The sequence below is a fragment of the Podarcis tiliguerta genome (assembly GCF_965153285.1).
Source record: "Podarcis tiliguerta genome assembly, chromosome: 2".
Classification (NCBI taxonomy): domain Eukaryota; kingdom Metazoa; phylum Chordata; class Lepidosauria; order Squamata; family Lacertidae; genus Podarcis; species Podarcis tiliguerta.
Genome location: NC_139535.1, coordinates 34,883,757 through 35,027,935, shown reverse-complemented (window position 1 = coordinate 35,027,935; position 144,179 = coordinate 34,883,757).

Below are 144,179 nucleotides of genomic sequence, written 5' to 3'. Positions count from 1 at the left end.
TACGGTAAAGAAACATGGTTATGTCCACTGGAGAGAAGCAGTCCAATAAAATTATGGCTTTAATTTTAAAGCTGACCTTTCAAGTAATTTAGTAGAAATCCTCTTGATTCTAAATGAAGAAAAGGCTCCCCTTCACTGAAAATGCAAGTATTTCAGATATACATAGCAGTGGAAGATTTGGGTTTCATGGACTTATGCTGAGATAATCCAATCATTGCAATGAACCCTCCTGACTGATCTATGATCCCTCCCATTAATAACTCATATGTTGGTTTTTTTGCTGAAACATCTGGTGCCATTTCCTCCAGTTGTTTAAATCAGAAGCAGGCTTTACAAGCATTATGGCTGATGCATTGCACGAGCGATATCACCAGAGCTGGGAAAGATTGATCTCCAAGTAATCTTATTGCTGCTGTAAAATTATTAAAGCTCTGCAGGCTGGAGAGGGTAAAAATTACTTCCTTCCATCACAAAAGCTTGAGCAAATGGATTTTCTGTGAAGAAGAAGAAATGGGGAAAGTTACATGGAAGAGACATGCCAGCTGCAGACCTCTAGCTGGAACATGTGCCTACAGCAATCGCATTATCATGTCCCCTCACCTGGGAGGTGAAGAGGAACACCTGCACAAGTATCAGTATTTCCATCACAGAACCGTATGTGAACCAGCATGTCCCAGCTATGGAAAGTATACCCAAAGAATGATCAAAGAATGAAGTGGGTGCGGTTTCCTTAAACATGTCATAAAGAACCATTTTTTCCATCGTCACTTGGGTTTGGGATAGTTCAGTTGGTAGTGCAGGAGACTCTTAATCTCAGGGTTGCGGGTTTGAGCCCCATGTTGGGCAAAAGATTTTTGCATTGCAAGGGGTTGGATTAGATGGTCCCTTCCAACTTTACAATTCTATGATTCTAAGCGCCTGCTAAATTGGGCCAATGGCCCATCTAGTCTAACATCCTGTTCTCATACTGGCCACCTATGGCAAACCCCTAAGCAGGACCTGAAACATCTGGAAAATGTGCTGTGGTGTGCATGTATCCCATGTTCGCTTGCCACAGAGCTCTTAGGACTATGGATTAAGGAGGTTCTTGCTGGGTCAACAACTGCAATACGCTTAAGTACACAGATTCCCAAGCACACCTGACAGACAAACACTGACTAAGCTTATGTGTACTTGTGACAGTGTGGAAAGGGACTGCAGCAACCAGAGAAGGAAGAATTAAGTGCTACCTTTTGCTGCAGCCAATTCTCGAATGCAACATTCAGATATGGCTCTTCATATCGAAGAAAAGCTCGTGAAGCAGTCACCCCAATGGTGTGCTTTTCTTGGGTGCAATGAACTGAAACGATTATTGCCCAATAACCCCCAACTTCCATTTTCTAGTCAAAGTGAATTCTAGAGCTTTCCACAATAAGGAACGAAATTACTTAAGAAACCATACCTCCTATCTATTAGGCTTAAAAGCTGTGGAAGCAGCTGAAGGCAATGAAGTCTAGATATAACAGCTCTTGCAGTGTTGTTAACCCTGGGAAGATTAAGAGGCCTAGCTGAACTCTTAATAACCTCTGTTCCGCCATTTAACTTTAATATAGCTTTAAGGGGCACTTGTACTGCCTCTTATTAACAGAAAGGGCTAAGGGTGTGGCCAACAAAAAGTAATCACAATGGTTAAATCTCAAGCACAAACACTCTTTAGAAGGCTCTAAAGCTCTTTTCCCCTCTTTTCTACTGCATCTCTTCAATTGCTGACCCTTGGACCCCTGATAATTGACATTGCCTCTGGATTACATTTGGAAGCTTGTTTCTGATCTCAGTTTGGCTTAAACCTTGCTTTCTCTTGCTACTGTTTATGGTGGTTTCATATTGTGCATATGGAAGCAATAGGATTAATAAAAACTGATTCTTCTTAGATAAAAATTGTCCCGTCCAAAAATGTGGTTCCAAAGCTTTACTAACAGAACTTGTTCCAAAACAGACATTCAAAACAATAGTGTTACATTCAAATAGTTGCATAATATTACGTGCTTGTCCAAGCACAGGTTCAGCATCTTAGGGTTTGCTATAAAATTACTTCAAACAGAGCTAAAAACAAAACTCTGTCTCTCCCACAGCCTCAGTTACAGCCTGAGGATGTTAGATTCAGTTAGGTAGCCGTGTTGGTCTGACGCAGTTGAAATAAATTAAAAAATAGTCTAGTAGCACCTTAGAGACCAACTAAGTTTGTTCTAGGTATGAGCTTTTGTGTGCATGCACACTTCTTCAGATACACTGAAATAGAAGTCACCAGACCCTTATATATAGTGGGAGGGTGGGGTGGGGTATTTCTCAGAAAGGTAGTAGGAAATGGGTGATTGGCTTAATTGACGATTGATAACAACTGCAATTAGTCCTACAGGAAAAAGCAAGGGATAGTATGCAGATGACATACTATCATCCTGAGGATGTGTTCCGCCTGGAGAGAATCATTAGCACACATCATTTCTTCTCCAGTGTTTGAGAAAGAGAACAAAGACTAACTCAAACAAATTGGAGATTTGCAACTGAATACTGTACTACTCATGTGATTGAAAGTTAAACACCTCATGACAGAGTAACAGAGATACTTTCCAAGTTATCAGTCTGTTAGGTCTGAACAATCAAGCCAGGAAGAATATAATTAACCATTGTTTCCAGTTTTGTACCAAGTTTGGAAGAACGGTAACTAGTTTTGGAACAAGTCAGTGTTGGAACAAGTCAGGGAACTGGGTAACCATAGTTTACTGGTTCACACAAAATGGGAAACTATGCTTAACTGGATATTTCCTGTTGGAAACATGGTTTGTTCAAAGGAAGGCTTAAAGAGCCTTCATGTACATTGAAAAGCCTTGTGCAGACCATATATATATATATATATATATATATATGCTTTCGTAGATTTTCACGGGTATATATATATTTCTTTTGTTTTTCTTTTCGTAAAGTACACCAATACCAGGATGTTTTATGATTTATATATATATTCTCTCTGCCATTATTTTAAAAGCTACACTTTTAATTGCATCCCTAGAAATTACAGCACCTGGGTGATGCTTTAATATTTTTAGACTATTAGCAGCAAATTGAATCCCACACCTGGCTTTTCCCATCTGCGTTAAAATGATTTTGCTCTCTGATCCAACATGTGAAAGAATTGCTTGACAGAGTCAGTTATGTTAAAACTTTTCGGAAATCAATACAGCCAGTGACCTTTAATGAAACTGACATTTAACAGGATATATCAGCTGCTCACACAGTATATATGCCTGCTCACTCGGATGCTTGATACCTGTCCCCAGAGTCCTGCTCTGAGATTTCTCTTTCTTCTGATGTCTGGCTTTTGCCTAATTTTATCTAGGGCATTTCTCTTTTATTTGTGAAGAGCTGGAGATTTTAAAACGAAACTGACCATTTAAAGGGCCATGTCGTTTTCACACACCAAACTGACAGTGCTAGTGGAGAACAGACGCAACTTCAGATGAGGAGTGAGAGGAACAAGGGAAGGCTGCCATTTCATTCCAGGTGGAGTGGTGTGATGTGTTTTACTATTTTCTATTGTTTTCAAATACAGTGGTACCTCGGGTTAAGTATTTAAGTACGGAGGTCCGTACTTAACCTGAAACTGCTCTTAACCTGAAGCACCACTTTAGCTAATGGGGCCTCCTGCTGCTGCCGCATCGCCGGAGCACGATTTCTGTTCTCATCCCGAAGCAAAGTTCTTAACCTGAAGCACTATTTCTGGGTTAGCGGAGTATGTAACCTGAAGCGTATGTAACCTGAAGCGTATGTAACCCGAGGTACCACTATGCTGCTGTTCCTTCTCCTTTTCTTCATGTCTTTTTTTTTCTTTTTGAGTGAGTTTGTAAAGTCCCGGCTATCCTCTCCTCTCCTCTTCTCTTTTCTTTTTACAATCTGACCAGTGGTTTTTCCCATCCTGTTTTAAAATCATAAAACATCCTGGTATTGGTGTACTTTACGAAAAGAAAAACAAAAGAAAACAAAACTCCAGTGGCTTACTCCTATAAGCAGGGTCTTTTTGGTGGCTGCTCCCAGACTTTGAAACTCCCTCCCTGGAGAAGCTAGCCTGGCTTCCTCCTTTTCCTTCCACTGGAAAGTGAAGAATTTCTTGTTCCAACAGGCTTTTGGGAACCGACTGTTTTTATTGAGAGGGCTGGTGCTGTGTTGTTGTTTTGTAATTATTTCTATGGTTTTAATAGATTTTGTATACGTATATAGTTTTAATTCTACCATTTCTTTTAATGCTTAATAGTTTTCTAATTATCCCCCCCCCCTCCAATATATTTTTAGCAGTTCTTATTTTCATCTGAATTCCATCAGGGATAAAGGACAGGGAGTAAATAAATATTAAATAATGATAATGATAATGATAATGATAATAACTTCTCATAAATCCATGCATCCTGATCCTCACTGTAGTATCACATAAATGCTAGTACTGGTCCCCATTGTTCTTTCTCTTACTGTCGTAATAACCACACAGTGGGCTATGCAGTGTTTAAAGAATTGCAATTTTATCAAAGGGTCTAGGACATGCTATTGCAGTTCCCCTGACTTCTCCAAGCACTGTGAAGGTCTAGGGGTACAATACTTTCTGAGGTTTAGGACAGAAGGAGGGAAGACAGCCATTCATCCAAAGGCGTGAATGATTGCATCATCAAATGTACAGAAGTGCACATTTCAGAGGAGAGCAGTATTTTGGTGTGAATTCGGTAGGTTCACTGCAAGAAGTGAGGTTACAGGGAACCAGGCAGAGGGCCTTCTCAGTAGTGGCTCCCATCCTGTGGAACACCCTCCCATCAGATGTCAAGGAAATAAACAACCACCCAACTTTTAGAAGACATCTGAAGTTTTTAGGGAAGTTTTTAATGTTTGATGTTTTATCTTTTTTTTTTTTTGTATTTTGTTGGGAGCCGCCCAGAGTGACTGGGGAAACCCAGCCAAATAGGTGGGGTATTAATAATAATAATAATAATAATAATAATAATAATAATAATTGTAAACAGTAAAGTGAATGAGCTTCCTCTCATTTCCTAGTGCCAAAATAGACTTTCTATTGAACCATGCTTTTTATGTGACTTCTGCTTCACAGTCTGGACTTTGTTCTAGACAAGAGTTTTCATCACGTTTCTTGTTAAAAATTAATTTGCTGTAGTTTCTATCGTTTTCGAGTGTGTTATAATGTTTGTTTGTTTACTGATTGCACAGTGAGCCACCCAGAGAACATCTGTTATGCTGGGGGGCAGTGACTGTATAAATGTAGGTGCAAATGCCTAGGAGAGACTACAATGTTTGTAGATACAGCCCTTAGTTTTCAGGCATCATGTGTGTACAGCTAGATGCACAAAGCTCTCTCTCTACAGATAGTGCTGCTGCTGGTGTGGATAATGATAGAGGAACATGCAGCAGTGGGGGCAGGGCTTAGCATATCTCAATTTTTGTGTGCCATGTCCAACATGGGGTTGAAGAATGTCTGAATAAGGCTCATGGGTACCAGTGGGGTTGGAGTTCAAGTAAGGACCATCAAGAAAGGCTTTCTTGCTGATGCTGGTCTTAAGAAGGACCTGATGGTCAGAGTGACAAGGAACCATATGGGTTGATGGGTTGGCTGAAATGATCAGAAATGCTCTGCTTTGACTCTCCATGTGCATTTAATACATCTAAGCCAGAAGGCTGACCACATGGTTGACAGGGCCTGTTGCGGGATGGTGCGCTCTTGTTAGATGGCTTTCCATGCTGAGTAGAGGGAACCCTGTCAAGTGCTAAAAGGTACTCACCAACACAAAGTTCAGCCACACAGATCCTGCAGCACAATCATATAGATGTGTTGTCCGAATTGTCCCATTATATAGCATGGGACATAAATTCCAGGTAGCTGTCCATTGGATTGCAGTCCTCGATACAGCAAAGTGAGACAACTTGAGTTTATGCTCATTTATGTTTTTAGGTAGAATGATATTGTCAGGGATCTGTTGGCTGAGAAGGGGGGAGAGATCGGAATGTACAGGGAGCCGCCTCCTTTAATGAGCAGCTGCACTTCGTCAGAAAGAGAAGAGGAGGAGGGGCTGTCATCAGTATGCGGATGATACCCAGCTCTACCTCTCTTTTAAATCTGAACCAGTGGAGGCGGTGAAGGTCCTGTGTGAGTGTCTGGAGGCGGTTGGAGGATGGATGGTGGCTAACAGATTGAGGTTGAATCCTGACAAGACAGAAGTACTGTTTTGGGGGGACAGGAGGTGGGCAGGTGTGGAGGATTCCCTGGTCCTTAATGGGGTAACTGTGCCCCTGAAGGACCAGGTGCGCAGCCTGGGAGTCATTTTGGACTCACAGCTGTCCATGGAGGCACAGGTCAAATCTGTATCCAGGGCAGCTGTTTACCAGCTCCATCTGGTACATAGGCTGAGACCCTATCTGCCTGCAAACTGTCTCGCCAGAGTGGTGCATGCTCTGGTTATCTCCCGCTTGGACTACTGCAATGCGCTCTACGTGGGGGTACCTTTGAAGGTGACCCGGAAACTACAACTAATCCAGAATGCGGCAGCTAGACTGGTGACTGGGAGCGGCCGCCGAGACCATATAACACCGGTCTTGAAAGACCTACACTGGCTCCCAGTACGTTTCCGAGCACAATTCAAAGTGTTGGTGCTGACCTTTAAAGCCCTAAATGGCCTTGGTCCAGTATATCTGAAGGAGCGTCTCCACCCCCATCGTTCTGCCCGGACACTGAGGTCTAGCTCCGAGGGCCTTCTGGCGGTTCCCTCACTGCGAGAGGCCAAGTTACAGGGAACCAGGCAGAGGGCCTTCTCGGTAGTGGCGCCTGCCCTGTGGAACGCCCTCCCATCAGATGTCAAAGCGATAAACAACTACCTGACATTCAGAAGACATCTCAAGACAGCCCTGTTCAGGGAAGTTTTTAATATGTGACATTTTAGTGTATTTTTCATCTTTGTTGGAAGCCGCCCAGAGTGGCTGGGGAAACCCAGCCAGATGGGCGGGGTACAAATAATAAATTATTATTATTATTATTATTATTATTATTATTATTATTATTACTGTCAGAAACACGGAAACAGAGAGAAAGGAACAGCCTACAAAGCTCCAGTTTTTACGTAGGGAGAGGAGGAAAAGGGGAGGGGGCTCAGGAAGTTTCTATGCCAGAAAGGGAGGAGAGAGGAGCCACTTCCGGCAACTGATAACGACTGAGGAAGACATGCTTTTAAGAGCTCCGGACTGTACATAGTTTTTGGACTTAATCTTGTTAAAGCTGGCTGGAGTCCCGGGTTGTTATCTCGGCTAGCTCCCACATATCATCCCTGACAGATATATTTAAATGTTTTATTTCAGCAGCATCTATGGCCATCACAAGTCTTAAGATTGGGTAGAAACTGGTAGTTGCTGAATATTATTACACATGTATCTCCTTGCTTCAACGGCCTTCCTGTGTTGCACTGAGTGAACTTTATTATTCTTGAAGTCCTCTCCCTCAGTCAAGGGAAGTATTGCTCCCACCTCTGTCTTTATTGGTCTTCCTTTCAGAGACTCTGTAGGAGAACGTGTGCCTGGCACGTTCCTTTTGCTCATAATGAGCTTTCACTCAAGACGCTGATCAATAGCAGAAAGCAGCAGGTCTGTCTCTATTGCTTGTTTCTCTATCTTGAATCTGCCAAGATAGATTAGGCCATTGCCAAGGTCACTCCAAATGTTGCAAGTGAATGAAAAGATATCTGCTTGACTTTTTATAGGACCAGACGGCAGGAAGACGGGACCAGAGCTAAAATGTGTGCACCGTGACAGATTAAATCTGCATCAAGGTCACCAAGGGTGTTTCAGTGGACCTTTTTGACACACCTGGGCATGAAAAGGCATTTTCCATCAGACAGGCAGTGCTCAGCTGCCTAGAAAAGTAATACAACACAAGAAAACAAGAAAAGTAATACACCTCAGGGGGAGGGGGAGAGGAGTCTCTTTGTGAAAAGTGATTCCAAGCTCAAAACACTCATCTCTATTTAGTAATACTGCAAGTTTTCAACAATATTTTTTGATATGTTCAAGATTTAACTGAAGGCTTTTAAAAGTGTACCTGCCAATTAAGCTTCTGGACTTGGTACTCCAAGAGAGCATCCCTCCTTGAGCAAAGGAATATGTAGCCACTGACCAATTTATTATGTTTCTAGACTTCTTCTTTTTTTATAATATTTTTATTAAGGCTTTTACATAAAAGAAAAAAAGAAAAGAAAAATACAAAAATACAAAAGCAAAAGGAAAAACAGATAAAAACAATTCAATTTTCATAATATTCCTTGCTTTTACCTATTTCCCAGACTTCCTCACACCTCCCCTCGCTGTATTCTAGTTTAAATGTTTAATCAGCAAATCCCTTCCCTTTATCTTATCTTAATCTTTGTCTTAATATCTTAATATATCTTAATCTTTATCTTAATATCTTAATGTATTAAACCTTTAATTTGACATCTTTTAATATGTTTCTAGACTTCTTTGTGCTCCCAAAGAGTGTGGCTCTGTGACAAAAGGAATGCGGAAGCCAAGCCACAGGAAGTGTTATCTGAAAGGGTATTCAACATGACCAGTAAATATGCCCGAGTTTCATGTGCGTTTCAATTCTGCTATCATCAAGGCCAAGTTGTATTTCAAATCATGGCCGAAGAACACCAGTTCTTCAGGGAACTTTTGCCTTCAATGTATGATGAGCCTTAGAAAGCATCTTCAATGATGTTTAAAGTCTTTAAAATATGTTATTCCAAAACCAGTTCATTAATTGTTTAAGGGCACAATCCTATACAGAGAATAGGCTGGCTGAGGGGCTGTAAAATTCCTTAGGAGCCCTGCTATATTGAGGGCTCCACTGCCCGGAAGAATATGTTGGTGAAATGTCCACTGGAACATCCAAGCTTTGTTGTGAGTTCATTGGCTGCCTCTGTATGTCGACAGAAGAAGGCCAATATCACCAGCACAGTGGGTTGTGGCAGAGTTTTTAAGGATGCTAGGGTGTTTGTTTGTTTGGTTGGTTGGTTTGCTTGCTTGCTATGTTTGTATCTTCTGATTGTGTTGTTTCCTCTTCCCTCCCAGACTGAGAACACATTGCATTGGGCAGCTGTTCTCCCCACATAGAGGTGACAGACCTCTAATCCTGGTGTAACATGAGTGTAAGATTGCTCTGTAAATCAGCTAGAGATCTGGCATATTTATTGCCTCATATCTCTCAGGACGCGGGTGGCACTGTGGGTAAAAGCCTCAGCGCCTAGGGCTTGCCGATCGAAAGGTCGGTGGTTCGAAATCCCGCGGCGGGGTGCGCTCCCGTTGTTCAGTCCCAGCGGCTGCCAACCTAGCAGTTCGAAAGCACTCCCGGGTGCAAGTAGATAAATAGGGACCGCTTACTAGCGGGAAGGTAAACGGCGTTTCTGTGTGCGGCTCTGGCTTGCCAGAGCAGCAATGTCACGCTGGCCACGTGACCCGGAAGTGTCTTTGGACAGCGCTGGCCCCCGGCCTCTTGAGTGAGATGGGCGCACAACCCTAGAGTCTGTCAAGACTGGCCCGTATGGGCAGGGGTACCTTTACCTTTATCTCTCAGTCAACAGCTCTAACCATTCTTCCTTACTCCTATTATTTCATTGTAGAGGAGGCTGCCATATCTGAGTGTTTTCTGAGTGTTGACCAGGGCTTCTCAGGCCTGACTATAGACTTTTGTGCCCCCTTAAAAGTTGCTTCCAAAAGCTGGAGGACCAGTCTTTGATACACACTGTAAATCAGTGAGCTGTGATTGGTTGTGGATCCTTGTGTAGCCTTATTAGACTTTACCGATTGGTGGGCTCTGCGTTGCTTCCGGTCGGGAGGAAGGAAGTCAAATGACACCGAGGGTTGGTTCAGAGAAAGAGTTCTTTATTCCTGCTCTCCGGAGCAGCAGAAAGGCACTTGCGTGGTCAGTCCACAGCAAGTCCAAAGAAATGAGAAATTTCATGCAGTATATATATCCTCCAGGCACCCTCTTCCTCATTCCCCAGGAATCCAACCACATCAGCCTATACACACAGGTTGACATCACATATGTTCCTGCTCCGGTATTCTTAACCATAAAAGGGTCATTCCTTCCTGTACTTCTGACCATAAAAGGGTATTCCTGTTCCTACTCTTATCTTGGAGCAAGAGGTCACCAACTCCAAGAACACACTCTGGCGCTGTTCCCGGACTAGGTCTGTGCGTCAGGATGTAAGATAAGAGCTAGATATGTCATCCCTACTCCACTGGAACAGCCAAGGTCATCCTTGCCGTCACAAACTGATAAAGGATAGGGCTCTGAGCACTTGTTTATACAGCCGGGTTTTTGTTTATACATTGACTTAGAGCTCAAGTTAATGGATTTTAGCTAAGGAAAAAATAGGGATTTTGGTGCCCATTTCAAACTGCCTGCACAGTCAGTTTTGGGTTTGGGAAACCCATTCCTTCACTTGGAGAACTCTAAGCTAGAACCCAGTGCAGAGTTAAGCCTACTGAAATCAATATTGTTACACATATAGAACTATGTTTTTGTGATCTGTAATTTGCTCCCAGATTTGGGGATAAAGCACAGGAATCTTTGCATCCTGGCTAGGGACAGACAATTCCCACACCTTTTTGGAACATTGATACACCATTATTATTATTATTATTATTATTATTATTATTAAGTTTTTATTAAGCAAACTTTTGGGCTTCTCCTGAAATCTGTCAAACGTTTTACCTCTAAATGTGCATCAAAATTCAAAAAATACTCATTACAGTAAATTTAATCAAATATTTTGACCGTCTTTGGCATCCTTTTGCTTTTATTGCTACTACAACTTACTTTAAAAACAACAACATCTCTCTACAACACTGGTGAGCCTCTTCCAAAGGGCAAAATAAACATTTACCTTAATTAAAAATCACTTGTTTGCTTCCATTCTATGAATTTTTATTGCCTTCTGTTTCTTTCTTTCCTTTCTTCCTCCCTCCCTCCTTCTCTTTCTTTCGCTTTACAGAATGGAAGTTTTATTCATTCATCTGATTCAGTTTAGGAATCACTTGCCACAAAATATATGGACGTGATTTCACAGTTTAAAACACCCACAATAAAACCATGAAAAAGAATTATTTGTGTGAAAGCAAGGCCATATAAGCAAAGAATTAAAAACGATTTCAAATCAGTATAGATAGAGACTGGGATAAAGATGTCCACTTAAAAGACTTTTTGAGAAAGGGAAAGTCTTCAGTGGGCTCCAAAGAGACCATATGTAACAGGTAGATGCTGACCTGATTCCTAGATTGTTTGAAACTGATCTCTCAATGAGTTGATTTCTGCCTGAGGCTCTGTCCTGCAGAGTGCAGGGTCTAGTAAAGTGTCTTGTCACTTTCTAATATCACTGCTCCTACTAATTAAAGGGGGGAAAACCCTCTGTTCCTTTATTCCTTTTAGCTTCCAGCTTCCAGATGAGTTCTTAAAAATGTTGACCATGGTCCGCAAAACATGATTGTGTGATTATGTGTAGAAACTAGCCTAGTGTATTGAAGTGAAATTTTCATTCAGTGCTTCACCCCCTTTTGCCTCAGGCACACAACTGGCATATGGCCCCCAGAAGATTGTCCAAACGTAAATATGGTCTGAGATCTGAAAAAAATGTTCCCCACCACTTTGTTACATAGTAAGGTAAAGGTAAAGGTACCCCTGCCCGTACGGGCCAGTCTTGACAGACTCTAGGGTTGTGCGCCCATCTCACTCAAGAGGCCGGGGGCCAACGCTGTCCGAAGACACTTCCGGGTCACGTGGCCAGCGTGACATCGCTGCTGTGGCGAGCCAGAGCCGCACACGGAAATGCCGTTTACCTTCCCGCTAGTAAGCGGTCCCTATTTATCTACTTGCACCCGGGGGTGCTTTCGAACTGCTAGGTTGGCAGGCGCTGGGACTGAGCAACGGGAGCGCACCCCGCCGCGGGGATTCGAACCGCCGACCTTTCGATCGGCAAGCCCTAGGCGCTGAGGCTTTTACCCACAGCGCCACCCGCGTCCCCTTGTTACATAGTAGACTTTAGCAAATTACCATCATCTTAAGGGCAATTCTGCTAGTGTGGCATCACCTTTCTCTTTGCGCAGGAAGGAAAATAGTGATGCCATACAATGGTTCTTACACAGGAAAGTAAATGAAGGTTGAAACTGATCAATTAATAAGGAGAGAGGGAGCTACATGGACATCTTCCTAAGGCCCAAAATTCTCAAAGAGCTTTGGGAGACTGGGACCTCTGCCCATTGCATTTTCTTGGCCTTAGCATTCCCATGGAGAAATATACTGGCCTGTGGAAAGAGCTTTGTTTGATTTGTGAATATTGAAGACAAACACCTAGTAAAGATTACTTAGTCCAAAGGACTATGAGAGCTTATCCATTGTTTGCTCTCTCCACTACTGACAGCTGTTGCTTCTTAATAATTGAATAATTCAGATGTCAGATAATCCTGGCTACGCAGACATAGGATTACATGGGACATGTGCGCAGTCTTTAGGCAAAATGGAATTTCATTTAGACATAGAGTAGAAGATGTGATTCCTTCTGCATAATGATGTGCTTCACACAGTACACAGTTTTCCTTAAATTCGTTTCCACAAGATAACTACATGAGCACCAGCTTGGATGGCTTTAAAAGATTAGATGAATTCATGGAGGATGGCTAATATTCTTCCACTGTTGGAGGTAGTATGCTTCTGAATACCAGTTCTTGGGAATCACAGGCAGTCAGAGTGCTGTTGCATTCAGGCTTCTCTCAGACCAGGCTTCCTCAAACTCAGCCTTCCAGATGTTTTTGTCCTACAACTCCCATGATCCCCAACTAGCAGGACCAGTGGTCAGGGATGAGGGGAACTGTAGTCTCAAAACATCTGCAGGGCTGAGTTTGAGGAAGCCTGTCTCAGGCAGTCCCTGTGATAACAGGATGTTGAACTGATCCAGCAGAACTCTTCTTACATTCTCATGCACTGTACAAACATGCAACAATCAGTTTTGATAGGACAAAGTTCAAAACCATTACAATATTTCATCCAGTTGGATGAGCTTATCAGAAAGACTCCACCAGATCAGTGTACTGAATTAAGATTCAGAATCCCTGCATATATTTTCAGATTTATGTTCATGAAGGGTTTTTTACCTCCTGCACTCATCCACTCACCTTCCCACAAGATGGGTGTGTGTGTGTAGCAGGGGAATGTTGTCCCGGGCACAAGTCCAGCAGAGGTCCCAGGTTCTGAACTGCTAAAGAAGAAGAAGTCTGCAGCTCTTGCAGAATGAAAGTTATAAAGCAAAATGTGCTGACAACCTTTGAAGCAATTGGTTTGTGAGATATAAGTCTACTTTCACCTTCCTGTGTTTTGAGCCAATGGATAAAGACACAGTTGTGATTAATGAGTGCTATCAGGAACTTTAGAGTCATAGAGGCCCAAAATGGCTTCAGAATATGTCAGGAAGTCCCTTCTTAAGACAACGGAGAAAGCCCCGGCTTGGTTCTTTTAGAAGGGGTTTTCAGTGTGTGTGTGTGTCTTCTCTGGTAAATAAATAATGGTTGCCCAGATAAAATAATTGAGAAACCCAGGATTTATGTTGTGGTTGTTGCTTTTTAACAGAAAATGCAGTTTTGGTGAGGTGGGATCTGTTAAGTTTATTATTATTATTACTACTGCTATTTTTACAATTTATTACCCACTTTCTCTCTAAGGTCCCAGGGCAGGTTACAACAGTAAAAATACAGCATTAATATTAAAACACAATATTACACAATATTAAAAACAGTTTAAAGCAACTTAAAATTGCAAAAAATAAGGTGGGTCCTAAAAATATACATCTCAAGCTGATTGCAGCAGCAACATGGGTATATGTGAATGTTTTCCCAGCCATGAGTGAAAAGAAGATTATTGTGGGTAGACTTAAATAGGTATAAAAATGCAAAGGACCAAATCCAAGAAAGAAAGAAAGAAAGAAAGAAAGAAAGAAAGAAAGAAAGAAAGAAAGTCTTTCTTTGATGACATTGCTGTAGCTGTTAGGAGATTAAAAATAAAGAGCCACAGCAAATGTCCTTAGAATACACTGATTGTTTTCAAACAATATTAATCTTGACGTTATCCAAGCAAGGGGAACTGAGACTTGATTGCTGCAAATCTTTCATCTGTCTTGACCCCCCACTCCCTCTGCAATCTGCCACACCTGATGACCTTGCACTGAATGAGGTACTGCCAACCTAAGAACTACTGATGAAAGTCCTTAGTATCACAACTGGTTTTATAACTTGAGTTCTTTGCATTGGGGGAGAGCAGGGCCCTTGTGCCTTCAACAGCTGTGGCAGGCAAAAACTGAACCAGTTAAGCCCTTTCTCGTATGGACCTGCAGTCATGGGGGAATCAACCAGTTGCTGGCTTTCTGTCTGTCACACATCTTATTACAGTGGTGCCCCGCAAGACGAATGCCCACTAGATGAAAGGGTTTTCCGTTTTGGAGGTGCTTCGCAGGACGAAAATGTCTTGCGATTCCTGGGGTTTTTTTCCCCGCTCCCCACCCCCTTTTTCTAAGGCACTAAGCTGCTAATAGCTTTTTAGCAGCTAATCCGCTAATCCGTTAAGCCTTTAATAGCTGCTAATAGCCGCCAAACCGCTAATAGCGCTAATCCGCTAATCCGCTAATGGGCTTGCAAGACGAAAAAACCGCTAGACGAAGAGACTCACGGAACGGATTCTTTTCATCTTGCGAGGCACCACTGTACTTATGTGTGGATCCTGGTTTTTGAGCCATAAAGGATACAAATTTGCATATATCGCAAAGTGCATTTGTTGCAAATGAGTTGGAGGGCCCAATCTGGATACAATGTCCTGGGCCAGAGGAAAGCTGCCCCACTCCTTAATCTGGCATTTTAGCTCTTTGAGCCACAACATCTATTATTTATTTATTTTTTACAAATATACAGAGATATTAGCACTGGTAGCAGCATTAATGCTGTGCTAAGCCCTAGCTTTACCCAAATACCCTCTTCTTTTTCCACCTTCTTGTGTGAAAATCACAGGGAACACTTCCAACTTCCTGGGCCGATCAGGCCTATTATAGCCCGGCACAGAACTCTGGAACCCATCAACACCTGATAAATCAGTGCTAACTTGCACATTTTACAGCTCACTTGAGTGATGTAATGTACGAAAAGGGCACTCTTGCAAGTCTGCAGGGGCTACTTTCATGAAATGGATGGGTTGAAATCAGAAATCCTTTTTGCAGAAGTAGCCGTTGCAGTCTTGTGTGACGCCCCTCTGCATCCATCATGCTGCCATTAAATGGTCGAGTTAGGGCTGATTCATTGCCTAAAAGTCAGAACTTCGTCTCTTGCATTGTTAGTGCAGTCTTACCTCGGTGCAAAGGCAGAAAGGATGGAGAACCACCTGCATGCAGGAATGTTGCTTACACTGTTTCCTGTAGGTACATTCAGGAAACAAAATCCCAACACCAGATCTAAATAGGGCTGTCATTTTGGGGACACGAGAGATGGATATAACCAAATAGAACAGCACATTTTGTAAACAAACAAATATATAACTGGGTATTCATTTGCAATCTAGCTTGACATTAGGAGACAAGGTTTTTATCCTTTGTTCAGTAAACTGTCGTGTTGTGATCGTATGTCAAATCAACTTAAGAAGGGAGGCAGTGACGTGACACTTTCTGACTCTCCGTCAGTTAACATAATATGGCAGCATGTTTTTGCACATTTACTTCACTTCACAGTTGCCACAATTCAATGAGACAATGAACTATCTAGATGAGATTTAGATATGGAAGGTTGGCCAAGATCATCAAGGAGTTTACTTAAACTTGTATTGGTCCCTGGATCTCGACATGGATGGTGAGGCGCACAATTCGCCAGCTACTGAAATGAATGGGAGCCGCATCAGAGCTGCAACATAGCACCCATTCATTTCAATTGGGCCTGCACAGGAAGATGTCTCTGCTGGCAATCCTTTGCCATATATTACTTGCTTTGCTCTTGTAGAGCTCACTTTAATTTCATCAGGACTTTTGCTTCTTCTTTCTATCTGAACCCTGTTCAGAGGAGTGACATCCTTATTGAAAAGCTGTTGTCTTCAGGATCAATGGTGTGCTGGGGAGAAGTAACAACCAAGGCTTCAGGGGAATACATGATATCATGTTCCAGTACATAGATTGATTCTAATTGAGTCAGTGGTAAAATTCCCAACAGGCAGTATTGATTCTCTGCTCAGGACCTCTATAGTGGCACAAAATACACTGTCTGCCAGCTACAGAAATGGAGCTGCTCCCAATTAAGCCCAGTGAGATCAGTGGGGTAGAATGACCCCAAAAATCAGGGTGGCAAAGGAGGAAATAAAAATACAATGAAGACTAGAATACTGTAGTTTAAATGAAAAATGTCCTTGCTACTCCCTTCCATTCCCATGGAAAGCCGTGATGTGACAACCTCTTTCATGGTGCAATAGATCCATTCATCCATAACACAAGCTAGCCCTTTTCATTCGTTATTTGTGGTTACTACTATTATTAATAATCATTCTTTTTTAAAAAAGAAAATATTTATTACGGTAATTTTCACATATACAAATATAAATGAGTTACATAACATGTAAAACAGAATATTAATAATAATTCATATACTGCTTATATGCCAAAACAGTTTCTAAGTGGCTTACAGCTATAAAATAAATCCATAATTTAAATATATAATAACATTAAAACGTCTTTAATTAAAACATTTAAAAACACAACACTCAAAACAGTTAAAGCAGTAATACCACCAGTTCATTTCAGGGGGTTGCTTGTCTAAATCGTGTGTTTTCGGGAGCTGGTGGGATGCCAATACTGATGGTGTCTCAAGGATGGGCAACCTGTGCTTGTGGAGATGTCATTTGAGTTCTTCGTCCAATGCAGCCCCAGGCAGCGTAGCCAATGGGAGTTATAGCTCACAACAACTTCCCCATCCCAGGTCTACATGAATTAATGGGGGGAGGAAATGGCAGAACCCTGATTTGGAGCATGGCAGGAGGCAACTGAGTGACTCATAAGGTCAAAACAATGTGTAACAACTATGGAGAACAGAGCAGATATACCTAGTGCAGTAGCTCCACTTTAAAGCTACAGCAGTACATGGACTTGGTGTTTTGTTTTGTTTTGTTTTAACTGGGGGAAGGTAAATCACTTTCAAATAGAGTTAGTCATGGTGTTTGTACTGATGATAACCTACTCTGAAGTATGAGGAAGTCAGGGAATGCCTCTGTACAAGGCCGCTGGTTCAGCTGTCGAGCTTCATTGCCCTGTAGATTCAAAAAGGGTCCATGACTATCAAAATAAGAAATTGCTCCTCAGCCATCTCACCGGTTTTTGCAAGACAGAATGATGACACAAGCAACTGTGCTTTCCCCCCTACCTAAGCTTTATTATCTTTGTCAGCTCCCTCACTGGTAACTGAATGCTGCTGAACGCACATCCGACCTATAAAGGGAAAATGATAGGTGCATATTGGGCAGGAGAAAAGAACTGTGTTTTATGCCTTTGCATGAGGCAGAAGGGAATGCTTCCAATCAGTCAGCTTATTTTTCTTTCTGAAAGTAAGGCCCTTCTTTTTTAAAAACAAGAGCTGGTTCCTGTTTGCATGGACTTAGGTAGGAAAGAGAACGAGGAACAACGTCACAAGCTGTTGCTGCAATAGTGGGTTTCCTGCATCATCAGGAGATCAGACCAAGATGACCTTTGAAGTCCCTTCCAGTTGGTTGTGTTGATTCTCTGGAAAGAGGACTTCAGAATTTAGCTACTGCCAAGCATCTCCAAAGTGGGGACACGGGTGGCGCTGTGGGTAAAACCTCAGTGCCTAGGACTTGCCGATCGTATGGTCGGTGGTTCGAATCCCCGTGGCGGGGTGAGCTCCCGTCGTTCAGCCCCAGCTCCTGCCCACCTAGCAGTTCGAAAGCACTCTTAAGTGCAAGTAGATAAATAGGGACCGCTTTATAGCGGGAAGGTAAACGGCGTTTCCGTGTGCTGCGCTGGTGCTGGCCACGAAGCTGCAGCTTCGTCACACTGGCCACGTGACCTGGAAGTGTCTTCGGACGGCGCCGGCTCATGGCCTCTAGAGCGAGATGAGCACGCAGCCCTAGAGTCGGACACGACTGGCCCGTACAGGCAGGGGTACCTTTACCTTTACCTTTAAGCATCTCCAAAAAGTTTGTTTCCATCCAGGAGATGGTGCAGAAACTGCTGCTAGTGTAGAATGCTGCCACTAGAGTATTGTCTGGTACGGTACTTCAGTGTACAATGGTACCTTGGGTTAAGTACTTAATTCTTTTTTTAAAAAAAATATTTTTTATTAACTGGCCAATCAAATCAAATTAAATCGCATCACATAAATTCCGAATTACAAAGCCGAATTTTAAATTTTGTTGGGGGGACCCATATTTCAAGATCCGAAGGGGGATTCTGATCATCTTCTTTCTACTGTGTTAATGTCCAAATCAGTCCAAATCAGTCCAAACAGAGTTTATAATTCTATCCAGTCTTATATTGCTGTTTCCACATCACATCTTGTTCATATATTTTCTCTTTTTTATTTATGATCTCTTCTGATAGTCTCCTTACGCTGATAAACACCAATAGTATGCCGATGTGAATTTTTCTGTTCTTCCAATCCTCCAATCGAGATGGTTTCCATATATCATCGCCTTCATAGATAACATCGCTCTTTCCATCCTTAATCTCGCAAAACTGTCGCTCTTAAGTCCCTCTGAGGAGTTTCACCCACAATATAAAAACAACTCTATTTCTCTTTCTCTTCCCAGACTCAAGACCTCCGACAGAACTTCCCAATATGGTGACGGCATTTTTAACTGCGTCATTCCCAAGCTCTTATACATTCCACGCTCTTCTTGAAACATGCTTTGGTTCAAAAGTTTATCTCCACACAGCCTTAAATCCACAGCTTAAGTCCTTAAAACGACATTTCTGACTTGTGAGGGGAGGGGATTCTTGTTTAATCACATGGGTTAAGTACTTAATTCATTCCGGAGGTCCGTACTTAACCTGAAACTGTTCTTAACCTGAAGCACCACTTTAGGTAACGGGGCCTCCTGCTGCCGCCGTGCTGCCAGAGCCCGATTTCTGTTCTTATCCTGAAGCAAAGTTCTTAACCTGAAGCACTATTTCTGGCTTAGTGGAGTGTGTAACCTGAAGCGGAGTGTGGCGTGTGTAACCTGAAGCGTATGTAACCTGAAGCGTATGTAACCTGAGGTACCACTGTATAGTCATATAACAACAGTCTTGCAGGGAATGCCCAGGCTGCCTGAATCTTACTGAGCCCAAGTTAAGGTGCCGTTGATAACTTACAAAGACATAAATGACTTAGGAACAGAGGTATCTGATGGGGTGCCTCTCCCTGTTCCAACTTGCTGAGGCTCTTGAGGAGACACTTCTTGTTGTTGCAGCACTGAATGCTGCAAGCAGCTAGACATGGTTTAAAAACAAGCAAGGAAAAAAGAACCAGGGGAGCTCTTGGACCACCTCATTTTTTTTAAGTAAGTTGGAAAGATTCATAGGCATGCAGTCTCATTCACATGTCTATGCTCTGATCTGTGAATGGTCCATTGGATGCTGATAATAGTTTTATTTGTTTAGCCATAAGAAAATATAAAGAACATTAAGAGTCAAGCCACAAATTCAGTGCAAATAAGGAAATACATGAAGTAATATAATTTTCATTGTCAAAGAGCAAAAAACTAGGTGTGACAGCATTCTCTCTGCTACTAAACTTGGGAAAATATTTTTCACAAGGATATTCACAAAGAGGACACGGAATAATGTAGTGAACAATGCCCTCTACAACCATTTTTACAGAACACACAAAAGGACTTTTCCAAGGGTAATTCCTTATAACAACCATCCAGAAAAGCAAAGGGCCTAACATTAAGTCTTTAGTTTTGTAGAGGTATTAGTATGTGGATTGTCAGTTAGCTTTCTGATAATCTGGCTACAGCCTAGAATTGAAGCATGGGTAATTAGCATATCACTCACAGAATCTTTCTTTCTCATACACGAGAAGTCCACTAAGTGCTCAAAATTGTGAAAGAAACTGAAATTCTCCACCATCTTTACTTTGGTGTTGATTGTGCTATAAAAGACTCCTAGGCTACCTTTCAGCTAAAACTTTCTGGTTCACAAAACAATGCAAAACAGATTCAATTGATTGAATTGATTGTTTGTTTTGTAATAATAGCAGCAGCAATAAAAGAGTAGATAAACTAAAGAAGGGACGGAAAATCAAAAGAAAGGTACCAATAAACTAGAAGCAGCAGAAATGAAATTATCTATTCAATGTCTAGAATGTAACAGGAATGGCAATCTTTGATGCCAACAGTTTTTTAGCAAAATACACCATAAACAAAAGTCTACATCCTAGAGGATAATATGAAACAAATTTTTGAACTTGTTTCGAATTACGGTGTGTGCATCAAGCGCTTTCAGTGTTATCTATCATATAATTTCATATAATAAGAATGAATTGACTGCAGAAGTTTTTACAACTTTTCTATTTTCTTAAAAAACAACAACACAGGCTAGTGCAGATTACTGGAGAGAAACAAAGCAATTCTTTGACAATGCCCACAGGTCAATAGTGATGCATTGGGTACAACAATAGCAACACACATTCACAAAGTGTTCAGACAATTTCTCCTGATGGAATATTGATCTTTTAATGTGTCACTTTCAATGGAATTCTGGGATAGGTTGCTATAAAACAAACTTGTATTACATTTTATAGGATAGTTTTCTGCTCTCTGATTTCATTTTACATTAAATTTACTCTGGAATACCTTAGGTAACACTGATTCTTTTCCCTCTGAAAAAGTTTTCTGTTCTTTTTCTCATAAAGCCCTGCTTGTAAATAGATGATGCACCAGTATTTCAAATGCAGATAATATTAAAAGAAATCACTGTAGAAGGAACCTGTTAAGTAATAGTTATAATATGTAACTATTTATAGTTATAGTACATAACAGGCTACTGGCTCACCTAGTGCAGCATCCTGTTCTCACAGATGCCAACCAGATGACTGTGAGAATTCCTCAAGGAGGAGCAAAGCACAAGAGCACTGTCCCCTCCTTTGGTTTTCAGCAACTGGTACGCGAGTGGCACTGTGGTCTAAACCACTGAGCCTCTTGGGCTTGCTGATCAGAAGATTGGAGGTTCGAATCCCCACAACAGGGTGAGCTCCTGTTGCTCTTTCCCAGCTCCTGCCAACCTAGCAGTTCGAAAGCACACCAGTGCAAGTAGATAAATAGGCACCGCTGTGGCGGGAAGGTAAACGGTGTTTCCGTGCGCTCTGACTTCCATCACAGTGTCCTGTGGCGCCAGAAGTGATTTAGTCATGCTGGCCACATGACCCAGAAAGCTGTCTGTGGACAAACATCGGCTCCTTCAGCCTGAAAGTGAGATGAACACCACACCCCTAGTCATATTTGACTGAACTTAACTGTCCAGGGGTCCTTTACCTTTTTTACCTTACTCTGAAACATTACAGTCTCTGAACATGGAGGAAAAGCATCACCATAATTGCTAGTAGCCAATGATAGCCTTCTCCTCCATGAATTGGTTCAATCCTCTTTTAAAGCCACCCATGTGACTTAATTTATCTTTCTCTGCAGCTTGCTTCCCATCTTGTCCTTCCAGCTAGTTGTTCTCTCCCTCATCCACACCCTGTATCTTCCTATTGACTCTCCTCCCCGTCCATTTTCTCATCAAGCGCACTGCAGACTGAGAGAGCTCCAGTCACCATGGCGATTTAAAAAAACAATGCAGCCAATTTCTCAGGTGATATATGCATCTGGTTTGGGTATGGAAAGGTCTGGATCGTTGCTCCAAACATTGGCTATTCCTTCCTTCTGACATCTTCTCCACAGTCCAAAACGGAAGCTTATCATTGTCATGGGAAACAGTGCAGAAGCCCATCTAGACACAGAAAATCCAGGAATGTTAACAATGTTCATGAGCAACTATGCGACATTCATATTTGATGCCTGGGACGTGAGTCCAAAGGCTATGCTGCGACAACCTGCCAACCTTCTATCTGTTAGGAGCTTAGAGGGCTTTCCATGCCAGAATTGCCTGTGCTGTGTCTAATCTCTCCGTGGTGTGTTTCTCTCCAGCTCTTCAGTCATTCATATCACAAGTTTCTCAGGGAATCTATGGTATTGTTGTGAGTGACACAAATACATGGTTCAGGTCCAGAGGCATCAGCAGAGGTGCAACATTGACTGCAGTACACCCTCATTCATGTCACCAGCATGAAGGACCAGCCGATATTTGCAGCCTAAAACTCTTGTCAATTGATTCACTGTAGTCCACAGCTTGAATATCTATATTGCACTATGTAGTAAATATGGCTGCCACCTTATATGTAGCCCTCTTCTTGCCAAGCTCCCAGTTTTACCATTGTTAACTTAAGTTTCCATTTCTTAGCCACTGTCACTTAAACCTCTATTTATTTATCTCCATAGTTGAGGCAATTATTTGTTTCCTTGGCAGTGGTCGTGGTTGTAAGCCTTATTTTTTGTCATTAAGTTAATTTTCTCTTGTTAAACAGCAGTGGACCTCTTCTCGGGTAGCAGTTGACATTTCCCTTCACAGGACCTCAGACATAGCAGACTCCATCCCCACCATTGCTCTAGAATAATGCCACATTGGAAGTGGGTGGGTAGCAGCCACTAGCTGGTAACCACTGTGAACTGGCCTGCCATCGCCACCATTGTCATTGGTGGTGGTTAAAAAAAATAGAGTTAAAAGCCGATTGACTTATGAGCCCGTTTAAAGGTAAAGGTAAAGGGAACCCTGACCATTAGGTCCAGTTGTGACCGACTCTGGGGTTGCGGCGCTCATCTCGCTTTATTGGCCGAGGGAGCCTGCGTACAGCTTCCGGGACATGTGGCCAGTATGACTAAGCTGCTTCTGGCGAACCAAAGCAGCTCACGGAAACGCCATTTACCTTCCCGTCAGAGCGGTACCTATTTATCTACTTGCACTTTGACGTGCTTTCGAACTGCTAGGTTGGCAGGAGCAGGGACCAAACAACGGGAGCTCACCCCATCGTGGGGATTCAAACCGCCGACCTTCTGATCGGCAAGTCCGAGGCTCTGTGGTTTAACCCACAGCGCCACCCGCGTCCCTATGAGCCTGTTTAGGTTTGCATTTTTTCCATCATGATTAAAAGGGAGGTGGGAAATGGTTATTTCCATTGGTGTCAAAGACGAAGTTAAGCAATTTGCAATATCACAGCTATTCTACGCCTGAGATCCAGCTTACGTCAGGGAGGCACTCTGACTTTGTCACCAGAGATGAGTTCCCTTGCAGCCACCACCATGGTCTGCTGAGTTTTGAATGGAGCCCAAATGGTGACGCATAGTTCAAATGAGAGACAAAATCACTGCTGAACTGTGACGTATTGGTTCAGTAGCCAGATAAATGAAGCACCAGCCACATGATTCTTCTGAAAGACCTTTGCTTTGCATGTGGTGAAATAGCAGGAAATTAATTTCACATCATTCCTCAGCATCAAATCAGATCCAATCTGCCCCATCTTTTTCCATACACCAAGGAGCTCCAACTTTATATATCCCAATACTATTTTACAGTGTAGGTGTAGTGTTTAAATTATTATATCTGAAAGTTCTTTTATCATCTTTATATAGGTCTTTATATTCAAATCTGAGGGTTTTTTGTTTTCTTTTTTGTCTATAATTTTTTGAACCAAACAAACTTCAAGATTACAGATAACTACTGGAACTCGCAGGAACTCAGTTCCGGCACCTCTCAGGTGGACGCCATTGCCATTATAAGAGAACAAGGGAGGTGTTCATGGTGAGTTCCGGTTCCTCTCTTTCTAGAAAAATAGCACTGCTAACTACTTTATTCCTTTAAGTGGAGATGCCAGGGCTCACACTGGAGGCTTACAGATACAACACATGTGCTCTGTGTTCGTTCTATGACAACACTCTCTTGCTTGTGATTCCCAGCAAATGGCATTCCTAGGCATTCTACTTTTGAGTCTGGATGTATTGATACTGTTATCCTCTATGAAGCTCTCCCCTTCAAACATATCCTTAGTTAATGGCTGTTACTATTTATTGTCATCCTGAATTCCACAGCTTAACTATTCACTTTGTGATGAAGTGTGCTTTTTCCTTTTGGTCTTCAACCTTCCACTATTCAGCTTCATTGATCGTTTACTGTGGAAACACCGTACACTTTGGAACTCCCTGCCTATTGAGATCAAGCAAGCGGATTCACTGTACTTTATTCGGCACCTGCTAAAACGTTCGTGTTTAGATAGGTGTAACCAGATGCTTAGAAAGCGGAGGTATTCATAATCTGTTTTAGCATTTTAACATTTGTATGTTTTTAAAGTATGGTAGTAATTCTTTTTCTTTTTTTCTTTTATCTTTTTGTAAATGGCTTTCTGGGTGGATTATTATTATTTAAATAAGAGTCAAGCACTGCATAACTGTTATGGAATACATAAAGATATGTCCAGTGGAGGCTGGTTCTTTAGGGCTAATAATAATAATAATAATAATAATAATAATAATAATAATAATTTTATTTATAACCTGCCCATCTGGTTGGGTTTCCCTAGCCAGTCTGGGTGGCTCCCAACAGAATATTAAAAACACAATAAAACATCAAACTTCCCTAAACATGGCTGCCTTCAGATGTCTTCTAAAAGTCAGATAGTTGTTTATTTCCTTGACATCTGATGAGAGGGCGTTTCACAGGGCGGGTGCCACTACCGAGAAGGCCATCTCTGTCTGGTTCCCTGTAGCTTCACTTCTCACAGTGAGGGAACTGCCATAAGGCCCTTGGAGCTGGACCTCAGTGTCTGGGCTGAACGATGGGGGTGGAGACGCTCCTTCAGGTATACTGGTCTGAGGCCATTTAGGGCTTTAAAGGTCAGCACCAACACTTTGAATTGTGCTCGGAAACATACTGGGAGCCAATGCAGGTCTTTCAGGACCGGTGTTATATGGTCTTGGCAGCCACTCCCATGTGGTACTGCCCCATCAGACTTGATCTGCCCTCAGCCAAGTTAAGACTTTCCTCAAGAACATTAAGGTGTGCCAGTATATGAGTGTTCAGGAAGTGGTACTGCCTGTTAGCTTCCTCCCATTCCTTAGGCCCAGTGATACCTTTGTAGAATCCAACAGGGAGGATGGTGAGGACAAAATTAGTGGTCTCTGCCTGTCACTGGCAGTTGGCTCCACCTACTTTTGGTCTTCCACGCTACCAGCCATAGTAGTCACCAGTCCCCACTGGCTATGTCTGAACTGAACCTCTCAGTATAGCCCTACCACATATTAATCCACCCAAAACCTTATACCGTGGTACCTCAGATTAAGTACTTAATTCATTCCGGAGGTCCGTACTTAACCTGAAACTGTTCTTAACCTGAAGCACCACTTTAGCTAATGGGGCCTCGTGCTGCTGCCGCACCGCCGGAGCACGATTTCTGTTCTCATCCTGAAGCAAAGTTCTTAACCTGAAGCACTATTTCTGGGTTAGCGGAGTCTGTAACCTGAAGCGTATGTAACCTGAAGCATATGTGACCTGAGGTACCACTGTATTTTGTTCAGTCTCTAGGTGGCAAGTAAGATAACATATACATGGAACTTCATCTTGTAGGAATTAGTTGTATTAAATAGCACAAGCATTGTTAAGCGGTTGGGAGGTAGCAGTTTCTCCGAATCAAGGAAGAGCACCAGAGTTGCTGGGAGTTCTTTATCTGCTGACTTTATGTATCTCTCAGTGAGCTGATGAAGACATGGGAGCACACGGCATTGCCCTGGTGGTGACATGGATTGGTTCTGACAAGGAACTTGACGCTGTCCAGCAGCGGGGCACTCGGAATGTATTAAACATATTGTAAGTGGGATAAATGTCAAAATCATTAACATCATCTGAGACTTTGAAAATGAGAACCATAAGAAGTACGCGAGCGAAGTCTAAATGATTCCTTACGAAGTCCTGTGTCCAAAGGGATTTGTTCTTTCCTGTGAAATATGAACTTTGTCACCATGCTTAAAGGTTCATATTCCTATCACTGATGGCTAAGCCTTATTTTAATGCATGGGGATGGGGAGAAGAGGAAATTGTTTAAGATCTGAGTTGATGATATCTATGCTGAAAATGAGTGTATATTATTAGATCAGTTCCCAGTGTTATCTAGTGCAGCCAGATAGGTTTTCCTGTACCAGCAAGGTACAACTAATGGAAGTCTGAAGAAAATGGAGCTGGTATACTAAGGACCAACTAAATGTAGAATCACAATTGTCTCAACAATCTTCAACATTTTCTTTGAGTTCTGGTTTCCCCCCCCTACCCATAACAATCACAGGATGACTGGAAATGAAACTGTTGCACAGCTTAACCCCTCACCAGGATAGGGACCTAGGATTCTAGGTCAAATAGGCCATTTATTTGTCCTACAATGTTCTTCTTCTTCTAGGAATACAAATCTGTTTGACAATGCAAAGGTAGCCATATGTGTCCTTGAAATGTTGTGGGATTACAACTCTCATCAGGGATGCCAACTTTAATAAAATATTGTGGGGCCCCAGTAAGCCCTGCTCCACATTATCAATCACATGAAGCAGTGCGCGCGCACACCTTTTGAATAGGAATGCCCATCAACTTTGTGGGGGCCCAACCCCCTCAAATATTTTATTGTGGGGGCCGAAGCCCCCATGGCCCTTCGGAATTGGCTCCTATGACTCCCATCATCTCTATGCACTGGCCATGCAGGCTGAGGCTCATGGGATATGCAGGCTGAGGCTCATGGGATAACAACTGGAAAGCATCATGTTAGCTTGACCTAATCAATGCTTAAGCAACCGAGCTGTCATAAAAACCATTCAAGAAGTAGCTTGAAGACACTTGGAGACATATGAACTCCAAGTACTTTTGTTCAATCAAGTATTAATTTATCTTTGAATTACAATGAAATGACTCTATGGAAACTTTGTTTCTCAAAGATGCAAAATTTAAAGGCAATCATCATAACTACATTAGAGACACTGAATTACTTTTAGGCTGACATTTCCATTCCATTACGCGGCTACCCAAAAGGAGTATACCTGGCTCCCATCCAGATGAATGTATGATTGAAGTTAATTATTCCATTCACCTTTAAATGAATTATAGATTGTGCTATTTTGCCCAAGAGAAAAGTCATTTTCACCCATTGAACACATCCAGGGATTGTTATTGCCATTTATGTTCTCTCAAATGCAGCTTCATCCTCGTGTTTCAACATAGCTGGATTTGTAATAATGTGTGGAAAATTCAAAGGTTAGTGAAATTAAATATCACTTTTGCTGTTATAGCTTTGATTCAGAATAACTCACTGTAAGGCGTAAATTGACACCTAATGGTCTACGAAGGAAAAGCCATATGTCACATTTTTCATTTAAATGCCAAATACTGCACTGGCTCGCTTCTTTATGTCCTACCAGAGGCGAAGTGCTAAAAGACTAAAATCACAAGTGTTGTGGTTCAAAGTAAGTAGGTCTGGTTTCTGTCAATAAACTGGACCCAGAGAAGCTTTTAAAGACATTTTAGAGCTCACAAATTCTTGTAAAGTGTTCTATGCCTTCTTACAGTGATATCATTTCTCTTGACATCTCTGAGACTTAGAAATGGCGGCCGATGTTACATTCCTTTATCAGTATCTTTAATGGATGACAGCAAACATGAGAGAAAATCTGGATGGATATGAATGATTGTCGTCCTGTAAAAGCCAGGAACTACTTTAGTAAGTGCCACTTCTCTACTGACCTACAATGAAGCAGCATGAAAAGAGATCCACCTCACATAGCAGATTTTTAGGATATAATGACAGCAGAAGTTACTATTTTGAATTTTCTGAGTCAAGCAGCAAAATGCCTGGAAACATTGAAAAAACAATTACACCCCCCCCCCCAATGAACATTAAGAGAGGTCACAGGCTTCATGTGGAAACATTTGGCTAAATGCTCACTGTTCCCATGGTCGGTGAGTCAAACATCTCTTTGTTGATGAATGTTTGTCACAGAAGAGTGAAATTCCTAGATTCTTCAGTTGTGTCCCATGTTTGAAGTCTGCACCAAAATTATTTCATATTCTGCAGGCATCTGAATGTGGCAGAATCCGGAGCAGTTCTAGGCCATGTTTCAGCAACTGCTAGGATCTCTCACTAAACAAGCTGAGTTGGCCAGTCGGCGATGGAGGAGATCTCAGCCTCACTCAATCTTTCCAGTTTGGATTTGACATTTTTCAGTAGGACTAGTTTCCTGAATATTTTATTAAAACAGAATATTCCATAAAATTAAAATGATCATAAGAAGAGCTCTTATGCATCAGGCCAAGAGTTCTTCTAGTCCAGAATCCTGTTCTCATGGTGGCCAACCAGAGGCTCATGGAAACTCCACAAGCAGGACCTGAATGTTCCGCACTCTCCCCTTCTGTGGTTTCAGAAGCATATTGCTGTATTCCAGCCCAATCTCCATGCAGTATGAGATTCCAGGCACTTACCCAGAGTTCATGTTTCCTTCAGAGTGAGGCACAGAGGAGTCTGTGGTGTCTTTGTGTTATATGATGTATTTAAACATATGTACAACCGAAGCCTGTGATGGAGGCGTTCACAGCATAAACACACCCCAAGATGGCCTTGCTGCTTCTATAGCCGTGGATTCAAACAGAAATCAAACATTACTCTGTCTTTCTTGGTTCCAAGTTTGCTGCTGTGCCTCTAGCTCATATCACTGCAAACTATCTTTGTCCTTCTGCAAGTTTGTGGTCTCACACAGAGTCCATTTCCTTTGTTCCCCTTAATGGCCGAGAACCCGGACAATTGCCTCACCAGGAAGTCAGCCTGGCTTATTTTTTAACACTTGCTGGCTCCAGGGATTAGAAGGGTCTTCAATATACAGCCTACTCACCCATCCCAAACTCATTGTCTCTGATCATGGAGGCAGAACATGGTTAGCAGTCACTATATTCTCACCCATCCTAGTTTGGAGCACAAGGGACTCAGCTACACTCGTCAATTATATTGTTATAACTGCATTGTGAACATGCGGTACCAGATGGCACTGTAGAGCAATGATCCGTTGCCAGCAGGATTTTCCATTAAGAGCTTTCATAAAGTGTTTTCTGTAGCATCTTTTAAAAGTCTGTATAGATCCAATGGAAGGCACTACAAAAAATGGACTGATGAATAGCGAAACTACATATTCCTTTCAGGGCTGGTCTAAGACTTTGCTGCCACTAAGGCAAGTGTTGCCCCTCCTCTCAGGTCATGCTGCATAGTTTCAAAGGCCGGTTGGGTTATTTGGGCACATGTAGCAGAAGATTGCACAATGACCTCTCATAGTAGTAGAAATGCAACAACAACAACAACAAAATATTAAATATGGTACCCATAATCACTGCCTGCTCCACTCTGACTAATGGCCAGCTTTGCAAGGAACTCTTGCTTAGGAGGCAGAGTTAGGATGTTGTGCACTGGTAATTGAATAGATCAAGAGTATTTCAATAGTATGGCATATTAATGTGTCCACAGCAGGCTCCCGCAACCTGGAACCTTTCAGATGTTGTTGAACTCCAGCTCCCATCAGCGCCAGCCCACATGGCCAATGGTCAAGAAGGAAGGATCGAAGTTGTAGTCCAACGGCATTTGTAGGGCACCAGAATATGAATATGAGTTAGGGGTCACTTTAGGATCTCTGCTCAGCACTGGGAAATATTTGTGCCTTGGGTCTCATAGCTTTTACCAACGGTCTATGCATAACCGTACCCTCTGTGAACTTGTGGGGCACCCAAGGTTAGGATTGTATCCTGTAAATCATTGCCGTCATTCTTTCTAAATGTTTAGGTACCCATTTTTGTCTTCCAGCAAAATACAATGCTTGATGAGTAGCAAGCATTTTCATTTAATGATTCTCAGTGGACAATTATTGTGATTTATTTCAAAAGAAAGGTAATTCGGTCCCTCTACTAAATAGCCAATTAAGCAGAGACTGAGCAACCTGCTTCTGTATCAACAGAGGGACGAGCCTTAGCATCCCAGAGCTTGGAGGCTGGCTGGGTAGCAGGAAGATTTAATAACATGCAAGAAAATATTTACCAAATGGCAGTAATTTCCTTTGGAATGGAAAGCTATTAAATATTGTGTAAACAGTCAATTGGAATTAATTACTTTTACTGAGTTCAATTTTTGAAATAACCACAAAGCATACCTGGTGGGGGAAGTTCTTAATGCTTGTGGCCTGGAAATCTGATTGACTGGACAGCAGCCAAAGGTGACTAGGAAAACGGTAAGAGAACTAAGCTTCTTCACCGAGCCCTATTGATACAATTAATCAACAACTGGCTATGCTTCTTCAAAGCACTAAATTAGATCTGAACTAAATTTCTCTTGGGGTTTTGCTTTGTTTCATATGAAGACACAGGAAACTTTGAGCCTGCCTTTCATATTTTTAAGGCAGCATTACACCTGCATTGATGTGGACCTCCTGAGATTATTAGGGGAAGCACACTAGTGCATGAACTAGTGAAAAATCTAAAAATGTCTCCCCTCCTCTTTCCCTACTCAACACTATTTGCCTTGTAGTCAATGGGGAATGCTTCTGTGAAGAAGTAGGCCCTACATACCTTTACTGTTGTTTTTTATCTTCCTCTTGCTATTTTCTTAATCTACAAACAAGTATGCAAATAAGATAAAAGAATCATAGAATTGGAAGTAACCCCAAGGGTTATACCTCTGGAATGCATAAATCTCAACACATGGTTCCCCCATCCACTTTGAAACCATACCAGACCCTACTTAGCTATAAAAGGAGCATCTCCACCCCCATCTTTCAGTCTGGACATTGAAGTCCAGCGCCGAGGACCTTCTGGCAGTTCCCTCACTGCAAGAAGTGAAGCTACAGGGAACCAGGCAGAGGGCCTTCTTGGTAGTGGCACCTGCCCTGTGGAATGCCCTCCCATTAGATGTCAAGGAAATAAACAACTACAGTCAGGCTGTGGTTTTTTGGGTTAAGCATCCGCCGAAACCCGGAAGTACCGGAACAGGTTATTTCCGGGTTTCGGCGGTTGTGCATGCACAGAAGTGCTGAATCGTAACCCACACGTGCGCAGACGTGCTGCAGCAGGTTGCGAATGTGCATCCCGCACAGATCTCGTTCGCAACCTGAGCGTCCACCGTATCTGACTTTTAGAAGACATCTGAAGGTTGCCCTGTTTAGGGAAGTTTGTAATGTTTTATGTTTTATCGTGTTTTTAATATTCTGTTGGGAGCTACCCAGAATGTCTGGGGAAACCCAGCAAGATGGGTGGGGTATAAATAATAAATTATTATGATTATTATTACAAATGTGCTAGCAGTTTTATTGCTGCACCACTCTGCAACTTCTAAGCATGCTTAGTGAACATACCTGCTCTCTGCTGTGGTGAGGAGCATTTAGCTGAGTAAAGATGTGGAATGGCAAAAGAGAATTATGTTACAGCTGCTTTGGGTGGAATTCAACATTGCATTATTATGATAGTTCCCCCCCCCCCCGTTGCAAACATTTCTGCATGCCAGATGGAACATCTTCCCACCCCCTGCCTGCATTGTGTTTGGGTGGGTTCTCCCAACCAACCGGATTGGATTTTGGGGGAGGCATGGGCAGTGCATTGTGGGAGTCCTTGACTGGCTTCTACTTGTACACTGGATTAGTTGAATTAAAACCCTTGTTCTAAAATCACAATGGCATTTTTGAAATTTTACCCTGGGACATAGAAAACCATGGATGAATGGCAGCCTTTCACATAAATTGAGTCTTCTAAGGTTACTTGAGGTTGAAAGGGAATAATTAATTTCAATTTACAGAGATTCAGTATACACTCATTCCGTCTGGTACTCCACTGATCAATTACATGAGCAGTAATTAACTAGAGCTGAGATAATGAACATTTGATTTTCATCACTCATTTCACCCTTCCAGCATGTGTTCATAACTAAAACACTGTTAAGCAGAGGCAGTAATTATTATGTGTGTGAACCATAAGCATCGGTTTTCAAATGAAAACCCTCCTTTCCAGCACTTTGAAGCCAGTACCTCAGGCTTATCAAAATAGTGAGTTGTCTTGGTCATCAAATGGGCTACAGCACAAATGAATGTGCTTCTGAGACGACTACTTCTGTTTCAGATGATGCATGCATAGAATCTCCAGATATTTCAAAGTCTTGGAAAATGCTAATGAATCAGCTTATCTGGAATAAGATCATGCATCAGAGAAAGGGGAAATTGGTGGTGACTGAAATACACTGCCCATTCCATCACAAACCCTCCCACTTTCTTCTGATTTTACTATCATAAATGTGACTCTAGTAACCCGTACAATGAACCAATTTCGTGACACAGGAAAGATCACTTCGTGTGATCTCAGATAACGGTCATCTGGAATCCAGTCAAAAGAATTTTACTAAACATACAACTGCATTTGGATTTCCTAGAAGTGATATCAAACACAACAGCTTATTGCGAGGAAATAAGTGTTCAAGACCATCCTCAGGTACAACTGCAGTCAACACCACCTCCAAATAACATGGCCGTTCTTTCCTGGTGTTTATTGGTTTGGCCCAAGATTGAGAAAACCTTTTGTTTTAATGATGCAGTCAAAACTGGAATAGGTGAGAAAGCTGAGCGTTAAAGCAGTGCGAAGAACTCATCAAAGAGGTTTCTCTGCTGATATGCTACAGAATTGGGCTTTGAAAAGTTTCCCACCTAGGCTTTTTCATGCACAAATGCACATTAACAACAGAAAATTGGATTACAGGAGAAATTTATTTTGGGGGCTTATCTTTCACTGCCAAATGTCAGCTAATTTTAAATATGACTGACCAAGGCTCATTCTAAGTTAAAACAGACCTATGTTGAGACAGCCAGACAAAATTGTCTCCACCTCTCCCATTTCCCTGGTCTGGCTTTTCTATTTTTAAGTTATATTTACCACTCTTTCTCTCTCTCTCTCAAAGTCAACATTCATTTTATGTTCTTATTAATTTAGAGAAAAGGCTAGTAAGAGGCAACATGATAGAAGAGTATTAAATCATGCATTGTTTGTAGAAGGTAAATAGAGAAAAGGTCTTCTCCTCCTCTGGTAAGACCCGAATTCAGGGACATTCAGTGAAGCTGAATATTGGAAGATTCATGACAGATCAGCACAATGTTAAACTATGGCATTTTCTCCCACAAGAGGTAGTGATGACCACAACATAAGCTTTAAAAGAGTATCAGATAGGATACTGACCTGTCTCAGGGCAAGAATTTCCAAGTTCAAGCACCAGAGGGCACGACCCCACTTTATCCTATCCCACCACACAGTCGTTTTATGAGGTCCTTGTTCGTCTTTGTTTAAATTACCCTTATTAGAGCCATTTAAGTGCTAGTGTAATATATTTACATTTAATTAAACAATGGAGGCTGGGGAGAAGCCAAGGGCTCCGTGTCAAATTAAAGCAATCTCTTGTACAAATAGTTTCTCATAAATCAGATTCCCTTTTCACAAATAGCAACAGACAATTAAATAATTCCTAACGTTTCGTATTTTCCTGTTCCTTCTGCCCCTCTCAAAACAATGAGTAGAAAAGGGTGGATTTCGAAGCTGATTTTAATTTAGCAAAGTTTCCTATAACTAACCTGAAAGGTTTATGTGAAAAGACATTTCTTTGCACAGATCTGCTGTACCACTTGAGTGAAGGAACTGGTTGCAGCCTGCACCATAACAGGGAGTGGGGGATAAGTAACTCAACCCAGCCTTCTTGGCACCTTATTTTGTGGATGCTTCCACTAACTGGTACTTGTTATACCAGGCAGGGTGGCAAAGCAATTAGAAACCGCTAGGTCAAAACAAATTTCACTCTTACTAAGGCTTTTTGTAATCTGGCAATCTGAACCATTTTTGGTGAAGCTATTTTTTGTAACTCTTTTTTTTTTTAATAAAACAGTTTGAACAATTAACTAGTATGTTTCTCCCCCCCCCCCAATTTTTAAAAATAAATGATACATTTAATCTTACAGTAGAAATGCAAGTTTACACTTGACAAGAAAGCAAGCGTGGCATGCAGTCTTCAATATTTGCTACTCAATCATTTCTGTGTGCTTTGTTCGTTTTGGAAATTTTATCTCTTGTACCCAGAAGCAACAGAACTGTCCGGTGCTTTTTGGCTGTTTTAATATTCAAAGTTTTGATGTTTAATCTTGTTTCTGAGGGCCAGGACACAGTAGCTGCTTCCAGATGGGAGCCTTGGAACTGGTGCCAGTCAGTATTTTCACGAAGTCGGAATAGCAAACGAGTCTCTGACCTGCTGAAGGTCTGTCTCTTGGTCCTTTTCAGGTTTGAGTTATCCTTATATTACACAACTTTCCCTCTACAGGGAGGAAACAGAGTATGGCAGCACCCTTTTTCTCACATAGTGGATTTTGCGTTGTGCAGGATAAACTGTTTCAAAGTGATCTAACTAGGGGGAGCGGTGAGAAAATCCTGATATACAGTGGTACCTCGGGTTACATACACTTCAGGTTACATACGCTTCAGGTTACAGACTCTGCTAACCCAGAAATAGTGCTTCAGCTTAAGAACTTTGCTTCAGGATGAGAACAGAAATTGTGCTCCGGCGGTGTGGCAACAGCAGGAGGCCCCATTAGCTAAAGTGGTGCTTCAGGTTAAGAAAAGTTTCAAGTTAAGTACGGACCTCCGGAATGAATTAAGTACTTAACCCGAGGTACCACTGTAACTGCAAATGCATGACAATGTCGCCCAGATGCTCTGGAAAATTTTAGTGAACAAGACAGGGAGATTGCACAGCAAAGGGGCAGAGCTGGAAGCGCCCAGTGACATGATACTTCATATGAAACAACTTCAGCGTGTGAATGCCTTAGCTTGGAGCAACAGGTTGGAACAGAACAGTGGCTCTACCATCATATACAAAGACGTGTTGCTCACCCTGGCCAGGGTGGAAGGTGGGAGTGCTTTGTTTATTTGTGTGTTTTACTTTTTGCTGTGCCAGTTCCGAGCTGGTGCAGCAGAGGGACTCAGGTCAGTCTTCTCTCTTTGAAATGGGCCAAGATTGGACCCAACAGAGCCATTGACAGATGCACTCTGCAGAGGCAGATTTAGAGGAGTACGACCATTCAGTTGCACTGAGCACAGAACTGCAGGGCTACCAAGGGGGGGGGGGTTGCAACTATGATGTAGAATAGAAGGTGAGAGGTGGGGCAGGACTGAATTAGGCATCACACAGGGCACCAATGAAATTTGAGACCTCAAAGTCTGCCACTGCATCCTGCCCTGCCCTCATAACTTTCCATTTCAGGGTTTTATTATGGCTACTGCCAGCTGCTGCCCCACTATGGTAATATCCACTCTTTCATGATTATGACAATTATACTGCTTTATGCCAAAATAGGCTTCTAAGTATAAGAATAAGTATACAGTCATTAAAATTTTAAAAATCCACAATCAAAATGCATAATAAAGCAATCACATCAAAAGAAGATTAGCAGTCGAAACAGGAGACTCAGGTTGAGAGAGCAAGAGAATGCCTGTGTAGAAAGGTGCATCTTCCAGAGCCCGTGGAATGCCAATATAGATGGGACATCTTGAATAGATGGGGCAGGGACTATGTTCCATAACGCCATTGTCACCAGTGAAAAAGCCTCCCTCCACATCACTGCAAGCAAAAAATCATCAGGCCGTGGCAAGACTGGCTGGGAATTTATTACCCTGGGAATAACAGCCGTTAAATACAGTTGGACTTGCTCCTCAGTAGAAATGAATAGGGTTGAATTGTAAATATAGTTTACTCATACATAATTTTTTCACTCTTTATCTTAGAACCAGAGTTATCATCATCTTTTTTTTAAAAATTACCTTGGTACTTTAATTAAACAACCTTATATGCTAAACCCACTAAATAAATAAATATTCCTTCTTGTCACTATTTGCTGGCAGGGTTGGGAGGGTCATAAGCTTGCTCCCACGAAAGATGTGTAAAGCTTTGACATTGATTTTAACAAGTATTTCAAACAGCAGTGTGCCCTTCTATATGTCAAAAATCGCTTTGTCCCCAAAGCTTACAGATTCAAAGCAATGACTTGCTAGTGGAGGAAAACCACTCTTCTGTGTGGTTCTCTAGACTGATCCAACCTTTATGTAGTGGATATGAGTGGAGTAGATCATACCATGAAATCATGTTTATTATTTACTTGCTTGTTGCTTTCCTCTACATGCTTAGCCTCTACATGCTCCTCTCCAAACCTTTCTCTGACTTTATTTACAATATTGACTTCAGAAGAGGAAGCATCTGGTAAGCATCTGCAGCCAGGGCTCACCTCTCCCATCAACCCATCCCAGTTGTTCAGGCATTTGGCTGTCACATCTAGTTTGACCTCAAGAACACCATAAAATGAAACTGCAATAATTCTGTACTATTCAGTGGGTTAATTTAACAAGTCTGGGTGAAACAGAAGCTACATGCTTCCCAAAGGGCTTCAATCAACCAGAATACTGAAAATAAAAAGGAAGATTGTAAATGGTGATTCAGAAATTGACATCTGGCCAATACCTTTTGCTACATGGAAGGGGCAAAGGAAACCTTCCTGCATTCAAGTAAGTTGAGAGAAGAAAATTAACACACAGCTACTGTGTCAACTTGGTAAAAACATTTTTTCAATGGTCTGCTGAAGCAAGAGTTGTACATTTTATTCTTGTTAAATTCAATAATATTGGTTTATGCCCTCTTATTAGCTGCTAAGGGGGATGCGGGTGGCGCTGTGGGTAAAACCTCAGCGCCTAGGACTTGCCGATCATCAGGTCGGCGGTTCGAATCCCCGCGACGGGGTGCGCTCCCGTTGCTTGGTCCCAGCGCCTGCCAACCTAGCAGTTCGAAAGCACCCCCGGGTGCAAGTAGATAAATAGGGACCACTTTATAGCGGGAAGGTAAACGGCGTTTCCGTGTGCTGCGCTGGTGCTGGCTTGCCAGAGCAGCTTCGTCACGCTGGCCACGTGACCCGGAAGTGTCTCCGGACAGCGCTGGCCCCCGGCCTCTTAAGTGAGATGGGCGCACAACCCTAGAGTTGGACACGACTGGCCCGTAAGGGCAGGGGTACCTTTACCTTTACTTTATTAGCTGCTAAAGTTCCCATGGCTGTGAAAAAATGGCAATTCACCATTGTATAGGCAGGCCTGGCTTGCCCAGTGGGGTGGAGCTGTAGCAATAGCCTTCTGCCAGAGGCATTACTGTCACTTACCAGGAAGAGGAGGACCAAGGGGGTGGCCAGGTTGAGGCTATGTGGGTGCCTCACCAACTTTTCCATCTCCAGGGTTACATTCAGACAGTATTTTATTTCATCTTCCTGATGTTTCATTTCTTGTTGATTTCCACATTTTGTGGGATCTTTTACATGATATAAAAGCCCTCCACCCACAAACACATTTTGAAGGCCACAGAATGTTAATCAGCCAATGGTTGAAGAGAAACATTTTCGTCTGGTGCCTAAAGATATGTAATGAAGGAGCCAAGCGAGCCTCCCTAGGGAGAACATTCCACTAACGGGGAGCCACTACAGAAGAGGCCAGTTCTCATGTTGCCACCCTCTGAACCTCACGTGGAGGAGGCACATGAAGAAGGGCCTCAGATGATGAGCACAGGGTCCAGGTTGGTTTATATGAGGAGAGGCAGTCCTTGAGGTATTGCAGTCCCGAGCCATTTAAGACTTTATAGGTCAAAACCAGCACTTTGAATTGGGCCCAGAAACTAATTGGCAGCCAGTGCAGTCAGGCCGGGATTGGTGTTATATGCTCAAACGTTCTTCCCCCAGTGAGCAACCTGGCCACTGAATTCTGCATCAGCTGAACTTTCTAAACTTTCTGAACTGCAATAACACATTGCAGTCATCAAATTGAATTTTTCAAACTATCTTCAGAGGCATATGACACATTGCAGTAATCGAACCTAGAGATTACCAGAGCATAGGCAACAGAAGTTAGACTATTCCTGCCCAAATAGGAAAGCAGCTAGGCCATCAGCCGAAGCTGATGGAAGGCACTCTGTGTCACTGAGGCCACCTGAGCCTCAAGCAATAGCAATGGATCCAAGCTATGTACCCACTCCTTCAGAAGGAATGTAACCTCTTCAAATGCAGGCAGACTCCCATCAGTGGGGTCAAGGGAACCCCCCACTAACAGGGCCTCAGCCTTATATGCATTGAACTTCAGTCTGTTTCCCCCCCTATCCAGTCCATTAGTGTCCAGCACATCCACAGCCACACTTGGAGAAGTAGAGTTGTGTGTCATCAGCGTATTGCTAATAATGTACTCCAAAACTCCGGATACCCTCACTCGGTGGTTTCACGTAGGTGTTAAACAGCATAGGTGTCAGAATGCCATTTCATGGAAAGCCCAATCCCAATTTGGGGGTGTTTCAGCCCACTTCCCTTGAGAAATATTGCTAGTTTCATAGAATCATAGAATCATAGAATCCTAGAGTTGGAAGAGACCACAAGGACCATCGAGTCCAACCCCCTGCCAAGCAGGAAACACCATCAGAGCACTCCTGACATGGTTGTCAAGCCTCTGCTTAAAGACCTCCAAAGAAGGAGACTCCACCACACTCCTTGGCAGCAAATTCCACTGTCGAACAGCTCTTACTGTCAGGAAGTTCTTCCTAATGTTTAGGTGGAATCTTCTTTCTTGTAGTTTGGATCCATTGCTCCGTGTCTGCTTCTCTGGAGCAGCAGAAAACAACCTTTCTCCCTCCTCTATGTGACATCCTTTTATATATTTGAACATGGCTATCATATCCCCCCTTAACCTCCTCTTCTCCAGGCTAAACATGCCCAGCTCCCTTAGCCGTTCCTCATAAGGCATCGTTTCCAGGCCTTTGACCATTTGGGTTGCCCTCCTCTGGACAGTTTGTCAGTGTCCTTCTTGAACTGTGGTGCCCAGAACTGGACACAGTACTCCAGGTGAGGTCTGACCAGAGCAGAATACAGTGGCACTATTACTTTCCTTGATCTAGATGCTATACTCCTATTGATGCAGCCCAGAATTGCTCAAAACTCCTTTTCCTTCCTTGAAATTCCTTCAACATTTCACCCAAGTAGGACCCCCTCCCAATTCACATTGCAATGTTACTTTAATTTTGCTTAGCAAAATTCAATTGTAGTCCCCCCCCCCCCAGTGGCATCTGTATGTCAGGTTTTTATTTCCAACATAAGAATGTGGTGGTCTGAGTAAGAATAAAAATTCTACATAACAACAACTGACTATGCCGACACTATGGAGAAAACAAGGGGGGGAGGCAGATGGGAATCAGAGGGACAATGATTTTCCATTATGAGAGTTCTATTAGTGCAGCAGACTGTGTACTATATCTCCTGTGAAGTCAAGGGAAGAAACGTCTCAATTACAAATGGTTTCCCTTGGCTACTAGGATCTATGTAAGAAAGGGCATTCCTACTCTCTGGCTGTAGTGCTGTTCATGCATAACTGATAAGAATATTAAGTGGAGGGATCGAGTTTGAAAGAACCCAGACACCAGATATACTAGCTTCCTTTTGTATTTGAAAAGGAAAAGTCTTTTCGACCAACCTTGTGATTTTGATTTGCAGAAAACTCTTGTTCATATTCTGGTCAACTCCTGGCATGTTTAGTCCTTCTAGTGACATAGCAATAAAACTGCTAGCATATTTGTAAAACAAAGCAGGAACCAGTGTGTTATCCAAACGGATGGGGGACTGCATGTTGAGCTTCCTGCATTTCAGGGGGCTGGACTAGAAGACCCTCGGAGATCCCTTCAGACTCTATGATTCTATGTCTTGTCCTGCCTCCAAATTCTCCATTATGCCAGGTGTTTTACTTGCTTTAACTCCTTCCTCCAATCTCAGCCCATCCATGAAGTGTTTGGCTATGTACACATTATTATTAACTCTGCCTTCAGTGCACTCTCATTGCTGGTGTCTGAAGCCTTGCATACATGACTTTAGCAACAATCCATATTTATCCTGCAGTTTCATAAGCTATATCCATGTTCAATGTGTTGCAGGCCTGGTTGAAGAGAAACGTTTTTGTCTGGTGCCTAAAGGTAAGCAACCTGGCCACCAAATTCTGCACCGGTTGAAGCTTCCAAACCCTATATATGACACTGCAGTAATCTAACGCAGAGGCCACCAGAGCATAGACAACATTATTTAGCCCAGCCCTCTCCAGATAGGGGCTAATGGAAGACACTCTGCCATTGAGGCCACCTGAGCCTCAAATGATAGCAAAGGATCAAGAAGTACACACAAGCTACTTACCTGCTTCTTCAGAGGGAGTTTAACCCCATCAAGAGCAGGCAATTTCCCATCCATCTGATCTAGGGACCCACCCTCTCCCAGTGCCTCAGTCTGTCAGGGCTTTGACAGGAGCGCCGGCCATTTTAGTAATTTATGCATCTTGTGATTTCATTAAATAACCAAAGAAACAGTAGAGGAGCTTGATAAAGAGGGATTTGCCTGGTTCTTTAATAAATCAAGGCAGCTCCCTGGTTGTTACTATGATGTATATATTATCATTTTTAGCAGGGTGCCATTCATTCAGAAAGAAGAGATTCATTTCCATTGACCCTGATCCTCCTTGCCTTTCCATACTTTTCCAATTTTCATCATGAATAAACTCTATTTCATTGAGAGTTGAAATGCGTCTGTCGAGTGTGGAAATGATCTTTGCTGTGAGGGAGACGTAAATAATTAAACTGAGAATCAAATAATCATGAGAGCAGAGTTGAGAAAGAGTTGTATCGAAATGACAACTCTTTTGGTATCACTGTTTGCTCAGCAGGGAAGCATCCCTTTCTGATCACTTCTAAGTTCAAACATGAAGAAATCCTTTCAGGAGGACACTGAGCCTTCTACCTCTTGCATGAGGTTCATCTGGGCTTTTATTTTACAACAGACTCAGCTCCTACTCGCTCTGCTCACCAACCACCTGCCATTCAATCCAACTTAACAACCTAGAGCTTCTCCTTCCCACCGCACACAACTGCTAAGCTCACTTTTCACTTTCTCAGCACCATCTCTGAAGCCACTTTGCTCTTCTTTTTTGCAGTGGTTCCCTGTTTGTGGAATGCTCAGCAGAGGGAGGCTTGCCAGGTGCTTTCACCTGAAGGAGCATCTCCACCCCCATCGTTCAGCCTGGGCATTGAGGTCCAGCTCCGAGGGCTTTCTGGCGGTTCCCTTCCTGTGAGAAGCCAAGTTACAGGGAACCAGGCAGAGGGCCTTCTCGGTAGTTGTTCCTGCCCTGTGGCACGCCCTCCCATCAGATGTCAAGGAAATAAACAACCACCCGACTTTTAGAAGACATCTGAAGGCAGCCCTGTTTAGGGAGGTTTTTAATGTCTGATGTTTTATTGTATTTTTTAAATATTTTGTTGGAAGCCGCCCAGAGTGGCTGAGGAAACTCAGTCAGATGGGCGGGATATAAAATAATTATTATTATTATTATTATTATTATTATTATTATTATTATTATTATTATTATTATTATTATATTTTTAGGTGCCAGGCAAAAACATTTCTCTTCTCCCAGACTTTTGGCTAAATAAACAATCCATGGTCTTTTAAATGGTGTGTGGAGGGTTTATTGTTTTTGCTTGTTACTATGTTGTGCATTTTTGTGTTTTTTATATTGTAAACCACCCGTGATCCTTGGATGAAGAGTGGTTATGAAAGATAATGATGATGACGATTTTCTGCAACCCTGCTTTGCACTCCCTCCCCCCCCTACATTCCCAGACCCTCCAAGTGCCCCTATTTTCCAGGGGTGTCCCTGATTTAGAGAAGCTGTCCTGGTTTCTGATTTGATCCTGGAATGTCCCGCTTTTCCTTAGGATGCCCCTATTTTCACTGGAGAAATATTGGAGGGTGTGGAATTATCTGACTCCTGAGCCGTCAGAAGGCAATCCTGTATAGGGAAGTGTTTTTTATTTTAATGTTCAATGTTTTATTATGTTTTTATATATATTGGAAGCTGCCTACAGTGGCTGGGGAATAACTAAGAAAGTTCTCATTATGGAATGGGACATCCCTATTTTTGTCTGAGAAATGTTGGAGGTTATGCACTCCATGTGCTACCATCCTCCTTTGGTGCAACCGTTCTTGTGCACAAACCACTCCCATGGTAGCTTCCTGCACAGTGGCGTTGCGTGGGTTGTCAGCACCCGGGGCAAGGCAAGTAATTTGCGCCCCCGCTGCACTGTCCCTCCCCCAGATAGTCCCTCGCTCTCTCTCCACACCGCACCGCATGCCTGGCACCCCCCCTCCACAGTGGGCGGCGACCCGGCGGCTCGGATCGGATTTGCACAGCCAGCACTGCAGTGAGAGAGAGTGAGTGAGCCAGGTAGGGGCAGAGAGCTGCGAGTGCGAGCGCCCCCCCAGATGTTGCGCCCGGCGCGGCCGGCCCTCCCTGCACCCCCCACGCTACGCCACTGTTCCTGCATCTTCCTCTTTGCAAACATTGCTACTTCTAAGCACCCTTTACAACCTTCCTTCCAGTTATGAAGCCACCACCCCCTCCTATTCTTCGGAGTCTTTCATTTAATTGTGTTTTTTTCTGGATTACGTCTTCCTCAGACTGCTTCGGGGTACTAATAGTAGCTAGGTGGCAAAAGTGTGAGGTTACCATACATTGAGAGGCCCTGCTCATCTAGAATTCTACCCCTGAATCAAGCAGTATGATTATGGTAGTTGTTTTCTATTAAGGATGTTGGAAGTAGCATACGGCTAGGGAAAACCAGGTAATGCAGAAAGTCTGTCGCACATCAAGGAATAGCTAAGTTGTGACATCAGCGATGAATGAAATATGATTTCAATCAGTATAGGCTGCAGTTCTAGTATGCCATCTTACTTGGAAGTGAGCCTCATTGAATTGGGTGCGACTCACTTCTGAGTAGAACTTGTATAGAATTGTGCTGTTAGTAAAGGTAAAGGTAAAGGTACCCCTGCCCGTACGGGCCAGTCTTGACAGACTCTAGGGTTGTGCGCCCATCTCACTCAAAGAGGCCGGGGGCCAGCGCTGTCTGAAGACACTTCCGGGTCACGTGGCCAGCGTGACATTGCTGCTCTGGTGAGCCAGAGCCGCACACGGAAACGCCGTTTACCTTCCCGCTAGTAAGCGGTCCCTATTTATCTACTTGCACCCGGGAGTGCTTTCGAATTGCTAGGTTGGCAGGCGCTGGGACTGAACAACAGGAGCGCACCCTGCCGCAGGGATTCGGACCGCCGACCTTTCGATCGGCAAGCCCTAGGCGCTGAGGCTTTTACCCACAGCGCCACCCGCGTCCCTAAGAAGAGTTTGGATTTGATATCCCGCCTTTCACTCCCCTTCAGGAGTCTCAAAGCGGCTAACAATCTCCTTTCCCTTCCTCCCCCACAACAAACACTCTGTGAGGTGAGTGGGGCTGAGAGACTTCAGAGAAGTGTGACTAGCCCAAGGTCACCCAGCAGCTGCATGTGGAGGAACGAGGAAGCAAACCCGCTTCCCCAGATTACGTGACTACCGCTCTTAACCACTACACCACACTGGCTCTCTACACCACACTGGCTCGCTAAATGTGCTGTTAGTATAGCACATTTAGTCAATTGTTGCCGTGTCAATAGGTACATTCTTTCCCTTTCCTCTTAACCTTTTCTGAAATAGGATCAGAGGAAGGTTCCTTATACCAGACTATTGGCCCATCTAGTCCAGGATTGCCTACTTTACTGGTGGAGAGTATCAAACACAGAGCTAAAGTTTCCCATCACCTGCTACCTGATGTTTTAAACTGGAGATACTAGGGAATATATCTGAGACATTTGTTATGCAGTTCCTATTTCCAGCTCTTCCCATCTGATTTATCATTACCACTTCTACTCCATCCCCCATCACTGTAGCTCCTTGGTCCTGATGATTCCGTCTGCATTTTAAATTTCCTTCTGTTCCAAAACAACCCTCACTTACCCAGCCCAGCACACTTAAGGCCTGAGTTTTGAATATGATTTTTGTCTCTCGAGAACCATCCATTTCTGAACCAAAATTTGTAATGGGCGAGGTTTTTGTGTGGCAGCGCTATATGAAATACACCTTGACAGCATCATTCACTTTATTTAGCTCTGAACTGGGAGCTGCCACAGCAGCTCCTTAAAATGAGTAGCTAAAACTTTGACAAATTACCGGTTGCCATTAAACTTTGCATCTCTGGGGCTCCTCTTTCCTCGGTGTTTATTCGGAACTGCACCGTCAGCTGCTGCTCAGTCTATTAACTATTTACATATATACAAAGATGAATCATTATTCAAGCACTTCGGTTTGTGAGCTTGCCCCAGCCAAGACCTGTCAATTCCATATTAGTCTTCATTTTTCAAATCCAGTGATATTTACTTCTGCCTTGAGGCCGTCAAAACAGGAGAGGGGGAAACAAACAGCCCATGCTTCTAGGCTTAGATAATTCCCCTCTTTTCTTCTTTTCCGAAGCCCACCTCAGCTTTCTAACACCAATGAATCATCTTGACATTCTGTAGCCTTGGGCATCAATAGGGTGGCGAGACGAAGTTTCAGCAAGCGGCCAGACAAGATGGCAGTTTGATGCCACCCTAGACTCTTCACTGTAAAATTCCATTAGGAGAGATGTCGTGACATTTATATTTAATATAGGCTCAGTGAACTGTTCTGGCAATAGTGAGCAGAGGCTGGTGAAGGAAATTAGCACGCCGACAATTGCATGCCAAGTCTCCAAGTATAAATCCAACTCTGTCCAGGAGAAAGGCAGCTTTGTCACATTTTCATCAGATGTAATTGAATGTCTACAGAGGTGGTAATTACAAATACCATCCCCAAAGCAGAGGCCCATTTGTCTTGGTTTATCATCAGTGTGCGGGTATTGATCATTACCAGAGCATTAAATATCTTCAGAGGAGAGTGGAGAATTGGATTAATAAGACTTGGCAAGTGTTGGAAAAGGCACCTCACCTCAGATGCTAAATATGTTAATGCAGAAGCAGCAAGTGAAAGGACTCTCTAGATCCCCAATCTCAAGAATTTGTGGAGTTGTAACAAGTACCCACAGCAGTCTTTTCAAAATGTATGCTATTGTTTTAATTACATTGCAAGTTGCCTGGGAAATAGAAACCGAGAAGTGGTATATACATATTGCATCACAGTAAAAAAAAGAAAAGAAAAAAGTTTCTGTTATTATTATTAGATGCCAGGAAAAAATATTTCTCTATAAGCAGGTCTTTGGCTGGTCTTTTGTGGGAGGGAAATTATTGATTTGTTTTTGTTTTATTCTGTATTTTGTGTTCTCATTTTGCATTTCCCCCCTGTGAACCACCCTGTGATCTTCAGATGAAGGGCGGAATACAAATTTAATTAAGAATAATAGTAATCATACTTTTATTGCAGAATTGAAGGGTGGGCAACTGAGGCTACTTTCAAAGTTCAAAGCTCCTGATGAAAACCAAGTCCTCAAGGAAGAAAAGAGTTCCTTGATCATTCTATATTCACACTCCACCTGCTATACTCAAAAATAGCATTAATATGGCACTCTGCCCTGTAACATTATATAAATATACCAAATACTACCTAGTTAATGAAATGCCTGCCTGCGGAGTGACACTGTTAATTTGTATCACCCTAGTTGGTCTACAAGTTTGTGAGTGAGAGAAAGATTTTTTAAAAAATTAATGCTACATTTCTGCCTTGGACGGAAGCCAAATTTGATATTATTCATTAGCTAACCCGATATGAAGTGCTTGTTATTAATTCTTAACTCTCAGATGTCTTTGTGCTTCCTGAGTGGTTTGCATTATCTTGTTAGAATACCTAGATACTGGAAGGAAGGATTTAGGCATATATCTCTCAATATCGTTGGAGCCGGAAGGCTTAGAGAACTCAAAATAAAACCTATCATCCAATATAATGTGGAATTATATCATTTTATGGCCACCCTCTTGGCTTAAACCCAAGGCACTTTGCAAAACTATATGCAATGGAGACGCAGTTTCTTAATTACCATTCCCCCCCACATAAGCCTTGTATGAATGTGATAGGATAAATTTATGTGGGCTATACTTGGAGGTTTAATAACAGCAAATTCACCACTTTCTGTTCAACTGTAGCTCTCTGTGCCGTTCCTGTTTACCACATCTACCATGTGACAACTATGGGGCTTTCTATTACCAAATGTGGTTCATGTGGTGGAAGCAGTTAAGTTTTGCTTCTAGTGACAGGGAGTTATTTTAACTTTCTCCTTTGGTATGGTTCCGGATCCCAAAAATTTTAGGTTGTGAGGTGAAGTGAGAATGTATCATAATGGGGGTGGCAGCTGCTACATTACCTCTAGGACATGCATTCCAGATGTGTCTGGGATTTGCCAGGATTCAGCTGTCAGCAAAGGCAGCTGAGGCAGCTCATTTCCACATCCCTATTGGTCCCATATCTGGTATGACATGTAAATAAAACTGTTAATTAAAAAAAGGTAAAGGTGAAGGACACCTGGACAGTTAAGTCCAGACAAATGCGACTATGGGGTTGTGGCGCTCATCTTGCTTTCAGGCCGAGGGAGCTGGTGTTTGCGAGGGGGTCCTCAGAAAGCTTTCCGGGTCTTGTGGCCAACATGACTAAACCGCTTCTGGTGCAATGGTACACCATGACAGAAGCCAGAGCACATGGAAATGCCGTTTACCTTCCCGCCACAGCGATACCTATTTATCTACTTGCAGTGGCGTGTTTTCAAACTGCTAGGTAGGCAGGAGCTGGGACAGAGCAACAGGAGCTAATCCCATTGTGTGGATTCGAACCACCAGCCTTCTGATCGGCAAGCCCAAGAGGCTCAGTGGTCTAGACCACAGCACCACCCGCATCCCTGTTGATAGGCACCTAGTGAATCAGGGTGCTCAGATTCTCATAGGGCCAGATATTTTTCTTAGAGCCAGTTGGCAATCACTACCTAGGTTCAGTATTAGAATAAATGGTCCTGTGTAAATAAATAGTACATAAACATTTTAATGAGGTCTGTTTTGTTTTAGGTGGAAACCAGGGGTTGAAATATTTAAAACAGTAATATCTGTATAATACTGTGAAACTAAACGGAATGTAATTTCTTTTTTCCCTGTTCAGAGACCGTCGTACTAACATGTTGTTGTTGTTTTTAACTGAAAACATTAGGAGCATAATCTGAAAGCCCATGCCAGAGCCATGGGCTTTACAAGTTGACAACAGGGTGCTTTTGTGTCTTTTTACAGTTGGTTGCATCAGAGAAACCACATTATGTAGCTGAAGGGGATTATACTTTGTATTCCTTATATCTCAATTCTGCTTTTATCTTGTGCTTTCAGAATGCATCTTCTGCTAACACCTGCATTGGGTGTCGCTCCCAGATTGGTTTAACAAACAATCCCTCTTCACAGGGAACTCTGTAAATTGTAGCTCTGTGGGGAAAATAGGAGAGTCTCTCAACAACACTCAACACCCTTAACAAACTACAACTCCCATAATTCTTTGGGAGAAGCCATGACTTCACTTTCTGATTTTCCTTCCATGAAAGAAAAAACATCCTGCTGTGTTGCCATGTTACACTATTTTTTAATTTTTTTGAGAATGTGTGAGGTGAATGAGGAGGCTTTGGATTCTGGGGAATCTTTTCTACATGTAGATATTGTGGGCAATGCTAGTGAATGGGATTTCCTAGGATTGTATCCTGTGCATGCTCAGCATGAACCTCTTGTGGGAGAAGGTTAAATGGTGTTGAATGGACTGCTGGGCGGTGTAAGAATGAGCAATGGAGATGGTTGGTCGAAAATGGCTGTGTGGGAAACAGAAAAAGATGTGGGGGAGAGAAGAGAGCTCTGAACATTTATTTATTTATTTATGTACTGTGTTAGCAAAAGTGCAAGGGCCAGTTCTGTCATTCTATGTGGATGATATTGGTTGCCAGCTGGATACTTGCAAAGTGGAATGATAGCTTCAGTTGCATGTCAGTGAACAGACAAATATGGGACTTATGTCAACTAGTCTGCCATTGACAGTCATCCAGCTCCAACATAGGGGTGAAGCTGGAACAAGCCACAGGATAGAATACCATACCATACCATACCAAACCATACCACACCCATATTGCCTAAACAACACATCTGTAATTGTGCAGCATTTTGCAGCTAGGGTAAACATTGAAAACTTGTTAAATCTAGAAAGCCTTTGAAATGACATTGTAACGCAAAAGGTTTTCTGTTAATTGCATTATACTAAATTCCATTCCATGCAAAAGGAACATTCCAACCAAATCTACCGGGCTGCGTAATATACCAGACAAAATGAATTACAGGAAAGACGATAGCAATGCAGGCAGCATAGAAGTCTTCTTCTTCTTCTAAAAGTAGATAACATACATTGCAAGTGATATACCATTCTAACAAATCCACTATGATGCCAATAGACAATGTGCATGTTTATGTGCTCAGTGTTCTTCAAGTGAACATTATTTGCATGTCATTGACTCCGAATCACTGTGGAATGGGGAGGAGGAGGGGGGAGCAGACACAATCTAACATTAGCATTCTGTGCCGCGGAACAACATTTGACAAGAATTAAGGATCAGTTCCAAATAACAAACAACAATAACATTTCAAGTTAATATATCCACAATCATCTTTTTAAAGAAATGGTGGGGGGAGATGACAACTCACTCACACACCACAATCCATAGTTAAGAGATTGCAATGGGATGGCAATTTGTTTGTGTCACTATTGACTATTTTGCAAATTTCCAGTGGGATTTGCTTAACTGTGTCTGCTGGGATAGCTTTTAGGGCTGTCTTTTTTATATTTAGAATAGCGATTTGCAAATCTCCTATCCCGAGGGACCCTTTTCCACGTTTGTACATCTGTCCCTGATTCCTGTATGTTGTGAATAATTTCTGTAGTACATTTACTTGGGGGAACCAGTTAGTCTTGGCAGGCTTGGCTTCAGCACTGAGCAGGATGGGGCATTTGTCAGGGCAGCCATTGCTTGCCCCCACCCCAGAGCACCCACTACACACAGTGGCATAATGGCAGATGCCAGCTTCCCCTCCCTTGCTTGTAAGTAGACTTGCCCCCATGACTGCAGCAGTGGCTGTGGTGCTGTAATGAACCAGGAGTTGAGAGGCTACATAACAATGGAGCCCAATGGTAGGCTGGCATACCACAGGATAAACTAGTTGCTGGCAGCCCCTCCACCCCTGACCCCAGGGGAAATAGAGGCCTTATGGGTGGGTGGGTCTTAGCTCTGGGAGATAGGCCAATTGCCTGTTAGAATTCCTGCTCCGTGATTGCAATCATGGGATTTTTGTCTATCACATGACGTGGTATGTTTTGACTCCACAGAGTGGGAAGTGACAGAGACAGGATGTTTGTGTTACTGTGTTCCGTGAAGTGGGACTATTGTCCTTTGTTCCTTTTCTTTCTGCTGTCTGATGCTAGAGAGAGACGGACCCCAATTGCAATGCTCCGTGTGTGTTTATATGTAAATAAAGTAGATTAGCCAAAATGCTGAGTTGCTGAGGTCTGTTATGCAAGCTGCAAAGACTCTGTGGATCCTTAAGTGTGCTGATGTCTGTTGGCATCGGTCGCTGTGATGTTTGGGCTGAATAAAGATTTTAAAGCTCTCGAATGATTAACCAGGAGGGAGAGAACATGCCAGTCGGGCATGTGTCTAAGCCAGGGTCCTACTCGAGAGTAGGACAAACTCCTGACATTGCCTACCCCGATAGGATTGAACTTCTTATGAAGAAGCAGGTACAATGGTACCTCAGGTTACAGACGCTTCAGGTTACAGACTCCGCTAACCCAGAAATATTACCTTGGGTTAAGAACTTTGCTTCAGGATGAGAACAGAAATCTGGTGGTGGCGGCAGCGGGAAGCCCCATTAGCTAAAGTGGTGTCTCAGGTTAAGAACAGTTTCAGGTTAAGAATGGACCTCCAGAATGAATTAAGTTCTTACCCTAAGGTACCACTGTACATAGTTTGACACAGGGCTGGCACAATGATGAGGTGTGAAAAGGCAGCCACCTAGGGGGCAGAAGCCCCCAAGGCAGTCCTCCTGTGGGTGCCCCACTTGCCACGATAACACCACTACCAGAGAATTGGCACCAGAATCGGCACCAGTTTTTGCCAAGATCTTGAGAGATCTTACAGAGCATGAGAGATCTTGTGAGATTTCAGTAAGATCTCCCTGTAAATTGGCGCTGTGGCACCACAGTGGATGGCGCAGCGCCAGAGGAGGTAGGTGGCATGGCGATGCAGCAGAACAGAGTGGCACTTCACATTTTGCAGCATCCTTGGGGAAGACATTACAGGGGTTTCTTCTTTGCACGGCCTCATGCCCCCCATTGTGGATGTAGCTGTGGGACGTTTTGCCTCAGGTGCAAAAATGCCTCAGGCTGTCCCTGGCTGTCCCTGGTTGGGTGGTCCTTTTTGAACCATCATTGTCAGTTGAGACTCAAGGGGCAGGCTTTGGTTGGTACATCCATTATGGCCATTTCATAACCTGACCACTGCAGTTTACATGTTGCCAACCTCAAGTCTGGATTACTGCAATGTGCTCTACGTGGGGCTGCCCTTGGGTCTGGTCTGAATGCTTCACTACTGCAGAATGCTGGTGTTAAATGACCTGCTCTGACTTCCTGTCAGCTACCTACCTAGCCAAGTTCAAGGTTTTTGCATTAGTGTACCAAGCTTAAAGACCACCTTCCTCTACGTGTCACAAATTGATCTCAGAAATTATGGGGGGGGGGAGCACTATTAGTGGTTCCCTGTGGGCCAAAACTACAACATGTCAGTGAGGAGTTGTACATTCAGTGTGGTGGGTCCAAAACTATTCTACTGTATAGCAGATGCCATGGCAAAACAGCTTTATTTCAGGCACCCTGAATACTTCTCAGAAGTTTTACTCTTCTCTCTATCTCTTTTATAAAAGCAGGTGTTAAATTCTTGAGATTTTAAATTGTGGAGTTTTAATAAATTCTTTTAATTTCATGATGAAAATTGGGATATAGATTTTAATAATAATAGTAATAGTAATAATAATAATAATAATAATAATAATAATAAACATTGCAGATAATGATTTGCCATGACAGGTAAACTGTTGTTGTTGTTGGTCTTTTTAATAGGAAGTTGTCCACTAGAAGTTTGAATGCCTTGCCTATGAGCTTCTCAGCATGGTGTAGTGGTTAAGAGCGGTAGTCTCGTAATCTGTGGAACCGGGTTCGCGTCTCCGCTCCTCCACATGCAGCTGCTGGGTGACCTTGGGCTAGTCACACTTCTTTGAAGTCTCTCAGCCCCACTCACCTCACAGAGTGTTTGTTGTGGCGGAGGAAGGGAAAGGAGAATGTTAGCCGCTTTGAGACTTCCTAGGGTAGTGATAAAGCGGGATATCAAATCCAAACTCATCCCCCTCCTCCTCCTCCTCCTTCTCCTCCTCCTCCTCCTCTTCTTCTTCTCAGAGACGTCCCAAAAGTTAGTGTTGAAGGCACAGAGTCTGAAGATATCATACTTCAATATTTTTCAATGAGGCAATGTCTACATTTTTTACTAGCTGTAGGCCACAGAGACTGTCCAAATACTGAACCCAAGGATCATCTGGAAGAGTTGCTAGTTAAACCGAAGGCACTCGAATTGCCTGTATAACATTTTTACTTTTGGCTTTTATTTTCCCAATTAATATTAATGCTTTTAGGGGTTTTTTTTTATCTATGCTGAATTTTGGGAATAGGAAAAAATAACAACTCTGGATAAATAAGTAAAATTGATGCTTTTTAAAGGAGGGACAGTAACCCCACTCCCCACCTACAGATAAATGTGATGATACTTTCTACATTCTAAGTGAAAAAGTAACAGTCCAAGTTCTGTTTCTTATTAGTTGGCAATAATACTAGCGCCAACCAAATCTACAGTGCATACAAAGTTTTTATCATAATTCTAGCCCACGGAGATTTTCAAGTTGCAAATGTATCTCTTCATAAAATAAACATACGCTTCTGGTCAGCTTGTTGGGTGGCTGTTAGTTTTTCTTCTATAATATAAATGTTTAATCAGATGAGATAAAAGGGAAAAAATGTTCAAAAGATGTTGAATAGGAAGTTAAAATGCCAGAGGCTGCCACAGAAGCTGTGTTAGATTTGACAAACACAAATTCTATTTATAGACAGATATAGCAAAACAGTATAATGGATTTCCAAAGAAAGAAGGCCAGTGCAGGTCTAAGTAGACACCTTGGAAATATGTATGTATTCATATAACAGGCTTTGTGTGGCATGTTTCAATGGCTTTAAAAAAAAAAAAATCTTCCAGTTTTTCAGATTTGATCATTTCATTTTGCAAACACCAGATGAAATTAATTTATCCTTTAACAGAAATGAATTGGCATATATGCCATAATCAGAATAAGGTCGTTGTTATTAGCATAAGCACTGACAAAGAAAGAGCACCACAAGTTAGATGCAGAACCAAATCCTGATAGTTCAAAATGGGTATAACATTTCTGCTTTTTGGCCAAAGTGGTTGAAATTTGCAGGCGCAAGGAGACAGAGTGTCCCAAGCTTATAGAGTGTCCCAAGCCTGCCAGATTGTACACCAAGGAGGCTGGGCAGGGTGTCTTTAATTTTTTTTGGGGGGGGGGGGTGTTAACCAAAAGGAAAAGTCTATAACTCTTTTCATCTTCTGCCAAAATAGGATGTAATTGTCAGGCTTGGCCATCCCTTCAAAGGCGACAAAGTCTACCAAATTTCAGAACTACAGTTGCAGTGATTCTCTCTCAAGGGAAGAATTTACTCTTTCAGGGTGGGTACAAAACAAATCATTGGTGGTTGGGTGGAGGAGGGATAAAGCATGGAAAGACTTGGGTGGGTGCAATGTAACCCTCCAACAATTATTCTTAAACCCTAGGGTTGTTGGGATGGGATACTTTTTTAAAGAATACATTTTAATTGGGTTTCTTTGTTATAACAAAATGCAAATACAATTATACAAATTTTATATTTTACAATCCCCATCCTCCCATTGACTTCCCTTATCTTCCCTTTATGGTTTATTACATTACTTGTTATCTTCTGCATGCTATATAACTATACATGTTGTTAGGCTATCTTTCATCATATTCTGCTTAAATAAAGTTATGAATGTTTATTTAAAACCTGCCCATGATTCCATCTTTTTGTTGTTTCTGTAGGTAAGTTGTGAAAGGTTCCCATTCTTTTTTAAAGCCACTATTGTCCTTTTCATGTAATTTGTCTGTTAACTTTGCTAATGCTGCATAATTCATCAATTTTTCTTGCCATTGTTCTTTCGTTGGTACTTCTCCTGTCTTCCAGCCTTGGGCTAACAAAACTGCCACTGTTGTAGCATCCAGAAATATTTTCCATTTTTCTTTTGGCAGTTCTTGACCTTTTTGTTGTTGTTGGAGGTGGGATTCTGTTCCTCCCATTGAAGGTGCAGTGGGTCAGTGAGTCTGGCTGTTAACCAGAAGGTTGGTGGTACAGTAAGGTTACCAGATTTTTTTCAATGAATCCGGGGACACTTTTCAACTTCAATGGATTCTGTTTGGGACTGATTTGTAAATCTGGGGACTGTCACTGGGAAACAGGGACATCTGGTAACCTTATGGTACAAGCCCACTTGTGAATAACTGTAGCAGGATTCTTGCATTGCAGGGAGTTTGACTAGATGAACATGTAGGTCTCGTCCAGTTCTGGGATTCTGCATTGGGGATGCAGCCTTTTCTCATTGGAAGACCTCTCTCTGTCTCTGTCTCTGTCTCTCTCTGTGTGTGTCATGGAGTTGTTGGATGCCAAGAAGTGGTGGGAGGCACCAGCTGGGGAACCCTTAAGTGAACCCCAAGGGAAGAAGGCTTGGGGTTGGTGGTGGGATGACTATGAGTGGTCAGAGGGAGAGAAGAGGGAGCAGACTGGGAGGAGGAGGAGGAGGTGTCGGAAGCTGAAGAGGCAACAGGGGTTTAGTGAGCAGGAAGAGGCCGTGGCAGAGAGTGGCCCTGACTCCAAGGCAGGGGAGGGAAGGGAGCAGGAGACAGAGATGAGGCAACCTGCAGAAGAATCCACGGAGTTTCCCCTTCGTGCTATGTCCAGCTCTCCATCCCCACCCCGTTTCCCAGAACATGCAGATAAATGAAAAGAGAAGAGACGAGATTGGTTGCACACACTGACATAGTCTCTAGTTGCTTGGGAGAGGAGGAGACTTAGGCAGCTGTAGGAAGGCAGGAACTTTCAGTCCTTGTAACTGCCTCATTTGGGCAAGAACTACTGGGAAGGGCTGCTGGGATCACTAGGCCTGCATAGTTGTGGTTTCTTTGACTAAAGAGTTGACTTCACTGGCAGCAGTGTTTTTTATTGCTGACCTACACCTGACTCCGGCTCCTGACACACACACATTTTCTTCATCAACTTGTAGAAAAGAAAGAGGTAAATGGCACTGGAGTAGGGTAACTGCCACCCCTTGCAGCAAGGATCCTGTTACCACAAGGGTCATGAATGGAGGTGGCATCTGACATCCCTGTATGGATATTTCTGGGATTCAGTGTTTCTGTATAGCTTTGCATAGGTAAGGTATGGATTCATATCAAAGCAAACAAATGCAAGGATGGGTTCAGCTAATGGAAGTCAATGCAAGGACTTTGGCTAGTGCGATGGCTTTTTCATTACCTCCTCCCCCTGTAATCCAACCAATTGACCCAGTGGGGTACAGAGAACCCCCAGAACAGGAATCAGGCAGAGGAGACAAGAGATCTTCCATCTGGCAAACCAAAATGCCTGCACTGACGGAACCATCTCCTTAGTGCTACTTTGAAGTCCTTCCAGTGTCTTTAATTCCTCCCCCAATTCACTGTAATTGGCATGTCCTGGGAACACAATTTATTGTGATTAAAAGGTAAACCTTTCTGTCAAAATGAGAAATCACTTCACGTCGCCACCTTTTCCCTTCTCAAGCCCTGGGTATTACCCCAGTCAGTTCGGTTTCATATCTTAAAGGGGGGGGGGATGCTTGTGTGTGCCTTTGGACACCCCAGCCACAGAGGCCCTTGGAAGCTTAGGAACTCCTCCTTGAGATTCCTTGTTATAATAGCATTGATCTAACTTGGAAACATGAGAGCCTCTCTCAAATTACCCTGAATTCAGAGTATACGCAGAGATGATCCATACCCCTAGTAGACACTTGTGAGCAATGAAGACCCACGCATAAGAGGGACTCAGTATAAAGCAATGTCATATGTTCATGTAAGGAACTTGGGCTTCTTTGGTGAGAAAGAGCATCTGTGATTTGTTATTTATAGTTTGGCACAGTGAAATCAATTACCAAGAAGCAATTTAATTAAAACAGGTTAACACTTCATCTAATACACTAAATCTATGACATCTCATTTCAGTGTACTAACTGGTGTGATGTTAATGGCTATTTGACATCTGTTCAGTGAAATTGGGCTGCTAATTCTGTTGCCAATTTACTATTCAATTTTTGTTTTTTTCTGGTTCACAAAGGAGAGGGCTTCTGCACACCATAAGGTAAAGAAGAAAAAACAGTGACATAATTTGGCATCTTCTTTCCATCATTGTGTTATTAGAAGGAAATGCAATCTTCAGAAAAGAATATTTAAACCATGGCAGCCACGAATTCTGCAAAGTGAGCATGCAGAAGAATTAGGTAGAAGGCTCTGTGCCAAAATTTGTGCTTTTGTCACGAAATTTGAATGTCAGTCCTATTTCCCAGCCTGACACATAACAAACCAATATATAGCAATATAGATTAGAGATACTTAGATAACCTCTAGAATGAATTTAATTAGACTTGGATAAACTCTCCCCATGTCAAATGACTCAATTGCTCTATAGGCAGAATGAATGCCAAGAGAAACCCTGATTCATTTAGTGCAGAATAATTCATCCATTCTTGAGTTGGGTGCAGAGCACCTTTAACTCAGCAGGCATTTCAAAGAACCTGCATGAGTGAAAAAGAAGACTCTTAGAACTGCAGAGTTGGAAGGGACCAGTGGCGTAGCGTGGGGGGTGCAGGGGGGGCCGGTCGCACCGGTCGCAACATCGGGGGGGGGGGGGCGCTTGCACTTGCAGCTCTCTGCCCCTACCTGGCTCACTCTCTCTCTCTCACTGCAGTGCTGGCTGTGCGAATCCGCTCCAAGCCACCGGGTCGCCGCCCACTGTGGAGGGGAGGGTGCCAGGCGTGCGGTGCGGTGCGGAGAGAGAGCGAGGGACTATCTGGGGGAGGGACAGTGCAGCGGGGGGCGCAAATTACTTGCCTTGCCCCGGGTGCTGACAACCCACGCTACGCCACTGGAAGGGACCATGGGGATCATCTAGTCCAACCCCCTGAAATGCAGGAATCTTTCACCCAATGTGAGGCTCAGACCAACAATCCTGAGATTAAGAGTCCCATGCTCCACCGAATGAGCTATCACGATAGCATGGTACTGTGGCCTAATGCTGATGACAACCCAGGGGGGATGGCGAGAAGGGCTCATGATAAAGATACCACATACTTAAAGAGTTAAAGAGTACTTAAAGAGCTGATGCACATCTCTCATCCACCAAGTGGGGCACCATTGAGTCAGAGTCCCTTACATCCACAGAAGAACAACTCTGGAACTAAGCCCATGTTTGCAGGTCTGAATTGTTTTATTGCTATGTAAGTAGCAACAGCCGGCTCTACTACCTCCATTTCCCCCAATCTGTTAATCTATACCTCAGAGCTGCCAGTGATTTTGTTTAGTCTTTGTACGGATGTTGTTGTTTTAGCAACATACATATAAGAACTCATCATTCCATCAAGGAATGATTCTTCATGCCCAAATACAGTGGTACCTCGGGTGACAAACACCTCGGGTTACAAACACTCCACTAACCGAGAAGTAGTACCTCGGGTTAAGAACTTTACCTCAGGATGAAAACAGAAATCATGCGGTGGTGGTGAGGCAGCAGTGAGACGCCCCATTAGCTAAAGTGGTACCTCAGGTTGAGAACAGTTTCAGGTTAAGAACGGGCCTCTGGAACGAATTAAGTAACCAGAGGTACCACTGTATTCCTAACAAATTGGTCTCTATCATTCAGGTGGTCCAAATTGGATCTTCTGTTCCATTGAGACAAAGGTGAATATATCAGACATGCTAGATCTAATATGTATTTTATTTCAACACAGTCTATGTGATGGTGACCAGCTATTGCAAATGTGAGCCTGCAGATTCTGTATGGATTGGCAAAAGTTGAAACATTGGATTCTGTCATATTGGCATATTACCCCAAGCTGCTCATCCAGAAATGATGGAGAAAAGCATATGTCCCTCATTTATCAATTAAAAATGCCATATGCTCTGCAAGGAAAAAACCATATAGTAGAGGAAACAGTGTGCAAACCAGATTCCCGGTCCACACATGCATAAAATAACACCCCTGCTAGAACAGCCCAAAGGTCCATCTGGACCAGCATTCTCTTCCCCACAGTGGCCAACCAGAGGCTTATCTGGAGACAAAATGTGTGTTAAGAAACAGGATACTGTGAACATCTCTGCAACACTTTGTCTCATTCAGGTTGGAGTTCTCAGGTTCATCCAGTTTACTTGATTGCTTCTGGAATAGCAAAATAGTCATTACAGACACCTCTCCATTTATGTGGGGTTACTTCTGGGCTCCTGCACCCTTTAAACACCCTCTCTGCCACTCTCTCTCCAATCCATACCCCAAATACCATATCCAAAAATATCCACAACTAGAATTAAAGCTCTGAGGCTGATGGGAGGCTGAAGGATGTTCAGGAAAGCGGCTTCTGCTGCTGTGCTACCCCGCACACCAGCTGTTAGGTGGGGAGGCTGAGCCGTGTAAACAAAATCCCACCACACCTCCAGTCTCTTGGGGGCTTCCTCCACCTTCAATGACATTCTCTTTGGACTCTGGGGAGGGCTTCCTTGAAAGCCACAAGGACTCTCCAGCTCTTCCCTGCCATTTCTGGGTAGAGCAAGCTTAAGTTGGGGAAGGCTGTATTTAAACTGTAGCCTGGAAGTTCTTGCAACCAATATTGGGGTCTGTAAATCCTGTAAACTTCAGACCTGGCTCCATTCATGCTCTACCAATATCCATCTTGGATGGAGAATTAAGTTCTGCCTTGGTTTCATCCATGAAAACAAAGCTACTCTAACAGCTGACCACACCAGTCCTTCTCTCAACTATGCCTTGATCCCATATGCCAGGTTTGCCAGATATTTTTAAAAGCAATGGTAACCCAACTGATGTGTCAGCTGTTCAGCTTATTGATTCCTACACTTAACAGCTAGCCACAGAGTGATGTAACCTTGCCAAGGTGTGGCACAATGGGGGCATAGACCGAAGGGTATGGATTGGAGGTACCAAGAAAAGCAGCACTTATTTTGATGGGAAATATTATGAATACATTATGCTAATTCCATGAAACTGGTAACTTACAGACCCTTTTTTATCATCACATATAATCAACATGTTCCAATTTTTCCAAGTTTCGTTATCTAGCAGCAGTTTTTCAAAGTGACATTTTACACAACCAGATTTAAACAAGCAGAAACATGGCATGTAAGATGACTCAGAATTTCTTTATTTTATTTTTTCTAATCTTCAGTTAAAGACTTCCCTAAGAAAACAGACAATAGGTTAATCATCTATTATTGCATTGATAGATTTGTTTCCTCATTTGGTAAACTGAGAATAATTTTTATGTTAGGAACCAAATCATTTAAGCTTAAGACAACAAAACATACATTGGCTAAGTGTGTTACGTTGATCACAAAAACATATTTTCACCCCAAACAAATGAAATGATTTTTTCTAAGTTTTAACTTTCTTCCCTTCTTTCAGCTTGTTGGCATTAAAAATGTTATTAGATGTTATCTGAAATGTGTTTACATGCAACAGTTATTGTGACCAACATAACACCACAATGTGCAATTCTCTCAACCTCCTCCTGCCCCGAGCCAAATTTGGGACCCAGCGGGGAGCAGAGTGGAGGAAAGCCCTGTTGTGCAAGTTGAAGCTTTTGCACAGGGTTTCCACTGACAGGGTTTGTTAGGTGAATCCCACCCCAGATCAAAGTACTGAAGTCCAAAGGAATCGTGGGCAGAGCAAAATTAAGAAAACTTTACCTATTTTGTGCCACTTGTTACATTTCGTAGAAATTCTACTGAAACTGTATGCTAGAGATCTGGGACTTCCACCCTAAGAATTTTTTTCAGTAGTATTATAAATAATATTACATTTGAAATTTCAACAGATGTATTACAAGAGCAGGGCACTCCAGATTCACCATAAGTTCAATTTTAATCAAAATGCAGGAGCAACTTAAGAGATGCGGGAGATTTCACTGTGCCATTTTTCAGGTTACAGCTACAAAGTTACAGATTTTGTACCGTCTGTTCCTCTTCAAAAACGTTCTACTGAAACCATGCCCTGGAGGAAACCCTGCTGACGAATTATGCTGACCTTACCGAAAATCTGTTGATTACCATGAGGATGCATACAGGTGTTTTGTTGCGGTAGAGCCCTCCGAAGTAACCTCAAGTGAATTCAGGCAAAATTTGGCAGGAACGCAAACATATGCTAGTTTGTTATTGTTGCCTAATTGTTGATTCTAAATTAACTCTATGCTTAAAGGCCTCAGTTGCAGTGAACTTGCTTTGCCTACTGAATGTTTTGGATAACTGAAATGCATACATTTCAAACACGTTTTCTTGCCAATGTATTGGTACACTGGCAGTTCATGAACATTCAGGGTACGTGGGGATTATTGTGGGGTTTAGTATTCCTTATTATAATTCTAGTATTTCTAGCCTGGATTCCAACATTCCTTTTAACCTGTTGCATTATGGAACAGTGGGTTTTTGCTCAATAACGCCCTGCCAAATTTTAAATGGCAGGAAAGAACTGCATGCTGGCAAACTGCTCCAAATTCCATCACATGACAAGACAAAATTCCTGGCATTCCCAGGGTTAAAGCGGTCACAATCAGATGCTTTCTGGAACCAAAGAAGGTAGCAAGAAATGCTAAACGTTTGCTGGAATCCACTAGCTTTCCAGAAGTGAAAATAACACAAAATGTTAATGACATGTGACAAAACACACAAAATGTGGAAAAGATGCTTCAAATCTAGCGTAAGGTAAAGGTAAAGGTAGCCCTGACTGCTAGGTCCAGTTGCGGACGACTCTGGGGTTGCGGCGCTCATCTCACTTTACTGGCCGAGGGAGCCGGTGTTTGTCCGCAGACAGTTTCCAGGTCATGTGGCCAGCATGACTAAGCCGCTTCTGGCGAACCAGAGCAGCGCACGGAAACACTGTTTACCTTCCCACCAGAGTGGTACCTATTTATCTACTTGCACTTGACATGCTTTCGAACTGCTAGGTGGGCAGGAGCTCGGACCAAACAATGGGAGCTCACCCCGTCATGGAGATTCGAACTGCTGACCTTCTGATCGGCAAGTCCTAGGCTCTGTGGTTTAGACCACAGCGCCACCCACGTCCAATCTAGAGTAGCTAAACATAAATAAAACGTGTAACTGCTACATGACTGGATAGGCTTACCTATGCCAAAAATTTTAAGCAACGCCTGCTTGATGGCAATAGGGAGATGGAGTTCCTACATGGGTGTCAGGGTGCTGTCAGTGGCTCCCGGCTGGTTGCATTGGAAAGTATAAAGACAAGGAAAAGTTTCTGTCCTATTTTGTTTCATTCCTTACAGAGAGAGGCTATAGATCCCAGCCTCTTGGGTAATGACGTTGTCCTGAGTGAATCTCTCCTCCCTGTCTCTCCCACTTCCTCTTTCATCGTCATCATCATCATCATCTCCTCTACGGGTGCTGCTAAGTGCCCTTTGTCTTTGAGCTCTTTGATCTCCTACTTTTAAGGCTTGCTGGGTTCTGGGAGATGGAGGGTCTGGAATGCTTTCCAATGACAGCATGTCAGCTGGGTGTTGTTCTGGCTCTCCCATTATTTCCCAATTTCCCCCCTCATCTGTCTCTGAGCTGTGACCTCCCACAAACCCCTGTTGTAACTCTATATTGTCTTCCTCTTCCTCCTCTCTGGAAGGGTCAGGATAGGGAGGCAGTCTCCACCATTCCTCCTCTGCCCAGTCCCTGACAATGGGATGGACAGTAAATTGGGGAAGGAGGGATCAACACCTTCAAGTAGGTATGAAAGGTTTTATCAATTACATGTAACTACTCTTTATATTTTATTGTGCATTTATTTTGCCTTCACCACATACATACCCCACCTTTTTTGCAGTGGGCTCAAAGCAGCACGTGTGCTTAGCTCTCTCTTCTCCATTTCACAGTCCTGTAAGGTAGATTAAGCAGAGACAGTGATTGGCTGTAAATGTCATGGCTGACTACATACTTGAACCTAGAACTCCCCATTCTTAGTCTGGTACTTCAATCATTGTACCTAGATACAACCAATAAAACTTCTTGGAGCACTAGAAAATCAAAGAACTAAGCCCAAAAATGGCTTTTTAAAAAAGTTATATCTATATGATGTAACAAAACAAAAAAATCCTATTATACAATTTAAGATAATGTGTTTTAATTTCTTCTTCATTTCTCTTATGTAATCCCTTTTCTTACATAAACTACAGTGATTCACTTTAGAGGTGAGCAGATCTCTTGCTCAAGAATACCCAGGCATGATATAAAACCACCTTGAAACTACACAAGCCAATGTGTAATGATACTATGGGTGTCGTAGCTGACACATGGTGCCCTCCAGTTACTGTTGGACCACAACTCCCATTGTTCCTGACCATTCACCAAGCTGCCTGGAGCTGATGGGTGTTGTAGTCTCTTCAACGTCTGTAGGGCATTGTGGTGGCTACTCCTAGATTAGTGGCTGAGAGGCTGATCAGTTGCATAGAGTTAATTCATATGCACATCTCAGTGACTACAGATCCAGCTACTGACACCAGCAGACATCACTGTCCATTCAGCTACTGGCTGATTCCACTGGCTACAGCACCACCCATCTCCATCTCCATTGCTCAGAGCTATTATTATTATTATTATTATTTCAATTTATATACCACCCTATACCTGGAGGTCTCAGGGTGGTTCACAGAACAGAAGGTTTCCCTCTGATGGCACATACAAGCTGCTTGCAGCTTTGTCCAGTAAGTCATCTCACTGCTCAGTACTGAAACTGGGAGCAACATGCCAGGCCATTTGGATCTTTCTTTTGAGACACCTTTCAAGGGTCATTGAAGTAGGGTGTGTGCTTCATGCATCTATTGCTGTATTCAGTTCTTTTCCTTTCTCATAGTGGATAGAAATACCTGGAAAACATCAGGTGTGAAGTCAGTTGGGGATGGAGGTGGGGGAGAGATGTAGCTAATAAGAGGTCCCTTTTATTTCCCCCCTAAATGTTTGTTGGTTTATAAAAAAATCTTTTCTATTCTGCAGTTTGGCACTTAAAAGGGCCCCCAAGGTGGCTTATGAATATAAAATAAAAATGCAATCGATAATAAAAACAGGGAGTGTATAAAAACAGTGTGAATTAAAACGAAATCAATCAACAGAGGGACTCAGACAAAACCAAACACCTGGTGATATAAAACAGTTTTCACAGCTCACTGGAAGATGAAAAGACTGAGAGCTGGTCAAAACTGCAAAAAACAAAAAAGCAAAAGCAAACAAACCTTTCTTTCTTTCTTTCTTTCTTTCTTGGATGACAAGCATACACATCCCTTTTTCTGATGGCACACAGGAAACAAATACATACAAGTATGTTCTTTCTCTTGCATGGATATCCTTAAAACAAGCATGGAGAAAAATGTTTTTTCTTCTTTTATAGTTGCAGCCACAACTCACACAGGAAACATAAATACGGTTTCCTTCTCTCTCTCTCTCTCTCTCTCTCTCTCACACACACACACACACACACACAGAGAGAGAGAGAGAGAGAGAGAGAGAGAGAGAGAGAATGGGGGAGAGAAAGAGTGAGCACAGGAAGGCAGTTGGGTGGTCAGATATGAAGAGCGAGATGGCTCTTGTACCTTTCAACAGGTACTACAGCATGAAAGGAATATTAGAAAAAGGGACAGAAATGCTTGCCTTATAATTAGGAAAACTAATGCAATATTTTCTACTTCCTAATCTAACTAGTGTGCATATAGGAATTACAGTATGGGGCCAAATATAAGCCACACTTTGTTTCCAAATTCCGACCATGAAAAGTTAAAGTGCGGCTTAAATTCACCACTTTACAAAAATTGGCTTTTTATAATATCACTGCTGAAACAGACATACGGTAAAATGGAACGGGTGTGAGTGCCTGCGGAATATTAAGGGAGCAGCTTATATTTGGGTATTGTCTTTTTTTTTCTCTCCCCCCCCCCCCTTGAATTTTAAAGGTGTGGTTTATATTCGGGTGCAGCTTATATTCGAGCCAGTACAGTACCTTTGCAGATGCCAATTCCTAACTTGTGGAGGAGGAGGAGTTTTGGATTTGATATCCCGCTTTATCACTACCCGAAGGAGTCTCAAAGCGGCTAACATTCTCCTTTCCCTTCCTCCCCCACAACAAACACTCTGTGAGGTGAGTGGGGCTGAGAGACTTCAGAGCAGTGTGACTAGCCCAAGGTCACCCAGCAGCTGCATGTGGAGGAGCGGAGACGCGAACCCGGTTCCCCAGATTAGGAGTCTACTGCTCTTAACCACTACACCACACTGGCTCTTGTGGATGTCATGGGTTTGGCTGGGAAAGCTGTGCAGGAGCAAGCCTGTAGCAAATCAAACAGTGCACTCTTTATTAACTCTTTATTAGCAAAAATGCAATCTGCACTTGTTGGAATACCAGGCCTAATAAGCACAGTAACTCATCTTCATCAGGTCTTGCCCCCATGAAGTAGTTGCTGAGACTGAAAGTCCCTGCTTCCCCACAGCCATCATCCGGTTTCCCCCCCAAGCAATCAGAGACTGCACTGGCACACAAGCAATCTCTCCTTCACCCTTTTCACACCTCTTCTGGTTCTGGGACAAGTGGGGAGGGGAGCTTGTCACAGCAAGTGAGGGGGGAGACACCTGTGACTTTTCACTAGCCTGACTCATCTCTGCCTCTTGGCCTCCCTCATCCCATGCTCCTGCTTCAGCTTCTGCCTCTGATTCTGGACTTCTCTCTGGCACGTAGTCGTCCCGCTCACTAAGCCCTGTTACCTCTTCAGCTTCCAACACCTCTGCCTCCCAGTCTTTTCCCTCTGACCACTCATTGTTGTCCCACCACTACTCCCTAGGCTCTGAGCCTTCTTCCCTTGGGGGTTTCCCAACTGCATCCAACCACTGCATGACAACAGTGTGGAGACCCTTTTCAAGTGAATAGTGCATGAAAGAGGCTCCTTACTTTGCTTGAGCTTCCAAAAGTGGGTTTACATGTTATGATGGCCAGACAGGCTCTTACAAGGTCTGGAATTTGGGAGGAAAAAACACAGAAAACAGAGTATCTTGGGCATTATGAGACAGAAAAGCTGCTTCATCAGAAGTACTCAGTGAAGTAAGTCTATTTCTGAAAAATAAGAAAAGAAATCTGTACCATAATTTGACTAGTATTGTATGCATCCCCCCCCAACTGGACAATGTCTGCACTAGTACTCATATTTTGGAAATACTTGGGCAGAGCTGTTTGGGAAAAGGAAGAAGGGGTACTAGGTTTAGTACTTCCCTTCTCTTGTGTCCCCGCTGAAAACAGCTGCTTGGTGCAATTTCTGCCTTTTTTTAGCCGGCCACAATTGCACAGCAGGATTGGTGCCTGTTCAAATAACCTTCTGATCTTTTCTCTTCTAGATGCATATTTGTTCCAGTAAATGAATGAAATTCATTTTTTCCTCTGCTATTTTTTCAGTCAAAGAATTTATTGCTTCCCCCCCCCCCCCATCTCAAGTTCTTTGCTGTGAAGAGCAAATTAAATCTCAGAACTAACTGGCTTTCCTCCCCTTGCTTTCCCCAGAGTTCTGGTCACAAAGGACTCTGAGGGGCAAACAAAAAGTTTCTGCCTTGTACAAAAGGATCGATTTGGCTTCTGCAAATGAATGGAATTTATAGCTGTAGATTCCAAAACTGTATTGAGCTTATGTAAGTATTTACATAAGTATGGTAAGCTGGAGATGGAATTTGAAGATATTTGGTTTACATTGCAAGAATATGCCAATGGAGATTATGCGGAAAGCTGACCTCGGAGACAGATTTTGAATTTTCATGTTTGCATCAATTTAGGCTCAAATGGAAGCTCCCTGGCTCAGATTCACTTGCCAGCATATAAACTCTTGAGACTCTTATTACTTTAAGGAGCTGATTCATACACTACATTAAAAAATGACAACACAAAAAACAGCTATTGCAGTGATACAGCAAACTCCAAGAAAAAGCATGACAAAGTAGTGCTACAAGGCTCTGGGTGGATAACAGAGAAAGGCCTTTGGAAAAAGAACCAATAGAAGGGGACATTTGGAGGAGGAGGGTCCCTACATGAAATTCAGGGTAGAAAGGGTCTCCCAGGGTAAGAGACTGAGAAAAGAAGTAGGCTCCTAGGTGGGAGATAGGAGGGCCTACCTCTCTCTGTGTTTGTAAATGATAGGATATATATGAGGAACGGCTAAGGGAGCTGGGCATGTTTAGCCTGGAGAAGAGGAGGTTAAGGGGTGATATGATAGCCATGTTCAAATATATAAAAGGATGTCACATACAGGAGGGAGAAAGGTTGTTTTCTGCTGCTCCAGAGAAGCGGACACGGAGCAATGGATCCAAACTACAAGAAAGAAGATTCCACCTAAACATTAGGAAGAACTTCCTGACAGTAAGAGCTGTTCGACAGTGGAATTTGCTGCCAAGGAGTGTGGTGGAGTCTCCTTCTTTGGAGGTCTTTAAGCAGAGGCTTGACAACCATATGTCAGGAGTGGTCTGATGGTGGTTCCTGCTTGGCAGGGGGTTGGACTCGATGGCCCTTGTGGTCTCTTCCAACTCTATGATTCTATGATTCTATTCTATATAAATTTGATGAAGGCCATTATAGTTATTTTCCATAACTACTACTAGTAGACAGATAACCCCAAGGGCCATTTGCTAAGACTTGGATTTTCGAATATACCCTATTTTTTGCTCTATAAGACTCACTTTTTCCCTCCTAAAAAGTAAGGGGAAATGTGTGTGCGTCTTATGGAGCAAATGCAGGCTGCACAGCTATCCCAGAAGCCAGAACAGCAAGAGGGATTACTGCTATCACCGCACAGCGATCCCTCTTGCTGTTCTGGCTTCTGAGATTCAGAATTTTTTTTCTTCTTCTTGTTTTCCTCCTCCAAAAACTAGGTGCGTCTTGTGGTCTGGTGCGTCTTATAGAGTGAAAAATACGGTAATCCTCATAGGCAGTTATTGTATCAGGGGCAATTGTTTGCATCTGGTGAGTGCTCTTGCCACCAACATTTAAACAACTGGAGATGGTGCAATTATGGGATATAAACAAGCACATGAATGACAAATATGTGTACTAAGTAAGGTGGAATTCTATCGCCTATCTGTGGGTCCAGAAAAGAGTTATGGGTTGTGATTTCAATGAAAGTGCTGTTAAGTGCTGAGGTCATTGCACAGGGCAGTGTAGAAGTACAGTGAAATTCATTCTGGAGTTCTGTTCTTAACCTGAAACTGTTCTTAACTAGAGGTGTGCTTTCGCTAATGGGGCCTCTTGCTGCTGCTGTGCCACCGGCACACAACTTCCATTCTCATCCTGGGGCAAAGTTCTCAACTCGAGGTAATGCTTCCAGGTTAGCGGAGTTTGTAACCTGAAGCGTTTGTAACTCGAGATACCACTGTATAATAAATGTTAAGAAAATAATACATGTGTAGAGGATAGAAAATTGAACTATTATTACTTTTAAGGGGGGGAACATGAGAGTTAAACACCTAGAAAGTAGGTTATGTGATAATCAGTGGAACTTACTTTCAAGTTAATGGTATTAGGAGGGACTGAGGTGTCAGCCCCACTGACATTCAACATGGCTGAGTCATCACAGATCCAACAATAATTCTGATTTAGCTACCCTGGTTTGAGGACTGGGCCAGCGGTATCCTAAGACACGCTTTCAAGCTCTGTATTGGTAGCTGAACCACACTAATGACAGTAAATGAAAAGAATTCCAAGGGATCTCTCTCTCAAATAAAAAGAGAGATTGTAATACATTCATCAAACATGCAAAGGCTAAAGGATCAAGTTGAACGTGACACTGCCTCATGCTGTATAATAGCACTCTGCCGTCGTCTCACACAATGCTCACTTTGATGTGCGGCTCATAAAATGCTGCTTTACAAAATGCGGCGCCTCCTTAGTTATTTTCCAATTGATTTGATTTCCTCAATAGCAGTAAGTATACGGAGGCTCCTAACGAGTGGTAATTAATATATTCAAGACTCTCACTTTTGTGACAGGCTAGCGTGAGAGTGACAGCGAGAGGAGAAGAAAGAGAATAGAATTGGATGCTGGAAAGAGATTATTTCCATTTAAAGTAACTTGCAGCTCTTCGGCTCTTGACTTACACGTTATGTGACAGCGAAGAAGCTGTTCCATGTAACATAAAAAAAGAGGGATTGAAATTGGGGGTGAAAAACATTAACTGCATCTGGAAAATAGTAAAACATTTGAGATGTACAGCCCAAGGTTTGGTTGAGCTGTTGGGAGCATTGCCCACAACCTCCAAAAAGCCCTTCCCCATATTTTTCCTGTCAACCAAAGAAAGCTTCCTGCTCCAAATTCATGTGTTAGGCAGTTCACTGATTCCTCCCCCCCGCCCGACCTTCTTCTTTCCTCACCACACGAAATGGTGAAGGTTTTACAAGAGGACTGGATACATCCCTGGAAGACAGGCTGTTAGTTACAATGACAATCTGCCTCCAGATTTCAGTTGCTGGGCAGCCACAGCGAGGAAGCGCTATATTCTATTTACGTATTATTTGCTTATTTATTGAACACAACACACACACACACACTGTTAACAAGTTTTCTGGATTTCTTTTTAAATTAAGTGCAACATGGACGTAATACCAGAAGAAAATTTAAGACACACATAGTAAAAATCAGAAACAGAAGGGGGGGGGGCAGCAGAACCACACAAAGATCAGTAAAACTTAAAATGTGTTTAAAACCATAAAGCCTCAGAAAATTAAAAAAAGAGGATTTCACCAGAATGTGGGTGACATATGAGTCTCTCTGAGGAGGGCATTTTCCAACCAGGCCCACTGAAAAGGCCATTTCCTTTGTATATGTCCAACTTGTGGGCTCTCCCAAGACATCTGGTTGGTGATCATGAGAAGCAGGATGTTGATACTAGGTGTCTCTTTGGTCATATCTGGAAGAGCACTTTGTATGTTCTTAGCTCCAGCCATGCCTCTCCCACCTACTTCTCTTTAGTTTCTGGCATCCTCATCCTTCACTCAGGAACGTGCTCCTTAGCTCAATACTTACTCTGTTCTTCACCATCCTCATTTCTAGAGTTGTCTGCTTCTGTGATCCCAGTTCCCAGGTTCCCTCCTACTTTCTGTTGCTCTCAAGTCTCCCTTAGTTTCTCTCACCCAAGCTGAACTTATAGTTTCTTCACAGAGTTTGCACTGTCAGCAACCTATTGCTGAAACCTTCATTCTGTTGTGAAAATTTAGTAAATGTTTCACAACTTCACAGAAACACACCACTGCAATAGAGGTTGTATGTTAATCTATGTTAGAAATGGTTGATTGGACCAGCTCCTAGAGCTGGTCTTCATCCAGCCTCTGAGAAGAGTGATATTGTTGCTGGTTCAGAAGCGAACCAATGTTACCCAAGAGATTCATTTCCTTTTGGGTTGGGGGAGGCACTAAGAAGCTTCCAAAACCAGGGGTTGGATCCTCCTGGACTATTTGTCAAGTGCCATGTCAGATGAACCACTGAAAAGTATGTGATAGGAGGTATAACACTAAGTAGTGTCAGATCATGGAATTCCATGCAGAAAAACTATTAAGTATACTACTAGGGTATAACCCAGCAAACATTTTGAAATCTTCACTGAAATCCAGAGCTTCTGTGTATTATGAACTGGGGAATCAGTTTATCTGTAGTCCATGACACATTTACATGCATGCACCCACCAGTCCACATTTATTAGATTTCTTTTTTAATTGGCATGTAGATTCACATTTAAATATGCATCAGAACATGTATTTTAAAGCATATTTTTATGGTGAACCCTCTTTTTTAGCCAAGAAAGCGAAAGCCAGTTGATCTGAACATTAGTCCAAGTCAGAGGTGTAAAGTGGGCCTGCTCACTTCAGAATTCACAAAGGCTGAATACTTCATGTATCCTTGGTGTGCGTTGAATGAGGATTACAGCCAAGAGCTCGAGGCATTATTTAAGTGCAAATATGAATACTGTGTGCAGCTGGTAGTTTCTTGGTAGCCTTCAGTAGCTCTCTAACACTTGTTTAGAATTGGCTTGCCAGATCAACAAGGGTAATAGCAGCAGTGCAAAACTTTAAAGAAAGCTCCAAGTACATTGAGAACAGGCCATTGGCCCAATCCGGCAGGTTTCTTCTTATATTCTTACAGTTTGTCGCACCATTGCATCAAGATCCTTTATTTCTCCTTGTATCCAAGGGGGCCTTTTAATGAGGGTGAAAGAGGAGAGCAGAAAATATGGTTTGCAGCTCAACATCAAAAAAAACAAAGATCATGGCCACTGGTCCCATCACTTCCTGGCAAATACAAGGGGAAGAAATGGGAGGCAGTGAGAGATTTTACTTTCTTGGGCTCCATGATCACTGCAGATAATGACAGCACCCACGAAATTAAAAGACGCCTGCTTCTTGAGAGAAAAGCAATGACAAACCTAGACAGCATCTTAAAAAGCAGAGACATCACCTTGCCAACAAAGGTCCGTATAGTTAAAGCTATGGTTTCCCAGTAGTGATCTATGGAAGTGAGAGATGGACCATAAAGAAGGCTGATCTTAAAAAGCAGAGACATCACCTTGCCAACAAAGGTCCGTATAGTTAAAGCTATGGTTTCCCAGTAGTGATCTATGGAAGTGAGAGATGGACCATAAAGAAGGCTGATCGCCGAAGAATTGATACTTTTGAATTATGGTGCTGGAGGAGACTCTTGAGAGTCCCATGGACTGCAAGAAGATCAAACCTCTCCATTCTTAAGGAAATCAGCCCTGAGTGCTCCCTGGAAGGACAGATCCTGAAGCTGAGACTCCAATACTTTGGCCACCTTATGAGAAGAGAAGACTCCCTGAAAAGACCCTGATGTTGGGAAAGATGGAGGGCACAAGGAGAAGGGGACGACAGAGGACGAGATGGTTGGACAGTGTTCTCGAAGCTACCAGCATGAGTTTGACCAAACTGCAGGAGGCAGTGGAAGACAGAAGTGCCTGGTGTGCTCTGGTCCATGGGGTCACAAAGAGTCGGACACGACTAAACGACTAAACAACAACAACATCCAAGGTGGCGTTGAAGAGATGTGGATGAAGAGAAGGAACTGAAAGCTGAAGCTGACTGCATATGCATAAAAACCTGCATGTACTCCTGAAATTTTTGAAAAATAAATTAAAAGGCAGACTAGCAGATTGTTAATGCATTGCTGCCAGTCTTCAAACAAGATGGAGCAATTTGCAACTCAAAATCTAAGGGAAGAAACAGAGTGGGGGAAATCCTGCCTTTGAAAGTAGTTGATGATGTACTGCGTAGAAAGCCTCTACTTTTTTGGTGGGGTGGAGAAGAACAATCAAAATCCCTGCTGAGTGTGTGGAGACTCATACCTCATTACTCATACCTTTGTGTAGAGCAGAGGTGGGCAAAGAAAAAGGTGGCTTGCGGGTCCCGCACACGTCCCCCAAAGCTGTTTTCTTATAAGAATCCTGAAAATGCCAGCTTAGATTTACAGCAAGCACAAACAGGGTCTGATTGAGCCGTCTTGACAGCTTGAATCAGGAGCTATTTAAGTAACTCCCCGGTTACAAAGGTGTGAGATCAGAATCCTGTCTTAAATGAAGAAGATGGGGAGGGATGTTTAAAGTCAGGAGATTCTATAAGACAACGGAACAGGCTACAAATCATTTGAGGAAACACAATTACATTTGTCAGCTTGACGTTTGCTTCTTTCCTTACTCTCCTGAATGTCACAAAAGAAGGCATAAAGTGCAAGTCTTAAAAGGCAGCATGCATAATAATTATGCCATTTTGCAATCACAGACTGTATCAGCTGCATCCATATCTCCTTTAATAGGAATTTTACCACCAGCATATTTTTTTAAATAATATTGCACTCTAAAGAAACTCAATACAAATAGAGTATAAATAAAGCATGTCTACAAGGGAAAACTATAAGCACCAGCAGAATCCTTATTCCCCAAGGTGTGCTTTGATGAAGAGTTGTGGTTTAAAACCCAAGCAGAGGGAGGAAAACAAACATTAGGCAATAGAACCTTGATTCACACTTGCAGTAATCCTTTTAATCCTTTTTTTAAAAAAAAGAACTCACAACATTAGCATAGCCATGTACTTTAATTGGCATTTTTCAATGGGAAGATCTACATCAGTCACAAAAGAAATTTACAACCTGGGGGGTGGGGGCAAAACTCCCAACAAACCCAAACAAGTTACTCATTTGATGCATCCGATCCAGCCACCAAAATGACAAGCTAACATCATGAGCTACATTGCATCTACAGATCAAAATGCAAAGCATGAAAGATTTTGCCAGGTTCATTTGATTAACTGCACAACAAATCTCTCGCTCTATGAGAGCTGGAGCTATGCAAGCAATACTAATCCTCTATTCAGGAGAACAAAATCCATTTATTTTATGCATGGCAAAATCTTGGAGCCAAACTCGCTTGCCTTTCTTATTCGAGATGTCCCATCGGGGTCAAGGTGTTCAGTGGAACTTTTGTGTCTTGTCGAGATTGTTTTTATTAGCGGTGCAGACAATTTGCCAGCAGAGCTCAGAAGGTTTGGGTAAGAAGTCAGAAAGTTGGCACAAAGCTCATTGGAGGATTACAGAAGAATTAGTTGTGCACTGCAAAGCAAGATCAAACAAACAGGAAAGTATAGCAAAGGAGAGAGAGAGAGAGAGAGAGAGAGAGGAAACAAAGTCCTCTGTGCTGCACTTCATTCATATTCACCTGCTCACAGTCTGTGATAGGAAAGTGGACACCAACTCTTTGCCAGTTTGTCTCTATGCCCAAGTCAAAGTTTGCATCTGGTCAACTTTTAGAGCAGTAGACTGCATGGTGAACTGTCCTGAGATCTCCAAATAAAGGGTGGTATATAAATTTAATAAATAATAATATAAAAATAATGCCGGGACCATGCCACACACTTGGGTGGAATCTACACACATATAAAAACTGTTCTGAAAAAGCTTTTATAAAAATGTTTTTTAAAAAGCATTGAATTTTCCATAAGGCTCATCATCGCCATCTAGTATCACATTGAATATTGTTGTTCCGCCTGGCCTTTGGCTTGGAGCCAATTTGATTCCCTCCCTCTCTTTCTTTTTTCTTTTCCTTCTCTTCCTGCGATGAAGCTACATTTTAATATTTTAATGTTTCAATATTTTAATGTTATATTTTAGTTTTGTTTTTAAGTTGTAATCATTCAACTTGTTTTTATTATTGCTTGTAAGCTGCTCTGAGCCCGGCCTTGGCTGGGGAGGGCAGGGTATCAATAAAAATTATTATTATCATTATTACTTAAAACACACTTAAAATGTTCTATTTGCAGCTATATAGCCGACTCCTTGACTTCCAGCATTGCAGGAAGTTGGACTAGTTGACCCTTGGGATCTAGTCCAACTCTACAATTCTATGATTCTATGATCCTACTGAGTCACAGCAGTGTACTGGGATGGATAGAGGGAGGACTGTTTGCAGGTGAGGACAACAGCTAAGCTGTGGCTGCTTAGATGACATTGGCAGGGCCAATCCAGATCTTCCATCAGTATGCCTGCGTAAACCCAACCTCACTGTCATCCTGGCATGTTTTCATCCCAATCCAGGTAATCCGCAGTGACCCCAGTGTTTGCAAGGCAGCTGCGTGGCACCACCCCAGCAAAGACCAGCTGCTACTGGTCCAGGGCATTGCGAAAGATGGAAGAAGGTATCTAGGCTGCCAACATAGTAACAGTAATGCCAACAGCAGAACCTTAATCTGATGTTCCAGTGATGACCACTTGGTCAATCATTCCGGGGCAGACCTTGGTAATACACAGCCCTGTGTGAGGCCAACATTTGACACCTTTCCCCCAGCCCTCGCAGCTCCAACTTAAGCCAGGCAAAGAAGGTGCCAGGCTTTGAGAAGGAGGTGCAAGGCCCTGGCAGGGCCCTAGAGCCCTCCTTCCTCCTTCCCAAAGCCCGGTAAGGACATGCCTGGCTTTGGGAAGGAGGTGGTGGGACTCTAGGACCCTGCCAAAGTCCTCACACCTAATTCCCAAAGCCAGGGCAAGCTCTTACTGGGCTTTGAAAAGGTATCCCTGGCTGCAAGCCCAGTGCCCCCACACAGCTTGCGCTGCCCCAAATCCACCTCTGCTCCCTCTGCTGAGTCTCAATTTCCCGTAAAATATCTACTGCCATTGATTACAAAGAGTGGAACAACTATTCAAGGCAGACTTTAGAATCCAACCAGATTCAGTAATTCCATACAGAACAAATACCCTATTTATTAACTCTTCTTCATCTAGGTTAACTCTTTTGCATATGCTTTTGTTCTCTCTCTCATCTTATTCTCACTTATTCTCAGTATCTCATGACCACACTCTCCTTTCAATTGTCTTTTTGAGAGGCCATTTTTGCACAGTTCTTCCTGAAAGCCCACACTCCTTGCAACTCAAATCCCTGTTTTATTACACCAGATTTTTTTTTTAAGGTGGTGGTGATGGTTAAAATTGGTTTCCTCGTTTGATGCTTTTACTAAGAAGCAATTCCAGTTTGATTCTACCTTAGTGCCCAGATCGTTTAACCAGCAGGCAGGTTACTGATCCTGGATGCTCTATGACTAAATGAACTGGATCGGAGAAGGGGGGGTGGGGGTGGGATGTAGGCATGTCCAGTTATCTCAGGTTTGCAGATGGCCACTGCTGCATATATTACCCCTCTATACTGAGCATGGCATTTCATTTGAATGTTTTATAGACGCTGTTGTTCCTCCTGATATTGGTAGCATTTATTATACTCTCTTTTTTAAACAGCTCTGCCATGCAAGCAGCCCTAGCTCAGCAACATTTTGAATTAGATGCCTCATTTGAAGAAGAAATGCTTTGTTTTGTCACCCTAAGCAGTAATATTTTCCTCTGTCGTACAATGTTTGCTTAGTGCTGTTGTGGAATTCTTGGCGTTTCCAAGAAAAGGCGGGGTGGGAATTTTTCAGAGATGCTTTTGGAATAAGGACTATGATCCAAAGAACTGCCTAGGCCTACACAAGGAGCTTCAGTTAGTCCAATGGGATTTTAGGCTATTCCTTCCACATACACCACTACCACAATCAGCTACATATCCTCCAGGCCATATGACAAACAGTTTTTGAAATTCCCCTCAGTCAGCATGGAGAGTCTTCTCTTCAAAGAAAGCAAGTTGGGGAGTGTGTTTACTCAGAAGTAAGCAGAACTGAGTGGAACTTTCTCTGAAGAAAAGGGGGCATAGTTCTGCAGTCTCATATTCTCCTGGGCTTGCTTTACAAAGCGTGTTCTCCTTCAGGGAGAGCACGTGTTGCGGTGGGGTCTACTGAGCCACCCCTCTGTTACCAGGCAAGGTCTCTAAAGATGGCCTGGGGCAGTGATTGGTTCACTGGGTTGCTGGGGTAAAAGTTATGTTGCAATTTTGGTGGGAGGGGTAAAAAGGTTTAAATACTCTGCACGCAGCCTTGTACTTTCTCTTTTGCTGCGTGCAACGGATCACCTGGAGCACTTGGACCGTCTGGAGGACAGTGGAGCGATCTTCTCATTGTCTGGTTACATTTCTTTATTTTCCCCTTCTTTTTAATCTTCTCTAGTCCCTTAATTAATTTAATTCCCCCCCCCCTTTTTTTTCCTGTTTGATTTCCCACCCCACCCCTTATCCTGCCCTTTGGGAAGATTCTCCCTGTACCTGTGAGCACTGCCTGTGCTTAATCCTCCTTGGCTTGCCTTTCCCAATAGGGAGAGAGCCCCCATTAGGGGTTTTCTTTTGCAAAAAGGTTTTCCCCATTTTTGCCTGTTTAATTGTGGGGCTAGCCAGGGCGGTTCCCAGCTTACCTGGAATCACTTTCATTTATACCATCCCCATAGGTTGGCTTTATTTTGGGTGCGTGCAGTGCTGTTGGCCAAAATTTTAATCTAGCCTTGGGCGGGAGCACTATATTGAGTTCCTTTAATATTGCAATGAGACAAAAAAGGCAGAGAGCAGAAGCATGGAGGCCATCACGGCCTGCACATATTATTCAAACCTAAGCCTGCTACAGTTAGCAGTACAGTAAATTTCCAGGTTACCTGGAATCACTTTCGTTTATAGTATCCTCATAGATTGGCTTTATTTTGGGTGATTGCAGTGCTGTTGGCTGAGTTTTAATTTAGCCTTCGGCGGGAGCACCATTTTGAGTTCCTTTAATATTGCAATGAGACAAAAAAGGCAGAGAGCAGAAGCTGGGAGGCCATCACGGCCTGCACGGCCTGCACATATCATTCAAGCCTAAGCCTGCTACAGTTAGCAGTACAGTAAATTGTTAAGTTCCTGTGACATGTGACTCATTCTCTCTATAAGAATGTATCTGTTTGTTTGCAGGCTCACTTGTTGCTAATGTATATCTTATTCAGACAGAGTGGAGCCAGAGGCTCTCTGTGCCTCCAATGAGCACTCTTTGTATGCTCTTTAACTATGCTGTTTCTGAACAAGTTTATTTTCTGCAAGTTTGTTTTTCCCTTATAGTGGCAACTGCCATTTTAGAGACGAGCCATTGTGGCTTAGTGGCTAGAGCGCAGGACTAGGACCTGGGAGACAGGGTTCATATCCCCCACTTAGCCATTGTTATCACATAACAAAACAAGCTGCTCCTTTTGGACTATTTTGTTGCTGGGTAGTTTGGTGCATTTGTGATATTGCTCCCAAAAAGAACTTGGGGTTTCTTGAGGAGGTGCTTCCCTCTAAAGGGTAAGCAGGGGTACCTGGACAGGCGGTGGGCTGCCTCCAGTTTGTTATCTCATTGGAAACATTTATGTCTGGCCTAGCAGGTGATCCTAGGGCTTGGTCCGCTTGGCCCTAGAATTTGATGGCCTCTGGCAGCGTTTCTGGCCTAAATAGCATCCCCATGTGGTGCACAAAGCATTGGTTTCACCTGTTCCTCACATTGTTTAGGTTTTTTGCGGACTATGACAGGGCCTTTGCAGATGCCTCCAGAGCTTGCCTCTCCTGCAGAGGATGACATGTTGATGCCCCAGGTGCCTTCTTCCGGAAGGAAGCGTCTTCAGAGGCAGGAAAAAGCGGAGCAGGGGTGAGGCTTACACCTCCTTGCAGGTAAATCATCACTGGGCTGATGATGATTCAGACATCACCTTGGACCTCTCCAGGGGTCAGGGTGAGGCTGTTCCAAGTCTTTAGGGATCATCATGGATAGCTCAGCCGGTCAGCCTATGGTGCCGGTAATGCCTAGGTTGCAGGATTGGTCCCTGTATGGGACAGCTGCATGCTCCCTCATCACTTTACCCGGACACTGAGCTCCAGCGCCGAGGGCCTTTCTGGTGGTTCCCTTACTGTGAGAAGCCAAGTTACAGGGTACCAGATGGAGGGCCTTCTCGGCAGTGGCACCTGCCCTGTGGTACACCCTCCCACCAGATGTCTACTACCAGACTTTTAGAAGACATCTATGGCGGCCCTGTTCAGGGAAGCTTTTAATGTTTGATGCATTACTGTATTTTAATATTTTGTTGTAAGCTGCCCTGAGTGGCTGGGGAAGCCCTGCCAGATGGGCGGGGTACAAATAGATTATGATGATGATGATGATATTGTGGGAGAGTGGACTAGATGATCCTCGGAGTCCCTTCCAACCCCACTATTCTATAAGTGGTAATTCACTATGATGGGAATGTTAGACGCAGGGCTGCCATCATCCCCTTAGCTCGCTAGGATCACAGGGACGGGGACATGTGGACAGCTCCACATTTCAAATGGAAATTCCCTGAGCAATAGAACCTGAAGCTGGTATGCAGGAAGCTGGCCCGGTGGCAGCTTTGTTGGGACTTCTTAGGGATCGTCCCTAAGAGAGCCCCATACGATTCCATCTGATCCATATTTATCACATCCCAAAGGCACCTCAGTGAATGATGCTATCCCTCCGGAATTGTTCCGTGAAATATGCATCTTTGGATCAGGCAGTTGAGCTTACCAACAAATTGGAGGAGGTGCCTTGTTGGCATTATGCAATATTGAATTGGCTGTTAGGCTGCTGCCGGTTCACCCTCAAGATTTTAAGTAGTTAGGCTTTAATTGGATGGTCCTTATATTCATAAGGCGATGCCAGTGGGTTGCTCAATAGGCTGTGCAGCACTGGAGTCCTTTAGCGCCTTTCTGGATTGAACATTGCGAGTCAAGACTCGTTTAACTGGGGGTATCGTTATGTGGATTATTTTACTGGCTGATTCTTGTGACACCAGCCTCTGCTTAGCTTACTGGATGCCCCTTTATTCCCTGAGGAGCTGGGTGTTCTGTTGGCAGTGGAGGATAGTGGGTCCTACTGCCCCTTTTAACGTATTTGGGGCTAGCTGGATACCGTTGCTCAAACATCTGCTTGCCTGTGGAAAAGCTGTTTGCCTTGAAGGATGTTATTCTTGTAATACTTCCTCTGAAGCAAGTGTTGCTTTGTCAGATCCTATCATTCCTAGGTCAGATAAATTTTGCATGCAGGGTGGTTGCTCCAGGCTGCTCCTTCCATTCCTGCTTGGCCAGGTGGTCTCATGGCCCGGGGTCCCTTCATCATCATGTACAGTGGCCTTGAGCCTGGCAGGGCAAGGCAATCACATGTAACCTAACTTTTCTCGAGTTTTCCCCATTGTAGTGTCAGTGCACATCTGGACTGAGGAGTTTAGGGACCGTCGGATCTGTCTTGGTCTGATAACCAGGCAGTGTGAGAGTCCTGGCAAAACGGTCTTCATGCTCTGGCAGAGTCTTCGCAATGCTTAAGGTTTAATATTGCGTTTCTGCTCGCTTTATTTCGGGATCATCTAATGTTTTTGCTGTCGCTCTATCCCGTTTTTTCAGTTGGAGAGCTTCAGATCCTGGGCTTGGGACGCCCAGCTAGACCGGATTTTTCTGGAGCTCCTTTGGCACTTGGCAACAATTATTAATTATGAGGAGTAGTAGCTTACGTTTCCCCATCTGCTTTCAGGTCTTATGAGAAGGCCGGGATTGATTTCTTAAAATTTAGCTGGCAGTCCTCGGCCATTCAGAGGAACCTGCCCCCATCCTCTGAGCAGGACCTGCAGTAATTCACCCATCTGCTGCAGATCGGATGCAGTGTTAAAACTATCAGAATTCAGTCCGCTGCAATGTCTGCTAGAGTAAAGCTTTAATTTTTCAGAGACCCTTCTAAAAGTGTGTCGTGCGCAGGGTCTCGGAAGGTTGGAATAGGCTCCGACCTTCACAGGCCAGCAGGCAGGAAGCCGGTCAATGTTTGACCTATGCAGTATCCGCAACAAGTTAAGACTTGTCGGCTGGTTCAAGATCAAGACAAGACTTATTTCAGTATTCCATTGTAATTTTGGTGTACTGAGGGTTGGGGAAATTGTGTTGGAGCCAGCACGGGGCTGAGAGTTCGGAGGCTTATTGCCTCAGGACTTTTCCTTATCTGCTTTGGAGCTTGTCATAAGTGTCTGGAGCTCTAAGTCAGACCTAGTGAGCAGGGTTGCCACCATCAGGCTTCCAGTCACAGGTGAGGTGGGCCCTTGCCCTGTTATTGGATACCGGAAATATTTGGCTTTTCGTTCCCCTGGGGGCTGGCTCGATCCTAGTGCACAGAAATGGGTTCTGGTTCGACAGGCATCTAATTGCTCACATTGTGCGCCTGTTATTGCAGCCTGCGGCTTGCCTACCGCTGAACACACCTCATTCCTTCCAAATAGGTGCTGCTGCAAAGGCTGCGCACTGGGGCCTGTTAGTAGGCAGGATTGTGAATACGGGTCATTGGAAGTCTGACGCTGACAAAGGTTATGTCAGGAAGCATCGCCAATGATGCCTGTGCTGATGCTTGTCTGTTATTCCTTTTTTCATAGGAGCAGCTGTTCGCATTTGGATTGTCGGCCACAGCATCATGCACTGAGCTGGCAAGCACCCTGACGAGTCTGGACTGGGGGCGCCATCTCAGCCTTCCTGCCCATGTTTCTAGCTCCAGTCCGCATCTGGATTGTGGGGCACAGCATCGTTTACTGGGCTGGCATCAGAGCTAGGCAGGCTGGAAGGGGACTGGGTCTTGGCCTCCCGCAGCATGTGCAGGTCTCGCTCCAGTCCGTATCTGGATTGTGGGGCACAGCATCGTGTACTGGGCTGGCATCAGAGTGAGGCAGTCTGGAAGGGGATCTCGGCTTCCCACAGCACGTACAGGTGCCGTGGATATCCAGACGGGGAATGCGGTGGAGTGAATTCATCCCACTAATTAAGCAGAGGGTGCTTTCACATGGCCCCCCTTTGGCAATTTTGGTGCAGTTGGGGGAGAATGATATGGCAAAGGTTGATTGCTTTACTTTGCAATCCGTGATTCTAAGAGACTTGGGGGAATTGGTGACCTTAATACCTACCGTTAAAATATTTTGGTCACAATTACTGCAAAGGAGCAATTGGCAGGGCATTTCTCAACCCAAGGCTGCCGAAAGGGCCAGGAAGCGCATTAATTCAGTAGTGAGCAAGAGGGTAGCGGAATTGGGTGGATTGGTGATTTACCACCCGGATATTACCTTCAAGGCTCTGGCCCTTTACCGCAATGATGGGGTACATCTTTCCGAGCTGGGGAATGATGTCTGGTTGGATGCGGTAATTGGAGGATTGAAGGTTGGGTTGGGATTGTGAGTGGTTGGCGGCGAGCATAAGAGCTCGATTGGCGGTTAGGCATTGGTTATAAATCTGGTGGAGGAGGGGTCAGGATAGGCTGTGCCTGCCCCTCCATGGTTGCAGCGGAAAGGGAATTCCGTTGGAGGAGGGGTCAGGATAGGCTGTGCCTGCCCCTCCATGGTTGCTGCGGAAAGGGAATTCCGTTAAAGGAATCCTGGGGCTTGCCATCTTTTTGTCCAATCCCTGGAATGGGACTAGGGCCGGCAAGCCTTCGGGGAGCAGGCGGGTGAGAGTTGAGGGTCTGTGTCTCAGCTCCAATTCCTCCCCGACTTGCTTTCCCCCGCACTGTCTTTCGGTGGTGCCCGGAAGTCAGTTCTGTCCCCAGGCGGGGGGACAGATAGTCTTAACCAATGCCTAAACAACCACTCACGGTTTGTATTTGAATAAAGTTGTGGCCAAAATCATGCCAAAAATCTTAAACAAAAATTACGTGTCTGTTGTGAGTTATTTGGGGGGTGGATTGGGGACCTCGACACGCAAAGCGTGTTCTCCTTCAGGGAGAGCACGTGTTGCGGTGGGGTCTACTGAGCCACCCCTCTGTTACCAGGCAAGGTCTCTAAAGATGGCCTGGGGCAGTGATTGGTTCACTGGGTTGCTGGGGTAAAAGTTATGTTGCAATTTTGGTGGGAGGGGTAAAAAGGTTTAAATACTCTGCACGCAGCCTTGTACTTTCTCTTTTGCTGCGTGCAACGGATCACCCGCCCACCCGCCCTAGAGTAAGGGGTTGTTGCGTTGACCTTGCTATTGCCTGTCATGGGGTCGTCTGCCTTTGAGCAGGGGCCTGGTAGGAATTTTTCCACCTGGCAAATTGGCTGGCTGGGTGGTTTTTGCCTACTACGTAGCAAATCGTCACAACTTGTAAGGTTGTGGTTAGGCATTGGTTATAAATCTGGTGGAGGAGGGGTCAGGATAGGCTGTGCCTGCCCCTCCATGGTTGCTGCGGAAAGGGAATTCCGTTGGAGGAGGGGTCAGGATAGGCTGTGCCTGCCCCTCCATGGTTGCTGCGGAAAGGGAATTCCGTTAAAGGAATCCTGGGGCTTGCCATCTTTTTGTCCAATCCCTGGAATGGGACTAGGGCCGGCAAGCCTTCGGGGAGCAGGCGGGTGAGAGTTGAGGGTCTGTGTCTCAGCTCCAATTCCTCCCCGACTTGCTTTCCCCCGCACTGTCTTTCGGTGGTGCCCGGAAGTCAGTTCTGTCCCCAGGCGGGGGGACAGATAGTCTTAACCAATGCCTAAACAACCACTCACGGTTTGTATTTGAATAAAGTTGTGGCCAAAATCATGCCAAAAATCTTAAACAAAAATTACGTGTCTGTTGTGAGTTATTTGGGGGGTGGATTGGGGACCTCGACACGCAATTTAAGCTTAGATTGTTAGCCTCTTATAACGAATGCCACTGATCTTTCCCAACTCCGTGATTCTGTGACGTGACTCATCTATTATAGTTTTTCTTCTCTATCATTCTTACATGGAAATCAGGGAGTTGATAGGAAGCTGTGTACCCATAGTTGTACCCATATTCCATATAGCAGTCACAATAGCAAGGGATTGGCTAGAGAGAAGAATAAAAGTATTTATCCAGAGACAAAATATTGCAGTGCACTTTTCTGTGTAACAAATATATATTTGTTGCATGAGAAGAATGCCCATGTGGCAAGAGCTTATAAAAAAATAAATGGTGGAGTCATTCTTAATCATTATTATTCTCTCATCCTAAAGCACTTTAATTCAGCTTTACACCTAAGAATGAATGGGCTGCATTTGCACCATTTTTATGCTTAGACAGCTAAGAGCATTCCTTTCTTTCACGAATTGATTAAAATGAATATGACGATAGTAATCACCATTAAATATTCAGTGTCCTCCATCTTGTGCACTTCTCTAACATGACAACTACTACAGCAAATGCCGTTGTATGATAGATAGCAAGCCTTTAATGGCAATAGAATGTTAGGTACACTACTTCCAAAGCTTCTGTTGTGCTGGTATCATCCTACATGATAATTAATGTTAACTTAAATAGAAGTAAATGCTCTTAAGGCATTTAGGTATGCACTAAGATTGGTGCACATACATTTTTCATTACTGTTTACAAAAGCAACAGTAGAAGAGATATGACTACAAATCAGTTCAAGAAAATGTCACATGTAAAAGGTAAAAAAAAGGTAAAGGACCCCTGGACAGTTAAGTCCAGTCAAAGGCAATTATGCGGTTGCGACGCTCATCTCACTTTTCAGGCCAAGGGAGCCAGCATTTGTCAACAGACAGCTTTCTGGGTCATGTGGCCACTTCTGGAGCAACGGAAACGCTGTTCACTTTCCCGCCGCAGCAGTACCTATTTATCTACTTGCATTTTGACGTGCTTTCGAACTGTTAGATTGGCAGGAGCTGGGACAGAGCAATGGGAGCTCACTCCGTTATGGGGATTCGAACCGCTGACCTTCTGATTGGCAAGCCCAAGAGGCTCAATGGTTTAGACCACAGCAGCACCCATGTCCCATGTATGCTCTGTTGGATGCATTCACCATCACTCTAACTACTTAGAAATTTTTAAGTGGATGCATTCTATATCATTAGAACAATTACATTGTTCTTGGATGAGCAGTGTGGAGACATGTTGTAGTTTGTGTGGAATGGACTTCATGGTGGTGAATGTTAGTATCTGCTACCTTCTGTGTTGCCAGTACAGGCCATTGGGAAAAGAAAAATGCAACTGAAATTCATGATCCTGTTCTATACTGAAGTCTCTTCATTTGTCTTCCCTAACTAAGAACACTTTCTTTGGCTTTATCTTTTACTCTGTAATGGGCTGTCCATCCTTTGATTTTAACATTTCGTTTCTTTTTCTTTTAGCTATCCATTCACCCTGCTTGCCGACTGGGGCAGTTGAACTATGGAACTTGCTCCCACAATATGCAGCAATGGCCACCAACTTGGATTGCTTTAAAAGAGGATTCATGGAAGCTATTTCTATCAGATAGCCATGATGGCTCTGCTTCCATGGTCAGAAGAGGCATCCTTCTGAATTCCAATTGCTGGAAACTGTGGATGAAAGAGGGCTGTTGTGCTTGGGTCCTGTTTGTGGGTTTCCCACAGGCATCTGGTTAGCCATGAGAACAAATTCTGGACTAGATCTTCCTAGGTTCGTAGCATTCAGTGCATTCTGGGTGGCTTATAAAAACAATAGTTCTACATTGTTTTTTGAGGTTCTACCAGTATTGGGCAACATGGTGGACAGGCACTGCCCACCTGAGTTCTGGATGGTTCCATTACTGCTGCTTACCAGGAAGTAAAGGAGAAGAGGCAAGGTGGTAATAATGTTGACACAGTGCAAATGCTTTGTCAGGAATGCTCTGCCAGTGCATTTACACCATGCTGACCCCCTGTTACTTTGCCTCTCCCCTTCTACTCCCTGGTAAGCAGCAATGACATTACTGAGCAGAGGTCAATTGCCCACCACACTGGGTTCAACATGGGGTCCACAACATGGTAGACTGAAGTCTGTTGACTTCCGAGGGATGAAGCCAACTTACAGAGATGCCTAAATATTTCTGCATTTGTTAAACTGATACATGGTTAAAATAAATTCTGGTCATAAGAATATCTGTTCTCTTCAACTAGCTGTCATAACATTTTATAGGATGTCTCAAGAAAAGTTTGTCAAAACCCAAAAGTTCCAACACAGAGTTACATATTTCTACACTCATTAAATCCAAAGCATTTAACTCTGTCAGAGTGCATACAAGATCTATTCCCCCCACTTTGCAGCACTGAATAAAAATAAAAGATATATTAAAACAGATATAAGAGTAAACATAATATCCATAGTGAAATATTTTCCCTAATGTGTGACATATCCAAACCTAATATTATCTTTCAGTGGGGTCTGCTTTTGCCTAAAATAAACAGCACACACCCCTTGATGTATTTGGTCAAGTAACTTTTGCTATGCCACCTATTGAGGCCTACAAGTCTATGAGTCTCTATAGTTATCAATATATATATTTACATTTCAGTATTCTATGAATCTGAGCTTGTTTTGATAATATGTATTGCAGGCCTTTTGATGGTGCTAATAAACAAAATGAGAATGAATCCAGTGACCATAAAGTATACGTCTATAGAAAAGCCAAATGAAAATAGAGTCAGTCAGCAATGCACTATGCAGAGAAGCAGAAAGATGGCAGTCTCTTTATGAGATCAAGTTCTTTGAAGTGAAATTAAAATGGTCTAAACAAATTAGGGCTTCCTCCTCCCCATTTCAAAGCATTTGCAATTGTCATTGTCTGCATTGTTCCAGTATATCTTGAATATTGGAACATTTTGTTTTAATGAAGTGATGCCTAATGGGAAATCGCCCAATAAGCACCAAATTGTAATATGCCTTTTTGTAAAATTCAGTACTGGAGCACTGTTAATCTGTCTTTCAAAAAATATATTTAGATTTTTTATTTAGGTTGGTGTCTGCTTGCCAAATGCAGATAGCTCCTATTGGTGCTAAACTTGTTGAGCTATGGAAACTTTGCCTCTCAATTTGTTGCCACAGACACCTTCACTTCCCTGAGGCAGTAGCATGGACCCTGCTAGTACCTGAATGCAATGAAATTTCATTAATGGTAGGACAGTTTCACTCACAGAGAGATCACTTCTATGAGCAGAATTCTCCATTACATGGTTGGAAGTCCCCTTTGTTTACAGAAAAAAAAAACAATGAAGGATGGAAGCCAGTATAAATCAGTTCACGGTATCCTGGTGTCTATTATCAGTGGAAGGAAAGATTGTCAGTCCTTGCTTGTGAGCTTCTCTGAAGCATCTGTCTTGGCACCGTTGTTGCACAAAATGCTGACCAGATGGATAATGGACCAGATGGATGGGGAACCTTTGACCCTGTGAAGGTTGGCCAGGATTGCTGGGACTGAAGAGAGTTCAGTAACAGCTGGAGGGCCTAAGGTCTTCAGACGTATCACTGGCTTGATTTGGCATGGGCATGCTTATCATAGAATCACAGAATTGTAGAGTTGGAAGGGTCCCTGAGGGTCATCTAGTCCAACTTCCTGCAATGCAGGAATCACATCTAAATTATCTATGAAAGATGCCCATTCAAACCGCCAAGAAGGAGAGTCCACCAGCTTCTGAGGGAGCCCATTCCACTGTCAAACAGCTCTCACTGTCTTTAATGATTCCTAATGTTTAGTTGGAATCGCCATTCTTGTAACTTGAATCCATTGGTTCGGGTCCTACCCTCCAAAGCAGGAGAAAACAAGTTTGTGCCATATTCCATGTGGCAGCCCTTCTACATACTTGAAGATTACATTTATGTCTGCAACACATTTGCATACCACTTACTTCAAGCCAATTTGGTAATAGCCATAATTGCACAGTTAATGTGGAATAATTACCTATTCAAAAGCATTTATAAACCATTTAATACAAAATAGGGATGCAGGTGGCACTGTGGGTTAAACCACAGAGCCTAGGACTTGCCGATCAGAAGGTTGCAGTTCGAATCCCCGCCACAGGGTGAGCTCCCGTTGTTCGGTCCCAGCTCCTGCCCAGTTCGAAAGCACGTCAAAGTGCAAGTAGATAAATAGGTACTGCTCCGGCGGGAAGGTAAATGGCGTTTCCGTGCACTGGTCTGGTTCACCAGAAGCGGCTTAGTCATGCTGGCCACATGACCTGGAAGCTGTACACCGGCTCCCTCGGCTGATAAAGCAAGATGAGCGCCGCAACCCCAGGGTCGGCCACGACTGGACCTAATGGTCAGGGGTCCCTTTACCTTTACCTAATACAAAGCTAAAATAAACATTTGACATAATAAGTAAATTTGATATAAAAAACCATAAAAGTAATAGAGGTAGAACAGAAGAGTATCTGCCTCTCCAACATGGATCATCACCCGGCCAAGTCTGTCAACAGGACTGCTCACTGCCAACATCAAACATGGCTACAAAGTTTGTGAAACATTAGTAAACTGCTCTTACAGGTAAATTTTTAAAAGTAAGTTAATAAAAAAGTAGAAACTGAATAAAGAAATAGCGGGTTATGCAAATGCCTCCAAGATGAAAGTTAAAATAGATGTTGGTATAAAACATCTCAGGGTATTATTTTTATACCTGCAAAAGTGATAGGTACTGTATAATCTCAGGTCTCTGATGTGCTCTGGTGGTAACATTAATTTTATATTCCATCAAAAACACCTTTGAAAATGTCTGTTAAAATATTTAATTGCAAGGTGCTTTTTCTTCTTTTCTTTCCCTCATCATCCTTACACAGTATTGTTCTCAGAATCAAACTTGCAGCATTTATAACTTTGACAGCTGTCTAGGGAAGGGAGGCAATCACGTAGTGTAAAAGGGTGAGTTCTAGTGGCAGTTAAATCATGGAAAACTCAGCTGTTTATTGATTGCATAGGTGAGGTTTTGTTTAATTTGACATTTGCAGAGACTTAGAACAGAAAGGGTGCTGATCTGCAAGCCTACAGGCACCTGAGGGTTTCCAATACTTATGGAATACAAAGCTTCATTCCCATTGGAAGGCCCAAGGCCACCAGAGATTTGGTAAATCGTTAATAATATAGGATCACACAGTTGGAGTGGGGAGTGGGGCCTGTGGACCATCTGGTTCAACTCTGTCTAGTGCAGAAAATCCAGAGCCTCTACTTGAAGACTTCCAGGTAATATATTCCATTGCTGAACTTCTCTTACCATTAAGAAGGTTTTCCTAATGTTGAATCAAAATCCTGTAACCTGAGACCATTAGATATAGGCTTGAACCCTAGGGCAGGTGTAGGGGAACCTTTGGTCCTCCAGATGTTGATGAACTACAGCTCCCATCAGCCCCAGCAAGCATGGCCAATGGTCAGGGATGATGGGAGTTGTAGTTCAGCAACATCTGGAGTGTCAAAGGTTCCTCACATCTGCCCTAGGGCAAGCAGAGTAGGAAGAGGAAGGCACATTTAGGAGAGAAGATAGAGTCTAAAGAGTCCAGATGGAAGAGAAGGTGTTTTGATGCAAACTCCACCTGTCAACATTATTCGGGCATTAAAAATACAAGAGTTGGGGCTTCTTTCCCATCTCATCATGCTGTCTAAAACTGGAAGGTCTCTTTGAGAGCTTCAACCAGCAGCTGGATGTGTGGGGGTGGAGTTGCAGCATCACCTTCCTGACATTGGTGCTGCTACTGCTCTCAGGATCAAGGGAGGGGCAGAGTGAGGCGATGAGATTAGGGGAGCTCTTGGCTGGCAGCCCTGGTCTTTGGGAAGCTGACCCTGCAAACCACCAGTGCCCACATTGGTGACCCCGCTGTAATCCTTACGATAACCCAGTTATATTCAGGCAGTATTGTGATTCTTCGTATTGCAGACGTGGGCACTGAGACTGAGAGTGTGTGCCTTGCTTAAGGCTGCCTATTGAGTGTATGGCAGAGGTAGCTATAAGTGGCTGCCAATAACTACTAGCCATAATGGCTATGCTCTGTGATGTCACACACGATGTCAGACCCGCCCCCTTACACTCTCAAGATGGAGCTTCTGAACAGAGATGAAGCAAAGTGCTAGAGCTAACACACACACACACACACACACACACTTACTTTACGCAGCTTTCAGTAGTTCCTAATAAGGAATTGCTTCCTTGATGTAAAGAACCCCATCATTTCAGGTGGCAAATGCTTCTTTGCGGATCAGGTTAATGACTCCTGTTTACCAAAACCATCTCTTTCTTCCTTTCTAAACTTAGGGGACTCTTGTGGAAAATAGATATTAAAAAACCAAACAAGCCCTCCAGACATTTTATCATAAGCCTGTTTTAAAGTTCCTGAACAGACATTCTGGTCTAATGATCTCTCATAACTAGAAGACACTGTAGCACCTTTTCCTCTATATTTTTCCTAGTACTGCTGCAGTAAAATGCCCTCTGTAGCCCTTCTGGCTAATTAAGAGATGGAGAATAAAAATACTGCAGGAATGTAATGCCTTCCCTAAGCTACCTATTTATATTCAGAAAGCAAGCATAGCTTAAGTGAAAGCAGGCATTTCAAGGTTTTGGTGGTTCTTTGTTTATGGCCCATTGATATCTGCACTGTCAAATTTCCAGCCTTGTCAGGAAAAAGCAAATATTACTCCCTAGCCTCCTACAGCTTAGCTGAGACATCCAAGAATTCATTATAAATTGGTGGTGGGAGGGGGGATGATTATGCATTATGAATTAGTGAAGACTGACAGGCAGCAGCTAGGCTATATGCTACCTCTCCAAGGCCTTGCAAAACTGCCTTGCTAATCGGAGTCACGAAGAGGGAAGAGGCGAATATTTGAAAGGGGCACTTTAAAAAGTGACAACCTCTGAACAATTATGGTGGTCCCAGCGTGAATTGTACACACTGTCCATCTAGCAGGACTCAACTCAATTGTTATCATGGCCTCCCTTGAATAAGGAATTTGCCCCTTCATCAAACTGGAAAAGTCTTGCCGTCCTCCTCTTCCTCTTCCTCCTTTTTGAGTAAGAAATTTGATTTATTTTCAGAGGGGGCATGAGTAGGGAGCTTGAAGAGTGACAGTCTTGGGTCAGAAGAAATGTGGTTAAATGCTGTTATGTACTGAGTTGAATAGGATCCAAAATGCAGTGGTCTGATTGGTCCTAGAACAATAGGATTCAGAATGCAGCAGTCTGATTGGTCCTAGAACAATGCAGCAGTATGATTGGTCTACAGGAGCCACCCAATCCAGCTCCAGGTGAAAGTGAATCCACAACCTGATTGGCCTACAGGAGAATCCCGGAATTAGCCAATCACATGCGGCCCATTGTGTAAATAATGTATATTGCGAGTATATTTCATATATAAAGCAGATATTTTGGGGGGAACTTGCATTCCTCGCTACTATAAGCTGAATAAAGAGCACGAAATCCACACTCAACTCCGAGTATATTTCAAATGCCATTCCATTTTGCAGACCAGTCTTCTTTTTGGATAATTTAGCTAGCTGCTGATGCTGACTGACATTTTAAAGGCTCCCAGAGTGGTCTACAAAAATCTGTGAGAAGACTGTAGGGAACCTGCCATCATCTGAGAGACAAGACACAAAAGGAAAAGAGACTGGGCAGGGAGGAAGGAAGGGAAAAGCAAGTTTGGTTGCTAATTCCTAGTAACAGAGATCTAATAATGAAGAGTACAAAGAGAGGAATATGTGGAGAGGTGACAACAGGCCTCTGCTTCTGTCAGGGAACTGCCATCGGAAGGACAGGAGGTGCAAAGGCTCACTGAGGTTGAGAGAGACGTAGCAGCAGAAGAGGGAACCAGTAGGGGGAGAGCAGGAACTTCAAGGGAAGGTGAGTCGGAGGGATGGCTCAGAGACGCTTCCAGCGAAAACAGCGGAGAGGTCTCAGGACCTCCTATAGGGACACCCATTCCTCGCCGGAAACTGTCACGCCGAGAGTCCAGAAGACGTGTGTCAGGGGTTCAGGAGCAGAGGCACAGGATAAGGAGGAAATGGAGAGTGAAGGGGAGGAGTCCGAAGGAAATGTCAGCGATGACAGCGATCCGAGGTCTCTGAGTCTTTCCAGTGAATCGGACGATTCACAGAAAGGAGCTCCCATGGTCAGGGCAAGGGGAGTGCCCAGGGGAACACCTCGGGAAGAAGGGGGCAGAGGGGACTCAGAGAGTAGCAGTTGGAAATCCGGGCCCATGTCCCCCCCAGAGTGCAGTAGGGGGGAGGAGTCCCAGGCATCGGGATCAGGTGGCACGCTGCCAGCGGGAGAACATGAGGCAGGATTGACCACACCTCCGTCGGGGAGTGAGGAAACGGTCATCAGGAAGGTTAAACGCGCGCGCGCACCAAGTTCAAATGTACAGGAGGGAGGCACAGTTGGCAGCCCGGGAAGAGAGCCAGGTCCTAAAGCCCGCCGAAGAGAGCGGGAGGAGTCAGGGGGGTCATCGTCAGCCTCAGAAGAATCCAGGGAGACAGGGGCCCCGGAGGGCAGCAGGACCCAGAGGAGAAAGAAGAGGTGGAGTAAAGCTAGAGTCTTAAACTGGTGTACAGGGGGCGGAGACTCAGATGGAGCTTCGCCGGTCTAAAGCCTAGACGTAGAGCTGGAGCGCTGCGGCGGGAAATGGAAACTGTACTTCAATAAAGACTTTTGTACATAAATACCAGCCAGCGTTGGTCCTCTGTGAGCTGGGACCAGGAGCCAGCCCTGACAGTAAGCTCCATCTCACGAAAGATTTTCCACCAAGAACCTCGCAACGTGAGTCTACGTAGCGAGGGGAGAGAAGTGGTGCTTTGCGAGCTCACAAGAATCAGACAAGATGACTACAGAACAGGAATGGACAGACCTGCGAAATGCTGTGGTTCAACTCAACGCAGAGGTGCGTGCCTCCAAAAAAAGGGAAGAGGAAATGGATACAGTCTGCAAGGATCTCCAAGCCAGGTTGGACATGCTTTCTAGACAAGGGCAACTGGGACCCAAACCAGAGGGCATAGGGCTGGGGAAAAGGGGAGGCAGCCTGGTATCCCATTTCGACGGGAGTTTACCACAGTACCCTAATTTCCGAGCAGACTTGCTCTTTGCGCTGAATCTGCTGGAAAAGGACTTTAGAGATGAAAGAGAAAAAGTGGGGTTTATCCTATCCCATTTGCATGGGGAAGCCAAAGCGTGGCTGAGAAATTTATGGAGAGATAATGATCCGGCGCTCCAAGATGCGGATGCGTTCATTAAAGCAATGGATTCATGTTTTTTATCAAAGATAGACATCGATATTGCCAGAAGAGACATACATGGTCTCAAACAAGGCAGAGCCAGCGTAAGGCAGTATCATGCCCGCTTTTTTGCATTAGTCCACGCGCTGGGGTGGGAGAAGAATTCTGCTCCAGTCAGAGACCTTTTCTGGGAAGGATTGAATGCAAATGTGAAAGATGAGATTGCAAGGGGAGAGAGACCTAAGACCACTCAACAAGTGGTTCAAAGAGCGCTGGAAATCGGGGTGCATTTGGAAGAACGTCCATGGAACAGAGACGAAGGGCGTTGGGGACGTACACCAGCGAAAGCACCTCCCCTTTTTCCCAAAGATGCAGCGCGTGCGCAATCCACACCCCCCCAAGGAGGGGGGGAAGAACCGATGGAGATTGGAGGTGCCAGGGCTCAGTCAGCTACCAGAGCCTTACCACCGGGAGCAGCCAAAACGAAGCTTCCTAGAGGGAACAGGAAGTGCTACATCTGTGACAGTGCTCAGCACATGGCGAAAGAGTGTCCCCAGAGGCTCCATAAGCACACTGCAGCCTCTGCTACAGTATCAAACACAGCTTACCAGGGAGAACCACTGCAGGGAAACGGCAGAGTCTGGCTGGAGGAAGAAGCACTGGGGTCCAGCCAGACAAGTCAGTGAAGCAATCCCCAGAGATTTTGCAGCCCACAGACCCCCTCCCACCCAAACCAGTGGTGCAGCTTACAGCGTTGCTTCAACTGCCCAATGGACTCACTATGGAAGTGCCAATTACCATTGACTCTGGGAGTAACGCGGACTTTATAGGACTGGATTTCATTCAAAAGCACAAAGTAGCACTACTGCCGGCCACACTGCCTTTGCAGGTGGTCACGGTGGATGGCAGGGAATTGCTGGGGGGGCAAGTGGTGCACCAAACGCCTCCCATGGTGATGCAAATTGGCAATCACCGAGAAGTCATCAGCTTCAATGTCACCCACCTGTCAGACACGCCTGTAGTATTGGGCATGAGTTGGCTGCACAGACACAGTCCAGCGCTGGCGTGGTACCAGCGCCAACTGACCTTCGGCTCCTCCTACTGTGCGGAACATTGCATTCTGCCTGACCAGGAAGGGGGAGAAGATGACCCGCAGCTACAATTAGGAACGCTGCAAGCAGTGCCACGCAAGTATGCAGCATTTTTGGAGGTTTTCTGCGAGAAAGAAGCGGACAAGCTGCCTCCCCACTGGCCCTATGACTGCAAGATTGACCTCCTGCCGGGGGCGACGCTGCCAACAGGGAAACTGTATTCCATGTCTGAAGACGAGATGCAGGAACTCAGGGAGTTCATAGACCTCAACTTGAAGCGCGGTTTCATCCGGGAGTCGAAGGCAGTGGGGGGCAGTCCTGTATTCTTTGTGAAGAAGAAGGACACGCCCCAAAAAAGACTTGTGGTAGACTTCAGAATTTTAAATTCCAGAACCAAGCCCACGGCCTTTCCCATGCCCAAAATAGACGACCTGCTGGCAACGGTGAGGAAAGGACGCGTTTTCACAAAGTTGGATCTGCGAGGGGCATACAACTTGATCCGCATACGGGAGGGCGACGAGTGGAAGACTGCCATGTTCACGCCCCTGGGCACCTATGAATACAGAGTTATGCCCTTTGGATTACAAAATGGCTCTCACTGTTTTCAAGCCTTCATGCATCACGTACTGGCGGGTCTCCTCTACAAGAAATGCGTCTGCTTCCTGGACGACATCCTGATATTCTCAGAATCGGAGGAGACCCACGAGGGAGATGTCAAGGAAGTTCTGCAGCGACTGCAGGAGCATAGGCTGTACGCCAAGCTGGAGAAGTGCCAGTTCGACAGGAAGGAGGTAGATTTCCTGGGCTACAAGTTGTCGGACAAGGGGCTAGCCATGGACAGCGCCAAGGTTCGAGCAGTGTTGGACTGGAAGAGCCCGCGCAACCGGAAGGAGGTCCAGCGGTTTGTGGGTTTCGCCAACTTCTACCGCAAGTTCATCAAGGGGTTCGCGATGCAGACAGCGGCCATTACAGACACGCTCAGCTCCAAGAAGAAGAAATTCATCTGGACGGAGCAAGCGGAGCAGTCCTTTCAGAACCTCAAGCGTCTCTTCTCCTCCGAAGAGCAGCTACTGCACGTGAATCCCAGCAGACCGATGAGGGTTGAAACGGACGCCTCGGACAGAGCCGTGGGAGCTGTACTGTTGCAGCAGGACCCGCAGGGGAACTGGAGACCGTGCGCCTTCTACTCTCGAAAACTCAGCAAGTCAGAGCAGAACTACACCATCTGGGACAGGGAGTTGCTGGCCATTCATGCAGCGTTCAAGGCGTGGCGGCACTTCCTCATCGGAGCCAAACACACAGTGCAGGTTCGCACGGACCATAAGAACCTGGAGTACTGGCGCACGGCAAGGTTCCTGAACCAGCGGCACATACGGTGGGCGGAGTTCTTTGCAGATTTCGACTTCCGGATAGAGTACATCCCAGGCGACAACAACATCATGGCAGATGCACTGTCCAGGAAGCCGCAATACCTCGAAGAGGCGGCACCAGCAGCGGCCAAGCACATTTTTGCACCGGAAGCGTGGGCGTGCGCTTCAGCAACCGTGGACCTGGAAGCTGTACGTCGAGCACTGCAGGAAGACCCCTTTGCACAAGCCAAGATGGAGGAGGTGCACAAGGGCACGGCGAAGGACGATGAGTTCCAGATACGCGACGGATTGCTCATCCGCAGAGGGGCCCTCTACGTACCGGGAGACGACCTCCGCGCGAAAGTACTGCAGCAGTTGCACGACGCACCCACCGCTGGGCACTTTGGCAAGGAGAAGACGGCAGAATTAGTTGCCAGAGATTTTTGGTGGCCCAAGATGAGGGTGGAAGTCGCGGAGTACGTCGCGAGGTGCGACACCTGCCAAAGGGCCAAGTCAGTGCACAAACCTCCGGCGGGGCTGCTTGAACCGCTGCAAACCCCGAGTGCACCGTGGGAGAGGGTGGCCCTGGACTTTGTCACGGATTTACCCAGCTCGAGGGGCAAGACGGCAGTGCTAGTGGTGGTGGACATGTTCACCAAAATGGCCCACTTCATTCCGTGCGCGAAGGTGGCCACGGCGGAACAGACCGCCAAACTGTTCATAGACCACGTCTTCCGGGTGCACGGTCTGCCACGGTCTATCTTGTCCGACAGGGGGCGGCAGTTCATCTCGAACTTCTGGCAGAAGCTGATGGGTTTCCTAAACGTCAAGATCAACCTAGCGTCGGCGAGACACCCGCAGACCAACGGACAAGCGGAGCGAGTCAACGCCATCATGCAGCAGTACCTGAGATGCTATGCAAATCAGCAGCCGGCAACATGGGTGGACTACCTGCCGCTCGCTGAGTTCGCCTACAACAACACGAAGCACGTGTCCACGGGCGTGACACCGTTCTTCGCCAACAACGGGAGGCATCCCAGAACCTTCCCGGGATTAGAGAGACTGGGGGAGGGGGAGCCACAGGCAGCGGAAGTCTTAGCGTCAGAATTGCAGGAGGTTCATGAACAGCTTCGGAGGCAGTTAGAATTAGCAAAGCACGCATACAAACTGCAGGCTGATAAGCACAGACGGGTTGGGGAGGACATACAAGTGGGAGACTGGGTTTGGTTAGCAGCCCAGGCAGTGCCGACCAGATCGTTAGCGAAGAAGAAGCTCGGACATAAGCAGCTAGGACCTTACCAAGTCGAGGCACAGATCAATCCAGTGGCCTTCCGGTTGACACTTCCGGAGGGGTCCAGAATGCACCCAGTGTTCCATAGGTCGGTGCTCACGCCCTACAAAGCACCTCACAGATTTCAGGCGCAGGGCACGGCACCAGACCAGTATAGGGAGACGCCCACAAGGAGGGGGTCGCCACGAGGGGAACCCATCAACCAGGTCACAGAGATTTTAGACTCGAGATGGGGGGAAGAGGGAGTAGAATATTTCCTCGCCAAAGAAGGTACCCCGGCCAGCGCCAACAGTTGGGTGCCGGGCTATGCCTTGGACGAGCCTCTTCTCAAGGAAGAGTTTCATGCCTTGTTCCCGCACAGACCCATGCCAGCCGAGTATTTCGACGACTGGCTTTTCACACCCACGCTTTCAGCCAGCACGTTCCAGGGGTTCACCTCAGACGACGAACCGGCACTGGACACACGCTCCCCGGAGGGATCGCCCTCAGGGTCTGCCTCGGGCCAATCTTTGTGGTGGGACGATCGACCAGAGGAGCGGTGGAGCAGGAGGTGGATGGGGGGTCCCTGGCAGGCAACGGCCCCAGAGGTGAACGGGGGAGAGATGGACATGGACGTGCTGGGGGAGGACCTTGGGTTCGAGCACGGCGGCACAGAGATGGAAGCAGAGGAAATCGAGGTCAGCGAGAGCACGGAGGACGAGCTGGACTTATCCGGTTGGATGCACGCCAAGGGGGACGAACTGTATCCGCCAGCCACCCCCACAACGACGGAGCACCCGGCACCCGCGCCTGAAGGAGGGGAGGGGGGAGGGGGGGCTTCGAGGGGGGGATGGATGTCAGGGGTTCAGGAGCAGAGGCACAGGATAAGGAGGAAATGGAGAGTGAAGGGGAGGAGTCCGAAGGAAATGTCAGCGATGACAGCGATCCGAGGTCTCTGAGTCTTTCCAGTGAATCGGACGATTCACAGAAAGGAGCTCCCATGGTCAGGGCAAGGGGAGTGCCCAGGGGAACACCTCGGGAAGAAGGGGGCAGAGGGGACTCAGAGAGTAGCAGTTGGAAATCCGGGCCCACGTCCCCCCCAGAGTGCAGTAGGGGGGAGGAGTCCCAGGCATCGGGATCAGGTGGCGCGCTGCCAGCGGGAGAACATGAGGCAGGATTGACCACACCTCCGTCGGGGAGTGAGGAAACGGTCATCAGGAAGGTTAAACGCGCGCGCGCACCAAGTTCAAATGTACAGGAGGGAGGCACAGTTGGCAGCCCGGGAAGAGAGCCAGGTCCTAAAGCCCGCCGAAGAGAGCGGGAGGAGTCAGGGGGGTCATCGTCAGCCTCAGAAGAATCCAGGGAGACAGGGGCCCCGGAGGGCAGCAGGACCCAGAGGAGAAAGAAGAGGTGGAGTAAAGCTAGAGTCTTAAACTGGTGTACAGGGGGCGGAGACTCAGATGGAGCTTCGCCGGTCTAAAGCCTAGACGTAGAGCTGGAGCGCTGCGGCGGGAAATGGAAACTGTACTTCAATAAAGACTTTTGTACATAAATACCAGCCAGCGTTGGTCCTCTGTGAGCTGGGACCAGGAGCCAGCCCTGACAACGTGTTTCCGTTAAGGAACTTTTATGTTGGAAACGATTCCGAAAGCAACCACTTTCGGATTCTGCTAGCGATTGACGCAGCCATGACTGAGGGGCTCCGTCACAGGGAGAGGTTTGAGAACCTGATCAAACTCTGAGGGACTTGCATTTTACGCACAAGCAGCTCATCATCCCATCACAGCAATCCGAAAGTCACTGAAAGCCAGCTTGTGCAAGGAGAGGCATCATGAGCGACCCAGCCGGAACCGGAGGAGCAGGAGCAGCTGGAGGGGGTCCAAGCCTGGAAGAAAGGTACAGGGCGTTGGAAATCCAGCTTGCCATGCAAACGGCGAGGCTTGAGGAGAGGAGGGCTCAGGATGCAGAAAAGGGGAAGGAGAAAACCACCCCGCTCGCCAGAAAGATGCCAGGATTGGTGCAGAAATTCGGGGGGGACCCCAGAAACTATTATGCCTTTAGAACAGAGATGCAATACGCTCTCAACCTGCAGTTTGATGACTTCCCCGATGAGGAATCGCGGGTGGCTTTTGTAATTGGCCATCTCAAAGCGGGGGCGAAGGACTGGGTTAGACCCCTGATGGCAGTGAATAATGAGATCCTAAAGGACACGAGGAAGTTTTTTCGTGCCATGGACCTGATGTTTTCCAGCGACATTGAGCAGGGAGTGGTGCGAAGGCAGTTAATGGCTTGCAAACAGGGGAGCCGATCTGTCCGTGAGTACTGGACTGAGTTTACTATGTTGATTCACAAATTGGGGTGGGATCTATCGGCGGAACCCATCCAGATGCTTTTCGAAGAGGGGCTTTCTTCGGCCGTTAAAGATGAACTTTCCCGGGGGCCCAGGGCGGAGTCTATGGACCAGCTGACCAAATCCGCGCTGGCCATAGGAGCGCGCCAGGAAGCGAGGGCTTTGGAAAGGCGGGAAGGGAAAGGAGAACGTTGGAGGGAGCTCCGCATTCCAGACATTCCAGAGCCACCTTTCCCGCCGGGAGAGCCGATGGAAGTTGAAACAGCGCGGGCGCGCGCAGTTTCTAATCCCAGTGAAGGGCGGAAGAAGGAGGGAAAGAGCGCCAAGAAATGTTATCTCTGCCAACAGCCAGGGCACTTTGCCAGAGTCTGCCCACAAAGAAAGGAATGGCAAGGGATGGCAGGAGCTGTTGGGGAAAAGGAGGAGGAAAGCAAGGAGCAAGTAAAAGCCAACGCCTGGCTGCCACCGTCGGGGCACAGCAGCCAGGCCAAAGAGCAGTGAAAGTGCCCACGCCAGAACCTCCTAGACCTGCCTTAGTGATAGAGGTGTTGCTAGAGCTGCCAAACGGACACCCACTACAGATCAAGGCGCTTTTGGATTCAGGCAGCTCCTGTAATTTCATGAGTAAGGAGTTTGCAGCTGAGCATCAGATACAGACCATCCCTTTAACTAACCCCTTGCAGGTGACACGATTGACGGCAGAGAGCTGTTGGGAGGAGAAGTTAGCCAACAGACAGTCCCGATGATAATGAGGGTGGCAAGGCACACCGAACGGATAGCGTTTAATGTGGCCACCTTGGGAGGAGCTCCCATCATTTTGGGGATGAGCTGGCTGGCGCTACACGATCCGCTAGTGGGCTGGCATCAGAGGGTGGTCTCCTTTGGGTCAGCGCATTGCCTAGAACACTGCAAGCAGGGGAAGGTTCCGGGAGGAGCCAGAGTCACCCTAGCCGGGATGGAAGTAATGGATAAAGGGAAGGTGCCCCCGCAATACGCAGATCTGAGCAATGTATTCAGCGAAAGGGAAGCAGACAAACTGCCGCCGCATAGACCCTTTGACTGTCAAATCAAGCTACTCCCTGGGGCCCAACTCCCGGTGGGCAAGCTGTACGCCATGTCAGACAGGGAGATGCAGGAGTTGAGGGAGTTCATTGACAAAAACCTGAAGCAAGGTTTCATCAGAGAGTCCCGAGCGGTGGGGGGCAGCCCAGTGTTTTTTGTGGACACAAAAAACACAGATAAGCCGAGACTTGTAGTAGACTTTAGGGCCCTGAATGCAGTGTCGGAACCCCTGGCTTTTCCTATGCCCCGAATTGATGACATTTTGACCAGGGTGAGGAAGGGAAAGATTTTTACAAAACTGGACCTGCGGGGGGCGTACAATCTGATACGCATAAGGAAGGGGGATGAATGGAAGACCACCATGTTCACCCCTTTGGCAGCATTTGAATACCTCGTTATGCCCTTCGGTCTACAAGCAGGCTCGGCGTGCTTTCAATCTTTTATGAATCACGTCCTGGGACCTTTGCTCTACAAGAATTGTGTGGCCTTTCTAGATGATGTGTTGGTGTATTCGGAGGATGAGGAGCAGCATGTGAGGGACGTGCGAGAAGTGTTGGGCAGGCTGCAAGCCAACCAGCTGTGGGTGAAACTGGAGAAGTGCCAGTTTCATACCAAGGAGGTGGAATTCCTGGGGTACCGCTTGTCAGACAAGGGATTGGCCATGGATCCAGGCAAGGTCCAAGCGGTACTGGAATGGAAGACACCGAAAACCAAGAAGGATGTGCAAAGATTCCTGGGGTTTGGGAACTTTTATCGGAAGTTCATCAAGAACTTTGCACACTTGACGGCGCCCATCACCGACTGCCTCAGTAGCAAGAAGAAGTTTGTTTGGACGGCGGAGGCGGAGCGAGCATTTGAAGAACTGAAAAGGGCTTTCGCCTCGGAAGAACAACTTCTGCATGTGGACTTACGAAAACCCATGAGAGTGGAAACCGATGTGTCCGACCGGGCGATCGGGGCGGTACTTCTTCAACCGGGAAGGAATACGTCGGAGTGGAGACCGTGTGCCTTCTTCTCGAGGAAGCTGAATAAATCCGAGAGGAACTACACGGTGTATGACAGGGAACTACTCGCCATTCACGAAGCGTTCCAGAGGTGGAGACATTTATTAATTGGCGCACAACACAAGGTGCAAGTGTGCACAGACCACAAGAATTTAGAGTATTGGAGAACAGCACGAGTGCTCAACCAACGACAAGTGAGATGGGCACAGGAATTCTCCAAATTCCACTTTGAAATTTGTTATGTGCCAGGTCCAGAAAACGTCAGGGCGGACGCTCTCTCACGCAAACCAGAGTATTTGGAGGGGGAGGGGGCAATCGAAGAGAGACATGTCATCCCTGAGGACCGCTGGGTGTGTGGGGCGGCGCTGGTGGGGCGACGAGAACTGGTAGAGGAAACGGAAAAGGATGAATATGCCCAGGATAAGCTCAGAGGTCTCAGGGGGGAGGGCGAGAGCCCCGGAGGTTTTGAGGAAAGAAATGGGGCATTGTATTACAAAGGGGCACTGTATATACCAGAAGGTGAATTGAGGGGAAGAGTACTCAAGCAGTTGCACGATAGCCCCACGGCGGGACATTTTGGGCAACACAAGACCATGTGGATGGTTACCAGGGAATTTTGGTGGCCCAAGGTGAGGGAAGATGTAAAGGAGTATGTAAGAGGGTGTGACCAATGTCAGAGAGCCAAAGGGGAAAGAAGGGCGCCGGCAGGGTTATTAGAACCATTACCCACACCAGAACGGCCTTGGGAAGCGGTATCAATAGATTTTATGACGGATCTGCCGAAGTCCAAGGGGAAAACAGCAATCATGGTAGTAGTAGACCTGTTAACTAAGATGTGCCACTTTGTAGCATGCTCACATGCAGTCACAGCGGAAGAAACAGCGAAGTTGTTTGTAGAACACATCTTTAGGTTGCACGGGGCCCCCTTGAGGGTGATCTCAGACCGCGGCAAACAATTTACTTCCAGGTTCTGGAGGAAGCTCATGAGCTTGCTGCACGTGGAAGTCAATTTTTCGACGGCCCGGCACCCTGAAACCAATGGACAGGCGGAAAGAGCAAATGGCATCCTCCAACAATATCTGAGGTGTTATGTCAATGACAGAGAGAACGATTGGGTCGAAAAGTTGGCGCTGGCAGAATTTGCCTAAAATAATGCGGAGAATGTGTCCACAGGGATGAGCCCCTTTTTGGCTAATTACGGGTGTCACCCCAGGGCATTTCCAGGGGATGGAGGGGAGAGATGGAGCGTCCCAGCGGCCGAACATTTTGTAGAAGAGATGGAAGCGATCCATCATCAGCTCCAGCTCAACTTAGAAAGGGCCAAGGCACAATATAAGAAGCAGGCAGACAAGAACAGAAGGGAAGGTGAAACCATAAGGGTGGGAGATCAGGTGTGGCTGTCAACCCAAGGGTTGCCATTCAAAGGGGGTTGTAAAAAATTAAGACCCAAAAGATTGGGACCCTTTGAGGTCATTCAGCAGGTCAACCCAGTGGCTTTCAAACTCCGGTTACCCAACCACATGAAATTGCACCCAGTGTTCCACAGGTCGTTACTGTCACCCTACAGGGGGGGACGTGAAGGGGAGCACGCCAGGGGACCAGCCTTAGAAGAAAAGGAAAGCAGCAACCATGTAGCGGAAATCCTCGATTCCAGGTGGAAGGGTAATCAGGTGGAGTATTTGGTGGCGTGGGAAGGGGAACCGGCGTCAGAAAACACCTGGGTGACTGCAGGGGAGGTCAATGACGAGGTTTTAACAGAAACGTTCCACCAAAGATTCCCGAGGAAACCACAGCCGGTAGCAAGGTTTAGGAGGGAGTATTTCAGCACCACCGACGAGGAAGAGGAACTGGAAGGATTCGTGGAGTCGGAGTTGGAAGAGGGAATGGACTCCGATGACGAGGAGTACCGAGAGACCAAGGACAGCAACAAGTGGAGGGAAGTGTTCGAAACTTCGGACGATGAGGAAGGTTCTTTCAGGGGTTTTACCTCCTCACAGCCCGTAGGGGAGGAGACGGGAGGAGGTGAAGGGGGCCCTGGAGGGGAGGTGGATGTCAGGGAACTGCCATCGGAAGGACAGGAGGTGCAAAGGCTCACTGAGGTTGAGAGAGACATAGCAGCAGAAGAGGGAACCAGTAGGGGGAGAGCAGGAACTTCAAGGGAAGGTGAGTCGGAGGGATGGCTCAGAGACGCTTCCAGCGAAAACAGTGGAGAGGTCTCAGGACCTCCTATAGGGACACCCATTCCTCGCCGGAAACTGTCACGCCGAGAGTCCAGAAGACGTGTTTCCGTTAAGGAACTTTTATGTTGGAAACGATTCCGAAAGCAACCACTTTCGGATTCTGCTAGCGATTGACGCAGCCATGCCTGAGGGGCTCCGTCACAGGGAGAGGTTTGAGAACCTGATCAAACTCTGAGGGACTTGCATTTTACGCACAAGCAGCTCATCATCCCATCACAGCTTCATACCACATTTCCTGGCAGCGGAGTCACTTCCACTTACTGGTTCCAGAGAGAGGGGGAAGGTGATGGAGCAGTTAGGGATGTGCAGTCACATCAGCAAAGCCAATCCAGTGTGCCTGCCAATGTGCCCACACGGTATCAACCTCCTTAACACCTCATTCCTGGTAGGCAGCAGCGACTCCACTGCCAGGAGGTCTTGGCTGTGGCACCGCTCCTCCTCAGCAACTGCTCCCAGGAATCATGAGTTGCAGGTCTTTCGACAGGGCCAGTGGAGTGGTCCCGCAGTTCCATCTGCCTCTCTCTCAACCTGCTGGAATGGCTGCTGTAGGTGAGGTAGAGTGCCAACTGGAGCACGAATATTTATTTAAGAATTATTTAAGAATAAATATTTATTTATAGGTGTATTTGTTGGTCAGCATTTAGTTTTGGCTGAGCTAAATAATAATAATAATTTATTATTTGTACCCCACCCATCTGGCTGGGTTTCCCCAGCCACTCTGGGCAGCTTCCATAGAAACAAAAAATACAGTAAAATATCACAGATTAAAAACTTCCCTGAACAGGGCTGAACAGCTAAACTGTTTTTGCTGCTACTGGGGCATTTTGTACTTCATTTTTAGGGTAATGTTTCAATATTTATTAATGTGAGATGCTTGTTTGGCCTATTAATATTAGTATGTCTATTTATTTTAATGGTTAATTAATTATCCTGAAATGTTGTCGTATTTTATTCCATGTGTTCTTGTAAGCCACTTTGAGCATGGTTTTGCCATGGAAAGTTGGCATACAAATAAACTCATGATGATGATGATGATGATGATGAATGTATTTGGTGAATTTTCCTTTTCAAGTTTTGTTTGTGTTGCTTTTAAATTTAGCTCGGTTTTGCTTCCTTTGGGAGCCAATTGTATTGTGTTATAATTTGAACCACATGTGGAAGAGGGAAGAACTGGAGAATGCCCAGAATGCCTGTTCTGTCTGATAACAGAGCTGGCTGCTTCCTTTCTCAGATGGACCTAATTTGCCACCAATGGGAGGGCAATGGAGTCCCAGTTTTAGAATGCCCTCCTTAAAGAGGCTTGCCTGATACCTCCATTGAAATCCTTTTGGTGGAGTGCAGATACTTTCTTCTTCACTCAGGCAATGCAATCTGTTGCAAATTTTAATTGTGAAGGATTCTGATCTGTTGTTCTATTACTGTACTTGTGCTGTGATACAACTGACTGCACACAGCCCCAACATCCTAAGCAGGACGCTTTGGATAAATACAAAGCATATAAATGCTTTAGATAACTAGATATGCAAAGTAGAAAGCAAATTATAAAGAAAGCAAATTATAAAGAAGCAATCTCAGAGGTTCGATGTGGTTGGACTATATATATCCTTACTACCAACCTCGTGCACTTAAAAACCTCTTATCACAGACTTTTGTGTGTTAGGGATGGTTGAGGAATTTGATGTTTGCAAATTCCTATGTGGAAAAAAAATTACATGATCTTGCAAAAGAAATTACCTGAACTTGGACTAATATCGCTGTCCACCAGATTTCATACTTGTCCAAATATGGTGATGCAGTTCTCAGCAGTTTAGTTGTTTCAAAATATGTGGTGGAAATATTATGAATGGAAGTGTAATTGCAGATATATGGAAATGGAGCGGAGCGTAATTTTGGGTCAACACCTGCAAAAAGTAACATGGATCAGACCATTAGAGTAATTTTTTTTTAAAAAAAAGGTGATCAGGTACATCCTGCAACACCAGGGGTCACACAGTGATACTGCATCCATTCAGAAATACAGCTCACCGGCCTACCTAGAGAGTTTTAAGGACACATTTTTCTGACGAAATGCCATTCGGTGAAGTTGATTAGGCAATGCACTTTAAAAGTAAACAACATGGGGTTAGAATGTGTGTATGTGTGTGAGAGAGAGACAGAGACACACAGAAAGAGATTCTAAAAGGATCTGTACTGGGGCTTTTGAGCTTTAATTCTGAAGTTTGGAGCAAGCTGTGAGCACTGGCAGAGGAAGAATAGTGCGGGGGAGCGCAGTGCAATCCCGGTGGGGTGCCATCGTGGCTGCTCCCCCCGCCCATGCTGGATGCCATGCCCCCCAGGACATGCGCCACACCCCTGCAGGTGGCACACCATGCCCCCAGGACGCATGCCAGCCCCGCCCCCACCTGCTCTTCACCCCCAGTGCCAGAGCATGAAACTCCGGCACTGGCTGTGAGATAGCCGTATTTGCTGATGACACCAAACTATAGGGCGGTAAAAAGCAAAAGGAATTGCAAGGAGCTCAGAAGAGGAGAGAGTGGTGGTGTGTTCATGTCCTCCTTGCAGGCTTTCCGTTGGTATCTGGTTGACCACTGTAAGAACAGGACACTGGACTAAATGCAACTGGGGCCTTCTGCATACCAGGCAAATTCTCTCCTACTGAGCTCTGGTCCTTCCCTTGAAGTTTCTCTAAGATGCCAATAACATTCCTTTGAAAGGCATTCTGATCCATTTTGCCAAATTACACGAACTCGTCCAGAAAAATAGAAGTGTGGTCAGTCATGCAGTCTGTCACATATGCAGGAAACAAGAGAACGGCAGGAGAAACCTCAGGGGACCTTAAAATGAAAATGCAATTTACAGGCAGAACAATAACTAAGTAAACAAAGTATCTGGATAATGAACGAACAGTGGTTATTATCAACAAGGTAGATGTGGCAATATGGTCCCCAGCTGTCTCTTGTCAACTGAGGGACTGATTATCTGTGAAAAGATGTCTTTTTGTGAGAGACATGCATGAGATAGGAATTGCAGTAGAGCTTGCATGCTGAGAGTGTCATGGGGGACCTCCCCATCTTCATGTCTGATTCTATTATCACCTAATGATGATGCCTGGAGGTTACTTATTATCCCCTCTGCTGAAAGGAGACTATCTGGTGTGTTTTTTGGAACTATTCTTTAGATACGAGATTTCTGAAGAAGAAGTTTGCAGTGGAATTACTTTGCATAGAGTTGATATTTTTTGTGTGCAATGGGACCTGCTACATCACAGGATGGCATCATGTCCTTCCACAAAAAGATTTGGAAATACCTCCTCAAAAACCCACAATGCACAAGAGACCGTTTCCTCTTACTTCTCAGTTCCTGTTTGCCCTGACTCAGCCTCTCCTATGTTGACCACACATCCTTAAACATGCTGACATTTCATTGGATGCCCGGACAGAACACCCAAGCTCCTTTCTGAACAGAGAAGAGGTGCAAAGAGTGTGGGAGTGGTTCTTATTATTCATTGGGTGTGTGTGAGGGGGTATCTGCATCATTTTGTTGTTCTGACTCTTTTTCTGCTCTCTATGGCAGCCATTTTGTACTTTGCCATGCCCCTATAACAGTCATTTGGGGACAGGTGCCCATGGCATTTTCTCAAAATTCCATCTGTACCCACTGGTCCAAAAAGTTTAGCAACCACTACTCTATATCTATACCTTGAAAAGGGTATGAGCATTTTGCATCTGCAATGTCTATACAGTGGTACCTCTGGTTACGAACTTAATTTGTTCTGGAGGTCCATTCTTAACCTGAAACTATTCTTAACCTGAGGTACCACTTTAACCAATGGGGCCTCCCGCTGCCACTGCACCACTGCTGCACGATTTCTGTTCTCATCCTGAGGTAAAGTTCTTATCCCCTCTACTTCCAGGTTAGCTGAGTCTGTAACCCAAAGTGTTTGTAAATTGAGGTGTTTGTAACCCGAGGTACCACTGTACACAGTGTCCAAGAAAGCAGTCCCTAAAGACCGTTTGATTGCTGGCCCCCATATATGTTTATAATCTGAAGCTGTTTTTAGTATGTAGTCCAAACCTCTGCAATGCAGAAATATAAACTAAAGCATTCATGACAGATGAACATCCAACCTCTGCTTAAAAACCTCCAAGGAAGGTGAATCTACCACCTCTTGTGTGAGTCTGTTCCACCATCAAATAGCTTTGACCACCAGAAAGTTCTTTATGTTTAGTCAGAATCTCCATTCTTATACCTCAAAGTCACTGGTTCACATTCCTGCCTTGGAGCAGAAGAAAACAAGCTTGCTCCATCTTCAATGTGACAACACGAGATATTTGAAGATGGGTATCACAGTCTCCTCTCAATCTCCTCTTTTCCAGGTTAAACCTACCTAACTCCCTCAACTGTTCCTTATGAGGCTTGGTTTCTAGACCCTCCTCTGCCCACATTCCAGATTGTCGATATCCTTCTTCTCTTCTTGTGCAAGGTTCTTGAGTGGGTGGTCACGGACCAGATCCAGATGCTCTTGGAGGAAACTGGTTTTCTAAATCCATTTCAAAACTTTTGAGGACTTGCTCTTAAAGGTGGAGCAGACATAAAGAAATGCATGGGTGAATAACACAGCAGAGGCATTGTCCAGGAAATGCCAAACACTCTGCATAGGGATAGCAAAGGATGTGCTATCTAGGAATGAATTGTATTTTCCCAAAAGCAAAATGTTACACTTCTGCCAACAGTGTTGGCAGATGGCTAAGGGCAGCTTAGCCCCAAGAGAAAATGGCAGCAGAGATTGCACCACATGAGGACATTTATCTTTCACAATGGCCGTTTTAGTTTAATCTTACACCAATAACAATGAGAGGATATAACAACTAAAAAACACCAGGGCACACACTGCTGTTTTATCCACATGGAGGAGCATTCAAGTCTCATATCAATCATGTTCTTTTCCACTGCAGAATGTGTTGAGTGAGAGTCTAATCAATATTTAAAATCCAAAACCCAATAATGGGTGATTCTCTAGTGATTTCTTCCACAATCAGGCTTACGTTCTACAAAATAAAAACAAGCAACAAATAAGGTTTCACTTTGCAGTTCAAACATTTCTGAAGACACCACAAAAGTGATGGGATAACAGGTAACTTTGAGCTGAAGTTCAAAGTGTTGTTTAATTCCTTTTCTCCACAAAACCTAATTTTTTGAAAAAGAAGTGGACGGTGTTTTTGTTGTGCCGATATCATGTATGCAACTTTGGAGGAGTAAAAAGCCCTGCTGGCTGACTTCACATCCCCATTTCAGTTTATACATTTCTCTCTTGAGCTTGCAACAGAAAGAGAATAAAAATTCTCATTGAAATATTTAAAAGAGGCATAGTTGGATCTCTTCCTATGCTTGAATGGATGGCCAGCATCTGCTGCAGAGAGAAATAGGAAAGCAGTGCTGTAGGCCACGTCATTGTTATTGTCTTCCACAGCTTTCGCCTTGCTCTTCTATTCGAAGCATGGCTTATCCAATATTATCTGTGAGCAAAAATGGTGAAAGAGAGAGAGAGAAAAGGGACAAAAGACACTTGCAATGAAACCCTCCAAGCTCTAAAAACCTTTTCATCTGCCGCCAGAGTGAACTTATGGCATATGAACTATCCCTCAGTCCTGCCCTGTGTATGGATTGCTTTTGGGGAGATCAGAAAGGTGATGATGTTGGTAAATATATACTCTTGCCCTATATGTTTAGGGGCTCTTCACAAAGCAACTGAATTCAGGGTGACAGAGCAAAAAGAAACAACAGAGAGGAAAAAAAGGTGAAATGCAGGGAAACGGGGAGGTAAGGGCTTGTGAGCATCTGTTGTTCTTTTCTTGTCTGTATTTGTATTCATGCACTGAGTAGGAATGAGTATATGCAGTATTATAGGCAGTTGTGTTCCCAAAGGCTAGGATGCTGGCAGCTATCGGAAAAGCAGAGAGATGGGCCAGTTGCAGTAGACTGGTGTCTGTGAGGCTGAAGGCATGCCAGTGGTTCCAATCTAGCTCACAGTCACAAAATACATTTAAAGCACTATGATGCCAACTTTCAACAGTCATGGTTTCTTCCAAACAATTCTCAGAGCTGTAGCCTGTTAAGGGTGCGGTGCTGAGACGAGACCCCTGTTCTACTGCCAGAGCCATAATTCTCAGAGCCACCAATCCCTCTTCACAAGCAGCACAGATAATTTGCTCCAAGTGGGGAGAGGGATGCTCTGGAAATGGGAATGGGGTGTCTTTATGGCTTCATCTACACAGCTATTTAAAAACACTCTGAAAATAGAAATAATTTTAAAGCTCACAATGGAAAATTCCATAGAGTTCTGATTTCAGCTCTACAGCGCCATCTGGTGTCACTGTGTTATAACACATTTATAACGTATTATTTTTACTAATGTAGATGAGTCCTGTTTGGACTCACAGCAGCTATGCACCTCTGGTTAGGGACCCTGATGGATCACTGAATGCTCTGGGGGATTTTCCAGTGGTCAGAGCAGGTGTTCCTCGTCTCACTGTGGAATGGTGAGAGGCAAAAGTACTGAAGGCCACTGAGAGATTGAGCAAAAGGAGCAGGCTTGCACTCCCTCTGACACACTCTCTCTAAAGGCCATTGGTCAGGGAAACCATGGCTGAATCAGTCCCCAACCCAGTCCTGAACCCTAGCTGGTATGAACTGAGATACTCAGTCTCAACCAGGAATGTCTGCCTGTGTTCCACCACAACTTTCTCAATCACCTTCACCAAGAAGGAAGAATTTGTGACCAGTGGACAGCTGTTACAGTCCATTGGGGCTAGGGTTGGCTTTTTCAATAGTGGTTAGACTACCATCTTCTTTGATGCAACAGGCACCACCCCTTCCCATGAGAAGACATTCACCACTCACTGAACCCATATGATCAATCCTTCTTGACTTGATTTCACCAGCTATGATGGACAGTTTCCATTACTAGTTGTTGCTTTGCTGGCCAGGGTTGATGGGAGTTGTAGTCAAAAGCACCTGGAGAAATAAGGTTGGTGAAGGCTGATTCAGAGTAATTTTCTGAGAGAATAGGGGAAATTTTGAGCAGCAGAAAAATGCATCCCATGCTTTGGTTTCTATATGGCATAAAGCACCACATATTTCATTTTTATTGCGCTGCCTTTTTCATTGACATAATTGCCTCTGAAAGAAACTCACAGGATGAAGAGTAACTGGGAGCCACTGTGCTGTTTTTTAATTGATTTAGTGAGCCTAAAAAAAAAAAAAAAAATGTTGACATCTAAGTTACTATAAATTGTTATGTGCAATGACCACTCTGTGACATCTGGTGATGAATGGCAAAATCTGTGATCTATCTAATTTGAAATTGTCTTCCCAGTAAAATGTTTATTAATAGTGTCAGTGATCTCAGTAATTGATAATATCACACCTTTGGGCACTGATACAGGATGTGCAATATGAAAAGACATAGATGCCAATACAGTGAGGAGCAATGCACAGACAGGTATCTGAAAGTGGATAAACTCACTATATGTTCAAGGAGCTGTGTGGGGAAAGGCACTCACATCCAACAGCCTGGTTCATGCTAGTTGTTGTGACCACAATTCAGTGATGCACAGATACAGCGGAGAAGCTACGTGTTTTCTGGTCATGAACTTCCTTCTTTCCTGGCAAGTATACCATAGGGTCCCACCATCTAGTTGCTGTTTAACATTCCTATCGGAAGCCATTAGTTGAGATCATTTGGAGATTTGGAGCAAAGCATTCTCTGTATGCTGATGATACCCAACTCTATCTGAATTATATGTGGGTGCAAGCCCAGAACCAGTGGATACTGTGTGCTGGATGAGGTCCAGCAAACTAGATCCTGAAGGCCTTGTAGGTGAGTGGGTCCTCTGTCCAGATTATAAATCGCTTACCTATTCTGAAAAAATAAGCATGTTGTCTGGGAGTACTCAGGCTACTACACAGGCAGTCTGGAGGTGTCAGGGACTGTGTTGAGGAGGGCTGCACTGAGGAGGATTGGTGGGAGCCTCCCCCTCCCCTTGAACCTGAATCTTCCCAGGAACAAGAGGACAGCATAGATTTGGAACAGTGGTTTGCAGAGGGGCATAGTTCCGAAGGCAGAAGCTGGGAAATACTGGATGTGGAACAGCAAGAAGAAGAAGAAGAAGAAGAAGAAGAAGAAGAAGAAGAAGAAGAAGAAGAAGAAGAAGAAGAAACAACAACACTGGGAGAGAGAAGGTTAACAGATTCACAGTCATTGGACAGCATTTCTCCACCGCCCTCCCCAAAGTCGAGAAGAGCTCAGAGAGTCACAGAACAGAAAGCTCAGAGGGTACAAACTCATATTACAAGGCATAGGAGTGACGTAGATTAATAGGAACAGAGAGGGAGTGAGCCTTAATTGGGAGCACCGCCATTTCTAGGGAGACATGTTCTTTTATCTCTCACTGTGATTATTAAAGAATCTAACTGGTAAGACGTTCCTTTCGTTTGATCTTCTTATTTACTGCCACAGGGGAGGAAGCAGATGAGAATGGGCCTTTCTAGTGGTGGCTTCCAGGTTGTGCGCTGGCCTCAGCAACCAGATGCATCAGCTCTGGCTGGTGTGCCAGTTTGTTCCCTTCTTGGACAAAAATGGCAGTTGAATACCAGTTTCTGGGAATTGCAGGTGGGCTATTGCACTCATATCTGTCTTCCTAGCTTCCCACAGGCATCTGGTCAGCCACTGTGATAACAGGATGGATTATGATTACTAAGACCCAGCATGAATTTCTCAAAAACAAGTCATGGCAGATGGTTATGCCCATCACTTCTTGGAGGTAGGATAGGACGTGCGTGTGTGTGCCAGCAATAATAAATAATAATATAAAGAATACAGTGGAAGGATCTGCATAGGAACTCAGTGGGACGGGAGAACTGTGGTTAGTGCTGTGTATTTAAACTGATGGCAGGAAGGGAATGGATATTTGGGCTGGGGAGGAGAAAGAGAAAGGAAGGAGGGAGTCCTGAATTTCCCAGAGTGTTTTGAAATAAATCAAAATCTCGGCCACAAATCTCTTAACAAATGTATAATCTGATATTATCAATAAGTTCTTGTTTCCCAGGATGTTCAGGACTGTTGTCAAATCAGCCTTTCCTTTTTCTTTCATGATCAACAGGTTTCAATAAAAATGTCACTTTCAACAGGTAGAAAAGATGAGATGGACAAATCACAGCTGTCTGCCTACCAGAGAGAATAATACCAATCTAAAACTGGGGCTATAAATGTCATAGTTAGGTTTCCCTACCATTCATATTAACTTCTTTGATGGATGGATGGAAGAAACGTAAATTGCTATATATTCTGAAATCATTAGCAAAACTCCTGTTGAGTCTACAAGAAACAGTTTTTTGTTTATCGGCTGGGAGGCTGGGAGGTGAGCAATCTGTGGCTTTTCCAGGTGTTGTTGGACCACATCTCTGATCATCCCTGATCATCGCTGATCATTGACCATGTTGGCTGGAGTTGATGGGAACTGGAGTTCAACAACATTTGGAAGGCTCATCCCTGCTTCATGCTGCAATGAGGTATGTCTAATCAGTGAATTTTGCTCATTTGTCCTTTGAAGCTGCAAAAGGTCCTATAAACTGATAGTGAACCCCTTTCTTCTTGCCAATACTTACGTAGTCAAAATAGTGCAATCCATGCACAAGAGGGAGGTAACACGAGGTTTGCAGAAATAAGCAGAAAATTTTTAGGAAAAGAATTAAGGAGCATACTCAGTATCTGCAGAATGATGAGTGTCCATTGGTAGGAGACTGGAAAACCAAAGGAAATGAAATTGAATGGAGAATATTGTTGGGATGTTAAATGGGAGCATTCCATAACACCCCCCCCCCCGCATATCTCACTTGTTTCTCCTAATAAAGATCATACACCTTTGCTTTTACATTGCAATAATATTTGACATGCCTACAGAAGGGTAGGAGAACGACTTTGCCCAGCAGCATGGGCACTTGGAGAGCAACAGGGGAGGTTATTGTTAGATTTCTGTTATGCCACTGTGCAGTTTTTGGAGTCATAAGACTCTGTTGACATTCCAGACTGTTGGAAGTCTCAAGGGAGACGGATGTTGATGTTACTGGTTTCCTGTTTCTTTGTTCCCTGTTGTTCTCTGTCTCTCACAGAGAGCAGATGCATATTTTTTTCTGTCCTGCGTAGATAGAAATAAATGTAGCAATGTAGCACATATTTCCTGGCTCCTTCTGCTGTTTGGACACTCTACATAATGGGGAACGTGCCTGAAGCCTCATTAAAGGTTTAGGTTGTTAATCCCTGTTGGAGCAGAGGTCAATGGATTCCAAAGATACGACAAGGAGGAGAGCCATTATAGCTCGGTCGTATGGAAGCTCCAAAAGTTATTTCTCCACATTGTGCTCTCGGGGGATCCCATTATGGGGATAGTCCTGCAGGATCTCATGAGAAGGAGGAAGAAGCATTGGTTGGGAGCCATTTTGCCCCACAAGCTTCCCACCTACCCATCTTCAGTGTTAGAGCCTCACTGGGCTACTTGGGTTGCTGATTGACAGCTGCAGTTTCTGAACCATCTTCACAGGCAGCCAATTCAATGTCTAGCCAGGCATTGCCAGAAGAGTATAGAGAAGTTAGGCTGCCTTTGCCCAGATAGGGGTGCAGCTGGAGCACAGGCAAAGGTGATGGAAGGCATTCCACACCACTTGAAAAACATGAAATACATGAAGGGATGGAATACGAAAGACATATTGTTCAATCCTATGCCTAGAGTGGATACATAATAGGGAGTGTAAACCACTGAGGACTTCCTTCCATGTGCCCTTTTTATGTTTTGAACTATTTATTGCAACAAACCGCAATGCAGCTCTTTTGTAGCCACAGCCAATAGAATTGCTGCATAATGCATAAAGCAATTCTTAGTGGGACCTGATACTGTTACAGTGGTACCTCGAGTTACAAATGCCTCAGGTTACAAACGCTTCAGGTTACAAACTCCGCTAACCTGGAAGAGTTACCTTGAGTTGAGAACTTTGCTCCAGGATGAGAACAGAAATTGTGTGCCAGCGGCGCAGTGGCAGCAAGAGGCCCCATTAGCGAAAGCACGTCTCTAGTTAAGAACAATTTCAGGTTAAGAAGACACCTCTGGAACGAATTAAGTTTGTAACTAGAGGTACCGCTGTACTTTTATGGAAGTGATCTCATCATCTAATCACTTGGGCTATTACCCACAGTTGCTTCAATTATTCCAGGACAGTTATATTAAGACCAGGCAACTATCCTATGGTTACAAATAATTTGTGGTGTGTGGTCATGTCCACTGTATCACACAGGGAAATCTTCACAACCTTGTGACAAATGGCTGTGGACCTCTACCCACACCCTGAGGATTTTGCAGTCTTCTTTTTTTAATCATCAAAGGCAGACTTTTCATGCAGTCTTCCTGAAATGATCAAAATGAGTTGCTATTAAAAAAGCTCAGCCATCTTTTGGCATATAAAAGCTTCTGGCAATGCAGGTCAAGATAGCAGTATGTGAGCCATCACATCTTTAGAAGACGAGGAATGTGGAGATGTAATATCCTGCCGGGCCGTGTTCAGCTTCACCACAGCTCTCCCATCAATCAGTTGTTGTCAGCTCAGGAGCCAGTGAGAAGGTGTCCACAGTACATGGGACAAAATGGTGTAAATGTAATGAAAATCAGTAAGACTCTATTTTCCCTACTGAAAAAGGAATTGAATTTCTCAGGCATGTGGCAAGGGGATGTTGATTAAACATAAAACAATGCTATAAAAATGGCAGTATAAAAGAGTCGCGCTCTGGAAAAAAATGTCTGTGTGATGAGATTTCCCCTTGTAAAACTCAATCTAGTTTCATGTATTTTGTCTACAATTTCATTTTCAAACTCTGCTCGTTCCCAACTTTGTTTGCCTTGACTTGTATGACACAACTTCCCTCCCTCTCTTTTTGTTGCCGTTTCCCTGTTTGTGTATGCAATCCCTTTAGGTTGTCAAAAAATTAGAAAGTTCCCAAATGGCATACAAGCACATAACAGCTCACAGCATAATAGGTTCAGCAGTTTACTGCTTGTTTGTACATGTCACAGCATACTGAAAAAGATCAATACTTTCCTTTAAAGGTGGCCCCACTGGGAACTGAGCATCGTGGAATATGAATAGCTGGCTAATCTCAATCTCTCTCTCTCTCTCTCTCTCTCTCTCTCTCTCTCTCTCTCTCTCTGTGTGTGTGTGTGTGTGATCAATAGAATAGCATCTGCTGTTACTCTGGTGACGACCCAATACTAAAGGTTTGGGCGACAGATTCCCCCAGTATCAATGTTATGAGAAGAACTGCAATAGAGAAATGAGGTCATGATTAGATATTATGTAGGATATGGGGGAGCCAACATGTTGCCTTCCAAATATTGGACTTCACCTCTTACTATTCATAGCCATTGGCTATGCTGGCAGGGGCTGATGAGAGTTGGAGTTCAACCATATCTGGAGAGTACTACGCTGGCTATCTTTGATGTTGGATATTAATTTTAAAAGTCAACCTCTGTTTCACCCACCCTTTAGAGCTGGCTTAGGCAATATGTGGACCACAGGCATTTTCTAATAAACTAAAGTACAATCCTATACTATCTGGAAGTATGTTTCATTAACCTACTTTTGAGTAGGCATGTGTAAGATTGTATGGTAAATTCTTGGACTTGATAGCCATGGGTGTCTGCTCTGCAAGTTGATGGTGTTTTGTCATTTATTTATTTTTGAATCTTTGAATCTGATCTTTTCTCTTTTGCCTTGCATGGTGTACTTGCTAGGACCATTTTAGATCTGACATTTTCTGCAGCATCTTCAAACATGGCAATGAAATGACTGGTTGCAGAGGAGATTGATGGTGTTACTGGATCAGTGCCTTGGTTAACTCATTCACTAGATGTTTTGGTAACAGTACTGAGATGCTGCAAGAAATTCAAACTGGAAGATCAAATATTTGAGGATTAATTTTTCAAAAAAATTTTTTTGTTCATTTCATGCTGGAGATCATATGCTATAGATTTTTCAGTGCAGTATGAGTTTGGCTTCTACAGTTATTGAAGGTATCCAATACTGTCAATCAAAAGAATAGGGGAGAGAGACACTTTCAGCAATCTTCCTTCCCCCTGCAGCTCCCATCACCTCCCCTAAATCTGCTCTGGGCACCTCCCTGCCAATCCCCTGGACCATGTTTGGGATCACAGGGAGGCAGAATCCCTAAAAGCTGCCTCCATCCCCTATTCCACAAATAGAATCCTTTAGTGAACAGAAAGCATTGTGTGCCATCTCCCGTACTTACAACAGCCTTAGCCTAGAGTGGAAATGAAGTTATTTTGTTATAGTGGCGAGGAACTAGAAACTGGAAGGCAAGAGGCAGACTGGAAAGGAAGAGAAGAGAGCCAATTAGCAGTTCCAGATCAATGGCTGGACCAAACTAGGACAAATATCTGGATCAGTTCAGAAGTGCCCTACAGGATCGGACCAAAGGCTCATCTGGCTGGGCAGTCCAGCCAGATAGGTCTGGTATAAAATCATCTACAACAACAACAAGAAATACAGTAATTCACCACCCTGTTCTCACAATGGCCTATCAGGTGACTTTTGTGTCATCTACAAACTTGGTGGGTTCATTCCCAACTCCAGATCTTTTAGGAATAATCACACAGCACCAATCCCAATACAGAATTTAGGGGACTCCAGTGCTTCCTTCCTTCCATTGCAACCCCCCCAAAACCCTTTCCCACCCTTCCTTTCCTTTCCTTTAAAAAGTTCTCAATCCATGAGAAGAGGCAGCCTCTTCACTCACAGCTGCTATGTTGCTTAGAATCTTTGGGTATCAAAATCTTTGAAGTCCAGTAGATGATGCCCACTGGGCCATGCATATCTATGTACTTAGTTGTGGTCTTTATAGCTTGGTGAAGCAGGATACCCTTTTGCAGAAGTCACAATCCCAAGTTTAAGAGTGCTTTACACCAAATTACATAGGACAGAATTAGTTTAGTGCCTGTATTTTCCTCAGGTCTGCCATGGGTTCTTTTTTTCTTTTTAAAAAATGTTGTTGCATTGGCTTCTTTCCAGTCCTCTGGTGAGGAACCTGATTTTAATGATGTTGCATATTTTTGTCAAAAGATCAGCAATTTCACATTTGAGTTCTTTTCAGAATTCTCGGTTGACTGCCAGCAGGCCTCAGTGACTTGTTAATTTCTAATTTCTCAATTAGCTCGAAAGCTTCATCTTTTGTCACCTCCATTTGACATAGCCCCTCAGATGTCGGCCCTGAAAACATTCTACTTTATTGTGTGCTGAGCCTGTGGGAGCTGGCAAGGCATTTATTCTTTGGCTCTATTTGAAAAGCTGGTATTGCAACATTTTCAAAAATGATTCTTATCCCTTTTACTTTCCTCCTTTTAAAGAGCAGAAGTCCTGTTGGGGCATGCTGCTTGCAAGTAAAGGCTACAGGCAAGCAGAGTAGCTGGGGGAAAGTAACACTAAACTGTGTCCCACCTACACCTGCTTGTTGCTATGCTCATTACTCTCCATGAGTTGAACGACAAAGTCTGCAGTGGGGAATCTCATCTACCTGTGGATGCTCTTTACATAGACTCAGCTAAAAGGTAAAGGTAAAGGGACCCCTGACCATTAGGTCCAGTCGCGAATGACTCTGGGGTTGCGGCGCTCATCTCGCTTTATTGGCCAAGGGAGCCGGCGTACAGCTTCCGGGTCATGTGGCCAGCATGACTAAGCCACTTCTGGCGAACCAGAGCAGCACACGGAAACACCGTTTACCTTCCTGCCGGAACGGTACCTATTGATCTACTTGCACTTTTATGTGCTTTCGAACTGCTAGGTTGGCATGAGCAGGGACTGAGCAACGGGAGCTCACCCCATCGTGAGGATTCGAACCGCCGACCTTCTGATCAGCAAGTCCTAGGCTCTGTGGTTTAACCCACAGCGCCACCCACGTACATTAGTCCAAAAACAGCATTATAAATGCATTATAAACATGCAACACCAGAAGGCGCTGCAGAGCACAAAACTTTCCTATGTGATTTTGCATAGTCTTTTTTTCCTTTTTGTTATAATGATTTAACCACTTATTTATAGTGGGGGTTTTTTGCTGTATATAGAACCACCCTTAGAATTATAGAGTTTGAAGCTATCCCAAGGAACATCTAATCCAACCCCCTGCAATCACAACTAAAGAACCCCTGACAAATGGTGCCTTTATTACCAGACATTTTTCTCTCTCTGTATCCACGCCTTTGGATGATTAAACATTATATGGCCTTTAATATTTTTTTGTGGGAGGAGAGTTATTGGTGTTGTGCTTTTTTAAGTGTATTTTCTTAATGGAGTAATCTCTGTATCATATTAAAAACAACCATGAACCTACCTCTCTCTTAAGAAAAGTGATTTGATTGTATAGATACTAGGGTTAAGATGACCCCCTTTATCAGCTTGCCTGCTCAACTCAATAGCAAAAGGATAATTTATTGTTTTCCCAAGGCAACTTGAATAGATATAATTCTCACATCTTGCCTTGAACATTTTCAGTGAAACCAAATTCATAACATTCCATAGTTGCTAATCCTTTAGCTTTCTTTAATTTTCTATGTGCCTCTTATTCTAGTTGTTCCTTAATTATCTTAGAGCAGAAAAATAATGGGCTCATGCGGTTCTTCATATGGGCACCATAATATTTACCCTCCTTAGAAATAAATATATTGCCAAGACCACAGCTGTATTAATTTTTCCCCAGCTCTATTATCCCCCCCCCCCCATGGGTGTGAATATTAAATTATCTATCACATACAGAGAGGGAATCATACAGGATTCTGCTAAATTTCAACTTTATTTACAGTTTCAAACATCCAATTTAGGATTAATGCACCAACTTTCCTGATGGAAGTGACAACTAGTAATGGGGGGAAATACTTAAATTTTTGCACCATTGAATGTTTGCTTGCAAAACTTGTGGAAGAAAATCTGGAGCATGCACCTCACATCAAACAAAAAACATGTTTGCTAAAGCAGAAAAGACTTCTGTACATAGTATAAATCTACCCTGCTGGCGAGCATAGCTATATTGCTTTCCTTAATGGAACTCAATGGCTGGAAGTAATAGATTAACAGTGATGCATAGTTTAATCAATGGTGATGCACATGCTATCGGACATTGAGAAGGCAATGTTTGCAATCTGCAGTTTTTAACTCATTTCAGTCCCATGTCTCTTTCATAGTTGTTTTGTTTACTGTAACATAAAGTGGATTAACCTGTATAGTCAACCCTGTTCTTATGCACCTGAACAGAAATGTGTTCAAAGCACTGGACATTAAGCAGATATAAACCATCATTTTGCACACCGTATCTTTAATATGTACTCAGGAATTTCTATTGATTTATTGGTTTCTACAGAATCAAATTTCACAGTATGACTGGATAATGACAGCAGTCTTTAAATTATGTTTTGAACGAGTGAAAAAGCCACAGTCAGGCAAATACTGATAGCGAGCCATTTGATGTAATGACAGTCATTTTGTGAAATGACTGAGTTCACACTGAGACTACAAGACTAGCCAAAGTTACCGGTGCCTGCAGAAGAAAATCTAAATGGCAATTCCTTTCTCTAATTAACATGGGGGTTGAGTAATCCAATGGGAAATCCTCCAGCACAAATCCTATTGAAGTAACTGAAAGTAGTTCAAGAATACTGATCACATTCTCTTGTTTATTTTGTGGGCTTACAGAGAAGAACCTTCCAGTGTTTTATGTCCCATGAGTCAGATCTGTCTGTTGCCACTTTGCTGCTCTTTAATGCCACCGGTTACCAACTTCACCTTACAGTAGGACCAATGCTGTAAACTGCATTTCCGTGCGCTCTGGCACTCGTCACAGTTTTCCGTGAGCCAGAAGCAGGTTAGTCATGCTGGTCACATGACTCACATGTAAACAAATGTCAGCTCCCTCGGCCTGAAAAGTGGAGATGAGCATCACACGCCATAGTCGAATTTGACTGGACTTAATCCTCCTTTACCTTTACTCTATCTATCTATCTATCTATCTATCTATCTATCTATCATCTATCTCTATCTGGTCCAGGAATGGCCAAACTTGGCCTTCCAACTGTTGTGAGACTACAATTCCCATCATCCCTGACCGCTGGTCCTCTTAGCTAGGGATGATGGGAGCTGTAGTCCCAAAACAACTGGAGGGCCATGCTTGGTCATGCCTGATCTAGTCTGTCATCCAACTAATTGATTAGGTGCAACAAAGCATTCAGAAGTTCTATTTGCTAACAGGAATCTCTTTGACTGGAGAGGTTTTTTTAAACAAAGATTGGGTGGCTATCTGTCTGGGAAACCTTAGCTGTGATCCCTGCATTGTAGGGGGTTGGAGTTGATTACCCTTGGGATTCCTTCCAACTCTACAATTCTGATTCTATTATCTTTATGGAATAATTGCCGTTATTGCATGCTAGCCTGGATGTTTGGCATTTTCCAATGCGAAGGCTTTGTATTATACTTAATCAAGTACAAGCAGAAGTCAATGATAGGCCAGACGTCTGCCCATGATATGGCTCAGAAATGATGGAGGCAAGTGTCGCGCGCTGTAATAAGTCAGACATTTTGCAAAACGAGCAAGAATTTTATGTATTCTTGATGCTCATGCTTCTATTAGCCTTATAATATTACTGTTTTCCAAAAATCTAATCCATCATAAGCTGAATGAATGAGTGAATTCTCAAATGGATGCTAGGGCTGCTGAAACTGCTGGAAGCTATTGATGGTTATCTCAAATAAAGAGAATGTTGCCTAGGTTGCTCCAGAAGTGGGATGAGGATTAGGATGCTTGGAGAGGGTGTACCAGGGATTCTACTGTGAGGAAATAGTTGTGACCTTCTTTATATGTAGTCAATTTTCTCCGTTTATATTCAAACTACATTCCAGTGGATATTTTGAATAAAGTGTCAGTGGATTGTAAAGGTGATTCATTAATCTGAACAAGTTAAGCTAAGAGTAACCTTCAGAAGTTATTATTATGTATTTATTGTAGCCATGCCTCGTATGTTAAAGGAGAATTGAGAAATTTAATTGCTAATGTTTTATATCTGTGACATTTCTGCTGTATTTGTAATCTATGCAGTGGCTAAAAGCAATAAATATTTATGGTATCGTAAATTTGAAGGAGGGTGGTAGTCACTGAAATTACTTGGATAAAGTAATGGTTAGACTTCCCTATAAATGAGGTCAAATCATTCTCATCTTCCCATCTTCTCATAATTTCTTTCTGTCTTCATAGACACCGACATTCACAAGGATGCAGCTGACAGCAGTTTTTGGACTATAATCAATGGGCATTTTAGAAAGACAACAACAACTGAAGTTATACATGGAACTTCACTGCCATTATTAGCAGTTTTACACTGTGAATGTTAGTTGAAAACATTTGTAAGAAATTGCCACCAGCACTTGGAACTCCCTGCCTGTTGACATCAGACAGGCTAGAACCTGCGAAAAACATTTTCATTATGGCAAGCCTATCCAGACATGTAGAATGCTGACATGCATTTTAATCTGAGTTTTAGAATACCGTTGATTTTATTTATTGGGCAGATTAAACCTGTTCTTATTGGGCAGATTAAATTTATTTGTGTGGGCTTTTCCCATAGCCCTGTGTGGCCACTGGAAGATCCACCTCACTTCCTGAATCACCTCCTGTTGCCTTCTGCCAGATGTTGCACATTTCCAAAGCCAGGGCTTTTTTTTTTTCAGCTGGAACTCGGTGGAACTCAATTTTGGCACTTTTCAGGTGAGCATCCTTGCCATTATTAGAGAACAAGGTGGGTGTTTATGGTAGAGATGGGAAGGCCTGGGGGGGGAAACAGGTTTTTTCCCCTTTTTCCATTTCCTCCCAAAGCTGTTTTTTCTGGAAAAATTGAAAAAACAACAGTTTGATATACTTTGAATATTCTACACACTTTCCCCCCAATTTTTCCAGGGGGGGGGGGGACAGAAAAAACATGGGTTTTTCCCATTCCCCCCCCCCCCGGCCTTCCCATCTCTAGTTCATGGTGAGTTCTGGCACCTTTTTTTCTGGAAAAATAGCCCTGTGACCAAAGCATTATGGGAAATTTAAGTGATGGCTTCCAGACCAGCTCCCTGACACTGATCAGACAGCAGGGGGAAGCATTGTTTAAAGCAGGGTTAGTAAAGCAGGCATTAGATTTTGTGGACGTTGCTGGCACACTGCGGGCACCAGCAGCCACCTGAAAATGCTGTGTATTGATGATGCCAGGTCTGGCAACAGAGAAGGGAGCAGGAAGCACCATTGGTCAGCTGTTTAGACTGTGCATGCATTAATTTAGACTGTACATGCCCAAGACATTTTGTTGCCTAAGGCGAACCAGAAACTGACACTGCGCATTTGTTTTGCTCATAGACTTGTCATATGCACTCTTCCCAATGGTGACCATTATATCATTCACCTGGTGACTATTATGGCATCCGTCCTGAATCAAAATAAGCACTCAGTTTAACTTTGTCCAACTGCAATTCTGCCTTTAAGCAATGGGTAGTTACTATAGGAAAGAAGACACTGTAGATAGCTACAATATTATAGATGGAGATTGCTCCAGATTCACAGGCTTTGGAGGAGATCCTGCTTTAACTGAAAGCAAAATCGAACCATGGTTATGGGCTTCCAAATGCTATGAAGTTTATTTCCAATTTATCTCTGATAGAAATCAGGAAAATTCACATAACTTTAGCCAGACTGTTGCCAACATGTGCAAATGTTTCAAGGTTTATGAATAGCCTAAACATGTTCTTCTCATTGCTAGTCCCACCCCCCTACTTCCAACCCAGCTGCAATTCTGGCCATAATCATGTCCCGTGATGATACTTTTCATAGCTAAATTTTGCACACGGGGGCGGGGGGAAACCTGCTGTGCAGCTTTAACTTTGATGCCTGAATGGAACCTGAAGTTTTGGGAAAATCTGGTCTAGTGTATCTCATTCTATTTCAGGATTTCTATAAGGGCTCCCAAATTGTGCAGCTGTCCTTGAGCATGAAAACATGCCCTTTCTAGTGCATGCTTAGATTTAAATATCAAGAGGTATCTTAATATAGCTACCATCTGGTACCGTATAATCATTCTTTCCCCTTAATCAGTAACTAACATTACACGACATCATGATGCTAGTTTGCCATGAAGCCTTAGCTGGTAGACAATAGGTGGGATCCAGACTTGGCCCTGCTTAGAGAACACCCACTGAAATCAATGGGGCTTATAATGGTGGCGGAAGTTGGTCCATTGGGGGGGGGGGGTTGGTCCATCAGGGCAAGGGGGCACACTTACCCTCACCCAGGCCCCACCTGTCTGCCTCCTTATATACATCCAACATACCCTCCAACATTTTCATCCCCCAGATTGGGATGTCAGGAGGGCGGCTAGGCTGGAAGGCACTCTGGCATCAGACCACCTTCTGGACCAACGCTCTGCCATTCATCAGCAGGATTGAGCCAGAGCTGGTGCAAGCCTGCTGACTCATGCCAGAATGAGTGTCTTTTGATTTCACCTCTGGACTTATGCCATAGTGCCGGATCTTAACAGAAGCTGGGATTGGCTTTTGTGATTCAGTATGTCCCACCTAAAATGGGACACATGGTGGGGTATGCATCCAGTCCACAGAGGCAGTACCAGTCAGTTTCCTGAATCTCAGTGTTGTCTTTCTATTCAACAGGGCGAAGGATGGGGCAAAACTAGTATTAGTTGGCTCTCCCTATCACTGGCTCTGATTCCACCTACAGTTTGTTTTACCTGTACTCCACCGCACAATTCTTGATGGGCTCCTGGCACCACTGGTAGCTATATTAGTCATGACTAACTAAATCCCATTTATTTCCAGTGGAAATAATGCCTGCAGATGGTATCCCCACCTGCAATGCCTGGAGATGGTATCCCCACCAGTGAAGACCATTGGAGAGCCTGAAATGGGGTGTTCCAAAGGTAGGGAGAGGGGTTAGCCACCAGGGACCAGCATCACACTGCTGTTTAAAGCCCTAAATGACTCAGGCCCCAACTATCAGAAAGACTACCTCCTTCCCTACTGACTACCTCATGCGCTGAGATTGGTGGAGGTGGCATTCTTGCTTGTCCCTCTGTCCTCAGAGGCTTTGGGGATGGTGACTTAGGAAAGGGCATTCTCGGTGGTGCCCCTAAGCTGTGGAACTCCCTCCCCACTGAGGGGCATCTGCATACCTTCCAACATTTCTCCAATGAAAATAGGAATGTCTATTATTATTATTATTATTATTATTATTATTATTATTATACCCCACCCATCTGACTGGGTTTCTCCAACTACTCTAGGCAGCTTCCAACATTTTTTGTTGTTGTTGTTGTTGTTGTTGTTGTTTAGTCGTTTAGTCGTGTCTGACTCTTCATGACCCCATGGACCAGAGCATGCCAGGCACTCCTGTCTCCACTAGCTCCTGCAGTTTGGTCAAACTCATGCTGGTAGTTTCAAGAACACTGTCCAACCATCTCATCCTCTGCCGTCCCCTTCTCCTTGCGCCCTCCATCTTTCCCAACATCAGGGTCTTTTCCAGGGAGTCTTCTCTTCTCATGAGGTGGCCAAAGTATTGGAGCCTCAGCTTCACGATCTGTCCTTCCAGTGAGCACTCAGGGCTGAAACATTAAACATTAAAAAACTTATCTATACAGGGCTGCCTTCAGATGGCTCAGGAGTTGGATAACTCCATACCCTCCATACCCTATTTTCTCTTGATGCACATAGAGACCTATAAGCTCAGCTAACTAGCCAGGCTAGAGGCCTTGGTGCCTTATCTTGTGCTAGGAGCAACTTTACTCCCAATGTTGTAAACAACATTCCTAAGTGTCTACGTTTGACAATGAGACGTGTAACCCCGCAAATGAGACGTGTAACCCCGCAAAGAGACCATGTGCAGCAGGGGCTGCTTAGAGACAGAATCCTTTGTTTCCTTGCCTAATGAATAGGTAATGAAGGAAAGACGGTATAATTAGTATTGTGTTGTAACTTTAGACTGGAGGAAGTTTATGCATATGTATTGCTTTAACAGATAACAGCTATGTATATAAAACAGGCCCCACCCACTTTCATGATTGTAAGTGGTTTCAAATGCTTTTAAATATTGTGTTTATTGTTGCAGTGTGCTCAGGGACTTTAGGGTGAAGGGTGGGAAATAATTGTTAGTTTCTGTTCTTATCACTGTGCAGCTGCGTGGAGTCACAGGACTCTGTTTACATTCCAGAGACCTTCAGGTCTCACGGGAAAGGGAGACGGGATGTGACGTTAGTGGTTTCCTGTTTCCTTTGTTCCTTTGTTCAGTTTACTCTCTGCTTCCATAGAGAGAGGATGTCTTTTCTGTTCTGCGTAGTTTAGAAATAAAACTCTTTACAATGTAGCCAAACCTCTCGTCTCTTCCCTGTGCTGGGAACCCTGCTGGATAGAATGTGCTTGAGGCCTTATCAAAGGCTCAGGTCATTAAACACGTCAGAGGCGACTTCAAAGGCTCAGCTCGGAGGAAGATGAGGCCTTATCGGCTTGGCCGAGCAGAGTTCCGACAATTCTGGATGAGGCCTAACCCAGATTTGGGCACTGCACCAGCCTGGAGCTGGCCAGGGATTGGGCCTCATCATCCTGCACCTCGCCTTCTGTGACAGCTGCTGAGAACAGCAGGACTGCAGAAGCAGCGGTGGGTTCATCACTCCACAGACTCCTGGACACAGAGTTTGGGTTGTGTAATAAGTCTGGATCAAACCCATTTTTTGTTCTGTTTATTGTAATGGAAACATTAGTGTGCATGGAAGAAAATTTCCTATAAATGTGTCACCAGGAAAGTAATTGCACAGCGATTCCACGCAGAAGTCCCTCAAGTTACAAATAATTGTAACTAGCACTAGCGCGACTTCAAAAGGCATTGCGTCAAACTGTGTTGCAATTCGTGTTGAAGGTAGTTATCACTGATGGAAATATCATTATCACGTATTATTTTATTTCTTGTTAACCAATTGCCTTTCAGGAAGAAAAACACATTTCTATGATAATTCACTTGGTTTGTGGAGTGGGTGCGGGAGTTTCTGTAAATGAATAGGTCCTATTACCTGGAGGGAATGCAATAATTTCTAGAAAATCATTGCTTTAAAAAGTGGATAAACTGATGACCTAAAGGAAAGAAGATTATATCTGTGAGTGGGTAGTTCATTTACTTTCAAGATATTAAAAGATGCAACACCTGCAGAAACAGAGATGTAATTATTGTTCCCCAATTTGCGCAGAGAGTGGATATAATGTGTATTGAAAAGCCATTGTGCTTCTGATACTTGCTCTATAGTTTTGCTCAACAGATGTCATGTTTTATATCACAGGAATGTGATATAAAATCACAGGCATCTTATATTGAGTCAGACCACTGGTCCATCTGGCTCAGACTCTCGTCTACACTGATTTGTAGTGGCTCCCCAGGATTTTAGGCAGAAGAGATTCCCAGCCCCACCTGGAGATGTCAGGGTTTGAACCTGGAATCTTCTTCATGTACAGCATATGCGCTGTCACTCAGTTATCTATACCTTCCAGGTGTTCTTTGACTACCATTGTCAACATTCCTAACCATTGGCTATACTGACTGGGGATGATGTCACTTCAATATGGGGGGTGTGTGTATTTTTTGTTTTGTTTTGTTATTACGGTAGGTATTTTTGTGTTTTTAAACTGCTCTGTGATCTTCAGATGAAGGGCACTATAGAAATTTAATAAACAACAACATGTGCCACAGCTTCCCCATCTCTTTTTTATTTAACTGCCCTGCACATACTGATGGCTAGGTCTGTTTGAAGGATCACATAATCATGCATACAGCTCCAGGTAAGGCTCACCTATGCAGCCTTAGGCTGACTCAGAACGCAAGTGTGATGCTACAAAATAACTTTAAAATATCCCATAAATCAAACCTTAAATGGCCTCTGCCCAGTATACCTGAAGGAGTGTCTCCACCCCCATCGTTCTGCCTGGACACAGAGGTCCAGCGCCGAGGGCCTTCTGGCAGTTCCCTCACTGCGAGAAGCCAAGTTACAGGGAACCAGGCAGAGGGCCTTCTCGGTAGTGGCGCCCGCCCTGTGGCCCTCCCATCAGATGTCAAAGGGGAAAAAACAACTACCAGAGTTTTAGGAGACTTCTGAAGGCAGCCCTGTTTAGGGAAGCTTTTAATATCTGAAGGACTATTGTAATTTAATATTTTGTTGGAAGCCACCCAGAGTGACTGGGGAAACCCAGCCAGATGGGTGGGGTATAAATAAATTATTATTATTATTATTATTATTATTATTATTATTATTATTATTTACATACAAGGGGGGTGGGCAGGGGATCACAGCAGCAGACACTGCTTCCCCTGCCCCCAGCCAACATAATGTATTCATTTGCACATGTAGTCATATACAAATTGTATGTGAGGGTGGGGATTTTGCTTTAAAGAAATGTCTCAAAGGGTTTGGATTTGGCAGTTATAGCCTTATAGGCCTTTCAAACCCACAAAGCTATTTGGAATCTCAACACGCACACAACAAAAAAACTTCACAGATATAACTTGTAAAAGTATACAGGTAGTGGAACTTTGCCACACAACCGAGATTATCAGATTCCATTTTTTTACCTGGGGCAAGCTGTTGGCATTTTCCTTTTCTTCCACTTCTTTTTTGGAGAATGGCCACCATTGCTTGGCTATTAAAAGAGGGCACCCAGCCCATTTTTGGAGCAATGATAATTGTAGCTGTTCAGCTGTTTAGAAAGCGGAATTCATACATCCTCCACACCATAGTTCTCGTTCCAATTTGCACAAAGCAAGAGCCTCAAATCTGACTATTTTTCATCCACGGCACATCTAATGCAATTGTTAATCCATCTCTGGTGGATTACGAAGAGGAATAATGGTGGGATGTATTTGGACTTCACCTCTTTGAGTGAATGAAACTGTTTGGTGGCTGTTGAATCCAAACATCTACGCCTCTTTAGCCCGCTAGTTAAAGGAACACATCACCAGTAACCAAAACCATGAATATAGTCTCAGTGCTTCAACAAAAAATTCCCCTGCATTTCCCCCACCCATTCCCCATGAACGAAAGAGAAAATAAATTACATTCAAAAGTTAGCAAAGGGGAAATAAACCATCTCACCTGTGGTCTGCACTCTGCAGCCTTCCCAGGTGCCCACGCTTCAGTGAAAGCCTCAGGGACATAATGATGTAATTCTTCCATGGAGCTTTTTCTCAGATCAGGAAGTGTGGGCAGGTGAAACTGGAGGACAAATTTCATCACAGCACTATAGTCACAGTTCAAACAAGTCAATGGAGAAATACAAATATATAGCTTCACATAACAGAACAGACTGTGTATATCACGATGAGAATGTTTGGTAGCCTAGAAACATTGAATGAAGAGCTTTTTTTCAAAAAAACAGAAGTGACTTACACAGCCACATCTTTCTCCACAGAAGGAGAAAGCAAAATTACATATTTAGATTAGGGAGCAATTTTTGTGGCAATGCTAAGAAAGGCTCTTCTGACAGTGAGCAGAGTGTGGAGGGGCAAAAGAAAGGAGCTAACACTCTGGATTTGAAGCAGAGGGACTTGCATGACATAAAAATATCAATGTTAAAATGTGGGAGGGGTGGAGCATGCCCAATTTTGGGCTATTGCTCAACAACCATAAACATACATTGCTTGTTTCATTCTGTTAACCCTCACAATTCTGAGTTTTAAAAGACGTGAACAGAGCAGCTTACAGGACTAGTTTGAAAGGTTTTGATGTCCATTTGAGAGGGGAAAGAGGTGAGTTCATGTTGCAACAACAGATGACCTGAGCCCCATCATTGGTCAATATCTCTATGTATGCAGATGTCCCCTGCAAGGGTCAAGGTTAAGACAGGGCCACTTGCCCAAGTTTTTCCTGGGACTGTGGACCCATGTGAGCAGGCTAGCTCCCATTTTGAGAAACTGCCCAGCAAAATCTTTTCTACTGCTCCTCCCGAGACCACTAGAGCTGTCTGGTTGTGGGCAGCAGCACCATGTTTAAATTTGCTATGAGCTGCCTGCCATTTTAATTCCCTACAATACCCTGATGTAATGTCATTGTATGAGGTTTAAAATGGTGGGTAAAAACTGAGGGAAAGAGAATGGTTTGGTCTGAGCCAAAGCAGGCATCAGCAGTGATGGGATTTTGCAGTTGCCCAAGGCTCCTTGGGTACTGATGCTGACCCTGGATATGAGGTTGGAGGTTGTGTGGAAAGAAAGCGCTCAGCTCTGTTCTGCTTGTGAGGTTTCAGGTACTCCTTCACTTCCTGTGATATGAAGTATACATTGGGAACGTCAACTTCCTAAACTGGAGAACTAACTGGGGGACATATTATAATGGCTTGTGCCATGTATCCTGTGGAAATGATGCCTGATTCTACCTGTGAGACCATGGTTCAGAACACCAGCTACCCAATATCTTTCATTTCTCTATTGGCTTGGTATTACCTTGGTATCACTCGGCAATGGCAGAATGAAAAATTACAGAAGCCAGGAGTCTGCTCTTTTAAACTCCTGGTCGTTCTCAGCTAAAAAGCAACAACTGGACACTAAGCAGGCCTGCCTTGATGTTGCAGTGAGTCACTATCACTAGTTAGGTAAGTAGTATTCTGGCAAGGCAAATGGTGGTGGCCAAATGTCTTTAGCTTGGGGTGATAAAATGTTAGCTAACTGAATATAAAACAAGGTTCAGCCTTTGGATTCTGTTCTTTCCTGATCTAACAACTATTTTGCTATTGCAAAATAATAAAAAAATCCTTCCAGTAGCACCTTAGAGACCAACTGAGTTTGTTATTGGTATGAGCTTTCGTGTGCATACACACTTCTTCAGATACACCTGAAGTGCATGCACACGAAAGTTCATACCAATAATAAACTTAGTTGGTCTCTAAGGTGCAACTGGAAGGGATTTTTTAATTTTGTTTTGACTATGGCAGACCAACACAGCTACCTACCTGTAACTATTTGCTATTGAAGTTATTCACAAATCACAAGGTACTGTCTAGAAGGGGCCACTATTTTAGCAACTGGTGGTGACTAATGCATCATGTCAGCCATGGTTCTATAAGCAACCATAGGTGGAATGGATTACTTTGGAAGCTTGTAGACTCTCCTTCCTTAGAGGTTTTCAAGCAGAGGTAGGATGGCCTTCTGTCATGGATACTTTAGTCGAGATTCCTGCATTGCAGGGGGCTGGACTAGAAGACGCTTGGGGCTCCCTTCAAACTTGACAATCCTATGATAAGTGTTCAAATCTGGAAATTATAGTCAAGATTAGAAAAAGAAAAAAGAAGCAGCAAAGCTATCTGATGAGTAGATTGCAAATATGCCAACCATCTAAATGTAACGTCCAAAGCTGCTTTTGCTCTGTATTTAGTGCAAGTTTATGGCTCCTCTCCTCCCACCTCCACCACCTCTGTTTTGTCTACAGCCTACTGAAATTCATCTTTTTTGGGGCAGCACATTTTTGTTTTCGATATTGCTTTGATTTCTTTACAACCTGTGTATCTCACACCACAGCCGATCAATTCTTGAACCTGATGACATATGTTTATTGGCCTTTCATCTGAGCTACAGATGCTTGGAGCAATTCAAACTTTATGGATTATGATATGAAAAGACCTGATCCACACCACTCAGACTAGGAGCTTAAATTATCCACCAGATTTTACACTTTCTGAATGTTTCCACATGGTTCTTCCCTCAAAATGCATATACAGTGGTACCTCAGGTTAAGTACTTAATTCGTTCTGGAGGTCCATTCTTAACCTGAAACTGCTCTTAACCTGAAGCACCACTTCAGCTAATGGGGCCTACCGCTGCCGCCACGCCGTCGGAGCACGATTTCTGTTCTTATCCTGAAGCAAAGTTCTTAACCTGAAGCACTATTTCTGGGTTAGCAGAGTGTGGCACCTGAAGCATATGTAACCTGAGGTATCACTGTATGTGATTTGGAGAAGAAATACACATGCACGGAAGAGGGGGGCAGAAATATGTTTGTGTGGAAAGCTTGGAACAGGAAGAGACAGAGAACAAGGAAGCAGAAATCACCCTGGAGTAAAGATTACTACTCTGTGGAGCTTTGATATAGGCTAGAAACTGGTAGAGTAGGAAAGCTGTTTTCATACCAAGGCAGCCAGTTTGTCCTTCCCGCCGGAGTGGTACCTATTTATCTACTTGCACTTTGACGTGCTTTCGAACTGCTAGGTTGGCAGGAGCTGGGACCGAGCAACGGGAGTTCACCCCGTGGCAGGGATTCGAACCACCGACCTTCTGATCGGCAAGTCCTAGGCTCTGTGGTTTAACCCACAGCGCCACCCGTGTCTCACATAACATAGTAACAAACAAAATAAACATCCCACTAGTTTAATTAACGAAAGGTCTGAGAGAATAGGAATGCTTTTGCCTAGTACCTATACATGTAAAGAAGGAGCCAGGTGAGCCTCCCTGGAGAGAGCATTTCACAAGATACACATTTCTTGCCTTTTCCCCGTGGTACTTACTTCGAAGACAGTGTACCTTCAGTGGCAGCCTCAGTTCAAAAAAGAAATGGTACAGTTGCAAGAGGCTTTGCATGATAAAAGGCTACTTACGAAAAGAACAGAGGTAATTCTGATAAACACAACTTGATATTTACTCAACACAACAAATCTCACACGACTGCCGAGAGTTAGCGAAGTGCCAACACATTTCCATCTGTTCCACTTCTCTCGACTTCATTTCAGATCCCAGGATGTACTTCTAATTACTTTCCCCTCAACAGCTGTTGTAACTTAAGTAAGTCATCTAATCCACGTGAGCTCTCCTCTTAGGTGGCCTCATCATTTTTATACTTTAAACAACAACTTTGTACAGAGCCAAACGTTACAAGACTGAAAATGGCAGGTCCTAGTCAAGCTCCTGTTTTCAGTCCGCAAACAATGAGTAATTGATCACACACACACACAAACACTTGCATTGTGCTTCTTTTGCATTGAAATAAATGGGCTTTGTGATGAAATGAATGCTGTGGAATAAAGTAGTGACAATGTCATTAGTTATATAATTGTGTGAAATTCCATGACTGCAAGACAAATAACATGGTTTTTGTTGGAAGCTGAACTGCAGCAGAACAGAAGCAGAACTGAGTGTGATGAACAAGGGTCAGAACAGAAATTGATGCCTCCTTCCTTTTTATTATTTATTTATAAAAAATATTTATATACTGCCGTATCATAAATATATATATCCCTAAGTGTGTTTGCTCCCTTAGATTTCTCTAACAAGAAGGACTTATTAGAACAACTTTAAACTGGATTTCTCTGCTCTGTAGAACTCTGTTCCTAGGTCCATTTCATGCAGAATATTTGAGACTATCCTTTAATCTGGTAGATTACGTAGTTATTATACCCGCACATTTGTTGTATATATACCTGGAGCTCATTTGATTAGTATAACCTACAACTGACCAACCTCACATATTCAGTTGCTTCCTCATATTCAATGAAACACCCCAGAATCACAGAAGCCAATTTGGATATTCTGAAATGTTTTTGGGTTTTTTTTGGTCTGGCACTCTGGTGCAAGTCCTCAAAGAAACACCACACAGTTTTCCTCACAATCCTATCCAAATGTTTCTTGTCCTCGCGGCTTTCTTTAGAGTTCCCGAGGAACTTTACATCAAAAGAATGTCAAGGAAATCCAATAAAGTTTTCATAAGACTAGCAAACATTTTAAGGGATGCATCTTGTCAACCATTGATGGACTAGGTTTGAAAGTGTTAAACAATAGTTCTGCATTACGTGAAAGAGCCTATTTTATGAAAGGCATTCAGTCAACATTTTAAAGCACAACTGACCCAATTTGTACTTACAGACATTTTAATAAACAGGATTGGCATGTCCCTGAAGATATATGGAAGCTCTTAATGAAATATACAGTTAAGGTGTTCATAAATCTGCCATTAAACAAAGGGCAATATTACTTTTCCTCTTTCTCATATGGAAGAAATATAGCATGTGTGTGTGTATATATGAAAGAAGCTGGTCCCAGCTGAGTTGTAAAGAGGACAGAGAGAATTATAAGGAGCCATCCATTTACATTTTTGCTGAACGCAGGTCAGAAAGCTTCTCTCAATTGGAGAGTCCAGCTGACCAGCTTGATAAATGGTCCACACCATTCAGTACTAAAAGTTAACTGAAAAGTACAAAAAAAATATATAGAAGAGATGAGAGTAAGGCATCTGTACAGAAGGAGACAGAAAATATGTGAATGCCAGAGTTTTATTCAAGCAAGATGAAAAATGTTTGTGGACCATCCTGGCCAATGAAATGTTTAAAAAGTAGGCTTCTTGAGTGATGGGGCAGAAGGGGAACAAATGATTAGAATGCCCTGGATCAAGGTTGAATTGAAGGAGGTGATAACTGACTTTCTCCTGCCCCCCCCCCCCCGCCCCTTAAGGAAATTAAGTAGGAATGTATACAAATGCTCTTCTGGCCCACCAAGCTAATGCTTTTTTATTTTCCCCAATTTCTACTCTGTGACAAAACTACTTTGAGTAACCGCTGTTTTATCCTGCTGTTCATTTATTGGTGTTTTACTGTTAACTGTTTTTATTCTTCTTTGATTTAGCTGCCCTGGGTATGCTTTTGCACAGAAACAGGATTTAAATTGCCTGCAAGCATGGTTTGAATTGGTTTATTGGCTGGATATGATCAAATCTGCAGATCTGTTTTGGTCCAACCACAGTTGTGGGACTATTTTTAAAGGCACATCCATGTACAGGATGTTGCAGTAATCTTAATAGGAGGTTACCAGTGCATGGATAATGGTGGCCAAGCTACCTCCATCCAAGTATATCAGGCTACGCTGATAAAAGGCACTCAAGTCACAAACACCACTGAAGCCTCTAATGTGGTGAGAGCAAGTGTGGGGTAGTGGTTAAGAGTGGTGGACTCGTAATCTGGTGAACTGGGTTCGCATCCCCGCTCTTCCACTTGCAGCTGCTGGGTGACCTTGGGCCAGTCACACTTCTCTGAAGTCTCTCAGCCCCACTCACCTCACAGAGTGTTTGTTGTGGGGGGGGGGAGGGAAAGGAGATTGTTATTCGCTTTGAGACTCCTTAGGGTAGTGATAAAGCAGGATATCAAATCCAAACTCTTCTTCTTCTTCTAATGATAATGCGATATCAAATTGTGAAGGGGACCAAGATGAGTAATGAAACTGCTATGAATGCATGTGGTTCTGGATGATAATCTACAAGGACATTATTGTCTTACTACAGAAGGTCGGTGAAATGCTGTCAAAAGTACAGTTTTCAGAGGCTTCTACAGTATATGCTACTATGATATACCTATGGTATTTTCTTATTGGAGCACTAGATCAGATATTCTCTCAATCAAGGCATTTTTCCAGTGGGCAGGCCTGCACAAAGCTGTTTTAAAGGCAGCATGGCATAGGTTCATCTCCCTGAATTTCTCTGATAGTTTGCCTTGTCCTTTGTTCATTCCCATTTGTCCACCAGCTCCATCAGCCATAATGACCTACCGAAAAGCAGACACCTTGGTAGATGCATCTGTGCAGAAAGAAAGGGTCCTGCAGAGTACAGAAGCAGAATTTTTACCCATGACTAGCAGATAAAACCACATGTTATACTTAGTGTGTAGCATGCTGCTGTGGATTTTCTTTAATTACTGACAAGCACAGGAGATGCATAGAGAGGTCAGGTCCATTCGCTTCCTCCTAGCCACAGTCAGGATTAAAATCCCCTATACAAAACAAGGAGTCTTTGAAAAAAAGTTCTCTATTTTTATAATAATATTTATTAGTGGTTTTATAGTTACAGAAGAAAAAAGAAAAAATATGAGAGAAAAAAAACAATAAAAAATTAACAAACAGTACATCAAAAATAGAAAGAAAAACAAGGCAACAAGAAAAAACAAAAACATTTAAGAACACATCCAATTTCCATATCTTTATCTTTCATTTACTTGTTTCCTCGACTTCCTCACACCTCCCTTTTTTGTATTCTAGTTCAACATAGCTAATTCAGCAAATCCTTTCCCTCTTTCTCAATTTTTTGTTCTATAATTTGTCTTAACACAATCTAACTTTAAATTTTCCACTTTAACCCATTAACAATCAGTTTTTGCTTAAATATTTATAACATTTCTGCTAAAACCTTATAACTTCATTCCAGTATTCTTCTAACATTCATTAATTTTACAGTATTTCTGTAAATATACTTTAAATTTTTTCCAATCTTCTTCCATCGACTCTTCTCCCTGGTCTCGGATTCTGCCAGTCATTTCCGCCATTTCCATGTAGTCCATCAGCTTCATCTGCCATTCTTCCCGGGTGGGTAGGTCTTGTGTCTTCCAATTGAAAAAAAAAAGTTCTCATTGGTACCAATGGGAACGTTCCTCCCTAATCTGGGATTCCACCCCACCCCCTTAGACTGCTAGCTGTATGGGTGCATGTATATATCTGAACTGCAGTGGAAGACAAGATATAAACCTCCCTCCCCATGGGGTGTGGTTCATGTAAAAATCACCCCCTCCACCTGCAGTTAATCAAAGAAAAACTGGAGACTGTGTGTTATGTGTTAATATGATGTGTAGTTTGACCTTCAGGTATGCGTTGCTGAAAAGCAGCCATTCAAATGATCACAACTCAGATCATTCTGGACAACCTTCTTGATCTTCAGCATGACTCCACATATGACATGCCTAATTGCATGCCAAAGATTGATGGATTGTCTTGTCAAAGCTGTAACACTTCATGCTTTTTCGTATCTTAGGAGCAATCTAGGTGGTCAACAATTTCCACACGGGCATGAAAATAGTTAAAGCATCTGCGTTGTCTTAACTAATGCATTGTTTGCGTCCCTCGTTTACTGATGTTGAAAGCTGAAAGCTGAGCATTAGTTTGAGAGGCTGTAGCTTCATTCATGGGGCATTTCAGCTGATGATGCACACATGGGTAAACATTTTGTGAAGTGTGTCCCTTACTTGGATCTAGAGCAGTTTTCTTTACAGGATCCCTTCTAAACATTTATACTTGTTTTGCAAGTATATATGAAATCATCTTTGGCTCAATTGTCTGTGATTCCAAAAGTGCCCCAAGTACCAACATTGCGTTATGGTTTTAGCACATTTTCAAAATATAAGCTATCGTTTTGTTTTGTTTTGTTTTGTTTTGTTTTGTTTTGTTTTGTTTGGAAGCCAGCTTTTAAATAGTTGGTATGAGTAATGCACAGGCTAGTTGAACAGAAGGATTATATCCTGAAGTTGCTAAGTCACACATCAAATAACAACTTCTTGAAGACTGAAAAAGTCGAGGCAGGTGTAGAACAGGGGACAGTGTAATTGCAATTAACATTTGATCAACCCCGCTTCTTACTCAAAGTTTTGGCATTAATCCTTGGGCAGGGCCAGCCATTTAATTGCTAAGCAGATGCACCCACCAGCTGCTTACGGTATACAGATGTCAACACCTCATGGTAACAATGGAGAGGTCATAGTAATTATGGTTGTGTCAAGCTGCTCAATTTGAATGCAAAGGCACCATGAACCACTGTGTTGGAAACAACGTGTATAGATAATTGAAGATCAGAGTGCTTTAACATGGTGTTTCACTTCATTTCTCAGTGTCAGTTTAACTTTAGGAAACAGAACTTTTCACTTAGGTTTGTTTAGACAACTTGCTTGTGCTCTCCAGTTTTTATAGCGTAATGATCAGGGCTGCCTCACTTGGAAATTGTTCTGAGTTTTGGCAGCCGATATTCATAAGCATCCTGATGCAAGCATAGCATGTATGGGTTATAACAACAGAGGAAAGACCAAATGGACTGGTCTCATACCATTTGCAATGGGGCACAACCCAAAATCAGAACTTCTCCCTTCATTGCCTGAAAGGAGATGATCACTTTTGGGTGATGAAGAAAGTTTTTAAAAAGTGTGTTTGTGTGTGTGTGTGTGTGTCCTTAGGTGACAGCCACCAACCTGGACAGGTTTAAAAGAGGATTAGACCATGGGGGACAAAGCTATCAATGGCTATTACTATTAGTCATGGTAGCTATTTTATACCGCCAGGATCAAAGGCAGCATGCTTCTTCATGTCCTGCTTGTGAGCTTAGGCATCCGGTTGGCCACTGTGCAAAAGAGGATGCTATCTGGCTAGGCCCTTGGTTTGATCCAGCAGGGCTTTGTGACAGTGAAAATGAAGACTTCAATACAGCTTCTTAAGAAGCTGTTGAAAAGCTGCCATGCTTCCTCCTGTGTTTCTTTCCCTATTGATCCATGTAATAGGAGTTGCACAGCTCTCGCTGTAATGCACTAAGTGAAAGAATTATTAAAAAATGGCAAAGGATAACAGCTTGCAGTTAGCAAGACCTTCCCCTTCCCCTCAGCCAATGGTGTTTCCTATTTCGCTTTCAAATATAAATCACCAATTAGTTTAATCTACAAATTAATCCCGCAAAACAGATTTGATTTGCGAGCTTGCTATTATCCTGAGAGTTAGTTATGAACAGAACAGAATATGGGAATAGCAATTGCTCTGTTCTTATCTCTAAAAGAGACCTTGGGAATAGTCCCCCCCCCCCTGCATATTATACTGTGTTAGACATAAGCTCATTTGTGCTCAATGAAGCAATGTTAACCTCAACATTTTGCTTTTAAGTCACCTCAATATGCACCACGATTGCAACTTATCCAAGGGTTACATTCCCAGGGGTTGTGCATAAAGGTGAAATCATGCAATCAGAACTACCCCGCCATCTGAGATCCCATGAGATCAGGACCATCTGAGATCTCATGATAGCCCTGTGAGATCTCATGGGAACCTCCCAGTGCCCTATTGTGAAGCCTCCCAGAACCTGGTAATCAAGATGAAGGCCTTCAAAGTGCTTTCCATTGTTAGAAAACCCTTTGAGGAACAAGTAAGCCCTCTGCCTTGCTTGCTGGGCTCTGGGACAGTACCACAAGGGTCTCCTGCCCCTTTCTAGTTTTTTAATTTATTGGCAATCAGCACAAAGTTGCAAATGTGTAGATAGAATTGGCATAAATTGGGAGCCTACTGTATTTAACAATCTCTCATGACTCAGCAGTAGGATTGAGGTGATGCCAACCAAAGGTTCTGTATTGACCAAGAGACCATCTCCTTCCACACACCTAGGCATTAACACAAGTCCCTGGCTTGGGCAGCCAGAAGAGTAGAAGCTCCATTTTTTGATACCAGTTCCAGAGCAGCCTGGAACAGGCTCATTGTCATTACGGAACAGGAACAGAATCATGCTAAATTTCAACCTTGGGCATATTTTTGAAGAGTTAGCCATAATAAGTGCAGTCAGTTTTGTTTTGATGCAGCCTTTTGTATTAAGCTCATAAGCTTTTGAAACACTACAATTCACACAGCCAATAAAACGAAGCCTTCATTCAGATGAAGCAGGGTTCACACTGTGGTTTTGTGAGCATTGTGAAATTGTACTGAAATCTGCCTCGGGAAGAATGCTCAAGATATCTTTTTAATAAAGTGCTGGTGATGGGAAATATATGCTTGAGAAGATGCATGGCCTTTCAAAATCAAAGCCACCCATATCCGTTACTAGCACAGATCAGAACTCACTGAGCATGTAAAAAGGGAAATATAAGCGTTGATATAATACGGCTGTGTTTTCAACGGGTCAGCAAAATGCTGGGCACTGCTAGTTACTCAGCAACTTGTGCATATGTCAGCATGGTGCAGTGCTAACAGTTCCCATTCCTCTGCTGACAGGTCATGGGAATCTCTGGTAAGAGTTTCATTGCTCACCACCACCAACCACCATTCCATGCTTAAAACCTTTTACTGATTCATGGGCTACTGCTGACCCCGTTATACAAAAATAAAAGGGTGTAGGTGTGTGCAAACTCTCCAGCAATGAGCATACAGAGACAGTGGAGGAAGAAAGTAGCCATCCATTCCAATGGGGGAGTTAGATGTTTGCAAGGCAGCTCTTGGGTGCACATGGTTTGCCCTGAATTTGAGATCAAATTCATACACAAGTCAGCAGTCCATAAATGGATAGGCTATAGCCCACAAATGGGATGCTCTGAGTAGCAAAATTGATTGTCAAGCCGTTCTGAGAGGGGAATAGAATGCTAGGGTTGGCTTGCTTACCCCACCCCTTTAAAGGAAAATAATTGTGTTGGTAAAGCATCTGTATGGAGTGCCTAAATTACAAGTGATGTTATCATCACAGTGGAAGGAAGGAAGGCATGCCTGCTTATTCATCATGTGAAGTTTCTTGCAAGCCTAGTAAATGTCAGAACCAGACCTAGCAGTGTGTTCTCCATAAGGAAGAAGCCCAACCTCTTCTAGTTTTTTGTGCAGTCATCTAAACTATTAGGCAGACAACCTATTGAAGACAATGGCAAACTCCCCTGAATGCTAACGGTTGTGAATTATACTCCCAAATGGAATAACCAACGCATTAATTATCCTTTAATTTATAAGCCAGGGGATAAGCAACAAATGCTGAAGCAATAGATTGTAGCCCTACTCAATAAATACCAAGCTAGTGCTCAAATAATTTATGGAATGTTTAATTAAATTCTTTCCATTACTCAACAGTTTAAAATCTGTGAAATATCCTCGGCACCTGACAACATATACATCAGCATAGATTTACTATTCCACTGCCTTCCAGGGAAAGAACTGTGTAAAAGGAGAATAGCCAAACATGCTGTACTTAAACACTCTGAAACACATTAATATCTTTTGAACTGAAGTGTAAAATGTAAAACATTCAAGAGGACAGATATAAAAAAAATGACAGATGTATTCAAAGACTGTTTCCTCAGCTTTCCATCCTTTGTCGCAGTTGAATATTACTGTATATCATAATCAGAAAGTAGGAAGCTATGAAAATACCTTTATTTTTAAAAAGTGCAAATGCCTATATGCATGTCTGTTTTATTTCTATAATTGTAAAATTGTGCATATGTTAAGGGGAATATAAGTTGAGCAGTGAATGTGCATAACATCTGGCCATTGTGCACATTCACCAAGCCTCATGGGGAATGTCACTCCCACCATAGGGTGGGGGGTGAATTTGCCACACCTCAACTCGCATGGGAAGAAGACTCAGGCAGCTTTGTCTCTGGGGAGGAACTGGAGGTAGGCATATGGTGGCAAACCAGGATGAAGTAAGGCTTTATAAGCTGGCTTCTCCCCAAACTCTCCACTCTTCTCCTTGTGGAGCCCACTCACCTTCCATTGCAGGGCTGCCTGCGGCAAGGTGAAGCAACCACTGGACCATAGGGGCAGCTGATCTATGGAGGCAGGATCTGCCATCTCCTCAGCAGTCCCCTCCCTCTGCAGCAGCCTCTCATTGAATAGGTGCTTCTGGCCTCCTCCCACCCTTGTTCCTAATGTAGATCTTCACTTAGCCATTTTTCCAAGGCTGGGGGCACCATTTTGTGATTCACCTCAGGTAAAAAAATGTATTGAGCCAGCCCAGTTCTGCTGTATGGGCTTTGCTACTTGCCTGTGTGTGGGCTGAGTGGGACTTTTGTGGGGGGGGGGGAATCCTGGTTGACCTTTCAACTCCTTGGTTTACTACGTATTGATAGGAGTCCTTTTATTGGAGTGCTATTGTTGGTTTAATCAGCTTTTAGTCCAGAGAGGAGAAACAAGATCTGCTGGCGTAAATGCCTGAGGTATTTCTTGGGCTAAGGACACTCTTGCTGCCTTGGCTTTGGAGTGTCCTGGAATAAACACTGTGCTATGGTGGGGCCATGATGTGTTTATCAGGTTCACAAGTCCAAGTTTCTCATGGCATGGAGGAAGAATGGCTCCCTCCTTAGGGAACTTCCATGCCTAGACTATTTTTGATCAGCTAATTATGGAGTTACTTGCAGATTCTCTGTGTTTTTATATTTGAATAAATATAACCATTTCTCACTGCAGTTACTGTTTCATGAGTCTTCTTTATGGGTGCGCTGGCAATGTGCACATAATCCTTCCATGAGGAGGGAGTTTCACACATTTCCTAGTCAATATACATAATCTCCAATAGGCCTTGGAAAATGTGAACATACATCAACTGATTTTTTACATTTTTGGGTCATTATGCATCATCTCTAACAGGCCTTGGGGAATATGCATATCTTGGCTGAATTTTGTGCGTTCCCCAGCCATTATGCATAATCTACAGCAGGGTTTTGAGGCTGTGTATATATCAACTGAATTCTTTCCATTCAGGGGTGAGGAAGGACCTTGTATGCCACCTTGAGCTGCTTGGCGGAATGGTGGGATGATACTATTACCACTACAACCAATCTGTGTGTGTTTCTAGTAACATCTGAAGTGGGGATTGTGACAAACTCCCTCAGTGAAGATGGCGGCAATGCAACATGACTGAGACTGGGAAGATATACCCTTGGTCCCTCCCTGGATAAATCAACTAAGAATTCAGATATTGTCTATGAGTGGTAGCGGAAACTATGAATCTGTAGCAAAGACTCTTGAAGTTGTGGTTCTTAAATCAACTTATTCTGGATATAGATTAAAGCTGAGGCCTGTTGGAAATGAAACAGTACTTTTTAAAAACAAATACTCAGTAAGGGATAACGCTCTAATGGTTTCACTAGCCAAGGCACAATACTTAGGAATTGTCATAAATGCAGTTGTAGGTTTAAATGATAAATTTACTTATGAGTCTCTTCAACTATTTCTTTTTTATATATATAAATATTTCATTGAGTTTTACATAAAGAAAAAAACAATAGAAAATAGACAACAACACAAAAGAAATAAGGAAAACAATAGAGCACAAACACAAAACAGCAAAAAATATCAATAAAGAAAAACAAAAATAAAAACAATTTTATCCTCATTATATTCCTTGCATTAACTTATTTCTCCGACCTTCCCAGACCTCCCTTCTCTGTATTCCAGATCATATATTCAGACAACAAATCCCTTCCCTCTTTCTTGATTAATTTTGTCTTAATTTTAGTGTCTTAATATCACTTAATTTTCTTGTATCTTAAACTATTGGGTCTTTTTTTAATTTTTAAACTTTTTACTAATAACCTTTTACATTCAATCAGATGTCATCAAACATTCATTATCTTATAATATTTCTGTAGATAGTCTTTAAACTTCCTCCAATCTTCTTTCACTGTCTCTTCTCCCTGGTCTCTGATTCTGCCAGTCATTTCAGCCAATTCCATGTAGTCCATTACTTTCATCTGCCATTCTTCCTCTTCAACTATTTCTATGGAATCTTTTGTTTCCTATTCACTTTGACTCTGTAGAAAACCTCTAGCTCTTCTCTATGTCCCTTTTCTTCACCTGAGGAAATTAAACTAGTTTATCCTCCCTGACCAATCCCTAAGCACACCTAGCTGCTTCCTTATCCAGGCCCTATCTGGCAGTTAAACCATCAAAATCCACCTTTTCCATCCTCCCTCTATGTGACTTTCCTGTTTCCAATCACAAACATGATCGGTGATTAGGTTGACCTAATTGTTCTGCCCATCACAGGGACCATGAATGAGTGACTTTTCTATTCACAGAAGTAGCTGTTACCACTTCTGCATCTTGGCTATGGGCTGTCATAATCTCCGAGGTTACATCCAAACATTCAGGCCTTTGAGATGCTCAGTAGCTTTACTTTGGGATTTGTTCAGCCGGAAACCCCTTTGGCCCAAGAATATACACAATTATGATAATCCTATCCAGTTCTCTAATGAAGTGTTCGCCTTTTGCGAAACAAATAAAAATAAAAATCAATAGTTGTCAATATTTCACCCATCTCATGGCACGCACCTGGAGGTTACTGCCGATTTGTAAGCACTGTTGACAGGCTGCTGTGCAACACTGGGAAACTGAATCACTCGAGGCAATAGGATTAAAACCTTACTGAAAAACAGGTCACAGTTCCAACTGAAACCACCCTCTTTGTTAAGATATTCAAATGAGGATTATAAACAGAAGGAAATTACATGCTACCGGCAAAAGATATGCCACCGTAGAGAAGGCATTTTGCTTGTATAAATATTGTGCGAGATTCACTTTCCCCCATTTTGTTTAAAAATATACCTCTTTGTTGGAAGCTTTCACAATTTTTTTTTTTTTAAAAAAAGGAAAACCATGAGCCAAGCTAAGCGAGATTACTTTCTGGTGTGGATGCTGGCCCTGTCTTATACAAAAGCTGAAAGGGAAACTGCTGGCAAAAGAGAACCCCAAACAAAACCAAAGCTAAGAGTACACTTAGCAACGTATTTTCACACATAAGGCTTAAAGCATTCATTACAGTTATCCAGAATGCTTACTTGCAATATAAATACCCTTTCCCTAATCCCTTCTCCACATGAGCAACAATCAGACATAACATACAGTACATAGCCCATATCAGGCTCAAAGGAAATGTATGTTTCATGTATGAAACCAGACTTCAATATTAATGCATTTGACGAAGGACAAATTTGTGGTGGTTATTAGGGAATTGTGGGGTTTTTTTTAGTTTTGTTTCACAGTAATGGCTTATGGCTAGATTGTGGATGGATAATCAACACATGCTCTACAATACAAGCGATTAACTCTGTGATTTGATGACTGTCAAAAAGCCTTGTTTAAGGCAATCTCTCACTTAGGAGGAACCCAAAATATTTAATATTTAATATCATCTGCAGAGTTCCTTACATGAAATATCTCTGTCCCTTCTCAATTTGATTTCACTCAATTGTACATTTTTCTCCTTTTTTTTTTTTTACTGTCACTCTGTGACTCGATCTCATACCCTGATTTGTGGCAAAACATTCTAGAGTTCAACATCTGATAGCATTTTTCATGGCCTTGAAACCAGTTCTGGATGTTTTCTCATGAATGGAAACTGTCTGTGATTGCAACTCATCGCTAATAGCTCTGTAAAATGAGCATAAATACTGTATATCAAATATAATTACCTTGCTCCAGAGAGCAGGCCTAGAACTAATGAGTATAAATTTCAAGGATGCAGATTTCAGCTGAACGTCAGGAGAAACTTCCTAATGGTAGTTTGACCATGGAACAACAGACTGTCTTAGGAGGTGCTGGGCTCCCTGTCACTGGAGTTATTTAAGCAGATGCTGAATGTCCTTTTCTCAGGGAAGGTAGCTTTGCAAGATTCTTCAGTTGACCAAGGGATCAGACTAGATATCTCCAAAGTCCCTCCCAACAATTTCATTCATTATTATTAATGATTTTAAAAATTGGTCTGTCCTCTGGCCAGCATGGTGTAGTGCAGGCATTCCCAACCTGCGGCCCTCCAGATGTTTTGGCCTACAACTCCCATGATCCCTAGCTAACAGGACCAGTGGTCAGGGATGATGGAAATTGTAGTCCAAAACATCTGGAGGGCCAAAGGTTGGGGATGCCTGGTGTAGTGGTTAAGAGCGGTGGACTCGTAATCTGGTGAACCAGGTTCGCTTCCCCGCTCCTCCACATGCAGCTGCTGGGTGACTTTGGGCTAGTCACACTTCTCTGAAGTCTCTCAGCCTCACTCACCTCACAGAGTGTTTGATGTGGGGGAGGAAGGGAAAGGAGAATGTTAGCCACTTTGAGACTTTGAGTGAAAGGTGGGATATCAAGTCCAAACTCCTCCTCCTCCTCCTTCCTCACAACCTGTGACTCGCCAAGATTAATATGAACCACCCTGTGGATGCAGGGCAGGGCAGTATTAACAACAACAGTAGCCTATGACCTATTGCATGCTGGGTGCTACCAATTCCTTTCCTGACTTCTGTGATTCTAACAATTCAGCTTTAGACAGTGGGGAATGCCGTAATAATATGCTGATTGAATTTCTTCGTGCCCTGTGTGAAGCACAGGAGGCTTCCCCAGAAAAGGAGTGGGCATCCTATCCTCCATAGCTATTACTGCAACAATTGGCCATTTTTAAATCTCTATGACATAAACACCCATCCTGTAAAGCTTCCCTTTATGTGCATATGGATAATGTGCAAAATAAACAAGCTGAATTTTTAATTGACTAACCACTGTAATTAAAAAATTAATGACTTGATTACAGATGTGAAATGAAGCTCTTGTTGCTCAAGCAGCTGTACTATACATTAAAGGCACACAGTTTCCCCCAAGTCAGTGCTATTTTTCTAGGAAAATGAGTGCCAGAACTCAGCATGAATGCTTCCCTCATTCTATTATAATGGCAATAGCACCCACTGAGAGGTGCCAGAACTGAGTTCCGGTGAGCTCCTGCTGAAAAAAGAGTCCTGCTCCAAGTAATAGTGGGAACTGTAGTCTAATTCAGTTCCCAGTTCCTTTAACATACTACAGCTTCCATGATTCTTTGGGGGGAACCTTGTGCTTTGAAGGTACATATAGTGTGCCCTTACCCTGCCCCGATCATTTCAGTCCCCTGTTTCTTGAAGTTTCCTTCACCACTCCTTCCTGCTGGAAATGAAAGGCAGAGGTCTGATGGACTGTCTTTCAATGCTGATGGCAAGAGATGAATGCACACAACAGCGTGTAAGGAGTGTAAGAGGAAAACACTCAAGGAAGTTGTATTGCCTCCTTCGTCTTGGCTGTTTGACAGAGCACAAAACCACCCAAATATTCCCCAGGGTAAAGCTAAGCAAGAAGGGAACCCACACAAGAAGGAACCCAAAAGTAACT